Source organism: Saccostrea echinata, unplaced genomic scaffold, assembly GCF_033153115.1.
Source record: "Saccostrea echinata isolate AGI-Se365-2 ecotype Australia unplaced genomic scaffold, CSIRO_AGI_Sech_v1 ptg000027l, whole genome shotgun sequence".
Taxonomy (NCBI): Eukaryota; Metazoa; Mollusca; class Bivalvia; order Ostreida; family Ostreidae; genus Saccostrea; species Saccostrea echinata.
In genome coordinates this window covers 6,608,211-6,752,389 of record NW_026889776.1, presented here as the reverse complement: position 1 = coordinate 6,752,389, position 144,179 = coordinate 6,608,211, and the positions used below count along the sequence as shown (strand labels likewise).

General features: G+C 33.6%; 5 protein-coding genes across 5 annotated transcripts; 2 read left to right on the top strand and 3 right to left on the bottom strand.

The window, feature by feature from the left end:
* The first annotated feature begins 28,040 nt into the window (after window positions 1-28,040).
* LOC133193461 (potassium voltage-gated channel subfamily H member 7-like) lies at window positions 28,041-55,609 on the top strand. The gene is made up of 12 exons (XM_061329413.1): window positions 28,041-28,277; window positions 47,946-48,056; window positions 49,698-50,180; window positions 50,374-50,773; window positions 52,673-52,872; window positions 52,972-53,071; window positions 53,297-53,449; window positions 53,707-53,900; window positions 54,065-54,170; window positions 54,388-54,570; window positions 54,878-55,214; window positions 55,382-55,609. The coding sequence occupies exons 1-12, from the start codon at window positions 28,155-28,157 to the stop codon at window positions 55,596-55,598; spliced, it is 2,607 nt and encodes an 868-aa protein (XP_061185397.1). The 5' UTR covers window positions 28,041-28,154; the 3' UTR covers window positions 55,599-55,609.
* Window positions 55,610-60,783: 5,174 nt separating this feature from the next.
* On the top strand, window positions 60,784-61,761 carry LOC133193465 (dynein light chain Tctex-type 5-like). The gene has a single exon (XM_061329420.1). It carries the CDS (start codon window positions 61,180-61,182, stop codon window positions 61,729-61,731), a length of 552 nt encoding a protein of 183 aa, XP_061185404.1. The 5' UTR covers window positions 60,784-61,179; the 3' UTR covers window positions 61,732-61,761.
* A 1,704-nt stretch (window positions 61,762-63,465) lies between these two features.
* On the bottom strand, window positions 63,466-78,957 carry LOC133193462 (uncharacterized). The gene is made up of 15 exons (XM_061329414.1): window positions 78,865-78,957; window positions 77,622-77,728; window positions 76,842-77,048; window positions 75,825-76,073; window positions 73,090-73,271; window positions 72,737-72,859; window positions 72,503-72,614; window positions 71,630-71,790; window positions 71,140-71,241; window positions 67,434-67,508; window positions 66,548-66,665; window positions 65,625-65,734; window positions 65,317-65,496; window positions 65,000-65,105; window positions 63,466-63,932 (listed from the first exon to the last, which is right to left on the bottom strand). Exons 1-15 carry the CDS (start codon window positions 78,891-78,893, stop codon window positions 63,787-63,789), a joined length of 2,007 nt encoding a protein of 668 aa, XP_061185398.1. The 5' UTR covers window positions 78,894-78,957; the 3' UTR covers window positions 63,466-63,786.
* A 3,093-nt stretch (window positions 78,958-82,050) lies between these two features.
* On the bottom strand, window positions 82,051-107,305 carry LOC133193147 (mucin-3B-like). The gene is made up of 28 exons (XM_061329116.1): window positions 107,284-107,305; window positions 105,468-105,586; window positions 105,221-105,279; window positions 104,485-104,636; window positions 103,993-104,208; window positions 102,313-103,803; window positions 98,693-101,923; window positions 96,564-97,351; window positions 96,416-96,483; window positions 95,978-96,123; window positions 93,839-94,584; window positions 93,651-93,718; window positions 93,267-93,415; window positions 91,361-92,016; window positions 90,794-90,864; window positions 90,378-90,529; window positions 88,875-89,893; window positions 88,607-88,674; window positions 88,336-88,487; window positions 86,561-88,050; window positions 86,268-86,335; window positions 86,022-86,173; window positions 85,587-85,747; window positions 84,969-85,214; window positions 84,564-84,638; window positions 84,118-84,183; window positions 83,876-83,905; window positions 82,051-82,172 (listed from the first exon to the last, which is right to left on the bottom strand). The coding sequence occupies exons 1-27, from the start codon at window positions 107,303-107,305 to the stop codon at window positions 83,879-83,881; spliced, it is 11,658 nt and encodes a 3,885-aa protein (XP_061185100.1). The 3' UTR covers window positions 82,051-82,172; window positions 83,876-83,878.
* A 25,253-nt stretch (window positions 107,306-132,558) lies between these two features.
* LOC133193344 (polycystin-2-like protein 1) lies at window positions 132,559-140,298 on the bottom strand. The gene is made up of 12 exons (XM_061329286.1): window positions 140,064-140,298; window positions 139,797-139,910; window positions 138,432-138,556; window positions 138,081-138,346; window positions 137,152-137,539; window positions 136,806-137,042; window positions 136,123-136,304; window positions 134,636-134,855; window positions 133,862-133,995; window positions 133,650-133,767; window positions 132,964-133,266; window positions 132,559-132,847 (listed from the first exon to the last, which is right to left on the bottom strand). Exons 1-12 carry the CDS (start codon window positions 140,296-140,298, stop codon window positions 132,656-132,658), a joined length of 2,514 nt encoding a protein of 837 aa, XP_061185270.1. The 3' UTR covers window positions 132,559-132,655.
* Between the last annotated feature and the right edge of the window lie 3,881 nt (window positions 140,299-144,179).

The following is a 144,179-nucleotide window of genomic DNA, read 5'->3' as shown; positions in this document are numbered from 1 at the left end:
AAATCTAAAAATACACGCGGGGTTTTCCGGTAAAAGTTGTCGAGAATCGGACATCGGTAATTTATTCATTTTTTTCAGAATTTTTTATTGGTCCGTGCGGACTAATTAGCCACATATTTTATTAGTCCGAATGAAAATGTATTAGTCTGAGACTAACGGACTAACGTTAGTGTCGAACCCTGTATTCATCTATCAGTCATTAAGGGCGCTTAATAGAAGGTTTATTGCCCTTTGGAACACCGCCAGAATAAGTACTTGTTATTGTAATATTCTTGAGGAACTGTAACTCTTAAAATTATTATATATTTGAATAAGTCTCAAAATGCATGACATTGAAAAAAAAAGTTCAACAATTTACGTTTCATGCATGTTAATATAATTCCTATTTCTTTGAAGTCCTTGAAACGGACTTGTAAAAAGAAGACATTTGCAACCCATAAAAGCCCCCCCCCCCAACCCCCTGACATTTTTAGAGAAATCGAATTTACTTTAATCTTGCCATAGATACCTATGTTTATTAGCATGAAATAAAACTGGAAGGGATCTTTGATATCTTGCAATGATATTACACTGTATATTAAACATCAATCGACGTTAATAGAGGAACTAAAAACCGTTCAAGTTTATAAAAAAAATGCATTTTAAAAATACCTGGATACCTTTATTTTTAATCCTAAAATATACTGGTTAATCAATTTTCAATTAGAAAATGCGTACAAGCATATGTACTTGGTCTTTTAAGCATGTTTCCTGAAAATAAGTTTGAGCTTTGATAATTTTCCCTATATGATAATTATGATTAACTGTAATGGTGAACTTTGAAGTAATAAGACGGGTATATTCACATAACTTTATTATTTCAGTTTCATTTTTTCGGAGCATTTTTAATAACATATATAACTGCTGGTTTTCAGAACCTGAACGGACTACCTTAAATTATTAATATGAGCATGTTAAAATTTTTACTAATTAAAGAAGGGATTAGAAATAAGTTGAGATCTAGCATTCAAACTGTAGCATGACTATAATAAACAATGAACCCTTTATTAAAATCAAAAATTTTCATGTCCCCTGGGTTTTGGGTTCAGGCTTCAGGGTGGGCTAATTTTTTTTCTATAATGAAAATACATTTTGTGAAATCTTTACTCATGGACATTGAATAAGCCACATTTTGCAAAATTATAATAAGTATTCAACTTTCTACCAATGTTGTGAAATTCCCTGGGGCCTCTTTTCTCTTTCGAAATCTTTTTTTCGAATTTCATCATGGAAAAATTGTTGTGAGAAGTACAAACCATGAATTTCTCTCTTCTCCAGTGAAACAGAAGCTTCAAGTTATTTGTACCGTAACAGATGAAAATTATTCTAGACTTACATTCTATATATAGAATATTCTTTTACTGTAGAAGTATATAAATTTTTGAAAAAGAACTTTAGTAAGTTTAAGTTTCATTCTAAAGATTTATAATTTGGACAAGAGACACGTGGATTGCAAATAACATTATTTAAGTTTTGCTAAGTTTAGCTGTTCAATCTTATCAAGAGTAATCAACTCATTTTTATAAGGCTTAAAAATAAAGCAAGAACGAATGGTTGTAGATTATCCATGTTTTTCCTATAAACATTTTACCTTGAGAACTAAAAAGAAACTGTTGTTTCGATATTTTACTGCTCGCGCCATGACCCTGACGTCATCACCATGACTCTGGCATCATGATCACATGATCTTCAGTTACAGAGTATTCTGTAGGATGTTGGAGCATCCAGTTGCTGACTCAACGTTAATCATGATGATGTAATCAAGAGTACGAAATATTTTTTTTTTTCATCGCTAATAACCCAAAAATCTTCATTAGATTAACGGATTTCAGTAACAATTGGGATGTCGTGACTGTTGCAATTTCTCTTATACGAAACAAATACAAGTAAAAATAAAATGGTAAAAATAAATGGTGAACTGTTTTATGTAATAAAGCAAATGAGCACTAAAGATAAGAGAGAGAGAGAGAGAGAGAGAGAGAGAGAGAGAGAGAGAGAAATGCATACTATTGTATAAGAGATAAATTAACGGTAATTTTTATACCCCCTGACCGTTGTTTCAAGTCAGACGGCTGTACAGGTTTAATGCTAATGAATTACCGTTTGTTAATCGTTTTATGTAATCGATATATTTTTGCAACGTAAAAAGGTTTTTTGACTATCATGACTTTACAGGTTTACAAACAAACTTATAAAATCCGAATAAATTACAGGCAATGGTGGATTTTAATAATGAGTGAGGATCAAATTGTATAGTTTTTCATAAAATATTATTGATGCTGAGGATGTTATGGAAGAACGTCAATTGAACCGAGGGCAATAAATTTCAATTTTTGTAATAAAGGAGGGTTCAATCGGATAAAAACGGATTAGGTACATTGAGTCGAGAGCGGAAGTTCTGCATTAAACCACCTCAATCTCAAACTGCAATTATATATGTAAACAAAAGCAGTAGCGGAATCCAGTCCCAGGGGTTATTTATGACACGATGCAAAATCTATACTTAATTAAGGATGGATGATATTTTGGGCATAGATAGGATCCATCATTAATGTTACAAATATGTAATTGAATGTCTGAAATGCATGTTATTTTACGCTTTGTTCTGATTTTTCGATTATCGTTTTTCAGGATGTTTAATTTACCAAAGTAAATTAATGAAATGGCTGGCAATAAAAAATAAAAATAAAAAAAAACCCTGCTACATAGTTGTGATCGGAAAGTAGAATTTCGACGCGGTTTCAGAAGATATTACTCAATAATGTATGTAATATTACTATTTTTTGTTTGTTTTGAAATTCCTACACGATAGAAAACTTAAGAAATAAGCCTATGGTTATTAACTGTATAATTTAAAAATCTAGTAAATGAGTTTTTGGTGGTAAATCCATTATGCCGTCATAATTAATTTAAACTTACTTTTCACCGTACTTTACAACCATAATTAGATTATGTAGAAAATGAAGAAATTTATCATGGTACTCAATGTATAAGCATCTGAAAAGTAATCTTGATACCAATATTCAGTTTAGTACATTGTATATATTTTAAAGAGGAGGCCAAGAACATATATAGTTAGAGTGATTGTAGGCAATCTGGATACGTTTTATTTGCCTGATACGAAAAAATCGGATAATGATTTTGATTCTCTTTATTTTTCATTTTAAATGACAGTTTAAAACATGAATTTTACACCTTGATTACAAAAGTACCCCCAAGCTTTTATGGTTATTAAGCATCATTTACTGGATTTATTTCTCAAATTTGAGAAACTGTAACCCCGTTTCATTTCATTTACTACTACATAAATACATTGTCCTTCGGTAAATTTACGTAAAGCAAAAGGTGAGTAAAATTGGGTTAATATACATTGTACCGATTATAAATCTCTCAAATGTTCCCCTCTCTATTAAGTGACATTGTTTCGGCTGATACATTGGGGCAACTTAGAGCAATATATCTATTAGTGTTTCATTTAGTAAGGCATGTTAATTGACCGCAGGACAAACTGCATGCAATTTTGAGGCCATCACTAATACATGTGTCTGTCTCATGCATAATTCAATAGGATCGTCCCTGAATTGGTCCGAAATCACGCAAAAAACAGTGGGAAAACTACAGTAGATCAAGCAGTATTGATTAGATTTCCAAGTACCCACAAGGCAACTCATTCAATCTCAATGTCGTTGAATGTCGGGACAATTATGGCGGTTAGCTATGATTTATGGGAAATTTGTACTGTATGTAGAAGTCAAAAATGAGAGTGGGGGGTCTATGACTTAAAAACGTCCATCATCGATTTGGTTTTGGAGTAGGATAGTTAAGTATTTTAGACCAACCATCACTCAACCAGAAAAAAATTTAAGGATGGCGTTAACTCGGGGATTTAGTTGACGGAAATGAATTGCTATAGAACAATATCTGAAATCAAACATTGTTTTAAATGGGTAAAATAGCCATGTAATAAATTACTATTAAGAAACAAGATGTGTTTGTGAAACAATACCCCCCGTTTGGCAGGTTATGGAAAAGGTTAAAGTTTCTCAAATGTAAGTCAAACTCCAAAGTCAAGATCAAGAGATCAAAAATGTTGTTACCCAAAGAAAGGACTTGTGTCAATGGATATATTTAGTAAATATGAAAGGCCAAGCACCAACCATTCAAAAGTTATGGTCAATGTTAATGTTTTCTAAAACTGGGTCAAACTCTAAGGGCAAGGTCAAAGGGTCAAAATTAATGGTATGCAGTGGAAGACCTTGTCTTAAGAAATACATATGCAAAATATTAAATCCCTAGCACCAACTGTTCAAAAATCATGGCAAAGGTTTAAGTTTTTCAAAAGTAGGTCAAAAATTCAAAGTCAAAATTGTTAGAATCCAAAGAAAGGTCTCATCACAAGGAATATATTAGTGAAAGCCTAGTGATAACTGTTCAAAAGTTGTAACCAAGGTTTAAGTTTTTTAAAAGTGGGTCAAACTCTAAGGTCAAGGTCAAATATATTTACACCCATGGAAAGGCCTTGTCAAGATGAATACATATGTGACTATGAAAGTCCTAGCACCAACTGTTCAGAAGTTATGGCTTAGGTTACAGTTGGGTAAATTTTTGTAAAATGAGTCAAACTCCAAGGTCAAGAGGTCAAATATGATGGTACCCAAAGGAAGGTCTTGTCACAAGAAATATAAATGTGAAGCTTCAACCAATCAAAAGTTATGGGCAAGGTTAAAGTTTTTGTTGACAAACAGACGGACAGACTGACCTCCCAATCTTCGAATACGGGGGTCATAATAATATCTAAATATTTCAAAGTAAAGTGTAGATATTTGATAATGTAAATGAAATTCGGACTTAAGAACCCTCTATACACTGCACACTAAAGAGTTCTGATTCTGTGGTATTTTTATGTAGTAAGAGTAATCTGCCCTTAGATCTGAAATAAGATAAAATGAAATCTACAGTTTATCAATCAATTTCTAATCAATTCAAACTTTCTTAACATTTTGATGGGCTAAGATAAATTAATTGAACACTTCATCTGCATGCTTTTTCCCCACTTAGGTAAACAACAGTGATTTCTGTTCATCAAAACTTAGTTGACTTCGAACATTTTTTTCTGGGGGTAAAAGCCAGGCACCCTATGTTGAAAATGATATAAATAAGCTCAATATTTACACCTTTATACAATATAATTTTCTCAATGTCCAAAAAACATTTTTGTTTAGTGTAGAGGGGGTCCTTAATAGTTAGATTTTCTTTTTTTACTTTTAGATTAAAAAAAAAAACAAACTTTTTATCTGAAAAATTTGGTTTATATGTATTTGATCAATTTGCAAATATTACCTTTGTTAAAGCTCATGAATAATTTCAAATAATTGGAGGGCATACAGTGGACAAATTCTGAAATATGAACAGAACCCATTGGAGAAGGCATAATTTAAATAAAAACTATTATTGACTATATATAATTTGATACATGTACCAGCAGAATAACGGCAATATCAGTAAATTGAAGCTTTAAATAGTTTATAGAGTTCCAATCATTCACTTTCTTGTAATACATGTAAATGGAAAAATTTGTAGGATTTAAAAAATTGGCAGAGGAAATTTGAATTGGCGTATTTTAAGTTTATCGCTCAAATTCTAATTGTTTATTTTATATAGTAACACTATCCTTATCTTCATTATCGAGAGAGTTTATAATTACTTGCTATATTTTGCCATGGAAGAAAATATCCTGGTCATAGTGCTTCTTTTTCACTTCTCTTTTTAAAGGATTTTTCCTATTTTTCGGGGGAATAATCGGAGATCAAAAGCTCGAAAATAGGTTGTTAATTGAAATTGAAAAATAGCGCCAGAATTAGTGACACACAGTGTACAATAGGTGGTTTTAAATTCTCAACAGCTGAAATTTTCGGGTCATCTGAGTAAATGTGTCATCCTTAAAGTGTATGCTTATACTGTATTAAGTACCCACATAGGAATTCACAAAGTAAGGCAGTTAATGTACACTTGTGATTGTCTGATTGGGCTATATATAACTGTGTCCACTCCCTCCTCCCAAAATACTTTGGAATGTCAAATGTAGATTTAACAAGCAAATTCAAAGAATTGTGGTCCCCCGCTTTCGGTGTCTTGGTGCATGGGATGCAAATATTTTTGGCATGCCATTATTTATGGCATATATTGTAACTGTTCTATTTGTGTGTACTGTCTTGTCTGTAAATTATACAAAAAAGACTTAAATTATTGAATTAATAACAGTTATAGCAAAGACTATAGCTTCTCAAACCTACATCAAACTTCAAGTTCTAGATCATGAGGTCAAATATCATAATACAGTCCGAAAGGTCTTGTCACAAGTAATGCACATGTGAAAAAAAGTATTAAAAAAAGAGTATACAATCGGAAGGTCTTGAAACAGGTAATGCACATATCAAATGTAAATGCCATATCTTCTTTTAAATAAAGGTTATCAGCAGTGTGAAAATATTTGAAAATTAGGTCAAACTTCAGGTCAAGGTTATGGGGTTAAAAATCATAGTATATTTGGAAATGTTTGTCACAGGTAATGCACTTGTCAAATATGAATGCCCTATCTTTGCTCCTTCAAAAGTTAGCAATATTGATAAAATGTTTGAAAATAAGGTCAAACTTGAAGGTCAAGGTCATGGGGCTCAAATATCATAGCACATTCAGAATCATTTTGACACACGTAATGCACTTGTCAAATATGAACGACCTATCATATATCATTCAAAAGTAATCACCAAAGTCAAAACTTCTGAAAATTAGGTCAAACTTGAAGACTCAAGGTTACAAGGTCAAATACCATAGCACTTTTGGAATCATCTTGTCACAGGTAATGCACATGTCATATATGAAAGCCCTATCTTTTTTCAATCGAAAGGTATAAGCACAAATGTTTTGTAAATAGGTCAAACTTCAAGGTCAAGGTCATGGGTCAAAAACCATAGCACATTTGGAAACGTCTTGTCACAGGTTATGTTTATATCTAATATCTTCTCGCATTCAAATTTCATGACCAATTTAAAGTAATGCTAAAATTTTTTAAAAGTAGGACAAACATCAAGGTCAAGGTCACGGGGTCAAAAATCGTAGTATATTTGGAAAGGTCTTGTCACAGATAATGGACATATGAAATATGAAAGCCCCATCTCTTCTCATTCAAAAGTTTTTGTGACAGACAGTCTGACAGACGAATGAGATTTAATGTCCCCTCGCTGGGGACAAAAAGGAATGAAGTCTTTGTATAATATAATGACGACCCAAATGAATAGGGTGTGAGGGTGTTGCTGGGGAATATCGGTAAAATTCTCCGTTACAATTAACACTAGTCAAATTAATAAATAATAAACATGGTGTTGTTTAAAATTCAAGTTTCCAAATTCTTGACATTCCCCGGGGGAGGAGGGGGAGCTGTTACAAATATTCTCCGAAAGAGTGAGCTACAATTTGTAATTTGTTTTTAAATTTAAACTGTAAAGTAAAGTTTATCTAAGGTTTAGATCCTCTAATACAGTTAGTCACAATAGTGTATTATATGCATTACAAGCAATTTTGAGGATGCTTTATTTGACCCCTGACGTTGACCCTAAAATTTGACCTAATTAAAAAAAAATAACATTGGTGATAACTTTTGAATGAGAGAAGGTAGGAGTTTCATTTTTTTTTTTTTTTTTTTTTTTTTTTTTTTTTTTTTTTTTTTTACAATTTTTGTACATTACCTTTGACAACACCTTTAAGAAAGTGAGCTTGCCTGATCACCCGTTGTCCGTCCGTCCGTCTGTAATCTTTTCACATTTGCAATTTCTTCTCAAGAACCACAGGGTCAAATAAAACCAAAGTTGGTACAAAGCATCCTTGGATTAAGGGGAGTTTAAATTGTTAAAATGAAGGGCCTGGCTCTGTTACAAAGGGAGATAATCAAGAAAAGAAAAAAAAAATAGTGTGGGGTCATTTAAACGTCTTCTCAAGAACCACTGGGGCAGATAAGCTGAAACTTATATGGTAGGATCCTGGGGTAGTGTAGATTCATGTTCAAATCATGACCCCTGGTGTTAGGGTAGTGCCACCATAGGGAATCTAATTTTATCATTGAAATATATGAGAAAATCTTTTAAAAATCTGCTTCTCAAGAATTACTGGGCCAGAAAAGCTGAAACTTGGCTGGGATAGTGTAGATTCTAAATTGTTCAAATCATGACCCCCAGGGCAGGGTGAAGCCTCAATAGAAAATCCAAGGAAAGCTGAAACTTATGTGGAAGTAACCTGAGATAGTGTTCAATTGTTAATTTGTTTAAATTTTGACCCCGGGGTAGGGTTGGGCCACAATAGGAAATCCAGGTTTTACATTGAAATATATAGATAAAAATCGATAAAATTCTTCTCATCAAGAACCACTGGGCCAGAAAAGGTAAAACTTATGTATGTGGAATCATCCTGGGGTAGTGTAGATTCTAAATTTATCAAATCAAGACTCCGCGGAGTAGGGTGGGACCAGGGCCACATTAAGGAATCCAAGTTTTACGTTGAACTAAATTGGAAAAATCTTTAAAAATCTTCTTTTCAAGAGCGACTGGGCCAGAAAAGGTGAAACTTACGTGAAGGTTTCTGATGTAGTGTAGTTCCATAATTGTTCAAATCATGACCCTCGAGGGTAGGGTGGGGCCACAATAGGTATTACAAGGGGAAATATTTGGTGAAGAACAGCAGAACCAGAGTTACTCAGATGAGCGTTGTGGCCCATTGGTCTCTTGTTCACTTCATGGCCTTGGTTTTTTTCTGATAAAATATCCAAATATGAAACAGATCGATGTTTCATATCAAATCTATGTGTAGACTCTATGGTGTCTTTTATCTCAAGTTCAAAGGGATATATCTAGTAGAAGTCTGAAGGAAACACAAACAAGACAATTACAATTAATACGTCATAAGTATTTGAATCTCAACCACTAAGACACCGAAAGCAGGGTCCACAATTCTTTGAATTTGTTTGTTGACATAAAAGATTATAACATTGCTTATTCATCAGCATGATGAAATCATTAATATAAGAACTTTACAACATACTTAATGTGTTTAGCTTTTTAGACCATTTTTGCATTTTAGATTTTATGTAAGCTACATATTGCTAAAATTTAATGAAAAATTGTTGATTATATAAATAAAAATATTTATATAAAGTATATTATTAGCTCACCTGAGCCGAAGGCTCAAGTGAGCTTTTCTGATCACATTTTGTCTGTAGTCCGTCTGTCTAGCTGTCCATCTGTCTGTCCGTCTGTAAACTTTTCACATTTTCGACTTCTTCTCCAGAACCACTGGGCCGATTTCAACCAAACTTGCCACAAAGTATCCTTGGGTAAAGGAAATTCAAGTTTGTTCAAATGAAGGGCCACGCCTTCTTCCAAGGGGAGATAATTAAGAATTCGTGAAAAATTAATGGCATCATTAAAAAATCTTCTTCTCAAGAACCACTGTGCTTGAAAATATGAAATTTATGTGGAAGCATCCTCAAGTAGTGTAGATTCAAGTTTGTTCAAATCATGACCCCCGGGGGTCGGGTGGGGCCACAATGGGCGATCAAAGTTTTACATAGGAATATATAGGAAAAATCCTTAAAAATCTTCTTCGCAAGAACAGCAAAGCCATGATTGGTCATATTTATATGGTAGCATCCTCAGGTAGTGTAGATTCAAGTTTGTTCAAATCATGACCCCCGGGGGGTTGGGTGGGACCACAATGGGCGATCAAAGTTTTACATAGGAATATATAGGAAAAATCTTTAAAAATCTTCTTCTCAAGAACAGCAAAGCCATGATTGGTCATATTTACCTGGAAGCATCCTCAGATAGTGTACATTCAAAGTTGTTCAAATCATGACCCCCAGGGACTAGGTGGGGCCACAATGGGCGATCAAAGTTTTACGTAGGAACACATAGTAAAAATCTTTAAAAAAAAACTATTTCTTAAGAACAGCAATATGATTATATGATTGGTTATATTATATGGAAGCATTCTTAGATAGTGTACATTCAAGTTTGTTCAAACATGACCCCTGGGGGTCGGGTGGGGCCACAATGGGTGATCAAATTTTTACATAGGAATATAGAGGAAAAATCTTTAAAAATCTTCTTCTCAAGAACAGCAAAGCCATGATTGGTCATATTTAAATATAAGCATCCTCCGATAATGTAGATTTTCAGCGATTTTGAACATTTCTTCGTAAAGGAAATGTCTCGTTCAACCAGATATTCGGTTGTCTCCGTAAACTCCTCCGACAAGCGAAGAGTCCGGTAAAGACTCGCTGTACAGTTTAAGATGACTTCCTTTGACGTATCTTGCCACAAGTGGAAGATGCAAAGGTCACATCCGGCGCAATCCATTTTAAAACATAGGTAATCAGAGATTATAGAGCTCACCTCAACGAATGTTGTCTTTAAGTAAGGAAAGGTCCCACACTAAACTAATAATCTAGGAGTGTGCATCCCTAGATGCAACATTTATGCAATTTTGGTCTGATAGGGCTTGCAGTTACTTGGGAATAGACTTATCTGAAAACTTAAAACTAGTCACTCATCCAGAAAATGTAAGTCAAATCCAGCATCCGAAGCAAGTTTTGAGATTGTTCGTCCCTTGATGCATCATCCATACAAGTTTGGTTCAGATAGGCCTTATAGTTACTTGGAAATGAGATCTGCTCCAAAAACTTTAATCTGGTTACTCATCCGGAAAATGTAGGTCAGATCCAGCATCCGAAGAAAGTCCAGTAGTGTGAGTCCTTAGATGTATCATCCATGCAAGTTTGGTCAACATAGGGTTTATAGTTACTTGGAAATGAAGTCTGCTCCAAAAACTTTAACCTGGTCACTCATCCTGAAAATATAGGTCAGATCCAGCATCCGAAGCAAGTCCAGTAGTGTGCATCCTTAGATGTATCATCCATGCAAGTTTGGTCAATATAGGGCTTATAGTTACTTGGAAATGAGACCTGCTCCAAAAACTTTAACCTGCTCCCAAAACTTTGACCTGCTCCAAAAACATTAACCTGGTCATTCTTTAGCTGAAATTGCAGCATCTGAAACCTTGACTGGTACAATGAAACACACTAGAAGCATCCTCCATGCATCTCTGACTAATATAGGCCATAGAAGTACTTGAAAAAATACTGCTCCAAAAACCTTAACCTGGGACGCCGACACCGACGGTATTACATAAGCTCCCCCAACTTCGTTGTCGTGAGCTAAAAATGGTGGGAGAGGGGTTGTTTTAATTTGTTATTACAGGTATTTCAAGACTTAATAGCATTGCTTGTTGAACGAACTCATAACCAACCATTACATCAGTGCAAAATTACTTTTTTGCATCTCTATTTCTAATCGTTTTTATTCGACAGACCACAAGTGACCTACTTGCATGTAGCTGCCTGGCTAGGTAACAGAGTAATTGGCTCTCTGTTTTTGTAGCTGCAGTAGCCCTGTTGAGTATGAAAAGAAAAACTCAAGTTTACTTTTAATTGCAATATTCTTATTATTTAAATAGATGACTGTTAAAATTAAATTTTATATTCATGCCGTATCAAATATTGACAAAAATAAAATTGTTAAAGATAAATTCTAGGTGTTTCTATACAAGTCTTAAAATGTTTGACACAATGAAATTAAGAATTTCCATTGATTAAATGTCGTGTCCAGAAAGAATACAAAGGTTTGATGGAGATGATGATATCTGTGATTTGTGTATGACGGAGCCATTTATTATTGATCTCTAATGACGGACATATCCCCTCCTTGTAGTTGTAAGTGTACATGTCATAAAATTACATTAACACGTCCAATTTGCTGATGGAAACTGATATAATGAATGCTTTGAGCAACACGTGCATGTCAAATGGTGATGATGGTATTTTCCAATGATCTGAAAGTCGTGTCAGTTTTGTAATAGTGTAGATCAAAAAGACCAATACAATTATAAAATAGATATACCATTGTTATTATTACTAATTATCTATGAAATATCTTTTTAAAAACTTTTCTAACAAAATCCTTAATATTAATCTACTTAACTGGACGTTTCTTGATCGCCAAAAAATCAATTTGCTCTCGTAAACAGAAATCTAATATCTCGACAGAAAGGCTATAAAGCGAAGTAATTAATATTTTACCTGAAAAGGATTACAAAAGTCTAACAGTGTCGGCTTTTATTGCTCACTCGAGGCGGTATCAAGAGCGAGTTTTACGACAATCCAGTAATTCTTATAATCGAAAAGATATTCCCGTGATAACCAGGCAGGGATTTATGGGTAATCGAATTGGCTTATGGGAAAAGTGCCTGATGCTTGATCTCCGTGTTATTCTATTCTGATTAGTGTGTATAGAAAATGGACAGCTATCGAAAAAATAGAGGATTTTAAGATCAAGACTCTTATAGGCTCTTTTATGAAATGAAGACAATAAAAGTCCCTTGTAAATTTCTCTTATAAGCTTGTTTGTAGAACTCTTGCTCTAGGGCCGTGTTATTTGCTTCTGTAAGAAGCCTTGTTTTCAATAAGATTCCTTAACGCAAACAGAAGAATCCTTTGCAAAAAACACACTGAGTCTCATATTTTCAAGCATGGACGAATTTTCTGATAAAACTTGTAAAGGATTTTTGCATTAATCTTTTCTGATTGAAAAATATAGCCTTGGGTATGAAAAAGTCGTCACCAACGATAAAGGATATCTTAGAGAATGGAAAATAACATAAGGCTTTGAAAACTATAAAACAAATAAAAAGCAAACTTTAGAGCATTAGTAATTGTATAAATTAGGATTCTAATCTATGGAAAGTATTTAGCTAGGTCAAAAGGACGCAGATAGTCTTCAAAGAACACGGGGCAGTCAAACCTCGTTCCTCGTTCTAAATAGGTCAAGATCGATCATGTGACATGAATTTAAATAGATTGATTGATTGGATGCTGTTTTACGTCCCGTTCGAGAATTTTTCATTCATATAGAGACTTCACCATATACCGGTTAAGGGCTTCAAATTTAGGCCTTTACTCGGCACTCAGGGCCATTGAGCAATGAGGGTTCTTTATCGTGCCAACGCCTACCGTGACATGGGACCCCGGTTTTTAAGGTCTCATCCGAAGGACCCGCAACTTTCACTTCAAAGTGCTGAGCGTTTGGTGAAGGAACAGTTGCTACTTATTTTTTTTTATCGATTTAGGTCAGTCGCGGCCGTGAATCGAACACACGATCTTCCGATCACGGAGCGAGCGCTCTGATGCATAGTGTAATAATTAGTAATGTATTTGTACCTGTCGATTCCTTTATGTTTAGTAATGCTACAGTATTCTTAACATTGTGATGAAATTTGATTTCATTTAATTTTATTCAGGTGAAAATATCACAGAATGCCATGATTACACACATATAAAGCATAATAGAAAAAGACATTATCCCAGCAGCGCTATGTTATATGATAAAGATCTATTTGAGCATATGTTATAAGTTACGTGACATATAAATGATAAAATATAACCAAGGATAGCCCCTAAAAGCTTTTTTATATGGGGTCCTTAAATTACAATTGGGGTAGTAACAAAAAAATTCCTGAAAAAAATTTATATAGTGGAATTTAGGCAGGATACTTTTAAAGAATATAGCATTATGCCTTGAAAAACGTTACTCATTTATAACTTAAAAATAATCACAATAATGCTTATGAAAAATAAAATTGGACAAGCCAGTCATTAAGTATATGTTGCATTTATGGCTAATAAGATCTTACAGCTTTTTTAAAATTTTTGTTTAGTATTCATCTCCTTGATCTCTAATGGCAATGCATTCCAGTCTTTAATGGCATTGTAGAAAAATAGGAAGAATATTAAGGTAATATCTTAAAGATATGAACATTTTTATTAGTTGCACTTCTTTAAATATTATTGTTTGATACAAAAAAAAATAATATACTTTTTAAAATCTTATAATTTTACACTTTAAGATAAATTCGAACTTTGAGATGAAAAAAATGAGATAATAAATAGGATTTTATCCTGAACTGTTGATTTAAGGAAAAACCTCATTAAGATGAATCAAATTCTAATTAAATCATCGATGGATTATTTAGAGCTTTATGCCGAGTCAGAAGTATTTCAGCAATTTTTTGGGGAAGAAACTGAAAGACAAATTCTGAAAGACAAATCTTACTCTGAGATGCCAAGCAAAACGAATAAAATTTACAACTGCCTACAATGGAGGATAAATAGTCAATAGACTTGTTTTTGTCCTCAGTTAGATGGTTGTGTATTCCGTATGAACCTTTAGATCTTTGTGATATTGCTGTTTACACTCAAAACAACACAATCAAACCACAGGCTTGTAAAACATCCAAATACAGATCTCACGCGATAATGAGTCACATGACTTCAAGTTAGTAAGATTCATGGCGGACGCCTGACGTCTTGCATTACACAAACAAAGATCCATTGCCTGTCTATTGTTAATTCATTATTAACGTTATAAGGCAACACAGTCACAATTGTAACATAGTTACTTATCGTTGTCTGTAGTTTTTAGGTCACACGAGCCAAAGGCTTATGTGAGATTTCTGATGAAAACTATACGCTGTCTGTCTATTGGTGTTTGTGAACTTCACATTTTCCACTTCCTCCATGGAACCAATGTGTCAATTTTATCCAAATGCCACAAGGCATCTGTAACTCAGCGGCCTTCAAAAATTGTTAAAATGAATCACTACATCGCTTACATGTACAAAGAAGACAATTAATAATTAATGAAATGAAGTCATGAAAGTGGAGCTATTTAAAATGAGTGGAAAAGCAATAGACAAGCAGTGTAAAAAATGACTCCTTACCTTTTTTATCCCTTAAAATGTGGCTTCTCCTACCCATAAGGTCATGGTTTGAATATTTGAACCTGTACTACATGTATCTATAGTGTACTTGCAGATTTAACTCTTATCATGACCCTGTCATGGAAATTTTTACCCCTTATTATTGTCCAAATCCACCCAGACACATGTTTTTGAACGACCTTGGGGTCATGTCTAAAACAAAACTGAATCTGCAGTACATGAGGATGGTTGCCTTTAAATATGAAATACGGAGAAAACGAATAGTATTCAAGCTCAAAAGCCCATTCAAACAATACAAATCAGGAGCAGAGCAAACATGGACCTCTAAAACATCAGAAGTGGGATCAGGTGCCATAAAGAAGTAAGTATCTTCTGCCGACCGGTCACACCCGCCATGTGCTCATTGTCAACGGAAAAATGCGTAAACAATCTAGTGTGTAAATGATGGCCTAACAATTACTATGGAAAACGTCATTTGACTTAATGATAAATTGTATTTGCTGACATGGTCATTGTATCAACCATAGAACTTGGAAATGATGACTTTTAGCGAGACTTTATATTCTTCTTTCATCAACCTGTTTGTCAATAGCTTGTCTCGGTTTAGAAATTGTTCGTATGTAGAGTATGCTGTTGCCTATTGAATCAACTGAGAGACAAAAAACCCATATGCAGGTGATACATGCAAGGGTATATTGCTATCTAAGTAAGGGAAGTTGCCAGTTGAAAAGTTGAGGTCATCATGTTTATCGTAAAGCTTGGTTTTTAGGTTAGTGGGTTACCATTAACATCTTCTTCTAGTATCCAAATATGAAACAGATGTGTCAGCCTCTTTGTTATCTTTTATTTCAAGCTCACTGGGATATATCGATTCGACGTATGAATGGAAGTAACTATAATTGTTAATTGATAATACGTCGTCGATATAATATATCTAAATGTCGAGTTGAAGGCCATAGCAATATCTTCAAATGTCTTCTCAACAGTTCTTAAATATTTCACATTTACGTGCAAACATTCTCATTCAGTAAAAATTCATGTTTGTTCATATAATGATCATGGGACTGAGATTTGAACAAATTAAAACAGGATGTCACTAATAAAGAGCCTTGGTCGGGTATAGTCACGAGCAGACCTCATTAAAAGTTTTAATTTTCCTTAATCGTCAGAGACTAAACTCATTTATTAGTAAATAGTTCAGTATATACGGGTATAGGACTTTTGTTGGATAGCATTACAGTTACAGAGTAAACTTGACCTATTTAGTCCCTACAAAAATATTTAGTATGCCCCCTTTTTAACGCTATATGATATTATATATCTTATAAACTTTATATGTTTATATTATATGATGTTTTGTAAATGTCACGCATGGAAATGTTAATAGTACTAATTTCTGATTGCGCTTAACAATTGTATGCAATATGATTTGTAAATTAAGAGTAATTTGGCCGAGAACACATTTGAAAGTGATAAAGTACATTACTTGCATATATTTGGATAGAGGAAAATACTTGGCATGCATGCTAGTGTCCTTTCCTTTTAAGCCAAATAAAGATTCTGGAAATTTCAAAATTTAAACCCCGGATCTCTAGCAAAAAAAGGGCAATCAAGTTCACTAAAATATAGTTTTGCTCTGTCCATACTGGGTATCAGCATGAGATATGATGGCTTTAGTTATCTATTCTCTCGGGACTGAGCCAGATGGGTTTGATGTTTTAGCCATACTAGCTTCCAAATCTTGTACAATTATGGAAAAAAAGAGAGACAATCGTCCGAGAAAAAAGGCATGGATCAATTTTGTATTGCTCCTCTTTAGTTTGGATTGATGAGGGTCGATGTTAACACGACATGTTCTGAGCAACGTTCCATATCCACACTAATTAATTTAGCTACTGACATTACAATAAAGTTAAAATAAAAAAACTATGATAAATAAATTAATTTGAATGCCAAATCATGACTCTTGGGGCTTTGATGAATTAACATACTAGTATTACATAACAGGAATACAGAAGAATTAACGATATGGAAAGCAGTAAAGTGAAGGCATCTTCATGTAGAGATAATTAAATTTGCTCAAGTCCTAACGCTTTGCAAATGATTTTCACTTTATTTTAGAGATAAGGAAATAGAAATAGGAAATTTGGTAAAGTTGGTTTTATTTGTATCTTGTTCGATAGAGCTGTGTAACTTAAGAATTCAATCCCCCTTCTCTCTTAAGTCAGTTCTTTACATTGTTCACCTTGTTAGTCTTTTATTTGTATAAATCTATATAAGCCTAAAGCTTTCACTGTCTTTTAACATTATTGTGAGAAATTCTGATAATTTCACATTTGTTAAAACAGTCTTCACAAAGTCTTGCACCATTATGTGCGTGTCTCAGAGCTTCACAACAGTTGTGTAAAGATGGAAAGTATTCATTTAATTGTTTTAACAATTAAAAAAATGTGAACTTCATCATGTATTTCACACAGATTTCCTCATGCTAATACTTTCTAGGTAAATGTGAACTACACAAATTTGCAAATATGTTTACCTTATCAAAAGTGCAACATCTGTTTTATATACTATTTAAACTAAACTTTATCGACTGTTTCAAATATATTTTTGTCATATGCTTAAAACATTGAGCATATGTCAATATCTCTTGTGTCAAACATGCTGAAATTTTTATATACGACATAGTTTACGCATGTTTATGAACATTCACATATGTTGACCTCCTCTGGAACCACTCGGCTAATGTCAACTTAACTAGTACAAAACAGCCTTGTATTAGAGGGACCACAGATTTTGACACATCTGTTTCATATTTGGATTTTTTACTAGAAAAAGACGTTCATGGTAATCTAACAACAAAGCTTTATGATAAACGTGATGACTCTAACTTTTCAATCGTCAACTTAAATTCCCTTACTTTTGGAGCAATATACCCTTATCACCTGCATATGGGGTGTATATCTCTCAGTTGATTCGATACGCAAAAGCATGCTCTACGTATGAACAATTTCTAAAACGAGGTAAGTTATTGACAAACAAGTTGATGAAAGAAGAATATCAACAGTCTCGTTTAAAGTCATCATTTCGTAAGTTATATGGTCGATACAATGACCTTGTCAGCAATTACAATCCCTCATTAAGTCATATGCTGACTGACGTTTTTCATACTAATTGTTAGGCCATTATTTACCCATTGAATTGTCGATGAATTTTCCCGTTATTTACCGACCATGAAACAGAGCACACGGCGGGTATGACCGGTCGGCAGGGGATGCCCACTCCTCCATGGCACCTGATCCCACCTCTGTTTATGGAGGCCCTTGTTTGCTCTGCTCCCGATCTGTATTGTTTAAATGGACTTTGAGCTTGAATACTGTTCGTTATCTCCATATTTCATTCAGAATTGTTTTAATGAAAGGCCCTGTGTCTTCCAAGTGGAGAAAATTAAGAAAAAGAAAAAAAATAGAGGAGTCATTTAAAAATCTTCTCTAAAATCACTGGGCCAGAAAAGATGTGACTTGAGTGTAAACTTTCTGGCATTATGTAGATTTAAAAAAAAAAGGATCAAATTTTACAAAATATCGTTAAAAAAGTTTTCGTATCAAGAACAGCAAGGCCATGTTGGTCATATTGATATTAAAACTCCTCGTAATATGTGGATTCTAGTTCATTGAATTGATGTCACTTTTGGGACTATGGTGATGTCAAAATATTTCATGGAGAATAGAAAGGAAAAAAATTCGTAATTGTCTTTTTGAAAAAAAAAGATGAAGAACAGAAAGACCAAGGTAACTCAGATGACCAATATGACCTATATATGGGTCTCTTATTTCTATAGACACATTTCAAAACATCTTTCGAATGAACGCCTCATTTTGCTTGTTTTATGAATCGGGAAAAAAGAAAGACAACTCCTGTTCGAGAAAGTGCTTTTCCTCTGGTTGTCTATCTTTCTCTTACGGGTGAATTTATGGAAGTCCAATTAAATGTACGCTCTAAAATGCCAACTTACGATAATCATGATAGTGAATTTAACCCATTGTCCATAAAAGATCAACAACAACAACAACAAAGAAGTATATCTCAACTTTGAAGGGCAGCACTTCTAGGCTATTTTAAATATTAGCCTTTTGATCGATTGATAAACTGACAGGAGTATGTTGCACAGTAACCAGAAATCTGAAGCTAATATCTGTCAAGGAAACAATCCTGAAAGCCTGCATTGTGATTTAAGGAAAAATACGTTTTCTTTTATTATGAAGAAAAAAAAAATACTGCCATTAAGTGTACAGCACAGTCAGTGCAGTTCAGTATCATAGTTATGATAAATGGCCATCCATTAGATGTACATGTACATGTACTCTCCCTATGAAATTTTTTTCCAGCGGAATTTCACCCAGAATCAAATTTCGTAGTACCGGGTATGCTTTAATGTTAAAGTTTTTTTTTACATGAATTTAAAAAGAATCAATTTCTAAAAAAAAAAAATTCACTTATTTATTATTTTTATCTTTTATCTATCTCGGTCTTCTGTACGGTGGCATATTTCTGCTCCTTACATGTACATTCAAGATTTATGTCAACACGCGAGAAAGGTATTTAAACATGCAAGATAATTATGTTTACTTGCAAGGTAATGTTAACTGTTACCACTTTTTAAAAAAAATCGATTTTTATGCCCACGGATCGAAAGATCCCGGGGGTATATTGTTTTTGTCCTGTCTGTCTGTCTGTTGTTAATTTTAACCTTGCCCATAACTTTTGATTGGTTGGATATATAACTTTCATATTCCACATGTGTATTCCTTGTGACAAGACCTTTCTTTGGGTACCATCATATTTGACCTTTTGACCTTGACCTTGGAGTTTGACCCACTTTTGCAAAATTTTATGAGACTTTAACCTTGGCCATAACTTCTAAACAGTTGGTGCTTGGGGTTTCAAACTTCACATGTGTATTCTCTGTGGCAAGGCCTTCCTTTGGATACCAACAACTTTGACCTTTTGACCTTGTCCTTGGAGTTTGACCTACTTTTGAAAAACTTTAATCTTGGCCATAACTTTTCAACAGTTGGTGCTTCGGGTTTCAAACTTCACTTGTGTATTCCTTGTGACAAAACCTTCCTCTGAATATCCACCTCCCTGACCCTTTGACCTTGACATAGGAGTTTGACCTACTTTTGAAAAACTTTAACCTTGGCCATTACTTTTGAATGGTTGGTGCTAGGGCTTTCATACTTTACATATATAATCCTTGTAACAAGACCTTCCTTTGGATACCAACCACTTTGACCCTTTGACCTTGATATAGGAGTTTGACCTTCTTTCGAAAAACTTTAACCTTGGCCATACCTTTTGAATGGTTGGTGCTAGGGCTTTCATACTTCACATATGCAATCCTTTTGACAAGACCTTCCTTTAGATACCAACAACTTTGACCTTGACCTTGACGTTTTACTTACTTTTAATAAACTGTAAGCTTCTCTATAACTTTTGAACAGTTGCAGCTAGGGCTTTCAAATTTCACAGGTATATTCCTCGAGACAAGACCTTTCTTTGGGTACCAACATTTTTTATCTTTTGGCCTGATTTTGACTTGCATTTGAGAAACTTTAATCTTCGCCATAAGCTGCCAAACGTGGACATCAGTGTTTCACAAACACATCTTGTTATATGTTACATTTTCTTACTAACGCCATTATCTGACAGAATACATGCAAGATGCAAAATATACTTAATGCAACAACAGTATTGTGACATACGGGTTCATTAGACATGCAACATATTTAATATTATAATACGACCTATTTTTGTCAACTTGTGAGTTTATGACGAGATAACATGCGAGATAATTATGTTAACTTGCGATCAATTAATGTTAACATGGAGATAATTATGTTAAATTGCGACTAATTAATGTCAGCATGCGAGATAATTATTTTGACTTGCGACTTTTTAATGTCAACAAGCGAGATAATTATTTTGACTTGCGACTTTTTAATGTCAACATGAGAGATTATCATATTGACATGCAACTTATTTATGATGACCTGCAGTATGATTTTGATATAAAACGACTATTTTTTTTATATGCGAGGTAATTTTGTCTTTCATGTTGATATACGACTATTAAGTTGCATGTTTATATGATATTTTGCTACTCGACATAATTAACTTGCACATCGACATAAATAAGTCGCATGTCAACACAAATATGCTGGCTTTTTGCATCTAGTATGTTAGATACTGACACGAGTAAGTAAATTTCCAATAAAAAATCAGATTCTTTTAAACGATTGGGAACTTGCATTTCAACCTATTATTTTGCATGTAGACATCATTATCTTGAATGCTGACTTTCTTTTCTCGCACGGTGACATAATTTATCTTGCGTGTACAGGGCAGAAATACGACAACACAATTTTATAAATTTATCAAGCAGATTGTAATATGCAAAGATGTAAAGATCTTTTATTTATAATTGATCAAGGAATGTGGAAATGCATATGATAATACACGATTTTAGTCGGGGTTTGGGGTGGGGATGAAAGAATTAGGAAAATAACATGTTTCAATGAAATAAGTGAAAAAAAAATCGTGCATCTTGAACTAATTGAATAAAAGAAATCAAATGAAAACATATATGTGTATTATTTACAAGTAAAATCAGCATTGATATTTGTATAGATGTTTATAGTCCATAATTGGAAGAAATTTACTATGATACAAATCATCATCATGTTCTGTATGGTAATAAGTTTGTCCATGCAGGATTATACTGCAACACAACTAAACAGAAAAGCGGAACATGTCTAGGAAGAAATGCCTATAAAACATTTAGTTTCAGAACGGGCCGGGTTTCTTATGCCCCATGAACCTATTAAGCTCATAAAATTCAAGATCAATTCAGCATAAAAGACAACAAGAATGGTAACAAGTGGAAAACTGCATTAGGAACACCCGATCAATGCGAATGATAACGAGGAAGTGAAAGGACTATCGAGGGTCATTGAAGTTCGGATTCCCTTGGCAATTGCAGTGAGTGTGACATTTACGCCCCTACTTAACTCAATTTGCTAAAGGACGACCATACGGTAGTAAAATTAGTGTACTTGTTTCCTAATTCTGTGAATTCTAATTCGTTCCATATAATGAGAATATTATAACGCATAATTTAGTAGGGAATTCAAAAGCACATGCATGGCGATTCAATTGACACTCCTCAAATTCACCAGCACAAAAATATGATAATTTTACAGTTTATATCACTGATCACGTAACCAGAAACGGCTACAAATATAAAACCCCGCTTAGGTACATTTCATATATCTACTAGTAGGTACTTGTTAAAGAATTCAAACTTAAAACGGAAAGCACTTTTACAATATATCTAGATTGTACTATTGTTGGTTCATGATTCATGCATACAGAGGGCGATTCTTAAAAATGCATCTTCATTTTAGAAAACTCAAGCACTTTCCTTATTTGTCCAAGTTTAAGTGAATTCGGTACATACATGTAATAAAAAAAAACAATTCAATAAAGAATTTAATGGACATCATCAACAGTGTAATACTTAAAAAAGTTGGTATTTTAACGAAAAAAATTCAGTATTGTACTATAGGGATGCTGTACTCTTATGTAACATTGCCAATTGTTATGATCTCTTCAACAAACACATTTTATATTGAAAAAATGTCAAATAGTGTTTGGAAATGTACAAATCGATTGTAAATGCCGAGTCCATTAGAATTGTTTTTGCTTTGGAAAGACAAGGCAATTTTGAAAGTTTTAATCCGAAAATCAAGTGATAATTTCATGGAATGTCTCCAACAAATGCAATTATTCTTGTAACAATATCGAGATGATAAAAGGATGGCTTGTTTTGCTAAAAACGGAGGCCATTTTGGGGCAAATGCATCACAGCGCAATGAGATGGTGTGAGATAGTTTCATAAAAGCCATTATAATACGATATCTGTTTCATGTTTTGAGCGTTCAATGAAATGTGATATTACAGTAAAATATACGCTTTTCAAGAGCCTTTTGAAGTTATTAGGAAAGGGCGCGTAGTAATTTGTTTTTCAGCATTACGTAACTTTAATTAAATCGTTTTACGATGAACTAAAACATTTAATACTGGACTTTACAATTGAGTAGCTTAGTAAAACCTTCCATTATGTTGTGTTTTAATACTAGTATTTTGATTTCCCCTTTTCCAGCCAGAGATTGACAAGTGTAAATGTTTTCAACTTCTTGTCCATGTTTTAGATCAGCTGAGCTGAAAGCTCAAGAGACTTATTTTCAAAATCTGTTGTCTGTTTACTTTTGAAGTTTTCGACTTGTTTGCACCATCACAGGGACAATCTAGTTAGAGTGATCTAACTGTATCCTCACCACAGGTAGAATACGCCCCATATAGTTGTCCATGCAATGTACATAGCAAATTGAAGGATCCGCTCTGGCACGATTTTGAAAACTTACACTGAAAATAACCACCAAAATCATTACAAACAGTTTTGAGCTTGTATATGTCTCCCACCCTAACAATAATTCATATAAAGAAAAAAAATTAGGCATTTTCTCAACGTTTTTTTCCTCTTGCTTCAAACTTACACACATTGTAGACCCCCGAACTCTCTGAATACTGTTCATAGTACACGCGTAAATTAGAATTATCCGTCCCTGTTCATTTTGTTATACACGGAACGCATTTTATCATTAAACTGGATCATTTGAATGATAGAACGTTGTATCTAATATTTGTCTAGGTATATAATAATATCAAGGCGCCAGCCAATGCAACTTCTACTTTACAGCTAGCTATAAACTGAAGATTTAAGAGGGCTCGTTGGCCACTTTTGGCTATTTAAACCTCTTGGTAAAGATTTCTTTAGACAAATATGGGAAATTGCTTACATATTATTGCTAGAACATTTGTGATTTTCTTTACTAAATAACATTTCATGGCTAGATATATTTTTTAAGGTGGATCTGTTGGATTATTTGTTTGACTCCCATACTTAAATTTGTTCAAATGATGGTTCTTGGGGCTGAGAAGGGCTCCTAGAAGGATTAAAGTTTTTTTTATCTAATATGCAGGGACATATAGATTTTGTCTTGTTCGTTCCTCTGTCTGTCTGACAGGTATGTTTGTCAGTTTGCCCGCAAAAAACTTTAACCTTGGTCATAAGTTTTAAATGGTTGGAGCTATGGCTTCATATTTCACGTGTATTCCTTGTGACAAGACCTTTCTGTTGGTATCAATAAATGTGACCTCTTGGCCTTGACCTTGAAGTTTGACCCAGTTTTGCAATTTTTTTTTTACCACACTTTAACCTTGGCATTACTTTTGAATGGTTGGTGTTAGGGCTTTCATATTTCACATGTGTATTCCTTGTGATAAGACCTTTCCTTGTGTAAAAATATTTTTGACCTCTTGACCTTGGAGTTTGACCACTTTACAGAAACTTTAACCTTGGTCATAAGTTTTAAATGGTTGGAGCTATGGCTTTCATATCACACATTAGTATTCCTTGTGACAAGATCTTCCCTTGGGTACCAATAATTTTGACCTTTACACTTTGGGTTTGACCCACTTTCGAAAAACTTTAACCTTCACCTCAACTTTTGAAAAGTTGGTTCCAGGGCTTTCATACTTCAGTTGGGTATTCCTTGTGATAAGACTTTTCCTTGGGTACAAATATTTTGACTTCTTGACCTTGGAGTTTGACCCACTTTACAAAAACTTTAACCTTGGGCATAACTTTTGAATTGTTGGTGCTAGGGCTTTCATATTTCACAGAAGAAATTCCTTGTGACAGGTCCTTCTTCTAGGTACCAACAATCTTTACCGTTTGAACTTGACCTTGCAATTGGGGTTTGATCTACTTTTGAAAAACTTTAACCTTGCTCGAAACTTTAAAACAGTTGGTACTAGGGCTTTCAAATTTCACACGTCTTTTTCTTGTGACGAGACCTTTTTTGGGGTATTCTTCAGGGGTTTTCTTCAGGTCCTTATTCTGGATACCAACAATCATGGCCGTTTGACCTTGACCTTGGAGTTTGACCTACTTTTGAAAAACTTTAACCTTGCTCGAAACTTTTGAACAGTTGGTGCTAGGGCTTTCATATTTCACACGTCTTTTTCTTGTGACGAGACCTTTTCTTGGGTATGCACAATTTTGATCTGTTTACCTTGACCTTGGGTGTTTGACTTGCTGAGAAACTTTAACCATCGCCACGAGCTGTCATACGGGGGCATCAGTATTTCACAAACACATCTTGTTACAGCATAATTTTAAACACCTTTTCATAAATTAAATTCATAGTTATTCAGATCAGCTGAATTGGGGTTACAACAGGGTTTCAAAGTTTGAACACATAAAAAAATTGAAGAACTACAAGAGCACAGTTACTTAAAGAACATTTACATTGTATATCCAAGTTCTTTCACAGAGTTTAGATCCTAGCTTGTTTTAAACGTGACCCCAAGAGACAGTGTTTGGTTCATGAAAGGTCAAAAGTTCTAGAAAGAAAATATAGAATAACAATAATTTTTTTCAAACATTTTTCTTTTTAAGAACAGTATTGCAAAGATCAGGTAAGTTAATACATGTATATGCCAAAGCAATAATAACCATTACTCTTGTAAGAAAATGTCTTTCAGATAGAAATTTCAAATTAAGATTTTAACTTTTAATATAAGTTTTTATTTAAAAAAAAATCTCTTGTCCTTTAAAAAATGGGTTTTGCTCTATACATTCTAAAGTCTCTGTACAGCACAAAGGAATCAAAAGCTACGTCTGATTAATAAGACATGATATATATATCTCCACAACTAAAAAGAATTTTTTAATATCGTGTAGCACACAAAAGGGTGAGTATCAACACATCTTACATATATAAAAGATTTATAGAAAACACGATCGGATATCAACTGGTGTCGTATAATTAGTTTTTATGAGTCGCTCTGTACCAGGTTTCCGTTTATGAGATTCCATACGACCACAGCGGAACTTAATCAAGACGGACTAGGATTTTAGATAATTTGTAACAGTGTCCAATTTCTTCACCAAAAAGGGAAAATGTATTAGACATCTTTCTATCTCAGGGTCTCAGAAGCGTTTTCATGCATACGAAATCACAGTGTTATGCACAAGACAATTACTAATACGAGTATACGACATTGATGGATTGTGTCAAGTCAAAATGAAGACTTTTTTTCTCTCATTGTGTCAAAGCTTTGTAAGGATTTGCAAGCATATAACACCGAAACAAGTTCTGTTCGGGTTGCTTAATCAGATTTTGGGAGAAATTGCTTTTTTCTTACATTTGGAACCTAAAATAGAATTATTCTATGCTTCTTCTAATATCAGGGAATCCTAATTAATGAATTGTAGGTGTCTTTCTAAGAGATTTTTTTTAATTTGACAATGGAATGTCACAATTTATAAAATTTTGCATCTAATAAAATCTGGGAACACGGTAGAATGATAAGAACTTCACTGTTGACGAATTAATTTAGAATTTTTTTTTCTAATTAATGAGGCGATGCAACATCCTTGAGTTCAGATATCACTCAAAACTGCTTCTTTTAATCATGGCCTACGAGTAGCCTTAATTGCGCCTTAATCTCTACCAAAGCAATAGTAATTAAATTTACCAATTCGAGTTAAAACAAATTTGTACCACAACCATCATAAAATTCAGCATTGTAAACAGAAACAACTTTGAATCAGTTAAAAAAATTGAAATTGTTAAATAAACATATTACCTTTGCTGGCACCGACACGTTTATATAAAAACAGATGATTTTATAATCCGAAAAAATGCTAGGTTATTGCGGATTTTGATCTCGAATATAAACATACTTTCAAAATAAAGTAGTTTCGATTGTTGTTTGGTCTGGCCAGGAAATGGAAGCAAACAATGAATATTACATGAGAGGAAATACAGTTCTTCGGTACTGCATTACCAAAGACCAATTACTGTGGAACCGGGACATTAAAGAATAGGGAGAGGTGATTTTTGTGAAGATGAGCGGGGTAAAAATTATGTCACCGTATTAGTGAGGAAGCGGCTCTCAATTTGCATCATTACATTCGCTTTTAGAAGAGGATGTCGTCTGGTTTTTTGACGGCAATTGACAAGATTTGCCGGAAATCAACGTCTGATGGCAAGATAAATCACGTGATCGGGTTTTTCTGTAGTTTCATTGGAGGAGAAAGTTAGTTTTCCTTTTTGAGAAATGAGGGAAATACCGTGTTTTTAGTATACAGTTATGTTTGTTTGCACTTGAGCAAAAGTGTTTAAACAGTCAGTGCTTTTTCAGATCTGGTGTAGTTGAATTATATATCATTGTGAATAAAAGAGCCAATGTTTTCCTGCGAGGCAAACTTCTTCTATTTTATTCATTAAACCGAATATACGGATGTTATTAACGATAAACAATGAATAAGTAACTTTTGAATGATGACCAAGCATGGGACATCTCTAAAATGTGCAAATCAAGGATTTTTTTTTTTGTCATTCAAGCATCAAACTTCAAGAAACGTTTGTTCCTGACAAGCCTTCAGAACGTGTTTGACTTTCTGTCTGCTTAAATAAGCCTATCCGGCATCTGTTGACATTGGCTTTACTGCAGTTCCAAGCCAGCGACTCACTGAGTATAGGCAGACTCTGAAGTTAGGAAGCTAAATCTTATCCTTATTTTGTCGTGGAGTAAATTACCCTAGCAATCGTTTGATCGGCTTTTATTTGGGCACCAAGCGTCACTGACCCTTTTTGATCCCTTTCATTCCATTAGTAGTCATTATTATGTAATTATTGGTGATAAAACCGATAGATTCATGTTTACCAATATTGTTGTGACTCCGAGGACTACTCGTCACTCGTATGCGATAGAAAAAAGCCATTCATTATTGCAGATAGGAAGATATACCGTATTCTGGCCAATGTCTGCAAGATTTGTTCTGAAAACAAGGAGTCATTCTTTGGTTTGCTCTTAGCCTTACTATTTTGATGGTAAAATGTGTAGTATCAACACAATTATTTTATAACTGAATTTTACTGATAATGTTGACGAGCAGATTTTACATGAAACTTTTTTCATTAAACTGTCTCGAGGATGTATCGTAAATTAAACCTTGGATATTCAATGAAAGAACATTGCTACATTTTCGTTACAATCGAAAACAACTGTTTTAAGAAGGGAGGCAATTTGGTTTGAAAATGGGTCCTAACCGGAAAAAAGTTACACACTTCAGTGAGTCAGAACCGGTCCAAATCCGAATGGATGAACAATTAGAATCCGAAAAGGTAGAACCGGAAATGGAAACTCCAGCAAAAGAAAAGGTATGTTCCAAGAAATGCTGAGGTACAAAATTGATTCTCAATAAAGTTTTGTCACTTGGTGTTTGATCACCAAAGTCTGATAACTTTAGTACATGTACAGTGGTCTGTTAAAGGCAAATTAATACGGAAGTGATTTTAAACCACTCCGACCCAAAGCGATTCAACTGTTTTCTAAACACTTGCTAATTTTTTTTAACGCGGTACTTTTGAAAACTTATGTATGTACTACGTTAAAGAATAGAGAATTAATGTAATTGTGAGTAACACAATAATTTCTAAAAACAAGATCTATTTAATCAGTAAGTCCATAACAACAGGTTAAAAGATGTTTTAAAAATACACATATTTTTGATTTGAAGATTTGTCTTGATAAAACAAAACAAAACAAAACAAAACAAAAAAAAAAAAAAAAAAAAAAAAAAAATCCTCAAACAAAAACTTCGGAGATATTTCAGGCACATTTTTGGGTTTTTCTAATTTCGGAATACATCGTTGGACTTTGGTGTGAAATGCACGAAGCCAAAATGCAAGAAACTGGCCACACTCGTCCAGCATGTGTAATGAATTTGACAACCGTAATATAAATCTGAAGTTGAAAATTTTTCAGATAATGCATGAATAATTGATAGAATTTTAAAGAGTACTATAAATAAAATCAATTATTTTAATTAAATCGATGTATTCATCGCATTACTAATAGCCATGTAAAGTATTTAACATGAAGCAGCTGAAAAGCGATTAGAATATACGATATAGGGACACGGAAGAAGGGAAATCAGATCGGGTATCATATGATTCTGTCATACTAGGAGAAATCAATACGATTGTTTTTATTTATTTTCTCTAAAAAGGTTTATAAATCGTTGAAATAAAAAGTTTAAGTAAATTTCCTGGTTAATACAAAAATGTTCTTCAATGGCTCTCTAATTGTATTTTTTGTAGCAATTCATGTTGATATAAAAGTTATGTTTGACACTAGCTCTAGAAGCATTTAAGAAATGTAGTCTTGGATAATATCAATCCCACCCCCACTGTCCTGTTTTTCCCAGTTCAGTATCAGTTTCTAAAGCAATTACTAACTTCAGATGCTAAGTTTAAGACTTAAAGTCTAATATTTCATTGCATGTTAACCATATTTTTACCAAGCGTTTTAACATGAAATGATATTCATGTCGGGTTCACTTCATGAGGAAATTATCCGTCCATTTAAAAGCTGAAGCCCTTCAAATTAAATTAAAGGGGTGAAAGAAGGCTTAATCATCGTCAATGAATTTTGTCTTATTTGGTCCATTTGGCTAATAACAGCAAGTTATGAATGAACTGTGGAGTTTTTTGTATGGGGATCATTTTTATAAAAGCTGCAGAGTCTATTCATTGTAACATTTCTGTTGAAGGAAGTAGAGCTAGGGATCAATACCATTTGAATTCATTTTATAATACTTTCGTCATTCAATACGTAAAATTAACAACACAAAAATAAGTGATGTAAGTGAACATAATTGTACTCTTTTTTTATTAAAAAAAAATGAAAACGAGATTTTGAAAATTTGAAATTTTTTTTCTGAAAAATCAAAATCAATTTTACTAGTAGTCCTTGTCCTTATTCAGTTAGTATAAACCGGAAGTCAATAAATAGCAGCCATTGTCCTTATACTGTCAGTGCACACCAGAAGTCAATAAGTAAGTACAAGTAGCAGTCCTTGTCTTTATACAGTAATTATGCACCGGAAGTAGCAGTCCTTGTCTTCATTTAGTCAGTGTACACCGGAAGTCAATAAGTAATAGTATTTGTGCTTATTCAATCAGTATACACCGGAAGTCAATAAGTATTAGTCCTTGTCCTTATTCAATCAGTATACATCGGAAAACAATAAGTAGTACGTCCTTGACCTTATTCAATCAGTATACACCAGAAGTCAATAAGTAGTACGTCCTTGACCTTATTCAATCAGTATACACCAGAAGTCAATAAGTAGTACGTCCTTGACCTTATTCAATCAGTATACACCAGAAGTCAATAAGCAGTACGTCCTTGTCCCTATTTGGTCACTATACACAGAAAATCGATAAGTAAACGATGTAAATGTACACTGTACGTGAAAATGTTTTAGAGGGTTTATTCATCATTTAAAATTCACAATTTTTTTTCCCTGGCATTTAAATCAAATTTGCAGGATGTATCTGTAGAATTCATGGCAGTTATTTTACTATTATATATATTAAACACCAAACATTATGCAAGAGTTCATGATTCAAAATCATTTTGAAGATCTACATATATCTCATTTTAATTCCAACCTATAAAAAGTAACACATGTATATCCAAAGTTGAAACAATTAGATAGAAAGTTTCATTTTTGTAACAAATATTAATGATTTTATTTTTAAAATATACCTTTCTCTAGACTTCTCAAATATCCTTTTGCATGCTGCTAATGACGTTACAATGTTGGGTAAACTCCTTTAGTCTGCGCTCTCTGCGTCTCAGAAGTTCTATTTTTTAAAAATATTTATGATTGTAAGTTCTAAATATTCTCAAACTAACTGTAGAATCTCCATGCATCGTCGAAATCGATTTTCTCCGACAAAACTAGAAACACTCAACCATTTAAGTGACGAAAATATGACGTCACATGCAAAGTCATGTTTAGTGAGTATGCAGTCGATAGTTTTGTTGCATAGAAATTGCATTGAATCTTTTCAAGTACCTTTTTGCTAGCTTTGACGTCACAGCCTACTCCACTGCGTTTAGTCTCGTTCAACCAGACACTAAGCTGTCTCCGACGAGCAGATCTTGGAGTTTACGGAAACAGTCCAGCTTCCGGTGATCGAGGCTATACTGCGTTGCACTGCATGATATTTGATGAAGCTTTAATAAGTTCGAAGGCTATGCTTAAGCCACCATGTTACTATGCACTGCAATCGATTATTGGGATTACTATCATGATCAGTAGCAGAGATGAGATTTCTAATCTTGACTTGTAAAACCCGAAAAGAAATACGAATAAATATTCAATTCGTTGTTAAGGTTCATTGATACTCTGATAAGAGATAACTCCCATTGGATAAATTACTATTATTCTTTTATAAAATTGTCAAGTAGATTAGCCATTCCTGTCAAATTGTGCCCAGTAAGTATCCTGAAATTAAGAACATTTTAATTAAGAATTATTTCATCTAGAAAATCATAAGTGTAAGGAAAAATTTTATATGAGCAAACAAAGGGGTGATGAACCTTAAATATGAAACATTGAATATATAAAAAATATATACAGTTTACATGTAAAATATATATAAAATAATATGTAACAGTATAACATTTAAAATATAAGAAATACACAAAACAAAAACTCGCAATGCAAAACCATTGGGAATGAAATCGATAATCTGTGTTATACAGGAATTTTTTCCGGTTTATATGTACTTCAAAAAGCCCTAATCTGAGAAAACACGTTTCAAAGTACGCAGTCAGATAAATACTGTCTTTTATTAATTTTCAATCTAAAGTTGAAAATGATAATTTGTCATGTAATCATTTTCAACTTTAGATTGAAAATTAATAAAAGACAATACTTAGGTATTTATTATTTTTATTTAAAGAAGAATCTTGACGGAAAATACTTTAATTATAAATAATGAAACAGTTTAACAAACGTACGTTGGTTTAAATCCTGGTTATGATTCGACCATTGACCCTCATATTGTACTTTCCAACCTCAATAAATGAACAATATGTTAAAATGCACAAAGGAGTGAATATAAAGTCTTGTCTGCATGTCTACATGGTATATATTATGTTTTGTGGTTTTTATACAACATGATAAATTGCAAAAATCATGCACGAACACATTAACCTTAATTATCTGTAATTAATATTATGGTTTCTTCAGAATCTTAAGACGGAAACAGATGTGCAGGATTTTTTTTTAAAAGATGTTTTGATTAATTTGCATTTGCTGTGTTTGAAACTATTGAAATAGACGGAAATCGTTTGAAGGAGGTCCCATTTGTATTCGATGTGTTTAGAGCATTATGTAAGGAATGAAAACAGATGTTGTAAATTGATTTTTAAGTCAATTAATTTGGCTGTTGGAGAAATAATTTTTCCATTTTAAAAAAATCCCTCTTCCTATTTGTAAAGTCGTACACATATATCAGTCACGAATGTCTGGTGCATGAAAGTTATCCTCTGTTGTCTTTGCGCATGCGTAAAATATAAGACCGATCACCTCTAAACTCGAGTTCAAAACTGTTTTAAGAATTAAAAAAAATACTAAACTAATCAAAATCTATATTCTTTCAAGATGACATTCAAAATTTCAAATGTCAATGTTTAATCAATTTATACGGGTCTTTTGAAACGTCAACATTGCAAAATATATTTGGATATTAAGAGTACGACAAAGCGTTAAAATATATTTGTCAATAATCACTATATAGTATGCCCCCTTAAAACCAAGCACGTTTTTATTCAGAATAAGTCTAAAGGATCTGCAATGTTGCACTGAGCTCAAAACACAAACCATCCACCTTCAACCCTCCAAACACGTACAAACACTATTCTTAACGTAACAATATCCCTTAATGCAATCCCTTACTTGCTGAAAATAATGTCACACGACATATCATTATAAATCAAAATCATTGAGTCAAACAAGTCAGATTTTTTTCTCCTGTAGGCATATGAGAGATCAAAAAGTTTTTTTATAGAGGCAATTGTCCTACATTGAGCATTAAGGATGAAATATATTGGTTACAATACAACCAGAGCATAGTGCTCACATCTGAAACTATTTCATATTAACTAATCATAAGGGAAACATAACTCAGTGTTTCAGTTGAAAGTTTCATGTGCATAAAAAGGCGAGGTACATGGCGAAAATCAGCAATCTTTTTCCCCTCTTAAAATTAACTTATAAATAGGAATTATAATTATGGGGCTAGAAAGCCAGGCTGGTTTACTACAATAGCTTCTTAGAGCGATCAATGCTCCAATTGTTGCTGTGTACGGTGAGCCTGTGATTGGAAAATCAGCCGGCCTGTCTTGAATTCTGCATGAGGAAACAAGATCTGTCACTCTAATCTTGTTTTCCTGCATATAATCTGCATTCCTACTGTCAACGATAAACAAATTTGTAGAAATAGATAAATCACCGCAGCGGGCTACTATTGGATTTTTTTTTTGTAATAATCTTTCTAAGAAAGAATACAATGTGATTGTGCCTGGATTACCATAATTGTGATATATGGTTAATTAAAGTGACACTTAATTTTCCCACCTGGCCTTGGTGCCTTCTTCGTATGAAGTTTTTTTTTCCTATAAGTGAATGCACCCTTACATATATTTCATTTTTTTGTCTGGCGATTTAAAATGCCAGAGACATAGCAGGAATGAAAGTAAATTATTAACTTTGTGGAATCAATTACACAGTAACATAAAAATTAAGGCACCTTACATTTTCCCCCCATGCTTTCAGTTGATACATTCTTTCCAATTTCAACATTTGACCACTAACTTGTTCTGGTGTTGTTTTTCCGCCTGGAGGGAAACCAGAAAAGGTACAATAACTACCGTATCGTCCATTTTTGTCAGCCGATATGGAATCGCACGCCCGATGTAAACAGTAATCAAAAACCCGATGAAGAACCCTTCCGAATGCCATGTGATAGGATCTATCCAATCAAAAATTCGACCATTTTATCAGAAGCAGATTCAAACTTGAGAGATAACAGATTTCATTAAGATGTAATTAGGTTATTCAATTTATTGTTAAGTGTTCAACAGTGCTTCCATCATAATTGGCATTAATTCCAATGTATTGGAATAGATCATCAGACACAGAGATATGACGCAGTAAAAGGATGACATCAGAGTAGGCTAACTCAGGTGAAAAGGCAGGGGAGGGGGGTATGTTAATATCGTTTGGTTTCATTTTAGGAAAAATTCTTTTCACGGCCATTCAATTTTCGGTTGATGTTCATTATTTTGGTAAAGTTTTTCCAGACTGTTTTAAATTGATTAAGATAAATTCCATGGTTTTGGTCACCACGATTATACTGTAAGACTTTTTTTAAAAGAACCCTGTAAATTTATTCATTTCGAAATGTCAGTTGGAGATAGTTGATTTTTCTGAAAAGAAAAAGATACCTATAAGTTAACGGCTACATATTATGCATATGAAAGTATGTTCAGCTTATTTTGCCTCTACCTGGATAGATCACGCGTGAAGAGTTTCTCACAAAATTCACACGAACTGAACTATATAAATAAACTTTTTCTAATCAATCAATCAAACGTGAATCGAATCATGAAACGTCTTTTGTGAATTTCATGGTTTCTTCCATATGAATTTCATGGTTTCTTCCATATGAATTTCATGGTTTCTTCCATATGAATTTCATGTGATTAATGAAGTGCACTGTTTGTTTCCTATGTGTGAATTTCATGTAAACTTCAAGGAAGAGCATATACATGTATGCCCGGCATTCTCAGTTTCATTTCATGTATTTTAAGTAATTTCTTCACTTTTTGTAGTCAGTTATTTACGAGGGTTATCCCAGCTTGAAAAACGTAAAAAGAAATTTTTGAAAAAATAACAACTCTTCCAATTATCTTGATCTGTCGGTAATATATTTGATAAAGCTTACAATCATATTTTTAGTACTCCTACATTTTCCTTTTCATTTCGATCTTCCAAATTGTACAAATTGTTATAACACTGTTCGTATTTATATTTTAGCAGGAATCATAAATTGGCGCCTTTTGGTGAACCACTTCACTTATCGTACCGATAAAATGCATTTTTATATCAATACATGTAGTTATTGAAAGAAATGCCGAGGCCATATTCAAGTCTGTGCTGTATAATCCATGGCTACTTTATCGCTTAAATTTTAACAAACTAAAACAAAAGGAACACACGTACAAGTATTATGCTTTTAGCAAACTATTTATTTATCATTTCAAGATTTGCATTATCATTTTAACCTTTTAGGTGTCCAAAAGTCTGTTTGATTTCTATTTCATTGACTCGCATGCTCTCTGTGATACCATGGACTATGTTGACAGATGAACAATGTTTCCTCGTCAACACACCAATTATTGAAACTCTCCAGAGACGGGAAGTAATTGTTGCCGTAAACCATTCTTTCCTGTGTCGTAAACTGTCATGAGGACCCTCTCCGCACAGATTAATGTTTTTCATTTTCATTTTGGGAAAATAAAACAGAATTAAGCAAGAAAATGGCTTCTTTGGTCTGTAGATGGGATAAAAAAGGGAGGGTTAAATGAGTTACTCATGAAAGCTATTCAGTATATAAGACACCGACACCACACACTCGAGTTTTACAAAGATTGCTTGTTGCGAATATCACAGTATGGACAAATAGAATCATAAATGAAATTGAATTAAATCTCTCTCTCTCACTCTCTCTCATGGACCTGTTTTTAATTAGATATGCTTATTTAATATGGATTATAAAAAATAATAATGAATTTTCCGAGAATCCCTTTCCTTCATTAAATGGTAGAATTACAGCATTAATATAGCGAATCCATGCAACTTAGTATAATTTACTTCTAGCTTTGATTAAGACAGAATTATTTCTTAATTGTCGATATACGCATTACTTTATATCTAGAACCTGTCGTCGTCCTGTTTACTTCAGAGAGTCCGTGTTTGTAATGCGAAAACAGGTTTGAAAAAATTAAAACAAAAAATGACTTCTATGGAATAATCACTGTTCGTGGGGGACCAATGTTCATGAATTTCGATGGCCACCCTTATCCTCGAATTTACGTCTCCATGCACGAACAATTATTTTATCAACGAATTGATTCACCGAATCTACTGTATAAACTACCATCCAACAAAATTACATCCTTACGAACCATTAAAAATTGTGCATATCCGCGAACATTAATATTGACTCCAATTCAAATGATTCAATATTAAGTTATAGAGGATAAGTCAGCCTACCACAAGCAGAAGATTTAAAGTTATATGACTGTATACTTCGAGTTATATGAAAATCTAAGAAATTAAGATATCACTTTGAATGATTAAATGACCGGCAGTAACCTTTATCATTGTTGCCAGATTTGTTTTTGTATTTGACAGTTCCTTTGGTATGTAAATTGAAAATAGGGTATCTGTAAAATGCGAAACGAAATCTACCGAAACGAAACAAAACCTACCGAGACGAAACGAAATCAAATCGAAACGAAACGAAACCTACCGAAACAAAATCAAATCGGAAAAAAGCCTTCAAGAAATTATCAAAATTGTTCTTTTTTTCCAAACCAATTTCTTAGGAGTATTTAAGCATAATGAATGAAGCGTATGTGAAACATTGGCTAATTTTTTTTTGATGAAATCTAGTTTAAGCACTAGTTAATTACATTTAAACTTTTAGGAAAATGAAAGAATATGTAACTATCTCATTTTCCAGAGCAAATGTAAATGAACGCTTACTTCTCATACAAAATATTTACGTACATGCATATCTGCATTTGTGCGCTTTTTCAAAATAGAACTAACTAGCATTTACGGGTTAAAGGGTTTTCAGGGCGTAGTTACAAACTGAAATGTGGGGGAGGGGGGCACATCACAAACCCTGAAATCTTACCCTAGAATGTGACAAAAACCTTGACAAGCAATTAAAAAAGAAAACTAAGATTTACATGTATATCATTACATACAGTACATGTACATACGTCCCTGTTTTCATCAACCGTTTGAGTCATGATTATCTTCACCAGCGAAATGCAAAATAAAAGTACATTATTATATCGTATTTTATATCTCATTTTTATAAATCTATATAATTCGATAATTACTTGGTCCAAACAGTCACATAGCAGGGCAAACAAAATGTTGTATCCCCCCCCCCCCACAACTTCTACCTTTGGATACGCCAATGGGTTTGTATAATTATTGTATTGTTGTAAACGGATGACTTTAAAAATATACTCAAGTTGCAAAAAGTAAAACTTTGCATACTAATATGAGCGCCCGAATGAAGTAAAGTACATCTCTGCATATTTCTTAGATGTAAATCTTTAAATTAAATAAAACTGTGATTATTGTCGGATCAAGGTCATGATTGAAAGCTTTACACTATTTATTATTATTTTAAATTGTATATCGTTTTAATTAATATGTTTCATTTTCTTGATTTAATTTCGTTTCGCATCGGCAAGTTTCGTTTCGATTTGATTTCGTTTTGTTTCGGTAGGTTTCGTTTCGTTTCGATTTTATTACGTTACGTTTCGTTTCGTTTTGGTATATTTCGTTTCTTTTCGGTAGATTTCATTTCGTTTCATTTCATTTCTATTTCGTTTCTATTTCGTTTTGCATTTTACAGGTACCCTTGAAGATAACGTTCTTTAGCCGACGATAATCGCTAAGGTTTGTGACTAATAGCCCTGCTTGTTTTGTATTTAGTTACTTATAGAAATGTACAAAATTGATAAACACTTAAGTCTCAGGCAATCAAGGGAGGGAGGAATATTCCTATAAACTTTTAATTTTTGTAAAGACTAAAGATTCGATTTTAGAATTTAAAGAGCCGCTTTGTAAAAGGTTGGAAAATGCATGGTTGACGTTTTAATTGAATCGATAATGTTTTAGGAAGAATATTGCATTTTTACGATTTTTACCATCAATCAGAATACACTTTTGAAACACTCAATCTAATTGAATTGAGCTGATCATAGTTGGTGCACGCGTCCAAATTATTTACATTGTTATGTATCAATTTTTATTCATATAAATTACTTTAATTGTAACTGTATATGTCGACTTGTTATAATTACCATTATAAATCTTCAGATGAGCTCTTATTTATATTAGCTAGCATAGAATCTTTGGGGAAAAAAAATTCATTCAAAGAAAAATATCGGGATCGATGTTATCAAAATAGTTAAAACCGGAATCGATGAGCCCGAAAAGTCCATGTGGTGACCTTCCAACTATCTCAATTGATTTGTGCTTTCATTTCATTAAAGAGAGAGATCAATGGTTCTTCTTTGAAAATTTTCTTTAGAGACCTCATGTATAATCGATTTGACAAACTTATAACTGCCGTGTTGTTTCACTTAATATTGTTAAGTATACAAGTGGGGGTTTTAAGAGAATGAAGTTGAGTGACATGTGCATGTAGAAATAGCAAACCAGCGTTGTCGGGACAAACAACGGTAAGGGTATATATATAATTAATTATGTTTTAGTTATGTTTAAATTCCTTTTTTTTAACAATCTCAAATTAAAAAAAAATTTAAAATGACCATTCCAATGGCTCTGTGAGCTGGTGAGTATCTATCAGAAAACTCAATATTGTCGGAAACGGTAAAAAACTTAAAAAATTCTTATAAACTTAATTCAGTCAATTATTAGATAACTAACTTTTTAACTGGGAAGGGGAGGAGCAACGTTTTAAAGAAAATTCATTTTCAGTTCTACCATTTTTTGTTTTTAGCATAGATAATATCATATTTTGATCAAGTTTCATACACTGTTCCATGCGATTAAAATATAATGATCAACCACAATATTAAAACATGAATGAATTTTTATACATTTTCAACTCTCGAGAATGCTAGTATACACTTAAAGGGGCATGGACACACTTGAAATTCTGTTTTGTCTACAATTTTGAATTTCCATTTTTATTTGAAATAGCTTCAGTTTAATGACTTGAACTTACATAAAAATTCTTAATATTTAATGACAACGCAATTCTTCAAAAGGTTACATAACGTTACATCAACACAAATGTTTTTAAACATTGACATGCTAATGTTTACGTTTTACCGGGTGTATTCGATTTGCTGACATTGCGCACATTATGACAAACTGGCCTGACAACACTGGTGGTTTAAAATGGTTTTGCATCCTTCTTCTTCTTTTTTACTTTTTTAAATTAAAGTTTAAGTATCTCTTTTTTCAACAACTCATATTTCCCATGCCCCCCCCCTTTTTTTAATGTTTAAGGTAAATTTTAGTTCATGAAAGTGCAAGGATATATGAATTCAAACACGCTCGTTCGCAGTTTTTAAAAAAATTCAGATAAAAAAGTTCAAAAACAGGCTTTTATAATATATAGGCCCGAATTGCTCTTGTTATGGGTTTTATTCAGTATTTACAAAACATTATCATGGTATCGCAAAAATTAGCCCCAGGCATATTTTTTCTACATATTAATAGCACGTGTTTTTATCCACATTTACATACGTGAGTACAAGATCTAATACTAGTACACGTATATCATTATAAAACGCAATAAGTAAGTCACATTAAGCTTTTTTCGAGATTGCCTCTGCATGAAATCTTCTGATTTCTTAACATAAAAATAAATTACTAAAAAACAAAGCTCAATTTCTGGTAGCGAGTACACGTATTCTGTATTCCTTTGGTTATTTTCTCCCAGAAAGTAAACAGAAAGATAATTTGACGCCATTGTCTATAGAAATGGGGTATTGATATTTTCTCAGGTTGGTATTGAATTAAGTTTGTTAACATATTTGTTAAGTACCCCTTAATTACAAAACTAATTGACCCCCAAAAAATTGATATAAGAACTACTGTTTACTTTTTGGAATTAAGCCAATTTTTTTTAAAAAAGAATTAAATCAGACTTTTGGTTTCATGTTCAACTTGGCAATTGGTTATTTTACTAGCTGAATAATATAATAGCTTGAAATTCTACACCTCTACTAGAAATATTTTTGAACAACTTGCAAATATTGCAATATTGCGTTGTAGAAAGCAATTTTGTTATCCAATATCTACATTCAAATTAAATACAATTATTCGAGGCAAAAAAATTATTGAAAGCCACCAAAATTGGTTGCAATATAAGAAATTATCTGTTTGGTATACACGTTATAGACATTTCTAATTAGTCTCAGTTCCTGGTGACATGACACTCTAACTAGCTCGACGTCCTTCTCATTGACTTTCTTGCCTTTAAAATTAAACAAATAAAATAATGCACTGAAATGATCAGGAATATCACAAATATATTAAATAGACATTGAAGTCCTAGCCAAGCTGAAAACCTTTTAACCCGATTTCATAACGTCAGAAAACTTGTATAATTTATTATTTTTAAAAGAGATAAAAAAAATTATTTACATTTTAATGGGAACATGCTTTTAATTTGAAAATAAAGCTGACATCAGGAACCAATAAAATTTCGAATCAAACTCGTTTCTGGGCGGAAAATGGAGGAAATTTGGGCTGATGATGCTGTTAGAGAATTGATCGCACCCAAAACGAATTCCGGTAGTCCTCGTCAATGTCGCAAAGTCTGTTCATTAAGGAATATTACATTTACAGCGATTTGCACTTTAGATAGACCAGGAGATGTTCTGTTTTTCGATGTTTGGTATGTTTCTGTCTAGATGAATTCTGAGACAGTGACTCATAAACAAGATGAACAATATATATTATATCATGTAAATGATGAACCCTCCAAGTACAGAGCGAAGAGCATGTATATATACGAGACTTTACTTGAAAATAGTGGGAACAAACTGTATAGAATTTTGAACGAATTTAAATTCTTAGATTGTTAAAGTCCTGATAAATAATGCAGATTTCCAATTTGTTGCAATCTCGATGCTTTTCATACTAAAAAGCTTTAAACCATGATATGTCCACTTGTTGATCTTTTTCGTTAAAGGCAACAGAAAATTGAAAGTATGCTAAGTGGGAATTCGAAAAACAAAAAAAGATCTTATATACTTTCACAGTAAAAATTAATAAAATTATTTTGATTGTCAAGACTTGCACAAGCCAACAAAAATAAATTAAAAAGGTCAATCAACTATAGTTTATAGATTTTAAAAAAGGAACGTTTTCATTTAGTAACACCTTATACCTGTATTATCTTGGGTAATGAAATATTCATATATGATTAAGAAATCAAGAACAAGCTTAATGAAATGAAGAACCATGTATTTGATTTATATGTGTTGTGTGCATGAAAGGGAACGGTGCAGCTTATTAACGATATGAGCGTCATTGACCAAGTTCACAATGTTCTGGTGACAATGGAGAATTGGCAATATCTTTTTTATTTCACAATGTGATAATGATGGTACGGAGATATCCTCTCTACATAGTCGGTATATAATAGAGTTTTCACGTATATATGCCTATTTTATTGCATATTTAATGGGGTAATGTACATAGTATATGTGCCGCATTAGCTTCATTTCTTCCCTTCGAAATTTTGGACGACAGAACCTTTTTCCCTACATTTAAATTTGAAAAATTTGACTGCTTGAAATTGTGGAGATACTTATCCTTTGAATGTGAGTATACTTTCTCATTTCATTTTCAACAGTGAAATACTGTGATTTATTTATTGAACAAAAGTGATATTCTCTCACAGTGTGAAAGGATACCAAAATGATATTCTGTCACAGTGTGAAAGGATATTAAAGTAAGTACATGTAAAAAATAATTTCTGGCCTGTAATAAGATAGAGATTGTAACGAAACCATTTTGATAGAGACTAAAACTGCCAATTTCTTCCCAAATATGTTGCTATTTATCAATGTTACAATGTTTTCAATCTCACAACTGCTAAGCTATGACGTCTCAACTGCTCAACTATGACGTCACAGCCTACGACACTACACTTTTAAAGAAAAGACCAGAGGCAAAGGGAAAATCGGTTGGTGCCAGTTAGAAAAAATATTTTATCTGGCGGCCGCCAAATAATTATCTGGCGGCCGCCACATAAATAACTGGCGGCCGCCAGAACCTTATCTGGCGGCCGCCAATTAATTATTTGGCGGCCGCCAGATAATTTCTGGCGGCCGCCAAATAACTTTCTGGCGGCCGCCAGATAAGTTATCTGGCGGCCGCCAGAAAATTATTTGGCGGCCGCCAGATAGGTTTCTGGCGGCCGCCAGTTATTTATCTGGCGGCCGCCAGAAAATTATTTGGCGGCCGCCAGATAAGTTTCTGGCGGCCGCCAGTTACTTATCATGCGGCCGCCAGAAAGTTATCTGGCGGCCGCCAGATAAAATATTTTTCTACCTGGCACCTACCGGCTTCCGTAATAATCAAAGAAAATGTAATAAACAAAAAATTAAATATTTTGTTGTTGAATATGGAACTTGTTTCACTCGTGAGACAGGATTTTTTTTATTTTTAATTTCATTTGTGCTTCGCAATCGTAAAAATATCAACAACAACAACAACAAAAAAATCCTGTCCCACTCGTGAAATAAATTCCATATCCAACAACAAAACATTGAATATCCTCTATTTAGTACTACTAATAAGTCAAATTTTTCTTGTTTAATTTATTGACAGTAGTATTTTACTAATTTACTTAATTTTAATGTCATTCCTGTGTGTCCATATTATAAAAAGAAACGCTCTTTGAAAATTTGAAAATTGAGGATAACTTATTGGGTAAAATTGAAAAGGAGATGGGTGAACATGACGAGCGATAAGCCTATAGTGTGACAAACATGAAGACGAAAAATTAAATTTCAATTATATCAAAATTTTCCTTGATATTTCGTCTAACATTAAAATATACTTTATGTAAAATCTCTTCAATTTGCAAAAATCCCTCAAAGATTGAAATTATTTGTCTGTGAAATATTAGACACACACTAAAGCGGGCAAAAAGAGTCATTTTCTCATACTATAACACTATTTTTCGATATGAGTGGGTCTTCGCTCCACCTTTTTTAAAGTAAATCCTCAAAGTTTGCATAAAAATATTCATTTTTTGGTTACCAAAAATATGGAGCAATGACCCACTATACCTTAAAAATATACTTTTATGACATTCGCATCTTTTCGAGAAATACTTGAAGTCCATTAAGTCAAGGGTCATATCAAACCATGATTTAAATGCCACTATTTGTCAGGACTTGTGTAGTCCAGTGGTTAGCGTGCTAGTCTTGAAAGAAAATGATACTCAGGATTTTTATTGCTAGGGTTCGAACCCCACGAATACCACATTAATTTTTTTAATAAAAGAATACATTTTGCCGAGAAAATTTTCCTCAAAAAAGTTTTGTTTATCACAATTTCATAAATTTCAATAATGAGAACTTTACTCTAAATATTAAATTCACAAACTGAACATGATTTTTATACTTCTGAAGCTATAGGCTTTTTGCACGCTATGTTCGCCCATCTCCTTTTGAAAGCGATTTATAATTATAACTGTCGCCACACTGTAAATACTGTATTTTCCTGTTTACAAAACTGAAAATTCAATGACAAATACTTGAATATTTAATTTACTACAAATATCAAAAATTTAAATTAAAATATTAAGTTAAAATTTTAAACATATATGAAGGTGATGGTGCATGTATTAGAAATACCGATCTTTTCAAATGGATAGTATTCTAATCGCTCGTTCGTAAAATGACATCCTCAGTTCCTCCACATCGGCGTAGAGCATCCTTCTGTCTGAGTTATTGCCTCGATGATGCTTAAAAATATTTGAAGATTTTATCAATGATTGACAAAGCTCTTTTACGATAAAACACAAGGCCATTATTACATCATCAATGCCATTCAACCAAAGCGTCTCTAAGACCATGATCAAAGAAATTCCTATTCCCCGGATGACAATAAAACTAATCAAGTGAAGTACAAAAAACTATTGACCTAATAAAGGGAAACGCATTTTTCTAGCTTATGACAAAGATCAAATAAGCTTGTTTGCAATATGAAAATTTTTTCTACACGTACAATAAATAATGCACATGTGTAAACATTTAGCAGAGAAAACATTCGGGTCGTAACAATTTTTTCTAATTGTTCTTTTTCACTAAGAATTTCAATTTGCAAAAAGTGAGAACCCTCATTAACCCCTACTTTGTCCAGAAATGGAATGTACACGCTATTAGAACATTTCATTTGATACCAGTAATGATTTATAAAATTTTGTCATTTAATAACCTAGTTCTTCTGTAACATATTCTTAAAATTCCGTTACATTACAATATAATGGCAAAATGGTTTCAAATAAATTCATTTGCTAAATACTTATACGTAAAGATCTTTGAAATCTTGGGCAAATTTTTAAACGCTGCCAAATTGTTATTTTAAAAAATCAGTAGTGATGTATTACTATTTCATTCAAGTACTAGTAGTTTTTACATTCACTCACTCTCTCTCTCTCTCTCTCTCTCTCTCTCTCTCTCTCTCTGTGTGTGTGTGTTAATAACATGAGCAAAGATAGAGCAAAGATAGACCTCTAAAACCATCAGAAATGGGATCAGGAGCTATTGAGGAGTAACTTTCCCCTGTTGACTGGTCATACCCTGTTGTGTGCTCATTGTCTTGATAGGGTAAAACCCGTAAATAATTCAATGTGAAAATAATGGCCTAAGATTTTGTGTGAAAAACGTCAAATATACATAATATCGAGGTTTCGGTAGATGTGGTTTGGGGTAAATTGATTAATTGTACTCTAAATGTGGTGTCCGCATATAAATTAAAATAAAATACATGTTAATTTTAGTCACTGGTCCCCCCCCCCCTTTTAAAGTTTTTTAAAAGTGGATACCTCTTTAAATATGGGAGGGGAAATTTCTTTCCATGTATGTTTAATGCTACGAAGCTTGACATTCTTAAGAAGATATCAGCAGAAAAAAGATTATGTATTTCCTTAATATTTCTATGTAATGTTGCCCCGTTCTGGCCAAGGAGATCTTGATTTGAATTAAATGAATTAGCTGCCGCGTGTGATTCTAACTGACAATGTGATTCATGAGAATATTTTGAATGACCAGAATATCTTTAAAATCTTTTAAATCGGACATGACCCTTCATTTGAATATTACCCCAGAATGCTTTGCGATTGTGAAAAGTTTGGTTGAAACTAGCCAAGTTTCTTTGGAGAAGTAGTAGTTAATATAAAGTTATTGACGAAACTCGACTGTCACTTATATAATAAATAGCATGGATGCTTCCTGTTTTCTATCAAAAATATATTTCTCTTTGATTTTATATAAAACCAATTATTGTCCCTTATTAATAAAATTTAATTATGATATCTGTCTGTCATATCTTATTTAACAATGACAGATTTCTTACAGTTATGTTTGTTTTTTTTTCCAAATGTATACGTTTCCTTAAATTTTCCTTAAAAGAAATACAATAATACTTTTGTCGAGTTTGACAAGTATTGACAACGATCTTACTTTTTGGATATCATATATCTGACCATCTGCCTGTAAATGTCTAACGTTATAACGTGTTTCCATTGATTTTATGAACTAGAAACTTATAATTAATCACGAAACAGCCTCAGGGATTTTGTTTTTAATTAAGACCCTTCATATGTTTTAAAGTCACCAATGACGACTCACATGGTGAAATCTCACGTCTCGTGAGAATTTTTACGTATTCCTCCGCGTCATCTGGTGGACTACAAGTTTATAAAAACAGTCACTGTTATGTGTAATTAGACGAGTTTGTGCAATACAGTGCAGGAAAACAAAATTACAGCGAATTATAACGAATACTCAAATTTAGCGAAGAAATTTTCATTCCTTGCAGTTTTAAAACATATTGTGAAGTTAAGATATATAACGAATTACATTTATAATGAATCCACATTGTTTGTCCCTGGTACTTCGTTGTAAGTGTGGTTTACTGTACCCCGATGCCCAGCTCTACATGTAAAAGGGACGGATCTAACATTATTCTTAATTCTGAGGCCTGAAACACCCTCCGATCACTATATTGTGCCAACTGCGAAAAAAAGACAAAGTTATTGTTACCTTCACCTATCAAACTGACCTTTCGTTAAAATAAGTTACCTCTCAGCCGAGTCAGAAATGCCCATATTAATTACTTCAATTTTGAGCACGGTAAAAAAAAAATGGACAAAATAAAGAGTTAGAGAGAACATATTTTCCGATTGGCTCAGTCTAAAAGGAAGCATTCCTTTTTTCGTTTGTTGACAAAATGAGTTTCCTATAATGAAAGATTGTAAATTGTTAATGTGTACTTTCTAAGAAACTATGTATAGTGAAGCCTCGCCCACCCGGACGGCAATAATTCGGATGCTCCACCTTTCGGACAACATTTGTGAGCTTTCATATTCATAATTATGAAATATAAAAGCCACACTTTAGTCGTTAGACTCTTCATTAATCCGGACGATTTGTTTGGAAACACAAGTTTCATGATTAACGAGGTTTGACTGTATAATGCCTTCTCTTTGTTAAAAGAAATGATCATAGAGAGAACAGGTACATGTAATATTCTAAATTCGTTAATTAAGAAGATCTTTACAGTGTTTATTTTTGATAGATATATTTTATGGAGAAATTAATATATTTTTTAAAAAATACACTTCAACAAAAACATTGAAGTATTTCTAACGTGTGAATGACCTCAGAATTGAGTGTTAGGCTAAAAAAACACATGAAAAATGAATGAACAGTTCTTGATCGTTCAAAAGATACGGAAAATTAAATACTGTAGGTCAAAAGTGTAGGATATTTCATCGGAGACTACGCCAATAAACATCTCAGATCAAATATGGCATCTAACCTTGGGCCAGTGCTAAAAGATTAATAATTGAATCAAGGAGCTATCAGTTTTCATCAGAGATACGAGGTTTTGAAAGTGGCTCTTTTTGATGATGGAATGGTATTCCGTCAGAAAATGAATATCAGGAAAGGATAGATATTTTTAGGTTCCGTACACAACCTCCACACATGAAAGAAAATGCTCCCTCAGAAAAACAAACTATCCATATAAACACAATGGTACGGCGTGTGGAGTTACAGAGGATTCTTTTGTGAAATGTTCATTGTTTAAATTAATATTAGTAATGAGTAATTAATGACAATTAAGTCATTAATGACATTAACAAAGAAAGTTTGAAAATTGGTAATAAGTGTACTTTCTAATAAACTCTATACAGTAAAGCCTCGTTTACCTGGACGCCAATAATCCGGATGCTTCACCTCCCGGACAACATTTGTGAGGAATATATTTTATATTTATTATTTTAAACTATATAAAAAAAAACATTTCAAGCATCCGGATTCTTCACTAATCCGGATGATTTGCTTGAGAACACAATTTTCCTGATAAAGGAGGTTTGACTGCAAAGAAAGTTCATATGATTATCCATTTTTTAAATACATATCTGTACTAGAACAAATTGCCATGCAATTTTAATCAAACCATAGTAAACGCCATTGAAATCATTTCGTTTTAGATACTATTATTTATAAATATTCATTCAGTTTTGCAACTGAAAATTTTTCGGCCTTCTGGCAAAAAATAAAAAAAAAACCAACGTAATTATGATAATAATATGCATACTCAAATTACTAAATTATTCTAAGGAACATGCATGGTCAGAGATGCTGATAATTAGCCAAATTGTTGTGTACTTATTTTAATTAAAATATCATAGTTGTAGACTTATTTTAATTTTCAAATAAAATCCAGTAAACGTCAATATGATTCAGTACTGCTTTATGGCCTAGACCAGTAGCTGGGAAGCATTTTGTTGATGTACACGAGTCTCTCTCTCAGCACGTCTCTTCGCCAAAATGAATTCGGAGATTAACTTTTAATTAATGTTCCAGATATGTATTTTTGTTTGTGTAAATAAAAGATGTTATCTATAGTATAATATAATTTTCAGGCAAAAAACAAGATCATCATGTTGAGAGTACTGAAGGAGTTGAAGGGTAAGACGTCATTCCGGCCAATAGCGGAAGAGACAGAAAGGCCTGAAACTGCGTCAGATAAAAAAGTAAGCCGAATTTTTATTTTAAATGTTTTAATTTTTCTTTGATTTAAAACAAATTTTGACTTACGTGCAGGAAGAAAAACAGATTGAAAATGTATTACAGTAGTAATGGTTATTAAGATTTGCGACGACAATAAAGTCAGCTTGAAACGTTTTTTCTTTGCATATCAATAAAATATCTCTTTCAACTATACTTTTGCTCACAAACTTCAACTTAAACGTTGGTCTTAAACGTCAAGTTCCAAGAATGAACGACTTTTTCTAGACGGGTGTCTCTCACAGGGCAGCGACAAAGCGCACCACATTAGGCATACCTCCTTATTTTAAAGAATTGATCGGACTTACAATTATAAGTAATATTATTTGTTTGCCTTCATGGATTTGATTGATGAAAGTTCACACCAAGTCACGACCATTACAGTGTATAACACAATGTTTCTCAGCGGCGAAAGGATCCCATGGGATTCTGCAGTGGATACAACAACATGTATCTCTGTTCAATGGTCATGATTTCCGTTTATTTGAAAAACTAATTTATAAAGGAAAAAATTAATATAATCGCCCTATTGCATGACAAGTTTCAAGTTAAACGACTATTATTTTAATTTCCTTATGCAGAAAATAGCATATCATAAATTGACGAAAAGCAGAAACATGATCTGCCTGGAAAAACACGCAATGGTCTTAAAAAATTTTAAAGGAGATCTTCAATTTTGAAGGAAGGTTGGAGAAAAAATTATAAATAGACAAACGAAAACGAATGCAAAGATCCTGAAGGATATCTAATTCCTTAACGGAAATCCTTAACGCGATTGATTCTGATTAATACAATTCTATATTGATTTTCGGATAATTGAAAAGGAGACGGGACACAAATTACAAGATGTCAAACACTGTGATACAGCGATCTCTGTTATTATGTGTAGTAGACGAAAAGAAGATAGATGATAAGAAGTCATCAATATTTTTGTCTTTACTGATTGAGAACCAGATTTTCTTTTCAGAGTTTTTTTTTTTGTGTGTGTGTTTCTTTTTTATTTAATATTTTGTTTGTATTGTTTGTTGTTGTTGTTTGTTTGTTTGTTTTTTTGTTTGTTTGTTTTTTTTGCCCTAATTTTTTTTCTTTTTACGATGGAAAGGTGAAAGATCACTTCAATACTATTTGAGACAAGTGTTTGTTCATTTAGGGAAATTTACCGAAATTTGTTTTTGCTTGTTTTGCTTCCTAATCCCCCCCCCCCCCCCCGAAAATAGAACCTTTCTAAAAACAATATTTTGCAGGATAAACATGTTTAACTTGAAAAGTTTTAAGAATCGAATTGCAAACCAGAGTAAAGAGGTTCAACATCATTTTACATTTTACACCAAATCGGTGATTGTATGTGCAAACTAACACTGCTTCAAAGTTGCTGAACATTAGATTTAGGATTGATGAGACACTCGCTTCAAAGTATGTAATATCTGGTGAAAATCTAACGAAGGCATTGTTTGAGTTGATTTTCAGGAATTCTGTCAATGACGTTTCAACAGTATTCATCTTTTCTTTTGACGTCACAAATTAAAATTATTCATCATTTCATTTGACCATATACACATGTAGTCAAGTAGCTCGCATGCTCACATCTTTATTCTCTCCTTTTGCAGACCCTCAGTGAGAGAGACAACGAAAGCGAGGAACACGAAGCATTCCAGCAGATACAGAGTCAAGCAAAGATTCAACGACCGGAACCCGCCAAATTCCTTATTCTCCATTATTCCCCTTTCAAGGCGGTATGGGACTGGATCGTATTATTTCTAGTATTGTATACCGCTGTGTTTACGCCATACTTTGTGGCTTTCATCTTAAACGAAGACGAGGCTATGATGAGACTACATCGAGATTCTGCTACGAGACTTCAGCACGCAGAAACAATCAAAACAGATCCTTTTGTTATTATAGACTTGATAGTCGATATTATGTTTATAGCAGATATTTTAATTAACTTTCGAACGACTTACCTACATAATGGCGAGGTTATCATGGATCCTCAGAAGATTGCCATCAACTATATCAAGGGATGGTTCATTATTGACTGTGTGGCAGCTATGCCCTTTGATCTTTTACTTTTTGGATCAGGAAATAGTGATGTAATGATATTGTACTCTCTATCAGCTTCAGCTCAATATAAATCATATACTGGAGATTTATGATATTAAACTTTTAATCCTCATGTTGTAAAATAATTTGAACTTTTTATCTATGATTAAATCTTTTAGAACTTATAGACATACCAGACTCTGTATTCATATTTAAGTTAAATGTTAGACATATTTTTTACAGCGAATGACCATTACTGGTATTCTCAAACTTGCCCGCCTTTTACGACTTCTTAGAGTTTTGAGGCGGATCGAACAATTTGCTGCATACGGGGCGGCTGTTCTGATGCTGTTGATGGTATCTTTCACACTGATTGGTCATTGGCTTGCTTGCATCTTCTACGCAATTGCCTACATGGAACGCCCACATCTTCCAGAACCAATCGGATGGCTGGATTCTTTGGCCGACGCCTACAATATGCCGTATCTCCCTAATGATACGATGAGTGGTCCACCAATCAAAACACGTTATATAACCGCACTTTACTTCACTTTCACTAGTCTGACAAGTATTGGGTTCGGCAATGTAGCACCAAATACCAACGCCGAGAAAATCTTCAGCATATTCGCCATGTTACTGGGGTGTAAGTTACTTAACTAAGTATCGCTACATGTAGTTTTAGTTCAATTTCCTTTGTTTATTAGTCCCCTACCGGTGAAACCGGAGGGGACTATAGGTTTCCTCTGAGTCTGTCCGTCCGTCTGTCTGTCTGTCTGTCTGTCTGTCCCTCTCTCCTACTTGGTTTTCCGCACTTTTCTTCTAAACGCTTGCATATATTGAGCTGATTTTTGGTATGTGAGTGTATGTTGATGAGTTACAGATCAAGTTTGCATTTCGTTCCGCTTCATTGATTTTTGACGGAATTATGGCATTTTCAATTTTTAACGGGAACCAGATTACACTTGCCGGTAGGGGACTAGTATTGCTAATGCAATACTCTCAGAATGCTTGTTGTGTAAGAATTGAAAAAAAGATTATATGGGAGGTTTTTTTTACCACAGGAAAATAAAGTTCTTCCTAGCATTGAAGACCTAGAAGTTTCTGCCAGGAATAGAATATATATAACCTGCAATCTACTGTTTGACTCTAGAAATGGTTCATTATTTTTTTAAAACTGCTTTAGACCCAAAATTAGAGATTACAATGATATTCGGTCTGAAATTCAGTTTTTGTAAAATTTTCAATTGCTTGAATAATACGATTTAAGGCATAGACAGCTCAAAGCATTCAGATGAATATTTTGTATGGCCACATATTTATCAAATGCAGCATCCGAAGCAAGATTGATCGTATATACATTGTACTACTTTGTAGGTATTTTACGTATCAGTCTTTGCAAGTTCACTAAAACACGGACCTCTATAAGTTACATCATCATCCGATATAATTACTGTGCATCCCCAGATGCAGATGCAAATATATGTACATAATTATGCAAATGTATAATCTGTACTGACTTCAGAATTGAAATGTTCCAGTAAAATCAGAATCTAAAGCATTTTATGTAACCACCCAAAGTGATATCATCCATACATGAAAAATAATTAGAAGACTTACATCCATTAATGAAAGAACTTGCTTTAAAGCTTTATCTAGATTCAGAAACTGACCAGTACTGTGCATTCTTTGCATCATCCAATGGCATGTAAGCTTGATCAATGCAGGCAATAAATAAATCTACTTTGAGAAAAAGGATTTAAAGAGTTTAAAATGTTCACTCTTTCAGAAAATGTAGGTCAGTTACACCATCCGAAATCTTTATTCATAATTACAACTTTAGCATTATATCCTATCAATTAAAACTGTTAAACTCAGAAAATCTTTATATACAAGCAGAGATCTAAATACAGATTATGTTTAGTAGCGGAAGCGTAAGACGCTGCGAAGAGCAATCAGTCGAAATGGCATAAAGCCGAGTATCAATCACAAGTGACGTTTACAACTTCTACAGAACTACATTACTGGTATTACTACGCCAAATGCAACTGTTAAGTTGATGGAACTCTGACGGGCATTTATTGTGATGTCAACAAGGGTACAGACGGAGTTCAAGCGTGGTTAAAAGGCTGAAATTGTACTTTTTTCTGTTAGTTCTTTAGCTTTTAAACACACAAACTGAATCATATTTATTTTGTACATAATGAATGTGTATGTTTATACAGATTTTGTCGTTTTTCAAATACAGACCGTTGTTCCGATAACATATTTACAATCAAAAAATCAAATTGCTCACGGTTATTTTTTTTTAATTTAACGTTCTTTACTACAAGCTTTGCCTGCTCTGCCAAATCTATCAACCAAATATTCTATAATGTAAATTTCCTGAGTCCAGATTTTTATAGTTAAATATATAAATCCCATCTTTTTAACAGTATATTTTTCTTAAATTTATTTATTTATTTATTTTGCTTTGTTTTGCTTTGTTTTTTGTTTTGTTTTTTTAATTTTGCTGAAACTCTATTATCATCTCTTGCATTTACAGCCCTGTTGAGCGCCGCCATTTTCGGTAACGTCTCCTCTATCATGTTACGTATGTATCAGGGATCAGACGACTATCAGGAGCGAGTATCCAGCATAAAAGAGTTCATCAATTTCCATCACTTGCCAAAAAACCTGGCTACCAGATTACAGGAATCCTTCCAGCATGCGTGGGCGTATACAAATGGTGTAGACATGGGAAATGTAAGTTCTATAAATAGTTTTTTTTTTTTTTTTTTAAATCTTTTAATTCATTTTTGGTGGATTAACTAATGCTGAAAGATGTACTTTTTGTGTTTATAGGTTCTGAAGGGGTTTCCTGACTGTCTCCAGTCTGATATCTGTCTACACCTCAATAAAAATCTGTTGACCAATTGTCAGGCTTTCAAAGGAGCTAGTCCTGGTACTCACTTTTGTACAGAGCTAGCTTTTTCATTATCATTGATCTAGAGGAAGTAGTTGGATTACCATACTTATTTATACATGTATAAAGTAGTAAAGTTTGCAAAGTAGGATAATTTAATCCAACAATTCAAGAAAAACTAATATAAATATAGTAAGAATTATAATGAATATAGTGCAAATATTACTTTAAAATTCATAGTTTCTTGTTTACATTGCATTTTAGGATGTTTACGTTCATTATCACTTAAATTCAAAACCACACATGCGCCGCCTGGTGATACACTTATCCATCCAGGTGACATATTGACAGCCATTTATTTCATGGCACGCGGGTCTGTGGAGATCATGAAAGACGACTCCGTAATGGCAATACTGGGTATGTAAATACTAAATTAAATCGCAGTTGTATTTTAAGATTGTGTGCCTTCATTATCAATAAAATTCAAACCCCGCATGCGCCGTCTGGTGATATACTGATCCATCTGAAATTATATTATATAAATCAATGAAAACTTAATATGTACATGTAAATAATTAATCATGACAATGTTTTGATATAGCAAGTTTAAAATCTTCGATAATTACAAGTACCACTTTATATTTATAGTAGCTGGACTATAATTTAATTTTCAGGTAAACACGACATATTTGGAGCTGATATGAAAGATTCAGATACTGCAGGACAGTCCCTCTATTTTGTGCGGGCCTTGTCTTATTGCGACATCAACAAAATAGAGCTTGACGACCTAAAGGAAGTGTTACAGACTTACCCAGAATTCGCTGAACAGTTCATCAAAAAGTTCCACGTGACTTTTGATCTAAAAAAGGTTGTTACAATATACTAGTAGACCGTATCATTCATTTGCAATCAGTTTTGAAGAATTATCAATAGTTTTTTTTCAAAAACTGCATGATCTCCGATTTAACTTTGTGATTTGATGGAAGACAATGATATTATGAATGTTTCATCGTAGCATATTTTGATTTTCAGGGGACTCTTCTGGAAAGAAAATACAAATCCAAGATCGAGGACGAAACCCTTAAATTCATCCGCCAAAAACGTCCCAGAATGCAGTGCAAAGGACGATCTGTAGATAGTATGATTGTAGTCATATGGAATTTTAACTTCTTTTACAATTGAACAGAAATTAAATTTGACGGGTAGAATCAGTCATTTTTTCTGTATTTACTCACAAGTTTATCAAAAAGAAATTATGAAAGCATTTCCTTAATGTGTTTTTTTATTATTATTTTGAAAATATCTTACTTATAAGGTAAGACTAAGTGAACAGTTATCTAACTTTTCATTCACAGCTGGACCAAGTATGCGGCACCGGAAGAGCTACATCAGGCAAAGAAACAGTAACGATCCCACCGGAAGTGACGAAGAACACGTGGGTATTCTGGAATTTTCTACTGAGCAGGCAACGGAGGGTGTAGACATAGAAGAAAAAGATGTCAGTCAGAAAAGGAAGAATTCCACTGCCTCGGTGTCAGGTGTGTTTGATTACAAGGTTAACAATTTGAATGATACATGTATTAATATTAATGCATGTTCTTTAACATTTAGAAAGTACATTGTTTTTGCGATGGAGCATGTATTACCTACATGATTAAGGGTTAAAGGTTAAGCGATAGTAATCATTTAATGCAAAATATCAAAACGTTATATTTAACATAAAGAAAGAGGGTTGTGGGCACTTTTTGATTTGGCAATTACAAATGGTAACAATTATTTTGATTCTTAAATATATTACCAATTTACACGAAAATTTTAATTTCATAATTTTGCGGTACGTGCCAGGTGCCATGACGAATTTTTTCTCTGCTGTGACAACGGTGTCCAGAATAAACAAGATTTCCAAATCCAAACCACGTCCAGCAATGACAGCCAAATCAAAGTGGGGTGCAATCAAGTCCGAAATCCTGTCAGACAAACGCATACCAGACGTAGAAGCAGGCGATGCACGTGATCACAATTCACCAATAGAATCTACTGCAACGTCATACACGCCAAAATCTCTTTCCAGTTCCGGTCCTCAATTAACCACTGTTGATTACGACATTTCCAAGCAACGAGAAAATCGTGACTATAGTCACGTGACTAGCGACATGGACATCAAACTTATTTCTCTTCAACAGTATGTTTTAATATCAGTATTTTAATTATTGAAAGAGTATAATGGCTCTATGTTAAGAAGTTTTCATAGACATGTAGATACATGTCAATTGGGCATACTAAATATTAAAATTAAAACGAAGCTCTTTTTTCATGAAAAGTTAAACCCCTTTTCTATTTTTCTTCCAGACGAATGAATGCATTTGAAAGTGAACTTTTTACGACTGTGGATGCTATTTTAAAAATCCTTGGACAAAAGCCAAAATTCCCAAGTGATGCTCAAATTCACAATGTTACTATGCATCCGTCCGCCAAAGCTACTGACGTCAGCAAGACGCCAAAATCGAAAGGAGCCAGACTGATTAAAACTGTTCATGAATTAGATCGTGTGTTTGCTAAAATATAATTAAAACAACAAGAATGTGTTTGAGCGTTGTTTCTATATATCTACATCTATATTTAAAGTGATGTTTACATATGATTGAAATATTGTGTCCTTAACCTAAACCTTTTAAATGCACAGTTTATAATATTAAGAGACAAGGGTATCTAAACCTTTAAAGTGCTCATTTATACTGGAGAACAATTTTATTTAACACACATTATTGAACTAACATTGGAATCTTTTCTTCCTAAGTGCTGATAGTTTGGAGAGAATAACGCATCGTCTAAGGATTTTAAGTACGTGTACCTATATCATGTAAGAGTCCGTATCTCGTTAATGGTGACTTAGATACAACTTTATACAAACGGTCATGGTGCATGTAGATGCGTCACCGTCGTTCTAAAGAATATCAGTTGAAAACTAACGTATCTAACGGAGGTAACCTTATGGAAATTTCAAAAACTACAAATAGAAATAAAACAAAATGTGTTTGTGAAACACTATGCCCCCGATGGTAACACAATTCTGGAGTGGGACGTAGACTACAGTGCAATTATAGTTATGGCCAATGTTAAAGTTTTTCAAATGTAGGTCAAAGGTCACAGCTGAGGTCACATGATCAAAAATTTCTGTACCAATGGAAAGGTCTTGTCATAATGAACACTCATGTCAAATATTAAAGCCTTATCCTTGACAGCGCAATAGCTATGGGCTAGGTTAAAGTTGACAACAGACAGACAGGACAAAAACAATATACCCCAGGGATCTTTCGATCCAGGGGCATAATAAGTGTTTGACAAAAGACATGAAAATGTTCTGTACTAAGTGCATTTTGCTGCTTTGTTCGACAGCATAATCGCAGACAAATTGGTCTTTAAAAATTAGTTTTAAAAGGAAAAATTTATTTCACACGACTAAAGTTAATAATTTGGTTTAAAATTAACAGTTTGATTTTCGTTGTGAATAAATACGATGATTAAGCCACCCTCAGAGTACAATATTCACCGAGCCCAAAGGGTGAGGTTAATTTTGTACTCTGAGGTTGGCTTAATCATCACATTGATTGAAAAAAAACGGCAACAATTGTTTTATTATATGATTCAATGTTTAAATGATACAAACTTGGTAAAACACACACACACACACACATAAAACCTTTCATTTTTCTCAATTCTTTACATTTGTTTAAGTCAGAGAGAGACGCAAGATAAACATTACAATCTATGAACAAAATTTGTGAAAAAGAGATATACGAGTATGTATGTTTACCCCACCTCTGTTGATTTTTCGATGAAATCCTGGCTTCAGATTGGTTGAAGTCTGTCACGTGAAAGGGAGGTAATACTTATACCCTGTCATTAGTAAATCAATACACCGTAGCACGAGTTATTGTTCTTCGATAAACAAACATGGCGACGAGGTTTGCGCTCTTGGACGCAGACGAACTAGAGAAAAAAAGCAACTTATCAATTCGAGAGAAACAATTAAAAGTAACGCGAAGGCGCCACGGGTGTTGAGAGCTTATTTGAAAGAAAAGAGGCAAGATGAAAATTTTGAACAGTTTGATGTAGTTCGTCTTAATGAAGTTTTAATTCATTTCTACCTCAGTGCTCGGAAACAAGACGGGGAACATTACAAGGCAACGTCCTTTGAGAATATGAGACATGCCTTAAACAGGTACTTACAAAGCCCCCCCTTTAACAGAAAAATTGACATTATAAAGGATGATGAATTTCGGGATGCTAATGTCTCGTTTAAGGCTGCGCTTGCTGAGCTGAAAAGGATCGGTAAAGGTAATGTGGAACATCACTCTGTTATTAATGAAAGCGATCGACAGAAGTTGTATGATTCTACACACATGAGTCCTGATACGCCTTGTGGTTTACAAAATAAAGTACAGTTTGATATAAGATTGTATTTTTGTCGACGTTCCGTGGAAAACATGCATTCAATGTCCAAGTCAACATTCCAGGTGAAGGAGGATCCCAAATCAGGCCTTAAATATGTAGCTAAATCTAGTGATGAATTAACAAAAAAACCACAGAGCTAACGACAGGGAGTCAACATCTGGTGTCATGCCTGAATATCCTAGATCTCCTTTTTGTCCTGTGAAATCGTTTGAAAAATATCTGAAGAAACTACATCCTCAGTGTGAAAGTTTATGGCAGAGACCAAAAGAAGCATTCCTTGATGAGGACAACTCTTGGTACTGTAATTCACGACTTGGTGAAAAAACATTAGCAAAATTCATGTCTAAACTGAGTGAAAGTGTTGGTCTGTCCCAGATTTACACCAATCATTCCATACGGGCAACAGGAGCCACAATTCTCACCAAATGTATGTTTAGTCCATCACAGATTATGGCAGTTACAGGACACAAGTCAGTACAGTCACTTACAGTGTATCAAAGGACAGATATGGATGAGAAGATTGCAATGGGACAAGCAATGGGCCTAAACCTTGCAAATAATCCAGTTAAAAACAACCTAGCTTTGCCTTCTAGTACCTCAAAGCTGGCATTACCATCCTCTCAGGAAACTGGGAATACTCTCAGTATGATACCATTTCCGCAGGAGAACAGTTCTACCATAGCTGAATTACAAGGAATTAACATATCTGACCTTTTCAGTGAATTCACGACCCCAACCACACTTGCCACAGTATCCGAAAGTAGGATATCCTCCTCTGTACACACCAGACAAATTCTCCCGGCATTCCATGGATGCACCATTGGCTCCATAAACATCAATGTTTATGGATGATACCTATATTTCATACCTGGCTCGGCTTCGCCTCGCCAGGTATGAAATATACTAACCAGGTATCATCCCGTACCCGGTCACTAAATGACTATGTAACTAATAATATCTCACTTCTAAGCTTACATGTATAACTCAGGTTGAATTTACTCTTTTTGGTGAATAGCACACAACTAGAAATCAATTCATGATTCCTTTATATGTGTGTGTTTAACATACCAGCTTACGTCCGAAATATTTTCCAGAATCCTGCAGGATGTAGTCGTGTCTGTTATATGTATGAAGATTAATTAAATAGTTAAGATGCTCTACTTTGGTGGTGGGGGAGGGAAGGTTAAGTGTGTGGTTTGTTTGTTTGTAGGACTCGTATACGTATTTACGACGTACGACTACAAAAATATTTAGAGGTCACACTTATCTTTTTCCGGCAACCAAAGTTATTTCGGGACACTTCTGTCGTAATCAGAGTGTTATCTTTTCCAAGTAGACACTGATATCAAACTGGTTTAATACAGTGAATAAGGAAGAGGTTACCATTATGTCTAGTCAGACCAGAATTCCGGATTCCTAATGTTTGTCAGTCTTGGTTCTTTTTTCATTGGAAGGGTTTCCGGTTAATAAAAGTGGAGAAGCCCTTACATGTTGTCCCTCTCACATAGTTTCACCCATCGTTCATTACCATCCTCATCAATAGCGGAACAACAACATGTATACATCTGAGCGATATCTCTGCGACAACAATATACGTTGTACATTGTATTTACTAGTATTTAGCTCACTGAGTGAAGTTTGTCCTTCGTGGGGTCCATTTTGGTATGTGTATTCTGCTTCTTCTCCAGAAGTAGGTGGGCAATATGAGTTTTATTCTATGTAATTTTTCCCATTCTTTTCAAATGAAGGGTTATACCCTCCTCCTTATTAGTGACAATTAATAAATGAGAAAAATAGCGTAGCATTCACATTTTTTTTTTGCATTCTACTTTATATCTAACGGCAGATCACTCTAATTGCTAAAATTGTACGGTATTTTCAAAACTTTGAAAGTTTGAGGTGTTTAAAGCTTCCTTATGGACATACACAACGAAGTTTGAAATTTTATTTACATATTCCCTGTATATCTTAAGAATTCCAATAATTGGAGGACCTTTTTGCGACTTTTATCATTTTTCATGATGGTGTACACCTCTGGTAAATAAAGTTTAGAAGAGATAAGAGCTAAAACTACATCCCTGTTAATTGTTCTTAAAATAACACAAAACTTTAATTTTAAAAACCCTGAAAATGAATGCTGAATTTTTGTCTAAGAACATCCTGATTGCACTATAAAATTTTATTTAAGAATACCTTGAAAATTATCTGTGGGTAAGGTACGTTGAAAGGTATGTGTATGACCTTTTAAACAAAATAATTATGACCTATTTTCTTATGTCATTGCAAATGTGGCTATATTTTCAATAAATTCTGAAAATATATTAGATCGTTAAATAAATTAGACAGGTATTAAGTTAAGTTCCTTTTAAGCTTTTTTTTAGAAACTAAAAAAAAAAAAATTAAACAAATCGAAAAAAAATCCATGTATAACTTTGGTTGACAGAATTCTGTTCATTAATTGGCACAGTCCATTCAATCAAATTTAAATTCAATTTACAGAATTGCATCACAAAACAAAATTAATAGAACTACATAAATAATTAATATGTCATAAATTTAGGACGTAAATTTATGACAGATTAACAATAATCATTACGTACATGTACTTATATTGACAAAAAATAAACAAATTTCTTCCAACTGCTAACATCTTTACTAATAAATCAAGATTTGAATATTATTTTATCAGTGTTAGGATATCAGGTACATGAACCTTAATCTCGCTATAGATTGATTTCAAGATATGTAGAGCCTTCCTGTATTTATCTCGTATGAATAACGCCATTCGTAACAATGAATGCATTTTAAAGCCCCGTACACTGCATTTCGTTATGATTGCGTTTAATAACACAAATCGAGCGATACTGAATGATCCGTGAAGAAATTTAATAACCTTTGAAGAATCGGGGGTATAGATTTTCTACCGAGGAATTAAAAACACTCGCGACATGTAAATCCGCTTTGTTGTTTTTAAGCATTTGTTGCATTCGATATTAGAAGTGAAAATATATGGCTACTATAGGATTAAGAAATATTAAGATTAATCTTAAATGAAAGAGCCATGCAGGATTTATGGTCTAGATGGAAGTGGGGTCGGGGAAAATTGGAACGTCCGAGAGTTAATGCATTTTACTTCAGAGAGAAAGGGGACTCAAGCGACGAAAAGAACAGCTGTGTGGAATTCTTTTCTGGCCAATACCTCCTCCCTTCACTTTTCGAGAGAATATTTTCAGATTGATACAGACATTGTTGGAACTAATTTTCCCATAGACGTGGAATTTTCTACGTGATTTCAGAGAAATATGCCATAGTTTCCGGGCATTTAATCTAATTAAAGCTAAGTTTTATTTAACTTGGAAACAGGTGCTTTGTTATTCATAATTACTTTACGACATAAGAAATCTAAATAGTCAATGAAAGTTCTCGAGTTGCTCATAATGGACATTTATGTGTATTCAATTCAAATTAAAGTGATTTAACGGAGAGCGTCTCAAAGCTGTTGTGTGCACTAGCGAAACACAGTTTGCTTTACAAACAAACCTGGCGACTCTACACTGTTTAACCAGTTAGTTTAGAATACTACGGCTACTTGAGTGATTTTGAACTTCGATCTTTCTTAGGAGATAGTTACAAGTCCTCGCTATAAAGAGTACCTCTTATCAACAAAAAGGAAGATAAAGAAAACTGCAGAGATGTCCCGCAGGTTTTCCAACTATCCACGAAGTGACGCCACAACTCCTGGGAAAAGAGTTAGGGGATCGATCGCGGGGGCCAGGTTTGCTCTTGGAAAATCGGGATCTGGTCCAATCGCTGACCCCGGTGGAGCGCTTGAAATTACCTCCATAGGAGATCGATCTAACGACATGCCAAAAAAAGCATATCGGATGGAAAATACCTATAAACTTGAACCAGATGAGGATAAAGTTTTCCGGGTATGTGACGTGGAGAAGCTTGCGGAAGCAGTGTTGGCTGAACATTTAGCAAAGATTGACTATGACCCCGTCAAATGTCGGGATATCAGTCAAACTGTGGCGGTGGATATTTTAGAAAGAGTTAAACAAATGGGATTTAAGCGATATAAAATCGTTACGAACGTCAGTATCGGCTCATTGCGGGAAAAACCGGGGATGCAGTTCGGAAGCCGATGTTTGTGGAATAAAAACACGGACAATTTCGTTAGTGTTAAATATTCCAACTCGTCCATTTTTGCAGTGGCTATGATATATGGACTCTACTTTGATTAATGTAACACTTCCGGTCTTATTACATGTATGTGGTGCATCTTGTTTTGTGCAGTATTTTTTCTTTCACAGATATACTGCCGAAGGTATCTTGCCAAACCTTTGATATATATAACTTTTGTGCTATTATACAACAAACGTTTATTATTTTCTATTGATGATGAACATGTTATCTTGTTCTCGATAATTAGGAATTGCATTAAATTTTGCGGGAAATGCTTGAACTTTATTTTCTTTTTCAAATTTGATTTAAAACTAGTTAATAGGAGAGAGAAAATTCATTGTTTCTTTGAACAGTTAAAAGAAAGCAAGTACCAGGTAGGGATTATGCTAAACACTTGCCTTTACTCATTAAAATCGGTACATTTAGCAAAGTCCAAATGTTCTAATCTACTTCAAATCATAAGCTCATTGGACTTTGATCCATGGTTTCACAAAGACAAAATCCTAAAATAAATCTAATTAATGTGATTAATTTATGGTTTAAGAAAATTATCGTCACTTCCCCATAGATGTTTATCCTGGGTGTGTTGGATACAAAGTGAAAATATCAAACGTTAACTTAACATTGAATATTCATAATCGATTTGAGTGATTTATACAAAAATGCACGAACGTAGAAAAAAAAATCAGATGAAAATTATAAGCATTAAAATGTTACTTTCTTTTTAATATAATATTTAAGCCCATAGTAAATAAGTCCTACTTAAAGTTTGTTGGTTAATTGCTGAAAAATGTTCGTGGTGTCATTTTTTTTTTGTTTTAACAACTAGGCTAAGCGTAATTTATATCTTCCTTATATAAATCAAGATTCTTACCTTTTTACCTTCCACCTTTTCTGATACATGTATAATTTGTCCCGCTCTCTTACATGTGACCACATATCAAACTACATTGAAGTCCTTTTTTTTTTTTTTTTTTTTAGATAATACTTATCTACCATGTACCGTGATTCGGTTTTTACCAACTTCTAGGTAATGGTACTGTGTTATAAGTTTCACAAAAATAGGTCAAACAGTATATTAACGACCCAATTTTTGAAAAAGGATTAAAATGTTATTAACCAAATTGGAAATGTAAAATTGCTTTGGTTTCTTTGATTGATCCATTGATTATATGTTGTTTCATAACGTCCCACTCGAGAATTTTTCACTCATATAAAGACGTTAACATATACCGGTGAAGGGATTAAAATTTTAACCTATACTCGGCACTCAGGGCCATTGAGCAGTGAGGGTTCTTTATCTTGTCAAAGCCTACCGTGACATGGGACCTCGGTTTTTAGGGACTCTTTCTAAAGACCCGTGACTCACTTCTAAAGCGCTTGGCAAAGGAACAGTCACTACCTATCTTTGCATCTTAGGTTTGAACTGTGCCGTAGCAATGGTTTCGAAATTGGGGGGGGGGGGCTAAATTGACACGCTCCCCCAAAAACCGTCGTTCAAATCCTGGAATTTGCCAGTGCTCGATCATACAGTAAGCGGCTGGGGGAAGTGTGTGTGTGCGTGTGTGTGTGTGTGTGGGGGGGGGGGGGGGGTAGGGGCAACCCACCAGCATCTAAATGAAAATTTACTATAATAGCTACTACAGCAGAATTCTATACTCAAAAAAGTTGGTGGTGGTGGTGGTGGTGGAGGTCGGGAGGGTCTACGGGCCTGGAATTACGATGCTTGACTTTATCTGAGGACATAGAATACCGAGGTTTTTTTTTTATTCACATCATAAATACAGATAAGCAATAAATATACACGTGAAATAAAATAATTCAGTTAATTCTTTTAAAATAACTCCACAGAATCTCACAACTGGAACTGTAAACACTCCATAACAGAAGTTGTGCCAGATATATTAATACATGAACTTTTAGTCACCGAAATTGACCTATAAAAGTTACATATTTTGTCTGCGACCAATATGTATAAATGTCTGTTACCTCCATAAAAAAGTTTACACTATCAATTTTTCATCCATAAATCTTTTTTCCCTCAATAAAGTGACACCAGATTCACAAAATGGACAAGAGGAATCGGAAATAATGTAATGATGACATCATATTTGTTAATCCTTATTATATGTTGGGTTTTCCAATGAGCTTGTTTGTACGTTGGATGAGGAACTGAATTTCTTGAAATAAACAGCAAGGGCTACAAACACAATAATGAAGGCGAACACCAGCATCCCAATTCCAAGACCCGCCATTTGACCTGAAACAGTTTGATAATTTAAAGATTGTCCCTTCAAATCGTCCATTTATTTTACAAAAAACCACAAAGTATCTTTAAACACCTATTGGAATTAATTAGCAATTATCTATTTAAATTGTAACTAGATATCATCGAGATGGTGGCCATCTCAAAGGGCCCCGCTTTCAGCAACAAACATGAAAATGTAAGGTAGCTGAAAAGGGTTTATTTTGAAGAGGAACATTTGTGTACTATTAAGGGATGTGTTGTTTGAGTCTAAAGGGCTTCTTTGTCATCCTTATTATAATAAAAAAAATGGCATGAAAATCACGAGTGTTCCATACTCTCTATCAAAAAAAGGCACAAAAATCACGAATGTTGCATATCCTCCATGAAAATTGTTGCATATCCTCTATCAAAATATGGAAGGAAGATCACAAATGTTCCGTACCTTAAGTCAATTGGTAAAGTATGAGGCTGACTAGACTTAAGGGAAAGAAATTATGCACCGAAAAAAGATTTTAAACAGAGAGGCTATTTTTTACCTTGACCCTTGACCTAGAAACTTCGATCAAGGTCACTGCAAATCCATTGACCAGTGGCACTCTGTGAGTGAAGTATGAGCCACATTAGACCAAGAGGAGAGAAGATATGCCCCGGACAAGGATTTTTCATATAATTCTGCTATGACCTTAACCTTAGACCTAGAAACATAGTTCAAGATCACTGCACACCCTTTCACTTCTGTGGGTGAAGTATGAACCAGATTGGGCCAAGGAGAGAGAAGATATGCTCCGGACAAGAGACCTCTGACGGACAAACGGACGGAAGGACGGACGGACAGACTGACCACTATAGGGCGCCCGCAGAGCGGGGCCCTAATTAACAAGAAATGTTTTAGATTGAGATCAGATAGGATATGTTCGAATTTTAAACTTCGAAACCGTTAAACCGACTATGGCAAACATGCAAGGTATAGACTACTGATTCGCTAAATTCATGAATGATTCAGAAGGGTTTGATTATTACGGGTATGATTCTGCAAGGTGTGATGGAACAGACGTAGTACAATAACAATGAACGCTAACCTGCAGTATATGTTGTTTTTGAAGGAGGAGGGGCCACGTAATACTCGGCTATGTTCTGATGCTGGCTTGTGCTCAGTGTGTACGGTGACGCCTTTAAAATGATTGGCTGCAACAAAATTATTTCTCAGATATGATTAATAAAACAAAATTATACACCCTCCAATGTTATTGGATGTTTCAAATTTCTTAGAATGTTTCATGCCATTCTGAGTATCAAAATGAATAGAATGTTTAAAAATGTTTAGAAAAGCCCTCCAAAAACAAGATAACTTCAAAAGAACGATAATATACGATTCCAAAATTATGACGTCACTTACATTTGCTAAATTTGTAATGTCCACGGGTACTTGGAAGTCTCCTCTGTTGATGGCTGCATTTAACATCGTGGCTGCCTGATCCAGATCTACTTGGGCCTTGGGATTAGCGACATCACCCTGTATTGGAGCGCCACCTAGGACAGTCAACGTCACAATCACATGGGTTGTGTCGTAATCCACCTAATAAAGTCCAGTAAGACAACATTCATATCGAGCATATCATTTTCCTTTCTTGTCTAGAAAATACAGATTTTCAACTTTTGAATGAGTACAAGGGACCGAGTTTTCTTTTAGTTCAGACAAAATACCTTTATATTCTGGATCCTGAGTGGTGAGAGATTTGTCCATTTGTGAACGGTTAAGAGAGTCTCGTACTTAAACAGCTGTAAGTTCTTGCCCACTGTGTTCTGGTAAATAGCTAAAATACACAATTAAAGGAAGTATAAGGTACATTAAACAATGATCAACAATAAAATATGATAGTAAGGTTACAGATGGTCCCCAAAACCAGGAAATAAGAGAACTTTAGAGGTATGATTTCAACTGCATTTCAATCAACTAATGACTACGACGAAGTCATTCATTCTAAAAACAAAACACCTGCTTTGAAATTTGTTTTCAATTGGCAAAGTATTTGAGTATGTAGATTACTGATTTACACATACGTGTATGTAATTGAACATTACTGCCGTTATTGAACAAACATTACCCTAAATCTGATGTTTATATGTTTGATTTAATCAAACTGTCAGCAAGAAACGTAACAGTTGAAAGAATACATTAAGTTGTTAAAATGGTATGATTCTGAATATCATGAAGTATAATTATCCATAAAATGATAATGTTATAAATGTTAAAAAGTTTACACGGATAAACACCGGACAAAGTAGTGTTTGCCATACTGGCAATAAAATAAATAACTAGGTAAAACATTTCTGTGGTTTCAAGTTTTAGTTTTAGTTTGACTCTGTTTAGAACGTTTTAATCTTCAACCAAAAATATACATTTTGTCTTGGTCTTGAAATGTTCCAATAGTAAAAAGTCGTCAATGTTGAAGGATAAAAACAATATAGTTCTCCACAATCGTTACAAAATCAATCAATCGAAGATGTAAACTGAAATACTTCATTTTTGTATTTGTTTCCTTTATTTTCCCAAGATTTACCAGCAGTTTGTGAAATTTTGTAACATCTGTTTTGTGGTCTGTACCTACATGTATGTTTAGGCTTACCGTCTAATTTGAAGGTAAAATCTCTTTTCTCCGTGTAGTTAAAACAACTAGAGATGTCGAAGTCGAAAATACTAGGTTGTTCTTCGTCATAGTCGTACATGTTGTAAATAAATGAGATCTATTAAAAGAGAGAATGTTATGCTTTTAAATTTAAGAGAGAAAACTTGTATGCAGAAGTTTTCCTTTCAGAAACACTTCTAATTGCAAATATTCCACAATTACGTTTCTTTCTGTTCTGTGCTGGAAAGAATAGTAAACTATGATACTCTTAATGTTTTCATTTTTTCGGACTAGTTAAGAATTGTTTCAGTAGTATTAAAATATTTAAAATATTTTGAATTTTGTCTCATAGAGTAATTTGGCATTGAAGTTTTAGAATCAAAAGACCATCTGCATCACGAACCTAAAAAAAGTTACTGTACTCATCCTTCCTAGCTAATTACGACAAAAATGAGTCTGTTGTGTATCCATAGGAACCGGGAGGGGGCGCAACCCCCTTGCCCCCGAACAATTTTGCCGATATATATAGCACAATACAAAAAAAACATAGAGAGCTACTATATGGCAATGTCCCCTCAATAATAACGTCTGATGACCCTTTTTCCTTTTATATATTTTTTTTATCTTAAAGTTTTGGTTGCTTGTCAAGGAACTTTTCCTTGGTAGTGCAACTTGGTAGTATTTGTTGTCCCACCCAACCCCCCTCCACCAAACTGAATTTGCCTCCTACAGGCCTGCATCGTGTGCCCGAAACCGAATAAAGAACAATAAAACGACCTTTTCAGACACAGAAAATTAAGTAGAGATTTGACTTACAGAGTTGACAGGTAAGTTGACAGAGTTGAGTAGATAATTCACTTACAGTATCAGTAGATAATTGACTTACGGTATCAGTGGTAAGTTTCATCTGTATAGGCATCCCAAAATCATAAGTATGACCTGTACTCTGGACCCAGTCATTCTAAAACATAATCATAAGTATGACCTGTACTCTGGACCCAGTCATTCTAAAATATAATCATAAGTATGACCTGTACTCTGAACCCAATCATTCTAAAACAAAGTTATAAGTATGACCTGTACTCTGGACCCAGTCATTCTAAAACAAAATCATAAGTATGACCTGTACTCTGGACCCAGTCATTCTAAAACAAAATCATAAGTATGTACACTCTGTACCGTCATTCTAAAACAAAATCATAAGTATGACCTGTACTCTAGACCCGGTCATTCTTAAACAAAATCATAAGTATGTATACTCTGGACCCAATCATTCTAAAACGAAATCACAAGTATGACCTGTACTCTGGACCCAGTCATTCTAAAACATAATTATAAGTATGTATACTCTGGACCCAGTCATTCTAAAACAAAATCATAAGTATGTATACTCTGGACCCATTCTAAAACAAAATTATAAGTATGTCCTGTACTCTGGACCCAGTCATTCAAAACAAAATTATAAGTATGACCTGTACTCTGGACCCAGTCATTCTAAAACAAAATCATATGTATGTATACTCTGGACCAAGTCATTCTAAAACAAACTCATAAGTATGTATACTCTGGACCCAGTCATTCTGAAACAAAATTATAAGTAATACTTCTGGACCCAGTCATTCTAAAACAAAATCATAAGTATGACCTGTACTCTGGACCCAGTCATTCTAAAACAAAATCATAAGTATGACCTGTACTCTGGACCCAGTCATTTAGAAACAAAATAATAAATTACCTAGTTGTAAACAAGCTTAATATAAGTGAAATAAAAACTGCTGTAAACTTACATGAAATCATAACATAATGTTAAGGGTTTATAAATGGAATTATAATGTATTGTATATGTTCTAAATAAAATAATAAATTACACTGTATAATTCTTCTAAATGGAATAAAAAAAAATACTGTAAACTTTCTAAATTAAAATTTCAAAATTACGGTAAAAGTTCTAAAAAAGATAAATAACTGTAAGCATTCTTTTTATACATTTGAATTACTTTTAAGGTATATAAAACTTAATTAATAAATTACTTCAAATGTTCTAAATAAAATCATTCATTACTGTTTATAATCTTTAACTACACAAATATGAGTCAAGCAATACAATTTAATAATGACAATAACAATAAAACAGAGAATAATGAGTATATAATATAGGTACAAGTAATTTACTCCAAAAGTTACGCCGAGGTGGACCTTTTATTTCTTAATTCTAGTGATTGCTCATTAAAATGCAAACAGCCGGTATAAATTCAAGTGTTGGACTAGTCTCTGTTAGGGTGATTTGAGATAGAATGAGAAACAATTATCTATTGATCATGATTTTTATAAGTATTCTTGTCTATTCAAATCAAACTGTAAAAAGAAGTGAAATTTATCATCTATAGCATTGCATTAAGTGCACCTTTGTTGTCGAGATTTTTTCCTAAGTTTCTATCAATATGTTGTGAACACTTAAGTAAAAAATTGTCAATTTTTGAAACTATTTTCAATCATAAAATACTATTAACTTTTCAAATGAAATTATCCTCCGCATTCTCAATGAAATCTTTAATTACTTCAAAGTTTCTATTTTATATTTTTTTATTAGTAAGAAATTTATTTGAATAAATTGCTTCTATTTATTGGCAGGTATTTTATTTCGTTTACATGTAATCCAAGATTCTTAGAACTTGAGAAAACCTTTACATATACTTCTACATTCAATGCAAATGAAAATGTCCATAGCATAGGAATTAAGAATTATGATATCCAGTTCTAAGTGGAATAAGAAATTTATATCGAAGAAAAAAAGCTTTCTACATCGATAAGTTTAATCAATTCCCATATCAAAATCGCGAAAGGGGTAAAGAATGTTTAGTACAAAATCTATTATGTCATGGAAAAAACGACGTCTTTCCCTCTTTTCCAATTATACAATTGGCCAATGAAGTCTAGCCTACCACGATAACAACATCTCATCGTTTAGTAATATAAATATTCTTAAATGTGCATCAAGTTAAACCAATGCTTCGGATTTATTTCCAAGAAAGAAAAATAATTTACCAAAGACCATGGATCTTAAGTCATGGCGACTCTTACAGGCATGGGTACCTACATGTTTAGTTGAATCCATTCCAATCAAGGCTTTTTAATATTCATGACCCAAATACTTTTCGAATACATGTATTTCATTCCTTATTACTATAATTATACTCAACAACTTTTAGTCAATTTTACGACCAGGTTGACCCCTCTGTCATGGGCAAAGATTTACTAAAGACTGAACCCATACCAGACAAGAATGCTACCGGTACATGTATATCCTGGAACCCGTTTTACAAAAGAAATAAAGACTATGACCAAAATGTAGTTACGAGAACTTAATTCTTTTTTACATGAACATAAATTTGAAAATAGCTTTAGTCTCTTTAAGGAGGGATTCTTCTCATAAGAACACTTATTTCTTATATATAAAAGTCAATGAAATTTTCACAGAATCAAGAAGACAATATCACTAAGTGATGGTATCAGTTAGATAAAATTTGACCGTTTTATATTAGAGGCAAGGTCAGGTCAAGGTCAGTACCTTTTCCCTGGACATTAAGAATAAAAAATTACTGTTGCAAATCATGCGATGCCTAGCTACTTCTATTTCAAAAGATTAAATGTTTTTCTTTTTGCATAAAGAGATATTACCATATAGGGTCTATAAGATGATATTACCAAATTGACATAAATAATTAAACTAAAATGGATATTGGCTAATCCGAATTTTCTCTTTTTCTTAAAATTTTAAGATATTTTAGTTATTTTCATATGCTTCCTATATTTAAGTTTTTCTTATTTTCACATATGGTAAAGTTGTCACATAAAGATATAAATTGATATAAAAACAAAAAGTTTTGACCGTTTACTAAGAGAGAAAAAACACTTTTTACGGATTTTTGGCTCAAATCTGAACTTAAATTGGAAGCTTTTAAAAGCTAACATAATTGTAGTGTGTTTGGAAAATCATATTTATTTGATATATTTTAAAACTTTAATCTTATTATTAATTTAACTTACATTTTAAAATTTTCTCCAAGTCTTTGATAGTGTAAAAATTACTACTAAATTCGTTGTTCTATAATTATTTTGAAAGGCAGAAAAGAAGATATTTTCATACGCCGCCATTCCGCCAAAAATATAGTCCCTGCTAGATTTCAAACTCACTTTACCATTTCTATTTAAAGTTGTACAATTCTGATGAGGAAAGAAAAATATGATCTTTTAAATCTCTTACATCTAAATATATAAAACATATAAGCAAATATACTTTGAATATTTCATCTAGTCAGAAACCAGACAAGAATCCCGCCTTAAAATCAATTTAGATCGATATTTTTTATACAAGCATTTAAAAAAAAAAAAAAAAAAAAAAAAAAAAAGAATCATTGATTTTGCAAGAATTTATTATCAACCTAAGTTTTTAGTCCCAGTCAATTATTCTTTTGTTAAACGGACACCTGGAGGGGGAGAGAGACAGATTAATATTACTATTTCCTCCTCGTTTGAGGGAGAATCATAAAGGGCATTAGAATATAGTACCAAAAAGACGAATCATAACTCACCACAGCAAAATACCACTCCCACGTGCTATTGACGGGGCCGTTCGCTGGCCAATCACTTCTTTTAGCTATCCATACATTGCAATCTATACCGCGCGCTTTTTTCTGAAATACACAAATATGTACAATTTACTTTAAAAGACATTTTTAAAAAAATGTTTAGATAACAACTTTTTGTTTGACCAAAGCACATAATTTGATGAAGAGTGGGAAAAAGTAATTTTAAAATTTGATAAAATTTTTAAAAGTGTGGAAAATAATTATATGCGTAATTTTTTGTTTTTGTATATATTGAACATCTTGAACATATTCAAGAGTCTAAATTTTACACAATGAAAATTTCCTTACTAGATTACATTTAAAAGAAATATAGAAAAATAAAGTAATGAAACTCCTCTGTGTTGGAGATAAGAAAATTTGTTTGTAGACGTGCTTAGCTTATAACGCCTTCTTATAAATATGTAACTGGGTTGTTGCAAATGTTGGTACTTACAATGCCTTCATAAGCATACTGTGTTTTGTCAAAGTAGAAGAATTCCTTGGCTGTACGTATTCTGACGGTAGTGGCGTCTAGAGCGTGAGCGTCAAAGTCTGTTGGAGCTATGGTAGTTACCGTACAGTTACCGCGCACCTTGTCCATTCTGTAGGCCACACCTATATGGGCGGGATTAAATGTCAATCATTTTTATCACAATAAAATAACCTTAGTTTTACGGATGTTATAAAATTGTCTTGTGAAAAGTGGTATTGATGAACAGCAGCCTACATATAAATGTATTAATGATGTATTTGCTAATATTATTAAGGAATGAATTTAATAGCTATCCAAGTTATTCTGTATACTTGAGTTGGAGCAGTTTATAGAGCAGTTGGAGCAGATCATAATTGTAAACATTTAAGATTTTGATTATCTCTTATTTCTTCCATAATTTTTTTTCAAAAAAATTATAATTAAATTTAATAACTACTTTTTTGGTTGCGTTTTAGGAACGACAACGAACTGTGCAGTCTCGAAAAGCATAAATTGATTTCATAAATATAGTTATATGTGCCCTTAATTTAAAAAACAATTTAATTGTATCCTGGAGCTATTCCCCCAAAGCCTGGTTTCTTTCTAACAAAATTTTGTAGTATACAAAAAAACACGCTTAAAATGAAATCGAACACGCTTAAAATGAAATCGAACACGCTTATAACGAAATACGCTTACGGCAAAGTGATTTTCATTCACCGTGGCTTTAAAATAATATATTGTAAATTTAACGGATATAATGAATTACGCTGATAACGAGGCAAAATCTTTCCCGGCACGTCGTCATAAGCATGTTTGTTTTACTGTATTTATGATAGAGTGTGCTTAGCTCACCTTCGTTCCAGTCATGTACTTCAGATAACATGTCCAGGCCATAGGGATTGAATGTTAACGGATTTGGTTTGTAGTCGTACCGAACCAGGCTCATATTAAAATCATACCATTCCTAGAGCACAAAATGATTAACGCCCTTCTTTAATAAACCTAAACGAACATTTGTTCTGAAAATATAAGTACGTTTTTGGATGAATCAAATAACGTCTTAATGAGATGTTAAGGTTTGCTTACTTTGATAAATCCAATGGTTTTCTGATCAGGGTTCAGAATTTCGGATGTAAACCGGAAATAGTTAGAGGGTGTCGGGACGGGTTTCGTATCTTTTCTACCTGGACACAGGATTCCTGATGGTGTCTGTAATACAAATGTAGAATTTGCAGTAAGTACTTTTGAGAAATAGCTTTAACATATGTTTGTTTTATATTGTTACATTGCTCTTGTTTAAAATACCTATGAAACATTGTAGTATACAGAAATATAACTTCAGTATTTCAGTTGGTGTAATAATCATCCTTTTTTTTTTAAATTTAAAATCTTATGTTGAGTTAAATATGAGGTATAATTTATAGTTGCAGATTACGAACCTCAAACACTGATGAGAGGTCAACATAATCAGGGAACTGACTCCTGAATTCGGCAAACTCATAGGTGTGGTTAAAAGCGCGGGCCACGCGTGCAGTGTTCTGGAGGTTTGGTTCCCAGATGTTACCGACCACTGTGGCACGGACAGGGATTCTGGACTGAATAGCAGTGTTCCAACCAGAGGCTACAAAATGTAAAAAACTACAGCATAGACTTTATATGTAATTATTATTCTACAAAGATTAGTGAATTGATTTTTTTAAAATTATTTTTTCACGTTTAACGCATTACAAAGGCCTAAAAACTTATAAATCATGAGTAGTTAAATAGGAAGCATTACTAATTAAAAGGTTTGCATAATCTGTTTCTATTAAAGATAAAACTAAAGGATGAATCGTTTAAACGTCCAAATCTGGCCCTCCTATAATTTACAAAAAATTAAATTGAAGATTTCCTACATATTTTTGCCTCAATCTTTCCATCAAACATTGTAGTTTATTAATTTCAATTTCAATTTTTACTTCCTTCCGCTGTAATTAGGTATTTATGTGATTAATATAGCAGGGGTATGTTGTTTACATCGATTTCTCATAGACTTTAGGCCACACCCCCATTTTGCAAGCCCATTTTTTATATGAGCGCATGGGTGTTTCAAGTTGTCGTATATACGGTCAAAGTAAAGAGTTATACTAGTCATTTACATTCATGAAAGAAATTGAAACAGTCTTGCGCTCATTTGTTATTTTCCAAAAAGGTGCAAAATCACGGGTGCTTGTCTCCATAGTAAAGGCACCTTGTTTACAAATTTCAACCCGTCTTCGACCTCATGAATAACAAAGCACTGAACACGTGACTCAAATCTATTCACTTCCACGCTTTGAGCACACCTATGCGACATTGTGTCTAGTGTCTGCAAGCTATCGATGGTCAGATTATTTTTCAAATGGGTAATTAAAATTCTGGGAGAAAACTTTTTTTTTGATTAAGATGCGTTAAGATTTTCAGTCGATTTTGTTTGATTTTTTTTCTGTATCTATCAATTTATATTGAAGTCCTGTAGCATATAGTTTGCACTTACTGCTTGTGTCTCATAAAAACAGAATTTTAAAATTTAAATTATTGTGGGTATATATTATACATTTGCCCTTGTTCCTAAATATACATCAGTGCTCCGTTCATTGACTTGGAAGATATGAAAGGTTTTTTTTAGTTAAAACTGTCATTAATTTTATAGTCCATTATTTGAAAAACACCGATTCATCATATCTTTAGAAATATAAATTGTTTGTTACAAGTGCACAAATGCATACTTCCAATAGAAGAAACCTTTAGTCCTTAAGGGAAAGAAATTGAAGTACGGAGCGCTCAAAAAACCTGTGTATCGGATGAAAAGTCACTGGATGAATACATTTGCACAAAAAAGCACCCCTAATTTGAATAGAGGGAAGCTTCAGGTTTCTTCTGACGCAAATGCTATAACTCTTTACATCGGCACAAAATTTCACAATTTATTATTTTTTTTAGATCATGTAAAAAAAGAGTCCATGTTCGCAGGTATTTTTAAAGCATAATGTTTAAAAGCAAGAACATGCATTTGTATGACCCTTTTAGATGTCCGATCAACGTAGATATTAGTAAAAAAAAATCAGTCGAATGAAAAAGGGCGTTAAAAATACCTCGGAGTGATTTATTATTTATCTTACTACAGGGAGAGAGTTGGTTAAAATCAAAAAGTACAGGAGTGGATTTCGACAATTAATGAATTCCTAAATGAGGAAGATCATATGAACTTTTCTGGCATGAATAAACAGGATTTTTTGAAAAAACGCTATTTGGACTGTACAAAGTACACTGACACTGATGTTTCTTTATCCACCATGATACTGACGTTAAACTGACGTTTAATTGACGTTTTAAATTTTCACTTTCTTAACTATCTATTCTTTATACACTGAGTGTAGATTTATATCATAATTCAACCGCCTACGTGTATTTGTTGTAGCACTCGGATTTTGCAAAATTATATATATGTATGAAAAATTTCTAATTATGTAATAAGCTTAAATGGATTAATTATCTCTCTCTCTCTCTCTTTTTAAAGTTTCTTCAAAGTATGAAAAATAGTGTATCCTTCATTATACGTTCTGTTTCCAAATTCCATTGTGTGTATAAATAATTTAACGAATTTCTAGTAAATCATTTCAAATACGACTCGTAAGTTAAGCAGAAAAAAAAACAAAGTTAAGCCAGCCAAATTAAAAATGTATGCTTATATTTTGTCGGTCTCTAGCATGAAAAAAGGCTTTTCAGGTGTCAGTTAATTATAAAACTTAGTACACCTCGAACACACGCTAATGTATTCCTACTAATCGCACGCTTGATAGACGCTCCGCCTTCTCATTCAAATAATACAATGACCTACATAGCTGTAATGGCGAAACCGGGATTTTACAGTGAAGGAAACGATTTTATTTAATCGATATAATGTGTATATTGAAAGTCTCTTTCCCCAAAAAATCTTTTATGAGTATCTATACAGACTATACTTGAAGACTTTAGCAATAATTTAACAATGTTCTGATTTGAAAAGGTAAAATTCTGCATTTAAAAAGGGGCGAGAAAGCAGTGTTACGAAGATTCATTCTTAAAATATATTTTTCTTTAGAATTATTACTCTGAAAATAATAGCCCAAAAGGCTCAAATTAAATCACTCGGACGTCATAATCTCCATCTTACTTGTGAAATACCAGTTAACGGTCATGGTGGCGTCCATGTTAGGCCAGTACAGACAAGATTTCCACTGGTCGACCAGCATTCCACGCACCACGGCGGTACCCATATACTGTTCTGTCTGGTTCCCGCCAAAATGAAGCGCGCCGTAGGCGCTGAACATTTTTGGGACATTCGGATTGGTGCTGCCTGTTTTGTAGCCAAACAGCCAGTTGTCGGCGGAATCCGAGGATAACTGTGCCACGCTGCAAGTATCTGGAGCGAAAATTTAACTCAACATCAGAAATTTCACTTGAAGGAAATTTCTAACTATTGATTTGGATTTCTTTTGATAGAGAAATCGATCTTTCTGAGGGGTTATGTTAGTTGTTTCTCCACTGCGGGGACCTCATTATACAATATACCGATCTAGTACTTATAAGTCTGTTATCAATCATAATAAAGACAGACAAACAACAATTTTAAGCTGATTTTAATTCTAAGCTGGTTTTCAATGAGTTTGGTATACAAAGTATTCAAAGACTTTGTCGATTACATATATATAAAATGAGTTCTTCTTTCTTAATGAATTCCAAAGACATACTGAGATAGTCCTCTAAGGTGAAGAGTTCGTTCGTATTATATGAGTACTTACTGAGCTGGTCCTCTATAGTGAAAATTTCGTTGGTATTATATTGGTACTTACTGAGTTTGTCATCTAAGGTGAAGAGTTCGTTGGTATTATATGAGTACTTACTGAGTTGATCCTCCGTGGTTAAGAGTTCGTTTGTATTACATCAGCACTAGTACTTACTGAGTTGGTCCTCCAAGGTGAAGAGTTCTTTGGTATTATATGAGTACTTACTGTGTTTGTATTATATTTATACTTACTGAGTTTGTATTATATGAGTATTTACTGAGTTGGTCCTCTATGGTAAAGAGCTTTGGTATTATATGAATACTTACCGAGTTGGTATTATATGAGTACTTACTGAGTTGGTATTATATGAGTACTTACAAAGTTTGTATTTTTTGAGTACTTACTGAGTTGGTCCTCTATAGTGAAGAGTTCGTTGGTATTATATGAGTAGATGCCTTGGACGTGAAGACCCAACTCCTCCTCATAAACTGTAGCCCGCTGGTTTGGGTAATCATAATACTCGGATATATCAATTGACTGACTCTTATCGGCAAAGTTACACTCCACTTTCACACTGTATGTATTTGGTAGTGTAGGTTTTGATACAAGACCTGTAATTAATAAAGGACCCATACCCAACACATGATTTAGCACACAACAATACATGTAGTGAAGTCTATTAATTGTTTTTGAAAATTTGTCTTTCAGACTGATGAAATTGTGACTAGTTTCCTAATTGAATGATTTTTTTATTTATTAAATGAAACTGTAATGATTTGAGAGAGGATACCTCTTTATTTCTCTATAATGTAATTCTTTGTGCATTTACACTCAGAATCAAATTAGTTTGTTGTTGTATATGGAAAAAAATACACCAGTTTCATTCAGACAAAAGATAACCCTTTACCCTTTAAAACATCTCCCCCCCCCCCCCAAAAAAAAAGGTATAGAATATAATTGATCTACATTCTACTTTAAGACTATGCATTAAAAAATATTGAATCTACATATTCGTGTTTCACTGCTCTTTATCCCTGGTTATGAAATCTATAAATTAGCTGCTAGCCTTTCATTAACTGATGTAAATTATTTCATGAATTAAAATTACCTGAAAGTTATAGTATTGTATATTGTATTAAATTATTGTATCTATGAATGGGCAGATACAATAAATCACCACTGACCTCCATTTGTTAACGTTGAGGGGTTACACACAGTTGTGTCCAGTCCGTGTGGAGGAAGATCAGCAGATACCCGTGATATAAGACCTAATATTAATAAAGTCCCACACCTGGATCAAGATAAACGATAATAGTTTATTTCAGTGCTTGATAAACCTATCTGTCGTGAACTATTTGACATAGATTAGAAAATTAATGTCTTTTAAAGATATACGAGTCTTGCAGTTTTTAAAAAATTAGATCCGCCACCAAGCTGGTACAACAATGTCATCACTGTTATCAGTGTGTAATCAACAATGCTCTTTTCTGGACAATTTGAAAGTTCACGCTATCTGTCAGTGTTCAATGTAAGATTTGTGATTTCAAAATAAATTCATTAAAATACGAATTTCGTAGAATTCTAAAAATAAAAATTAAATATATTAGAAATTGAAAGTACAAGAAGTGCTTGGGCTAAATAAAGTGATATAACAACAGCTCGCCATGATATTCATGATAGATGTAGATGATGTATTAATTCATACAAGGCATTCAGATTGGTTTCAAAAATCTTAATCCACATTATCAAGATAAAATAAAAGTCACATCACTCACAGAAAACCAGAGATGGCTGAATAATTTTAGCATTATATCAGACAATGAAAATACCTCGGAAGCATTGGATCTATTTCGTACGCGATCAAAATTTTACTGGTTTTGTGGAGAGGTAATTTGGTAAGTATAAATGATATAAATACAGAAATTCAATGAGCCGTTACTTTGAAAAAGATATCGTTCGTGGGGATGTAAATTCGTGGGTAAGGGATGTAAATTCGTGGGTAAGGTTTGTAAATTCGTGGGTAAGGGTGACCCACGATCATTATTCCCCACGATGGATGTGTGATGAGTCCACTTTTTTTCTTCAGGGCTATGCATTACTGAACACAAAAAGATTACATGTTCAATTTCTTTGAGAATCCATTATGTGATACTGTATGATTAGCGTGAAATTATAATAAACAATATATAAAATATAATCAGAATGAATCCATTATGAATGTATCGTTGTTTTGATCATCCATCTCTGAAATTTATTATTTTATGAGAATCACTTATTAAAACATGTACCATGAACTACTTAAATTTAACAAGGACTATATCGCAATAATTAAATAAATTTGTAGATAAGTGAATAAATATATAGCAACAGTATAATATGTTTTTCCGCAATGAAGAACAAAATTATTTAGAAAGAGGAAATCCGTACCTTAACCAGGACACATTGTGGACCTCCATTTTGTAATCTAATTACCGCCAGGTGATCAAAGGTTGGAGAAGAGACGGTATATCATCTGTACTGCATCGGATGTTTACGGAGGTTAATAATGATTAAGGCGATAAGTTCCGAATGTATTATCTAAGATACATATATAGCACCCTCTCCTCTTGTTATCATTGTGAATTATACATTACCTACTGTACGTTCGTATAGATTTATAAATTCACTAAGTTGACGATCTTAACGCTAATTCGATTTATATTTTTCAGCTTTAAAAAAAAAATTTTTTAAAAACCTTACTCTTTTCCCCTGTATTAGTGTATATATTGTCCCGTTAAGCCTCTCTATTTCCTTAGTCGTATCAGACACTCCATTTGTATTGCATGCTTATTAAGTATATTGGTGATTAATTTTTGTCATACTTAATTTTTCAAATAGAAATCTGCAAAAACATAATTTCAAAATCAAACCTATTGCATCATATCTGACTATGTACACTCTGTCGGACATCGGAAAATATATCGATCCAGAGTCTTTTTACTTGAAAGTTTAGACAATTTAATATAAATCTCTTCAATATATAATTCATATTAAGGCATACATGTTTATTACATTTTCAACAGTGAAATACTGTGATTTATTTATTGAATAAAAGTGATATTCTCTCACAGTGTGAAAGGATATCAAAGCAAGTAAAAAATAATTTCTGGCCTGTCATAAGATAGAGATAGTAACTAACCATCTTGATAGAGCTAAAACTGCAAATTTCTTCCCAAATATGTTGCTAAAATCCATGCTATGTAATGTTTTTACCTGGTAAGCTATGACGTCTAAATCGCTCAACTATGACGTCAAGCCTATGACACTGTGTTAAGAAAAGACAGAGGCAAAGAGAAAATTAAAAAAAAATGTAATAAACAGAAAATTCAATGTTTTGTAGATGAAAATGGAATTTATTTCACTCGTGAGACAGGATTTTTTTTTAATATTTTCACTCGTGTTTCGCACTCGTGAATATATATATATATATATATAAATCCTGTCCCACTCGTGAAATAAATTCCATATTCATCTACAAAACATTGAATATCCTCTAGATCTATATCTTTTTTATTTGATAGAAATCAGAAAGTGATATTGGACACTGAAAGTGACCGAGTCAAGGTATTTTCCCCCCACGAAATATCAATGTCTTCTTCATTCTTGACATTCTTGCACTGAATTCAAATTGCAGTTATTTCCCATTTACTATAATTGCTGTTATTGCAATAGATAAACTAGGACAACACGTAAATTGTTTACACGGATAATTTAAACTTAAGTTTATTAATAAATCACTGTGTATCATCCATTATAAAGAAATTTTTAAAAAGTCTTTAAAAATTTTATCCCTCATACAGTTCTGGTCAAATTTTAGTAACACTCAGTTCAGTGTTTAACATAAAAATCACAAATCTGTCAACAAAAATCGTATAAAATAAATTTTATCATCTGCTACAAACAGTATCATAAGGCTAACCAGCAGAGCTACAATCTCGTCAGAGACTGCCTTTTGATTTAACTGAAATTGCTTATTGAATTATAATAACGGAGTATATTAATTTTCTTAATTTAGTTTGAAGTCTGCATTTACATTTTAACCTTAACTATTGTGAATCTAAATTTTGGCGAGAGGCCTAGCTTATACAAATTTACTGTTCATCAACTCCTGATTATATGGCAGCCAATGAAAACAAAGAGAGTAAATTATATTTTCATTCTTTATAAATTTAAATCTCAGTGTATAAATATATAATTATATAGATGAAATCTCAAGATAATTTCTCTCAAACATATATCTGCACATGCACTCTGGGGCATATAAAGAGTAATAAAGTACATCTGCACTCAAAAAAGCCTTACAAAGAGTTCACATTAGTGTTATCATTCTTGAAGGCAAAAACATGACCACATACATACACAATTTACTCTCATGTAACAAAGGAGGCATAAAGCAAACTTGTCTTTTTGAAATAGCACGCATAGTTCGTTGTAATCTATGTAGCATTATGTACATTAAAGACATCACAACTTTTTTTCCTTTTTTTGTTTTGCAAAGAATGACGTCACAATGATACCCTGACTTGTTATTGCTTATATAAATATATATTTGTTGCATAGCTACTTTAATCAATAAAACAACACACGCTTAAATACACAATGTCTTACAAACACATTTTACTTAACATTATTTTGTAAATACAAGGAAATAGAACAAATGCCCGAATAAAAATATAGCACACGTTTCCTTCACATTGAAATCGTGCAAGTTTCTCTTTCTCAGTTCATAATACGAGCCACGTGATATAATCGAGACATTACGAGACCTAAATGTTATTTTGGTGAGACATGATCAGACACATACAAGTAAAGACAAATGTTATGGATCACTATCACAGACTACAATAACATGGTTCGTTCATTAACAAAACCATTTTTTCTATTATCCCTTTATGTGTCCAAATGACTAGTGGACAGTGAAAGTGCGAGACAATATTAAGGTACTCAACATACCGAATATCTGAGACGAATCATGGTGACAGATTATGATACATATTGATAAGAATCTTCAAAAGCTACAAAATTTTCATACTTGTTTCTTTTTCAAATTATGTAACCGAAATGAACACGCATCACACACACATAAATCTGTATAAATATAATGAACGTCAACTCTTTGCAAGATCAGCGTTTCCATATACCATAGCTAGCAAGAACAAGTTACTCTCTCGCATCAGCATTCGTTCAATGTAAATACATCATATTCACTCATAGACAATAATACAAAAATTGAAAAATAATACCCTAAATAATAATCTCCATATTTTGATTATATGTCACACATCTTGATATATAAAAAGATTTAATAATATCATGAGAGAACACTCAAATCTGATAATACAAGTTTTTCTTGGACTGAGGAACGTGAAATATTGCATAGGCACTGTATCAAAGCACTGGTCACGTGACTTTGGGTTAAACTCTGGCGTCATGATAGTCCACCTACGTCACAAATACGTAAACTGCAATACAGACTTGCAAATGGCAGTGTTTACTTGAGTGTCAACTTATGACGACTTTGTAAGATATCACATGATCTATAGATGTGTTTGCCATATGTCTTTTTCCTCATCGTATTTAGTCTTAGGGAAATCCTTTATGGATTGAAACATATTTTCATCTAATTCCATTGATTCCGTTTCGCTATGAGGTTTTTCATCACTTCCGGTGTAACTATCTGTGTCAATCACCTCAGCCTGAAAGAAAAACAATACATCCCATATTGAATAACATGCTGTGAAAAATTATTCACTGACTCAAAAGTTATTCCATAGGAAGGATCGGCTCGTGACTGTCGATTCCATGACAGAATAATAACCAGTTCTGGTGAGCCCCACAGCAGAAAATTATATAATACAGTTTGGACTATAAAATTTTACATGAAACTGCTATTAATAACAGATTTGCTAAAATCAGAGTATGATGGTCTTCAGTTTTTCTTTATCTGAACAAATGGTCTTAAAATGCGCATTTTAACGTTAAATGGAATACTTAACTGCTAAGTGTTAGTTATACACGCTTGAAGTGATTCATTAATCCAAAACAAAGCTGTGCGTGTTATCTTGTTTCAGCAATACATTAACATAATCAAGCCAACATACTGTATAACATTATATATCAACTAAAGTGTATTATTTCTTTTGTATGTTATGAGTATATTTTCTGTATATTTTATGTATGCATACTTCATTTACTGATACTATGTCACTCAGTGCTTAGTACTACAGAATAAAAGTGCATCTATTTTATAGAAGAGTTGTACAGCGTATGAAAAGTCAGTTTTTCGTATCTGAAAGATTTACTGTGAAAGATATTTTAATTTAATGAAAGCCATTTCCAAAGGGAATATATAGATAGAAAATACGAAATCAAGTTCGTAAGAGAATCGTTACATTCTTAATATTTAGAATTTTTTGTGTACGAGAAGTTTAAGGGATAAATGGTGCACAGACTGCCCCTTCTTTCCAGAGAATTGAAAATTAATGCTGGTATTGCGGATTATAATCTAAAGTCCCGTGTTCGAACAATAAATTTCACATACACCACAGACATAGATGGATTACATAGCCTGGTTCACCGTTTTCAATCTGCGGTTGAACTTTCTTATTTTACAATCAAGCACTGACATTTATCAACACATAAAGCCTTCACGTTCCGAAAAGGACGTTTACACAAAGACCTCGAAATGGGCATGCGCATAACAAAAAATTATAGCGATCAGCTTCCTGTGTAATATATAATGCAGAAAATAATGTTAAAATTCAATGAACATGCAGGATTTGAATTATGTTAGCTGCAGCACGCTCAGAAAAAAAAAAACAACAAACATTGCATTAGTTTGACGTTCCGAGTCCTACATATTCTTACTCCTATACTTACATATACCTTCAAAACTTGGTCGTATTTAGTATCTGGTAAAACAATTTGCTTTTAAATAATGCATTCATAAAAACATCTATCAAAACAAAGCTTCATATTGCAAGAGGAGGTGGTGATGGGGAATGGGGGAGGGGGGGGGGGCATAGAAAAAAAAAATATCAACTAGAATTTTCCTTATGTATGAAGTCTCAAGCGAATGCATATGTATGTATTAACACGAGTTACAGTTGTATGTGAGTCACTAGAAGTAGAAATATGCATTCTCCACTTCAATCGGCATAAATTCAGATTATTTTCACCGCAGCTGAAATTGAAGTCTTTCTGCTAGTCTAGATATACCTTGTGTGTCAGTTAATGCTTAAATTAGTGATAGAATAGACTGGTTAATCTTAACGAAATAAGAGAGGTGTTAGAAAAGTAAACTGAAATCAATTAATGTTAGCTAAAATCGAATATATCATAAAAAAAGTAAACTTTGAGATTGGTTATTAAAGCACACGAAAAAATCCCCGACACTTACTCTCTACAAATGGTCATCAAGTTCTGATTGCTAAAATATATACCAAAATGACGTTTTATACCAAATCATGCAGGAGTAAATGGCTATTTAGAAAATTTTTCTATTTCGTTTTAGATCTGATCTATTTGAATTTTAAAATGGATATTAAGTTAGTCTTTAACAGACATTTCCTTCTTTAAATTAATGTAAGTGAAACAAGTCCAAAACATCTAATTATCTTTCTATGAAGCTATCATATTCACCTCTTGATCATTACTATTGGCCCCGCCGCCTTGTCTATCTTTGCTATCTGTTATTTGCAGCTGAATCTAAATTGAAAGCCATATCGTTTAAGAATATAATAGTTTTCGTTCTTGCTTAGGAAAATCAATTTATGTCACTTGAAATCAATTTTATAAAATGAAATTTATTTCTTTCAAGGTTCATCATCCCTCTGATCATTCATTATGATATAAAAACTGTGATTTAATAAATGCTAATGATTATCAAAAAAACTCTAATTTATAAAAAATGCAATTAATTTCAACATTCCCCGTGGCGCAAAATTTGAAAGAAATGACTTTTAAAGTTGTTAATTTTACATCAGAATAATAGTTACTAATCCCATTGAAAATTAACTCTCTTATCAGAGGGTAAATGCGCCTTAAAGTATTTTTTGTGTTTAATATAGAGAAGCTGCCATATTGACCTCGTCAGAACTTATAGGGTCAGATGGCGGATGCCTTTCGTCTGACGGATATTCCTCGGTATCAAAGAAAATGGTCTACAATTAGAATTGATAGTGGCTTTCATTTAACTATTTTTTAAATGTTATGAATCGCAATGTATGTAAGAAAATATATAATACATTTCTACAATATATTTATCTGTGCTTGAAAACAACATGCGTACGTATACATATTTCCATCATGAGATTTAAACAATTTCGCATTCTGAAAGATGATAACAAAATATTTCGATAGATTTTGGTAAAAAAAATTGGTTAATGAAATGGACATGTCTATGTATCTCTCTTTGGACATGGATTTAGGAAAAACTTAACAAACAGTGGGTGGGGATGGCAATAACCTTAAGAAACAGATCCTATACTCACTGTATCATTTTCTTGCGCTTGCGTGTTTCCATTTTGCCGAACTTCCGGCGCTGGGTTTTGCTGCAGATCAGAATTCTTCAAATGTATGACTTGTGAAGGAGGTTTGATCTCCTCATCAACTGTCATGGCCTCCTTTGGTATATTATTATCGTAAGCAAATTCACTTCCTGCCGATTTCCGGATATATCCGATATCATCCGGGTCTTCTGGCATGCGGTACTTCTGTTTTGTATGTCGCCTTGAGCACTGGTTAAACAGAGAAATTAAAATAAGCATTATCAAAACTCTAAACTTTACATAAAATGATATGTATAATTCAATCTCATTAACAAAAATTTTAATCAATTTAAGTATTCAGCAATTTGGTCTTTGTAAAGAGGTCCTACAATGAAATCATACTATCACCAGATTTTTTATTTCTTTAGATATATAAAGGATATTTCTAATGTCCAATAATAAAATTGACAATAAGTGTCAGGAAATTAGATGAAGTTCAAAATGTTTTTTAAAGGAAGAAACACTTTAGATGGAAAGACTGGTTACATGCACTATGACATTTTTGTCCACCCCTGAACTTTTTAAGGCCCACCTCTCCAAAATAAATAGCTTTTTACTCACCAGGACACAAATCATGGCTAACAAAAAGATAAGAACCACAGCCCCGCAGACAATCACCGCAATGCCCCAGTTAGGGACAGAAAACTGGGCGGCTGTGACTTCTGTCGTTGTTTCGGGAGCGGATGTCGATTCTTCAGTGGTGGATGGTACAGCAGGGATTTCTGATAAAGTTCAAAGGTCAATTAGCTGTGTGACCTTAGTATTAAAATCACTTTTGAAGTAAAAATGCATTGTCACTAGATAACTTGAGGACAGAATATAGCTTTTCAGTTTTTATTATACCAATGAAAATATGAAGAATCTAATATAAAAATATGGTGTCGAAATAAATAAATGACAACATTAAATAAAGTGAGAACCTTTCAAAAAGCACAAAATGACAAAGTCAAGGTAAATTATTATAACAATTTAGAGAACATAATAAATCAGACTTACTATTATGTGATGTTGAGGCGGGATCTATTGTAATTTCCGGTCCAAAACTACCAGTAGTTGCGGCATTGTTCACTATCGTATTCAACTCTTCCGGTGGGACTGGATCAGTTCCGGAAAATTGTATGGTGTAATCAACAAGAATACTCCCCTCTCTAAAATACACATTTATGAACAATTTTTTACTGGTAGATATACAACACACAGACACAAACACACGAGAGAGAGAGGGAGAGAGAGAGAGATTACCTGAATGATATATTCACAATTCCCACGACTCTATTTTTGTAAGCACTGGCCAAGTATATCTCCAGAAGCTAAAATAAAATTTTTCTATAATCAACAGTATCAATTATTAATTACATTAACTACAATCAATAAATACATCCTATAGCTAAATGAAGAGATGTTATTTTTTTCAAACTATGGTTTTGAAGATATGATACAAATAAACAGGCTCTAAGGTTAATGTTAGATTTTGCTTAATGTAATTTGTCCTCTATATATTTATATTTATATGCTTGAGAAAACAGAACTCTTACTTTAGGATATATCTGGTTTTTGAGTGACTGGTATTCTACAGAGTTTGGATCAGCCAGGTTTGAATTCCAACTTTTATTGATGATTTTCAATGAAACATTAACTGTTTTTTCAATAGCTGATTGGGTTGTTGTTGGTGCTTGTGTAGTTGTTGGAGCTTTAGTTGTTGTTGAGGCTGGAGTTGTTGTTGATGATTGAGTTATTGTAGATGCTTGAGTTGTTGTAGAGGCTTGTGTTGTTGTGGGTGCCTGAGTTTTTGGTGATTGAGTTGTTGTGGATGCCTCAGTTGTAGGTGTCTGTGTAGTTGTGGAAGCTTGAGTTGTTGTTGGAGTTTGAGTTGTTGTAGGTGCTTGAGTTGTTGTGGGAGCTTGAGTGGTTGTAATTGTTTCAGATGATGTTGCTTTGTGTGTAGTTGTTACAGCTTGAGTTGTTGTAGGTGCTGGAGGGGTTGTGGATGCTTCAGTTGTTGTTGTAGCTTGAGTTGTAGAAGCTTGTGTTGTTGTGGGTGCCTGAGTTGTTGTTGGAGCTTTAGTTGTTGTTACTGCCTGTGTAGTTGTTGCAGTTTGAGTTGTTGAAGGAGTCTGAGTTGTTGTGGATGCTTCAGTTGTTGTTGCAGGTTGAGTTGTAGGAGCTTGTGTTGTTGTGGGTGCCTGAGTTGTTGTTGGAGCTTTAGTTGTTGTTACTGCCTGTGTAATTGTTGCAGTTTGAGTTGTTGAAGGAGTCTGAGTTGTTGTTGTTGCAGGTTGAGTTGTAGGAGCTTGTGTTGTTGTGGGTGCCTGAGTTGTTGTTGGAGCTTTAGTTGTTGTTACTGCCTGTGTAGTTGTTGCAGTTTGAGTTGTTGAAGGAGTCTGAGTTGTTGTGGATGCTTCAAGTGTTGTTGCAGCTTGTGTTGTAGGAGCTTGTGTTGTTGTGGGTGCTTGAGTTGTTGTTGGAGCTTCAGTTGTTGTTGGTGTCTGTGTAGTTGTTGGAGTCTGAGTTGTTGTGGATGCTTCAGTTGTTGTTGCAAGTTGAGTTGTAGGAGCTTGTGTTGTTGTGGGTGCCTGAGTTGTTGTGGGTGCCTGAGTTGTTGTTGGAGATTCAGTTGTTGTTGGTGTCTGTGTAGTTGTTCGAGCTTGAGTTGTTGTTGGAGTCTGAGTTTTTGTGAATGTTTCAATTGTTGTTGCAGCTTGAGTTGTAGGAGGTTGTGTTGTTGTGGATGCCTGAGTTGTTGTTGGAGCTTCAGTTGTTGTTGGTGTCTGTGTAGTTGTTGGAGCTTCAGTTGTTATTTGGGCTTCAGTTGTTGTTGGTGCCTGTGTAGTTGTTGGAGGTTGAGTTGTTTGGACTTCAGTAGTTGTTGGTACCTGTGTAGTTGTTGAAGTTTGAGTAATAGTTTTTCCTTCTGTTATTGTTGGTGTCTGTGTAAATGTTGGAGCTTGAGTTGTTTTAAGAGCCTGTGTTGTCATTTGAGCTTTAGTTGTTGATTCTTTAGTGGCGATTGATACAGCAGGAACATCTAATGCAGAAAAAAAAACCATTGAAAGTTGTCCGTCATTTGCTTCAAAATCATTCATTATAGGACAAAATGTTTTTTTATTTCTGGAAATCTATAAACTATTATCACACAAAGGAAAAAATTATTTCCCCCCCCCCTCTTTTATTTGTTTGTTGGTTTAACATCATTCCCTTTTTTGTAAGATACTTGAAATGCATGACAAAATTAAGAAGAGTGTATACCTATCAAAATGCATTTTATTATAGTCTAAATATTAACTTAAGAATATGAAATAAATATACGTACTATTGTGTGATGTTGAGGCTGGATCTATAGTAATTTCAGTTCCAAAACTGCCATTATCTACAGCATTGTTTACGACTGTATTCAGCTCTTCCGGTGAAACTGGAGCAACTCCGGAAAACTGTACGGTGAAATCAACAATCACACTCCCCTCTCTAAAATACACATTTATATGCATTAATAAACAGTTCAAGTCCCCCCAGATAGAAAAAAACACATATACATACACGCACACAGTGTGTGTGCGAGAGAGAGAGAGAGAGAAAGAGAATACCTGAACGATATATCCACAATTCCAACAACTCTAGTTTTGTAAACACTGGCCATGTATATCTCCAGCAGCTAAAATATAATAAATCATTAACTTTCAGCATAACTTTTTAAGGAAATAAATGTACATTATTTAATTAAATGAACATATGTCCTACCAAAATAAGATATACAAGCTTTGAACAGAGAAGTAAAAAAATCTGAAGGTTTGGCTTGTTTCTTATTGAGTTTTGTCCGTTTTAAATTTTGCAATTTTGAAAAAAAGTTCTTACTTTAGGATAGATCTGGTTCTTGAGCGACTGATATTCCACAGAGTTTAGATCAGCCAGATTTGAATCCCAACTTTTATTGATGATTCTCAAGGAAACATCCACTGTTTGTTCAACCGTTGATTTGGTTGTTGTTGGTGCCTGTGTAGTTGTGGAAGCTTGAGTTGTTGTGGGAGTCAGTGTTGTTGGTGCTTGAGTTGATTCTGGAGATGTCACAGTAATTGATTTATGAGTTGTTGTAGATTGAGATATTGTTGTTGATGGTCCTGAAGTTGTTGAAACCTTAGTTGTTGAGGAAGCTTCTGTTGTTACAACTTTTCCGACTGTTGTTGAAGATGGAGACGGTATGGGAGATTGAGTTGTTGTATTAGTTGATGTTGTTTGGGTTGTTGTTATTGGAGTATTTGTTTTAACAGGTGTAGTTGTTTGCATATAGGGTGTTGTGGTTGATGCGTCAGTCATTTGTCCATCAGTTGTAACTACAGCTTCCGTGGTTTTTGAGGCTTGTGTAGTTGATAAAATTGTTGATGGAGCTTCAGTCGTAATAGGTTGTGTTGATGTAATAGTCTGTGATGCTGTTGAATTAAAAATATCTGTAATTTCGTCCACTGTTGTTCCAGTAACAGGGGTTTTAGTTGTTGTTTTGAAACTTGTTGTTCCACCACGAGTTGTGCTAACAAAATCAGTTGTTGTGGCATTTGTCACTTCTTCAGGAATTCTCAATGTTGTTGTAGGTCCAGCTGTTGTAGATGGAGACTCAGTGGCAACATTTGTGGTAGAAAGAGGTATTGTTGCGTTTGTCAGAATTTGAGGGGTTGTTGTTAACATTTCCTTACTAGTTTGAGAAACAGTTGTCACTTCTTCTGTTGACAGATATTTGGTTGTTTCCTGGCTACGGATTGTTGTGGATTCCTGAGTGACTGCACCAGTAGTTGTTGATTTACTTGAATATGATGATTGAGTTGTTTGTGCTGATGAAATTGGTATCTGTGTTGTTGATAGTATAGGCCCAACGCTTGTTTCTGGTAACGAAAAATTAGCACTATAAAATAGTATTAAAATATATCCTTTTCTTAGCGGTAAAGAACTACGGAAATCATTTCATTTTTTTATTTAAGAGTTGATCCGTCTGATATATCTGTTTAACAAAATTTCTGATAGAACAATTCTTGGAGTAACCTATAAGCTCTCCCCCATGAATCATCTTTTAATATATGAGTATTATATGTATCTAACATATACTGGAATACATGGAAAAACCTCGACCGAAAAAATAATGTACCCTTCAGAGCAGACTGAATCATACAAACAAACAGTTCAGTCTAATGAAGATTAATTTATGTTTTGCTTACGTAAGCTTTAGGACACTTTCATTTCGATCAAAATGAAAGAGAAATTTTAAGGACATCGTTTGTATATCAATTTATAACTGCAAGGATACAAGGTTAGCTTCCAAAATAAAACCAACAACTTTTACAAATAATAACTATTTCCCAAACTTCCTACCTTTATGAAAAGTGAAGTTGGGATCAATAACCACATCTGGACCAAAGGTACCATCCTGGAACACCTTGTTGATTTCCGAATTTAAAATCTGAACATCCACAGGTTGACTACCCAGGAATGATACAGCATAGTTTATGATGACGCTACCCTGGCTAAAAAGAAAAAAAATTGCAGGGTTTTTGATTTCCTGTATGACTATTCCCCATTTCTCTTTTTGGAAAATAGCTATATTTTAAATATCTTCAAATATGTAAATTACATGTACTTTCATAAAAAAAAATTTAATTGTAAATTTTTGTTTTGTGTTATAAATATAATTGGCTTGGACAGTAGGCACTGCCTAAATAATCACGCCATAAAACAATAATCACTTGATAAAATATGCTCTGTTATCTATTTGAATGTTTATAGAATACCTAAATATAAATTCACTTGAGAATCCCCCAAATCTGTCACCATAGGTGCCTAAGGAGTAGGCGTCATAAAGCTAATAAAATAAATAAATTGTAATTAATTATTCAGAATATATATCACAATAAATTATTTTCTTTCGGTAGAATAAACAGTATTTACAACCATGGATGTGTCATATAAGGTCATCATGTTTTTTATGTCTGTATTGCCATTATTATTGGCTATAAAATTCACTCAGAGAGTTTTATCCTGCATTCCACAAACAACTGAACATAAATTAACCTAATAAGTAATCAAAACACCTTTAATTTCACAGATTATATATACATGTATATACTGTAGAATTAACTATCTGCTTGACTGAGCGTTGTGACATACGTATATTATATGTATAGGGAAATAGAATAAGCAAAATTATTCAAGAAAAATAGACATTTGTGATCTTGTTCGATTTTATCTTGACTTTAAATGTAGTCAATATATAATGATGAAATAAAATAGAAAGGTTTTTAACATTCATCTAAAACATGGAGAACAATAGAAAATATTTAAAGATAGATAATACTTACAAATGTGTAGTATGTCACAACTAAATTGCGGTAGCTATCTGAATCAGGATCTGCATAAGAAGGGTTCCAGTTCTCACTAAGAATACGAATAGTGACTTCCAAGTTCTGTTCAGTGCTATCTATAGTACTCAATACGGGAGGAGTTGTTGTCATCAATGTTGTACTTATAGCATCAGTTGACCTTTGTGTTGATTGCTGTGTAGTTAAAGCCTCAGTTGTCCTGTTTGTTGTTTGTGGTGTTATAGCCTCGGTCGTCTGGTTTGCCTCAGATGTTTTCTGTGTTGTTTGTTGTGTTGTAATACCATCTGTTGTTGAGGTTAAGTTTTGGTGTGTTGTTATCAATAACGTTGTCTGACTTGTCATTCTTTCTGTTGTTGTTTCTCCAGTTGTTAGATTTTTTGTTTGTTCTGTTGTTACAGTGTCTGTTGTTGTGTTTGTTGCTGGAACCCCTGTTGTTTGCGGTGTTGTCTGCCTTGTCTGATCTGTTGTAATAACCTCAGTTGATTTCTTTGTCGTTTGCTGTGTTATAATAGTGTCCGTTGTTAGTTTATCTGCAACAGTTGATGTTACAGCTGCTGTTGTTGGTTGTTCTGTTGTCGGCACAGTTATTGTGAAATCAGGAATTGGTGAGATTGTAGATGTATCGTGTAATATTTCTGTAAAACATGAATATTCAAAGTGAATATCTGTATATCTCAGGGCGAAGATAGAGTTTCAAGACTTGCATTAAAAAGGTACACATCTAAAAGTTTTGTAATGGCAATTTTTCATGAAGTATATTTTTGATATATACAACGATAAAAAACAAAAATATTAAAGAGAAATAAGGGTGACACATGCCTTGTTTCCAAGTGAAAGCAAAATTGACCTTTTTACACTAAGAGAAAAGTTTGTAATATTAACTTAAACTAATACTGTTTAAAAATATTATACAAAAGGCAGCACGTTTTACATCTTTGTAAATAAAAACTCAAAGATAGCATTAAAAATTTGGTCAAATGTAAAACAATTCTCGAAGTCTAAATATGAACTGTGATCTCTTTGCTTTTAAAAATAAGAAACATTTTTTTTTCTAAAATATGTTTCTAGAGAATTAGTGAAGGAGTGATATCATTTAAGAAATGTGTTTATATAGATACTATTGCTGAATATTTTGTATATCTAGAAGAAAAACACGGGGTCATATTTTATTTTTGCAAGTTATGATGGTTATGAACAAATATTAATGAAAAAGTTTTTATTTTACAAGAAATATTGTGAATGTAAGCCTTGTTTACTTTAATAAAACATTTATTTTCAAATTCAGTCTGCTCCGTTTGAGTCTCTGTTGTGTGTCTGATGTCTGAAAAAATAGTTATGCATAATGGTAACTTTGATTTAAGAAGATGTTAACAGCCATTATGAAATCAAGATAAGCAAATAAGTATTCATTTCTTAATTAGCTTGATTTAAAATCTAATATCTTTTGAAAGATATTAATCCTTTCACTTTGGAATCCAAATGCTAGGAGCATACTTTTAGAAAAGGTCATTATGGCCTTTTCCCTCTTTTTTTAACTTTATTAAACGGATGATATCGATAAACCAGGAAAACACTGATACTGCATACTTTTCGTATCTCCAATCATTTACAAGGCTTTTTGGGAAAAGAATCAAATTTGATATCCTTAATTTAATTATAGAAATTGCATGAAATCCATGATCACAATTCCTTTGCACAGTTAACCTTTTATCCATTTGACTGTTTTTAAAACTACCTTAGTATAAAGCAAAACTTACTTGATGTGAGCAAATTTAATATCTCAATGTTTCTTATTCAAAAAACGTACCAAAAACAAATAAAACAAAAATAAAAAAATAAACAAAAAAATCACTATTTTAGGATGATTTTGTTTTTTTTTTATTACCTATATGTGAGGTAAAGGACTTGTCAATAGTCACGCCAGGAATAGTTTCGTTTGCAAACGCATTATTGACCATCATATCCAGGATCTGAGGATCAATGGGATCGATCCCTAGATACATTATAACATACGTCATGATAATGCTGCCTTCCCTACAAATTGAATGGTTAAATCAGCAATTAAATATATAAACAATAAATTATATCTAATCCATTAATTCTTCAAAACAATGAATAATTAAGAACAATAAACTGATAAAAAAATGTTTGAGAGAATTAAAACATTCCATCCTAAATCTCACCATTCAGTTCTTATTCACATATGATTAAAAATGAATATCTTTATATTCTGTGTAGAATACTTAATTATGGTTCTTTGTGTCTTTACCTGAACTGTAAATTCGTGATATCCATGAACTGATCCCCATATGTACCATAACGATAAGCATTAAAAAGCTGTCAAAGAAAATGAAGAGGCATTCTACATTTATTTCTTTGAACTCAAAGTACACAAACATAAAACCTACATGTATATTACAAAATAAGTCTGTGTCTGTATGGCTTAAATCTACTTACAAAGGTTTTATAAGCATTGTTCAGTATCTCGTAGTTTTGTGAAGATGGCACTGCATAGTTTGGGTCCCAGGGCTCGCCCAAAACTCGAATGGTGACATCAAACTCTTTGAGGAAAAGAGGAACAGTGGTCTGTTCCGTGGTAACTGTTTGTGTTGTTAACAATTCGGGAGTTGTTGTTTCAGTCACTCTTGTTGATGGAGATATTGTCGTTGACTTCTCTGTAAAAGAGGCGGTTGAACTTACGTCTGATGTTGTTGATGATGCTGTTTGGTTTTGTACACTAGGCTCTTTAGTTGTTGTGAATGGTTCCTTGCTTATATTTGTTGTCATCTTTTCTGTTGTTAAATCTGTTGTTAAAGCCACCTTTGTTGTGAAAGAGCGAGTTGTGTTAACTGGAGTAGTGAATTGGAGAGTCGTGGAGGGTATATCTGATGTTAAATCATGAGTTGTAGGAAGTGTTGTTTGCTCTGTTGAGGTGTCATTGACTTCTTGACTCTCTGTTGTTAAGGACTGTGTTGTCAAAGGTACAGTTATTGGTGTTGTCACACTTTCTGTTGTGAATTTTGAAGTGGTTGTAGATTCTGTTGTCACTTGTGTTGTCACAGGAACTGTTGTTACCTTTGTAGTTTCCGGTTTGTCGGTTGGATCATGTGTAATTATGGGTGTGGTTGTTAGCAACTTTGTTGTCATAGCTACAGTTGTTGGGGCCATGGTTGTTACAGATTCAGTTGTTGATACATCAACAGCTATAATCAAATACTTTTGATTAATGTTTGGACGTAATACATTTAAACATAAGTAATCCAAGATTACAGAGCTCACCTCAACGAATATTTTCTTTAAGTAAGGCAAAGTCCCACACTAAACTAATTTTGTAGTAGTTTGCATCCCTACATGCAACATTTATGCAATTTTAGTCAAGATCGGGCTTATATTTACTTGGAAATGGACTTGTTCAAAAACTTTAAACTAGTCATTCATCCAGAAAATGCAGTCAGATCTACAATGTAGAATAGAAAGCAAGTCTGTTAGGATGCATCCCTTGATGCATCATTCATACATGTTTGGACCAGGTAGCCCTGGAACTTAATTGGGAATGGACATGCTCAAAAACTTTGCCCTGGTCACTTATACGGAAAGCATAGGTCAGATTCTGTAATTAAAGTAAGTCTGTTAGCGTGAATCCATAGACGTATCATCCATATAGTACATGTTTTCTTTGAAGAGCTTAAATTGAAACTTGAATGATACTTCTCCAAAACCTTTAACGTGGTCACTCATCCTGAAAAAGGGGGTCAAATCCAAAATCCAAGGCAAGTTTGGTAGTGTGCATCCCTGAAGCATCATCCATTAAAGTTTTCTCCAGATGGGACTTTAATTTACACTAGAATGTACCTGCTCCAAAAAACTGATTAAAAATCTGGAAAATGTAGCCAAATCCAGAATCTGAAGTCTGATAGTGTGCATCGATTCCTAGAATCTAAATTCATACAAGTTTGAACCAGAAAGAGCTTGCGATTAAACTGAAATGAACCTTCTCCAAACACGTTAGCCTGGTTTCTCATCCAAAAATTGTAGGTGTCATATCCAGCATCCGAAGCAAGTTATATAATGTGCATCCCTGGATGCAAATTCCTTGTAAGTTTGGTCCATATAGGGCTTGAAGTTGAAAATGTAGGTCAAATCCAGCATCTGAAGAAAATATAGCAGTGTGCATCCTTAGATATATCATTCCTGCAAGTTTGGTCAATTCATGGCTTAAAGTTACTTGGAACTGAGACCTGCTCCAAATATTAAACCTGCTCCAAAACTTTAACCTACTCCCAAAACATAAATCTGGTCATTCTCTGGCTGGAAATGCATCACCTGAAACCTGGCTGGTATAATAAAACATACAAAAAGCATCGCTCATGCATATCTGTTAAATATAGGGCATAGAACTATTAGAAAAGAAATCTGCTCCAAAAACTTTTCACCGACGCCGAGGGTATTACATAATATTCCCCAACTTCGTTGAGGTGAGTTTAAAAAGGAAAAGTCTTCAATTTCTGATTACATATGTACAATCAATGAGCCTGAAGTCAATAATCATTTCCATGTTCAGCCTTACAACGAAAGATATACAGGATTAAACCTTACCTGTGTGTGAGGTAAAATTTGTATCAAGCTGCACCTGTGGAGGTAAGAGCGTTGACATACTATTGACTTCCTGACTCAGAACATTCGTATCTATAGGTTCTCCCGAGGAAAACTTGACGTTAAACTCCACGATGATACTACCCTGTCTAAAATGTAGACGTAAGTTTTCATAAACTCTTAGTAAAAAAATAACCATATGATATTTTTCCGACAAAATCTGCCATATCATTTAAATTTTTTAAGGTAAAATGAAAATGAATTTCAGTGCATGTCCCTTGTGTTGCTCTCAAAGATATGCTTAAATGAACCAAAAATAACATGTTTATCTAACAGCTTTTCAGGTCTCCTTTTCTAATTTAGTTGCAAAGAAAAGGAAATATTTTTGAGTTTTCAATGTGCTGGCAATCAAAAAATGTGGAAATGATATGAAACAATTACCTAAAGACTATGTCTGAAACAGTGACGTAACGTGCTCCATATACACTGCTGCTATACGCGTAGGTAAGCTGAAAAAATATTTAAAAGATGACTCAGTGACACAATTTCGTACGAAAACAAAAGAATGAACAAATATTCAAATACTTACAGTACTGTTGACAAGATCGTACAAAGCCCGAAAGTCAGCAGAATTTTTGTCCGTGTATTCAGGCTTCCAATCCAAACTGGTGATTCGTAGTTTTGCGGATACGATCTGAACTGGCGCTGATGTCGTGGTTATGTCTGCAACTGATGATGTACTCTTTGCAATGGTTGTTGATTCTGATGTTGTGGTTGGGAGGGAAGTCGTTTCTGAGATTACACTAGAAGTTGCTGGGACATCTGTGACTGTAGAAGCTGGTGTTGATATTATTGTACTGGTGGTGAATGGTAAGGCTGTTGAGGAAGACACCAAATCACCGGATACTGCCGAAGAATGTGGAGTAGCAGAAACAAAATCAGATGATGTAAAAATTGAACTTGTGGATAACTGAATTTCACTTGACATTGATTTAACTGTAGATGAAAGATTTGATATGCTGTGTAAAGGCGATGTTGACACGTTATCCTCATATGATGTGTACAATTTGGCTGTCGATGCTGCTGATGACGAAGAAGTTGGCATAACGGAGAATGTTTCTGAAGAAGATCGGGGTGTGGTGATAACTGCGTCTGATGTCAAAATAAACGATGACTCAATCGATGATGACATCAGTGATGGTGTTGATGACACAAATGTATCTGTGCCCTTCACAGTAGACAAAAGTGGTGCAACACTAGATACCACTGACAAATGCTCTGAAGAAGTCAGGAACGGTAACCCAGTTGATGTCTCGGGAACAGAAGTGGATGAAAAGGATGATACTTGTCTTGAAGTTGCCGAATCTACAGAGGAAGCTAAAAATTTTGAGGAAGAATACACATAATGCGAGCTATAAGAAGAAATTTCAAGCGAAGACATATGCAATTGTGCAGAAGAGAAGCCAGCTGTGAGTGCTTTTGATGCATCAGTGGAATAACTCAACGTAAAAGAGCTTGTTAGTGAAAACAACTGCGTAGACAAATTTATGTCTGTCGAAAATTGTTTTGAAATGTTATTCGAAAATGAGGACAAGATTTGCGAACTTGTCGATACTGAAGATACCATCGAAGAAGCTTTTATTAACGATGACTCGTGTGGAATGGGTGACTGGAAACTGTAATCTGAAATCGGAGATAAAGAAGCTGTAGGGGATAATAATATCGATGTTTGGGAAGAAAATGGTGAACTAGTTTTTCCATCCTCGGATTGATGTGAAACAGTATATGAATCTGTTTCTGGCAATTTAGTATTCATTGATTTCTGAATCGAAGTAGATATCCTACTCTTAGATTCAATCGACAATGTCATTAAGGAAGAAACCTCAGTATAAAATGAAGAGGACTTCTCAATCATTGAAGTCTTTTCAACTATTGTTGAAAATGGCGATACAGTTGGTATTTTTTCAAAAGTGGAAATTGATACAGAAGAAGATCTAAGTTCAATATTCGATGTCTTTAACGACGGCGATGTTACAACAAATGACGATTCTGTGAAGTCAATTAATGATGATGTCTCTAAAATCAACGAATTTAGCTGACCAACAAACGAGGTGTTTTCTTGTATTGGCGACGATGAAAGCGTTGAAGACTTCGATGAGGACGCAATTACTAAAGACGTCATAGAATTTAAAGTAGAGGGTTCTGCAATTTTTGACGTGTTTTCTATTTTTGGCGAAAATGTCACTATGGAAGATGCTACTGAGGAGAAAGTTAAGGAAGGTGTAGTAAAATACATCGAAGATGACTCTTTTGTCGTCGATGATGTCAATACTGAAGTTCCTGATGTTTGCAAAATAAATGATGACGTTTTAGAGTAGACTGGAGATGATTGCTCAATATTCGAAATCTTTACTGTAGACGATATTTCTGTTGAATATTCCAAAGAGTACTGAATATGTATCGACTCTGTAACAAATATTGAAGATTCTAAAGAATTACTATTATTGATACTGCTTTCCTGAGTAAATGTTGACAAAAGATTCGATCCCACAAAAGATTCTGAGATCGTCAATAATGAATTTGGAAATGCTATTTGAGAGGATGTCATTTGCTTGGATGAAGTTTCAGATAAAATCTGCCATGGACTGGATAAGAACATTGAAGTGCTTATTGATGGTACTACACCCTGTGATGATGAAGATAATTTATCTGACAAACTTGAAAGCCTGGATATCTCCAATCCTGAAATTTGTGAGTATGCACTGCTGGCTATTTCAGATGACAATTCATAACTTGAAGATCCTAGTTTGGTGCTTAATAGAGATGTGGAGAGAAAACCTGAAGGTATTATTCCAGTACTGTGTAACATTTTTGAGGATAAATCAGTGGTCATTGAATCCATTCCGGAGAAATATTTACTTGACACCAATGAAGATCGAAAGAAGTTTGAAGAATAACTGGTTATAATATTTTTGCCACTTGATGATAGCCGTAACTCTGAAGAAACCGAAGACGATTTAAGAGAACTTTTCAAATTGTCTTGTTTGGTTGACATTACCATAAACTCACTCGATGTTGGCATGATGCTGATTGACACAGATGTACTTTCTCCTGTGCTCTGTTGTTCCAACAAACTTGTTGATAATAAAATTGACGATCTGGGGACACTGTAGATTTCAGAAGACGAGAGTGCACTCGAAAAGGAGTGGGTAAATGTTGTTACCCCATATTGTATTGATGATACACGTTTAGTGGCGAAAAAGTCACTAGAAGATATATCTAAAACAGAGCTAGCTTTTCGTCTAATAATTGACGATGATTCCTCTGCCTGACTTGTTTTTACACCAATTCCAGAGCTTGATAAGACTGCTGAAGATCCCACTGCCTGATAACTGGAAATAGGTTGCATATCTGAAGAGCTTGTTGTATAAGACAAAATGTTGGAAATCATATCTGAAGACGAAGACTGTAGAAAAGTAGACAAATAGCTTGAAGAGAGAAAAACATCCGATGTTTGAGACTGAAAATTCCCGGATGTTTCTATAGTCAATTTAGTACTCAAGCTTTTAATCTCTGATGAAATTTCCCTTGTTATACTACTTAACTGAAGGTTTTGAGTTGCTGTCTGAATAACCGATTGGAAAGATGGTTCAGTGGAACTTAATACCGAATTAAATACCATGGAACTCTGGCCCATTGCAAGCGATGAGTCATGTACCTCTGAAGATAGAACAGTTCCTGAATAAGTGGATAGCTTCTGCACAATCGAAGAAAATGGACTAGCATTCGTGGATAAAACAATAGATGAACTTATTGCTGAAGACGTAATAAGCTGCTCAAAGTTAGACGGAGAGACTCTAGAAAATTCAGAACTCCGAATTATAGATTTCGAATAAAAATTCCGTGTTGATGTCAATCCTAGAGAGGGATTAAGAATATCAGAGGATGCATCAAATTTTCTGGTTTTAGATTCTAAATCAGCCACGGTTATATACGATGATTCTTGCATTTCTATAGTCGACGAAGGCTTAATGGAAATTTTGCTAAAAGGAGATATAATGGCAGTTTGACTAGAGAAAGTGACTCTGTCAATCTGGTCTAAAGTAGAAGCAATGTCAATTGTACTTGAAATATAAGTCATGTCACTTTGGCTAGATATTGTAGCAGTGTCGATCTGTTGTGATGAAATGCTAACGCCTATCTGACTTGAAGTAATAGCAGTGTCAGTTTTGTTGGTTAAAGTAGTAGTGTCAATATGGCTGGCAGAAATAATTTTGTCAAGGCTGGCAGAAGTAACGTGATCAATTTGGCTTGATGAGTTAACAACGTCAATTTGGCTTGAAAGAGTTCTGTCAAAATGACTGGAAGCAACATTTTGTATTTGGCTGGAAGAAGTAATGTTGTCCATTTGACTGGTTAAAATAACATTGCCGATTTGACTGGTTGAAATTACAGTGTCAATTTGGCTGGAATAAATAACAGTGTCTAATTGACTGGTGGATATCACATAAGTTGACGAGGGCATTATGGAAATTTTGCTAGAAGGGGATACAATGGCAGTTTGACTAGAGAGAGTGGCTCTGTCAATCTGGTCTAAAGTAGAAGCAATGTCAATGGTTCTTGAAATTTTAGTCATGTCACTTTGGCTAGATACTGTAGCAGTTTCAATCTGTTTTGATGAAATGCTAACGCCTATCTGACTTGAAGTAGTAGCAATGTCAGTTTTACCGGTTAAAATGGTAGTGTCAATTTGGTTGGCAGAAATTACTTTGTCAAGAATGGAAGACGTAATATGATCTATTAGGCTTGATGAAGTAGTTAAGTCAATCTGGCTTGAAAAAGTTCCGTCAAAATTACTGGAAGAAGCAACTTTTTCTATTTGACTGGAAGAAGTAACATTGTCTATTTGACTGGTTAAAATAACACTGCTGATTTGACTGGTTGAAATTACAGTGTCAATTTGGCTGGAATAAATAATATTGTCTAATTGACTGGTGGAAATAACAGTGTCCATTTGACTGGAATAAATAACATTGCCTATGAGACTGGTCGAAATAATTGTGTCAATTTGACTGGACAAGGTTGCAGTGTCAGTTTGGCTGGAGAAAGTAACCGTGTTACTCGGGCTTGAGGAAATTCCTACGTTGCGTTCACTGGAAGACATAACAGTGGAGGACGGGCTGAAAATTTCACTTAACGAGGTAACTACATCAATTTGGCTGGAGGAAGTGTCCACGTTAAACTGACTTGATGATATGAAAAGTCCAATCTCACTGAAAGAATGCAAAGAGTCTGTTGAAATGAATGCTTGCGATTGATTATGTTTGTCTTTTAAGTAAGACGAGGACTCTTGCACACTGCTCAGTGCTCGTCCTGCTGATGATAATGGAGTTTCTGTTGACAGAGTTTGGAACTCTGTTGTAGAAGGAATATCTGACAATTCAGCCTGTGAACTTGAACTTAATAAATTTTGTGTTGATAAGTAAATATTGCTTGGAAGAAGAATCGACTTTGTTGATATTTCTGATGAAACTCCAGCTAAATTGGAAATTAAACTTTCTCTTAGACTTGGGTCCACTGAAACTAAATTACTAATTGTAGAAAATAGTCCTGAATTTTTAATTGATTCAACATAAACGGATGATGTAAAAGAAAAGGAAGGCGACATTTTGTCAGACTTTGTTATGATGTCAAGAGGTGTCGACGACGTGGTATTGATAAGTCCCCATGAGGAATCAGAAATTGGACTTAAGAGGACATCCATAGAACCATTAGATTTTTCTTGAATCGACGTTTTTTCTTGAATCAGTGAAGAAAGCTCTGATGAATATGATAACGTTGAGCTCAAATGAGATTGGGTTGGCATGACAGGGAAAGACGATGACATCAGCAAGGGTGTTGAGGTACTGATGAATGTAGATGAATGTGTAGATGTGCTTGCCTCATCAACTGTAGGAAATAGGAAAACAGAAATGTTAAAGTTTATTTTTATTTATGTTGAAAATAAAGTCAATTTTGTAAATATCCGTAGGCGATAAAGCAGAAAGCTCTAAATACCCCAAGCATGTGAAATACTGAATTACTATGCATTCGCGACCCTCATCTTTTATGAAAATTGTAAAATCAAAGCTGATGTTCAAAATGATAAAAGATTAAAACACAAGAGGTTCACTTTTAAAGTATTGTGATGAATTTCCGTATATCATACATATATCTACTGTGTTTATATATAAGGGAGTCCCTAAAATTATTAACTAGAATAATTTGATTGATTTCTCTTAGGAAGTATAAGGGATGCTAATGTTCTAGGGATACTACATTACTACGTATATATATACCTTGGGTTGTTCTCGCTGCTAAGGAATTCCATATTGATGTTGCTTGCAGCTCTGAGAGATGTGATGTTTTGTTTGGTAATCCAGAAAACATAGTAGCTGTGTCCGTTTTGTATGGTTGAAAAATTTCACTTGAAGATTTCAATCTTTGTCTCTCCAATAAAAGGTCATTCAGAATATTGTCAAGATCTGCATCACCAAATATATCCCCATTAAAGTGACTCTGAACTTCTGCTGGGGTGGGATCTACTGCAACCTCCGGGGTAAAGACTTCCAATCCCTCTGACCGGTTTGTCCTACTTGAAAAAGACATCTCTCTCCCAGCCTGGGTCATACTCTTTTCGACCGGTAAATCGACTGATTGATACAAATATTCATAAGGAAATACTTGCCAAGAAGAATGCAGATCATCTCTTAAGATTTTTGAAAATTCCTCCCTTTGATGTGTTTTTGTTGAAACATTTATTTTTTCCTCTGGTGCTATTGAGGGAAATATCGAGGATACCTCTAAGGAAGGAACAAATCGACTAGGCTTAGACAACAGTCCATTAACGAATATTGCCGAACTAGTGACATGAGTTGTCTGCACATTTCCAAGAGAAATTGTTGCTTTTGATTTTGCTGATACTTGATTTGAATTTTCCGTTTTAACTGAAGACATGCTGGACTGTACATGTATGTTAGCGTTCCCAGATGACAGTACTGAGGTTATCATTCCTTCATTTTCCACTGCCTCGCTGAAATAGCCCGTGAACATCGTTGTTTTGGAGGTACTTGGTCTTATCTTAGCCATGCCTCCAATTGGGAATTCCACGGACTCAGAGTTGAATTCATGGAGATGTAACTTTGAAGAGTAGGAATCACCATCACTAGCATAGACGGAGACCGACGGTTTTACTTGATATGTCGACTGCGCGAAAGATAAAATGTCTAAGGCTTCATATTCATATTCCCTATTGAAAAAGTTAGTTTTGTACTCAGCTGCGGAAGATATAGAAAAGCTATTAGCACTCTTCGAAATGTTAATCAAAGCAAAACTATTCGTATCGAAAGCTAGTGTTTTAGATTCAAAATCACTTTGTGCTGGTGATTCAGAAACATGCTGAAGCAAAGCGTGGTCATTTGAATATTCAAAGGAAGAGATGCTAGAGGATGCTGTTGTATATTTAGCAGAAGTGGTGCTGAAGGAAGCAAGTAGGTGACTATCATACAAAGCAGAGATGGTAGAAAATTTGCGTGCATCAGTTGAGTTTTGAGTATTGTAGGAAGCTGAAGTGCTGGAGTTGAGTACAGAAAAGTCAAGCTGCTGAACAGGTAAAGCAGACGACAATAGAAAGGGTGAAGCTTGTACACTTGATAATACGATACCTGATGGCTTAACATCTATGGAAGAGAGTGATGGTAAACTGAAGCTCTCCGAAGATGTTGGGAATATATCCGATGTTACACCTGTAGCTAGAGTGGAAGTGGATAATAAAGGTGGTGTCATAGAAACTAGAAAATAAAAAGAACAAAAAGGTCTAATAGGATAATACAGTGTGTACCTAAAGAATTTTGCATTCATAGTTATGAAGGAGAAGAAAATATTTTTATGAAAATAAAAGAACTCTTCAATATTTATTGTTATATACAACAAACAAGTGTTTAGGGAAGGTAATAAATACATATATTCAGAAAGCTTACCTTTGGATGATGTTAATAAGTCTGTTACAGACGATTGAAGTGTAATTGGAGAACTGGATAAGACTGAGAGATGCGCAGAAGAAGAAACGTCATCTTTTGAGGTATATATGTCACTAGTCGTGAATAATACGTCACTTGCTGTCGTGGAATCAAACTGTGAACTTAGCAATGAGTTGATAATTGTTGATGAGACAGATGGCCCAAGTGATTCAATTCCTGAAATGGAATAGCAGCATTTGGATTAATTAGAAGAATCAACTCAATACAATACATGTACCTATGGATATGTGTGGACACTTTGAAGAGAGAATCATTTTAATATAAATCTTGAAATTAATTTCTCTCTCTCTCTCTCTCCAAGTCTTGTTTGATTTTAAAAGAATGTTACCAAGAAAAAATACAAATGGTAAAGGCTAAATAAACTTTAAGATAACTTGACAATTGAGGAAAATACACAGAAAATATACACTTCCTACGCCTATCTATGCTTACCCCGTATACTCCTGATAAAGTCTAGGAAAAAATTCCCGAAGAGTGTGTAATTACTGGTAACATTTTGAAGCAATTCTCTGAATTCCGATTCCGTCCGAGAATTGTAAAATTCGATATTTAATGTGACTTCAGTAAAATTTCCTTCTGCAATTCTGCAAAGAGAAAGCACAATTTGTATGCAGAAATGCAAAGATGCTGGGAAAAGACAACATATGTGGCAAAACTTTCATTGAAGGTCTTATTTGAAAGTCAGGGCCATTAAAAAATGTAGATGTTGAATTTGGTCGTTTGTCAGACGAATTCTGGAAAGCCTAAATAAAAATGACTTGTCGCGAATTATTTCCTTCTTTATTACTAATATGTTCTATTGATGTTCAAAAAATTCTTTTCAATTTTGAATTCTCATTTTGTGATTAATGTCTTTAATTTTTCTATAATGGAAACGTAGATGATATCTCCATGATCTATGATTATTTCCAAACATCAGACTTACAGTTCTGACTAGTACATTGTATTCCTAAATGTTTTAGCTTTGATTATTTATAATCTTACTAAAGTTTTTAAAAGCAGTCGATTTGCTATCATCCATTGTGCGTATTCAGCAAGACCTGATGTACAATATATGGAATAGAGGTATAGTCCATGCATTAAGCTAAACTGAAAGGTTGACATCATTAATTGAGTGACTTGATATTCACTGTAATAAGAAACAAATAAATGACAAAACTGTACGTACTTAACATCTAAGATTTCTCCTCTTTGAAAATCATTGAATACTGAAAAGGTAGCGTCTATCTGCAAGAAGAAAAACAGAGTTATCGCTCTTGTAATCAAGTATTTTGCTTAAATGCATAAAGTTTGTTTATTTCCCCCCTTTTTTCAAATCCAAAACTCACTGAAAAGGGGGGGGGGTGTATTTTCTCAGATTTGGACATGCAGAGAGCAGTTCTAAGATGTCTGCTTTAATTTGAGGAATCACTTACATCATACGCTAAATCTTCCACTAGAACTGTATATGCATCAGAACTTTTATTTAAAAAGTCGTCCGTCCAAAACTCAAACAGACCGAAAATACCCTGGAACTTCGTGAACGTCTGCTGACCTGGAAATAAAAAAAAAAAACAAGAAAATTAAGAAACTTCTGTACGAGAAAGGCTATAAATATGATATCGTTGTTTAGTGTGGTAAAATAAGAACTTTTGTCATTTGAGAAATGTATTTAGGGTGCATAAGATTATAACAAGAGAATGTTTGACCTTTTGTACATTATGATAAAAATGCCTATTATTTCGTGACTCTCTGTTAAATCTAAGGGTTTTGAACTCAAAACGAGGATGGATCCAGGATTGCAGTTTGGGTCCGCCACCTAAAAAGATTGGCAGAGGTCTGGGGTCCGCCTTGAAGCCAAGGCGAAATCGTGGTGGGGACCTAGGAGCAAAGCGCCCGAAATCTCCAGGCTTCTACGTATACAAATTTGGTAGGGCAAAAATGAAGTCTTCTAATATTTTTACTATATCTTGTAGTCATAATTATGACCTATTAATTATATATTTTAAGATCTAAGGAGCTAAAATGTACTATTATTTTAAGGTTTGTTGAAACAAAGGCTAGGAATCAATCATCCAGAAACTTCTTATTTGCAAGAATATAGAACTCTTTTATTTATACCCTTTTATCCCAAAATTTAATTTTCTTTAAATTCTCAATAATAGAAAAACGGGGGCGCATGCCGGGTGTGTCCCTTCCCTCTCCTAAATCTACCTCACCCAGAGTTACTCCTGTCGACCCTTGTGGCAGCCAAAAGAAATTGCTCATATTCTTTCAAAATGTTTTGAATTAAATTTCAAAAAAAGAGAAGATAAAACATTGATCGAATGTCAATCCATCAATAAAATTTATTTTCTTTACGTATTCTCGAACAATAATCCCTCTTTAAGGTCCCCTTGTCGGATTTCTACCTGTTTTTGTTGATGTCTGGTACACTTTTCAGAAGCAGCAAACCAGTGTTTGCTCTTGTTTTATATGGGTAAACATTTCTATTGAGTCCCCCTTCCATTCATAGCTCAATGATTATCCTACTCCACATAACGAGAGATAACAAATATTTAACCCGGTTAAACTAGAGTGGGGCAGCTCTTCATTTTAGTAAAGTATCGAGTTTTTAAACGGTACGGTGTGTGTTGGAATATTTTTAATACATATTCATGAGTATAGAATAATTCAAAGTTTGTTAATTAGGGAAATTGGTAATAACTAATAATTATAAAGCCTGTGATCTTATCAGTGAATTAACTTGGAGATATCAGGACAAGCACAATGATCTTTGTCTCGTGTCACGGAGTGATTTCATATCATGCAGCTATAAGAGTATTATCTTGATTTGTTACTAAATGCATCAAATTATAATTATTTGTTGTACAGAGAGAGAGAGAGAGAGAGAGAGAGAGAGAGAGAGAGAGAGAGAGAGAGAGAATTAAGCTTTTTCCTTCAAGAGCCCATCTTAGAAGGAGAATGTGAAAGGATTCCCTGTTATTTTTGACACTGGGCGAACAAAGCCATGTTCGGGGATTAAAAGGTTATTTTCTAGATGTAAAAATAGCAGGAATTGAGTCACTGGTCAGCTCTGTGTACAGTACAATCAAAGGGACATTTATATTCAATCTTGTGACTCATCGTGTTAAATACGTGCACTCATAATTAATTAGTCTTATGCAAATGCAATATAATGTAAATAACTTCATTAATATCAGTTTTTGCTCGTGTGGGTTTTAAGAGTATTTCGATGTTACATGCATTTACCAAGGTTACCGGGATGAACCATGTTATAACCGCAAGCATCAGTTTCAAAAAGATAGCTTTTGAACTGTTGCATCTTTTATTGCCTTTTTAAAGGTTTTTGTCATGTATATGTCAATTTTATAGCAAATATTGCAAGATTTATCATTAATTATACTAAAATGAAGAATGGATGTGAATCTTTATGAAAATATTCATTTTATTAAAATGACTTTGATGAAAGACTTACTTTTCCCTCTGTCAGAAGGTCATATTTTCCAAAAGTTAAATATTTAAATTTGTTTAAATGCACAATTAAATATTCAAACTTAGGCCTTAATCTTAAATGTGTGGAAGTAAAAAACTGAATATACACTTTAAGTTTGTGACATTAAGACAAAAGACATTTACAGTACACATACGCTACGCTCGCGAGATGATAGGGAACAAATCCTTTTCATCCGTATTTAAGTTCCTGAAATTTTGCGTTACAGCCAAAAAATCCGGCACGATTTCCTCATACAGCAGGTGATACAAACGATTTATGTCCTCATCATTTTAATGGTAAATTTTGGTCATCTTATTACTCATAAAGCAATCAGTTAAAGGCAGGGAATCAAAGGGGGAAAATATAATGAATAAAGAACAATAGAAAGGGTCATTGATTTCCGGGTTTTCTGCGTTATTCAGCTTGACCCTACATGACAAGCAGACGGTAAATGGGTTTGTTTTTTTTTAAGAAGCAGACGATAATACTGATCAGAGCCGTCTGGTGGAAAACATAAATTATTTCTCAACAGCAAAGGTCGAAAACATTGGAAGTCATTTTTATGCGACCTTTAATTGTCAGCAAAATATTAAAAAAAGAGTCCGGTTTTGTGACAAAAGGGGTCATCTGAGGTTTTTTAGACTATTCTCTACATGGACTTCAATGGCGAGATGCAAAGGAGACTACATATGGACTGATGTTGACCTATCTGGGCTTTGATGAGAAAAATGAGACGTAGAGTTTTCACGTCTTTAGAAAAAGAAACATGATATTTTCGACCATATTATTTTTGATTGACATTGTCCGAGAAAGGTCAGTGTTATAGCCTTCCAAAGATTTGCGTTTTCCCCAAAAGAACTTAATATATTTGTACTCTTAAGACTCAAAGCATATACCAAACGAAAAAATAAGTGTGACTGTGAAAACAATGTTTGTGTAAATTGAGAGTTTGCTTCCATATCTTTAATTTAAATAATGAAAATTACATGTAATAAAGTACCGTTCCTACCTTTAAAATGTTACTTTCAAGTCTTATAAAGATTTTCTTCTTGCATTCTCTTTTTGAAATATAATTTTTATGTTTTTGAATATTTCTTTATTAGATTGACATGTTTTAAATGCAGAGTATAGCATTCAATACGCCTACATATGCGGACAGTCCCCCATACAAACAATGCTCCTACTAACCACAGCAAGACTACATACAAGAAAATTTATGGTCTGGAATTATTCAATGTGTTTTTTTTCCTGTTTCTACCACATATTACGTTGCTTTAATATTTCAGATCAGCACAACACAGTTGTCGTGATGTCGTAACATTCTATAGCAGTAGAGGGAGATCTTTTAAACTAAGATAGGGTTTTTATCCGGAAATGTTAATGATTTATACGGCTAGGTTGAAAATCTGCATGTGTGCAATAAATGGAATGATGCACTAAAGGTAAAACCCAAAACCAGGAACCACCAAAGGAATTAATTAATATCAAAATTCAACTGCATGTCAAATTTCTTATCACAGGGTGTGTGTTCGATATTCTTGACGTGTTTTTTTTTTCTCTCCTGTCATGTTGAATGTTAAATATATATACGATTTCTGAGATATTACATATTCTTTTATTTTAGCGGAAGATTGTCATTGAACAAGTTTAATTCAAAGAACATAAGAATTGGACCTATCTAAGTTAGGCACAGTCATTCAGGTGATGGCAAATTTAGTATCAGGGAAGTCAACTGATAAAAATCAAGTCAGTTTATGGATTTATTATTGGAATCCACTCCAGGGGCATATTCCTCGGGCTATGTGTATAATTATAGTGAACAGAAAATTCTATGTTATAACTGTCTTTCATTTTCTGTAAAAAAAAAAACTGTGAAGCATATCGATTTAATTAAAACATAATGCAGCAACCAAACCCTCTACCATTCCAAAACATCCAACCTTCCGACCCCCCCCCCCCTTCTCGGAATTTGCAACTCATCGAAGTTCAAGAGTACTTGGTACTTGTATATATGTTATGTGAAGTAGTTAAGAATGCTGGTCACCCCTCATGCCCGAATGGCACCTTCTACCGGTTTTTAAAATATATCAATAGTTTGTATATACATAAATTGTGTCATTTTAATCAGTCGTGTGTATCGAACACTATACCAGTTTTAGTATAAAGGAACAGGGTATTATTGATTGTTGAAATATTTTATCAAACAGTATCGCATTATTAAATAAACCAAAGGCTCTTTACTGATTTCAGTTTGTCGTCCAATACAGTTCAATTGGTATCTCTTATCACAACAGAATAATAACACGACATAATTGAAATTTGTTAAAAGAACAATGCAGGTGCAATCGTTTTAAAAATATAATAAATATTTGAAAAGGATTGACAAGAGGTGCATGGTATGCATATAAGCACTAATTCCTTATAACAATATATTCACGCAGAGCAATTATATCTATAAATTCCTAATATTTCAGTCTTGTAGTACATGTATATGCCTTAAAATTGACACACAAGAAAGTTCATTCTTTCTGTCCCCCCCTCCCCCCCCCCCCCCCCACGCCAGAAGTGTCCAGCTATAACACTGATTCCAAGTATTTAATTTCTCTTGTTCTGATATAAAATCCATATTTTTAGCAGAATATCTGAAAAAAAACCCAGTTTGATAAAACCAGGGCACCCAGCTCAAAAAAGTCGACAACTGATAAGATAATCCCTAGCACTTAAGGAGATTAATGTAAAGCCTAGTAGTCCCGCACTTAATAGTGTGATAAAGTTTCAAAGTCTCGAGATCAATGTTTGTATAATCGGTTGAATTATAATAATCGATAAATACTATCATTTTTATGTAAATACACTGATACCTGAAACCAAAATCCAATATCTGAAAGATAAGATTTTGGTGAGGGAGTCTTAGGGAATCTGTTTTGTGACTGCGTCTTTCATTTCTTACACTTTATCTGGGCAGCATCAATGACACTACACTATTTTCCAGCATCTTCAGGTACATTTACATGTATTTGCCATACATATGCGTGTGTAATATATAGAAACCTTCAAAGGGGACTACTTATTAGATATACTTTAACATACTATCATGCCACTGATATTTACAAGGAAAAAAATCACGAAGTTAGAATAAATTCTCCACACATTAGCAGCATCTCAGTATTTGGATTACATTGTACCTGTACGGTTCTGCTCAGGCTCAGCCTCGGGCTACATGTAGAGCCTCGGGTTAATGATAAAACTGAATGAAACAAGTTATAACATAACATAGAACTACAAAAGTCACTTATTTACATTCCAGGTAAGTTGTAATTCCTTGAATTGTATTCTTTTATAATCTTATTTAAAAATTCCAAAACTATAAGATTATCCGAATATCAATAGAGTGCCACAAGCTATGGGGTATTTTCTGAGGATATTAAAATAGCATGTAGTGAACTAATATCCATTCAGAGGTGGCGATTTGCTAATCCTTGACACGACTCGGAATAAACATCTTTGAAAAAATCTTTAAAACATATATAAACATGGTATTAAAATGCCAAACCTCCATCCTCTTTAGAATTATTACTACAGAATACAAAAAATTTACGCACGGTGAAATTCTTCACCCTTCATGATAGTTATCTTTTATTAAATGTCTTTGATTTTCTTATCAATCAAGGATAGTCTGTTTATATTTTGATTTGTCAAAAGATATAATAAATTTACTAATTTGGGTGTGTTTGCATTCCATTTGGTTGAGAGAGAGAGAATTTTAGAATGAACAACTTTTACACTTTAATTATTCACATAATGAGTACTTTACCCCCCCCCCCCCATTTCCAGGGGATAAAATGTAAATGATAATTTTTGTTGCATTGTTTCATAAGACCAACATGCAAACAAAGTTTTTCTAAACATATACATGTGGGTCACCAAGTCCCAATTGTTTAGAAATTGAAATTATTTTGATTGATTATAAAATAGATCTACTCCTATGCTTTATTTATTAATAAACTATTCAATAAAACAATCTTTTTCATCTTTGGGTTGTGAAGGCTTATACATAACCTTGTTAATTTATGATTTATTTCACAAATTTATTGACGTGAATATTTATGTCTTCACAAATCACCACTCCTTTCTACGTCTATTGAAAATTATACATCATATCTTATCGCTTCATACCAATATAATCACTCAAATTATGTCAATGACATTTAAACTGACATCTTTAACTTTCTTTAAAAAAAAAAAAAAACAATTTTAATTGTGGGAATTTAAAACTTCTGAATTCCAAGTATGAAAACAGGTGCGAGGAACATTTTTTGGTTAATCTAACGTTCTATTGAGCATTTATCTATGTGACAAGGGTCGCGTTCCGTTCCTACAGGATAAAACTCGCAGATCCATAATCAATGGAATCTTTACAGACGATGATTACTGTTAAGCCGAAAATGGTTGTCTGTCACGCAACAAATCGAGAAATCCGCCAAAGACAGGAAAGGATGTTGACAAATACCATAACACAACGTGCTGTTTTGTTAATATGCATCAAGACGGCTGTTCATAAAGATTACCATACTAATCTTTTTGACGAATTTAATCTTAAGACCTCAAAAGTCAATAAAGGTGATCTTTTTTGAAGAAATATTTTAGGATCATTATGTGTGATTGATCAAAAACGTTATGTTGTTTATGAGTTCGGAATTTTGTATACTAGTATGCAGTGAAGCTGGAAACCAGAATTGGAAAACAGCATTGTTTTGTAAGATCACTTTATATATTTGCTCTGCAATTCAGTATACCTTTGATATGCAGGAGAATGAAATGCTGACCTAGCTTCTTTGAAGTGGCATAATTACAATTCTTTGCACAGTATATTAAATATTTTATATGCCTTATCACAGAAAAGACGGTCCAATAAATTTCAAACATCAAAGAATGTTAAAAAAACCTAATTCGGAATATAAATCAAGCACTTTAACACATAGCGTAAATCAGAAAAGTTTCAACACCTCTACCGGATTTCAGCTACAGACACCATAACCAAGACAGGGTGTAAAGAAACCACCAAGATTTCTTGACATTATGCTAACTAAAGGTTTTTTCTGCAAACATGAACAAATAGCACGTTGCCATGGGCAGAAGAACGCTAGGGTCAGGAATGCAAGTGTAACCTTGGAATATACATTGTATATGGCTGCCAGTTGTCAATCGCAGCCTAAAGCAATGAAATGGACAACACAAAACACGAGCCAAAGTGAAATATACATCCAAGAAACTGACGACAACGACACCATAAATACTATTTTTAGCTCCTTTTTTGAAGAAACCAGAATTAACATGCTTCCTTCCGAAGATTTTTATTGCATATTCAAACATTTCATAACATTATTATGTAGCTATTTCCGCTAGCTCTTGTTCAATTTAAGGCAATCTTTATCTCTTTGCATTGCCCTCCTAAGGACGTTTACGAGCCCTTATTATCCTTCACAAGAATCGTCTAATTAACATTATACAATAAATAACAATTTAGCTAAAGTAGCAGTAATCGATTTTGATCTCTGATAGTTCCGGTAGAGTAAATCTTAAGCCTCCGTCCACTACTACACTGTTTAAATTGACTCGTTCATTAAGATGGACGGATCTCAGTGACGAAAAACATTCTGTACGTATAAGGTCATCTTCAAACAGATTTGTCAAATCTTAATGCTGAATTGAGACAAACCCCTCTATCAGAAATATCTTTGGAATGTAATTATCAAAAATTCAGCACAGGAACCTATATAGAGCTCTTATTTAAGAAAAAATAATTATAATAATATATTAGAAAATACATATATATTTAAAAAATCCTATGAGTATATATAGAAACCTAATCTTTTAAAAATCTTTTGACGAAGTATATTGATATAACTTTACTTAAAATTACTATTAATAAACTATAAGACATATGTTAAAAGTAACACCTCTGACGTCAAAATAGAACAGGAAAGAAATTAATGGTATCATGGCTAATTCAGATGATACAAATACTTTGTATTGCAGGATCACTGATAGTTCACGCTGTCTGTTCTGAAATCGATATTTCCTGCAGCTGATTTGATGCCGACGGAAATGAAATGTGACAAAATATCTGTTTCCTTGAAACACTGTACCTTGTCAACCTGAGAGGCATAATATGCTCTTTCATTACTCATTGATTATAGAACTGACTTATGTTTGTGATTTTGCAGGTTATTCTAATTAAATTCGTTTCTTTTTTCTAATGAAAGAAGTTTGTCTACGAGAGAAACCTGGATTAATTAAATGACTTCTTTATCAACCGTCTATCAATAAGTCATGTATTTTTCCGTCTCTGTGATTTCTGGATCGATTGCTTACCAGAATTGGAGAAAAATGCTGATTATACAAAAATCTAACCTCTAGGATGTAGGACAAACAGGGCTCTAATTTAATGTAACAAACTTAAAGAATGAATATATACATGTAATGATAGCAAAATAAAGTCAATAGATTTTGGGTGTACATATAGTAATTTCCTGAAAAAATGTTATTTATTTAAATTAAACACAGTTTATTATGTGTATAAGTGCATTAATGGATCAGACAGAAGGTATTGCAGACGGAGAAAAAATTTTAACCTTTAAGAAAAAGTCTACAATTTTTCAAGAAATATTACATAATTGACCAAAGTCTATGACAGAATCAAGACTGAACTTTTAATGAAAAAAAGCTGTAATTTGAGGTTTTGATTGATAAATACATCTGTAACAGGAGATTTCCAAGCATTCTTGAATTTGACGTCGTTGAAAAATAAGCAGTCTTGCAATTGGTCGGTTTTGTAAAAATCATTCCGAAAAGCAACGTTTAGGAATGAGAGGAATTGTAACAGAAATACAGAAGTAAATAGCATCACGGAACTGACCGCAGTATTCAGTTTATCAATACAACATCTAGTGTAGTCTTGTATTCTTAGGCTATTACCTTTGTCTGTTAAGGTTTAATATATTAATCGTGTCGTTATGGCGCTGTCACGCCGGTGATTTATGCACAAGCTGTCTATTCGTCAAACATTTTCTAGGATTTTTTGTTGTTATGATCGATTTGCAGAAATTAAACCTTGGAGGTTTGGACAAGAAAAATTGATAGCCATAAGCATGTAAACAAATGCGCATTTGAATTCCAAAAACCAAAATGAGTGGCCGTATTGGCTGAAAATATTATAATAAATAATGGGCGAGCCGAAAGATTAGGTACGGACATACTTTGATACAATGTAGATGTTCCAAGTTTTGTGGACTTTGATGGAACAATCCAACACTGTCTGATTAATCTTAATTAACTGGAATAATTACATAATAAATTAACCTTTCGATTAAAAAAATCAGTTACTTGCATTAGGATCTGGAGGGCTGATGAGATTTTTATCTTTTAACTCTTTCAAGCATACATCTTAATTGAAAACTTATACAAGGTAGTAACGAAGATGGATTACTTTCGATCAGAGTGACTTTTACGCATTTAAATAAAGAATATGAAAATGACACACAAGAAAAGAATGTGCAGATTGCATAAATAAACTTTTTGAAAGATTTATGAGCTAACGGAGATTCATTTATTGAATTTAAAAATACAAAATGTAGTCAAGTAAAACGGATGTGTAGTGAAAGTTTCCTAAAACTGTACAATGAAAGTAGAGCTAGCAATTCTATTTTTAAAAAAAAACTGTAAAAGAAATGTATGCATATTTTTTTTTCTATGCAACAATAATTTACATTGAGTTCAAAACATATCAGAAGTACTTGAAACCAAAAATAAATCCATGTAGAAAGGAAGAAAAAGACCATATGTACTACATCAATGGCGACACGAAAAATCAAGTTTGTTTACCAATTTCTTTGATTAACCATCTCATTTTACAGTATATCGCCCACGATGTACTTCGTACATATACATTGTACTGTGTATGGCATTAGTCAATGTGGAGACATTCTTCATAGAGATCTTAAGGCAGGACAACAAAAGTCTTCTGTATCGAAATACCGTATCGATCACAATAACTAATAAAAATCACTTTTTCCCATAAACACGGAACTTTCCCTGCGATTGTCCAGTATAAAGTAAGTTTTCTGGAGTCGCCGTTTGCGGTGCTGTGGTTTCTAACATTACACCGTCCTTGTCGATAATGATATACTGGTCTCGGACTGAGAGCGGTGCTAGACTAATTCATCTCCTGAATGTAAACAGACTTCTTTGGCTCAAGCCACGAGTAAAAATCAGTACAACGGTATTTTAGCCCATGAATGACCCAAGTCTTGAAGACTGCAAAAACAGTCTTACAGAGTATTAGCATACAAGTTACATGTACGGAATTTTTCCACTGCGTAGGAATAAAAGCTGTGAAACGCACTATGTGTACCGACAATTTTCAGGGTTAGAAGATTTTATATCAGTATTTTATTTGATTAGAAAGAGAAGAATGCGTTTATACCTGTAGAAAGTTTGAAACTTTATAAAACAATAACTTATTTAAAACACAAACCAATCATTTACAAAATAGAACTGCGCATAGTTCTTCTGTGATTTGGTTCATCAATGAAATAAATTTGGAGATAACAAACAGTATTCAAACTCAAAATCCATTTAAACAATACAAATCGGGAGCAGCGCAAACACGGACCTCCAAAAACAACAGAAGCGGGATCAGGTGCCATGGAGGAGTGAGCATCCCCTGCTGATCCGTCACACCCGCCGTGTGATCGGGAAAAAAGGAAAAATCCGCAAATTCAGTGTGTAAATAATGGCCTAACAATTAGAACGAAAAACAGCAGTCAGCATTTGACTTAATGATGGGTGAAATATGCAGATAACGAACAGATTCAATCTCGAAAGTCCAATGAAACAATACAAATTTGGAGCAGAGCAAACACGGACCTCAAAATTTAGAGGTGGGATCAGGTTCCATGGAGGAGTGAGCATCCCCTGCCGACCGGTTACACCAGGTTGTACTTGCTGACAAGGTCATTATATCGACCATAAAACTTGCAAAACGATGACTTCAAACAAGACTCTTAATATCCTTGTTTCATCAACTTGTTTGTCAATAGATGATTCGATCATAATAAAAAAAATTCGGTAACAACGTGTTAAAAAAACATACACATGTATATTGTTTTTCTATTAGATATGTAGCCTGGGAAAAATTGAAACATTTAGCCCGGCAAGAGCTGCTGTAAATATCATTTCAAGAGGTACATGTAAATGTTTATCTTCACAAGGCCTCAAACAATGATATTTAAAATCTGATGATCTACCAGTTCCATATCTAATAAATGATCTATAGAACTTTTAAATGTAATGAAAAAGGTGAAGATAACGAACAGTGATCGATCTAAAAAAATCTATAAACAATACAACTCTGTGAAGAGGGCATGAAACACGGACCCCTGGAAATTCCAGAGGTCGGATCGTGTGCCCAAGAGGAGCAAGCATCCCCTGTTGACCGGTCACACCCGCCGTGAGCCCTACATGTATGTATTGATCAGGTAAGAGCTAGGTAGAGCATTTGCTGGACCCGGCAATGTATCTCTGTAAGGATTTTTTATGAAGTGTAGGGGTCCAGTATTGGTATAATAATTTCAATTCCACATCAATATTTGGACTTGAGCATAAGTTTATCACCTCCATATATAGATAGGTCCTTGAGTAGAAAGGTCATGGCAGAAGAAAGGTCATGACACATAGTCTGCTATGAAGCAATCTTTAGCTAATTATTTTCCAAGCAAAACTCTAGATCAACAATTTCAATCCGGTATACCTTTGACACTGAACTCGTTTACTCGACCTTAAGTCATGATATCTTGTTGAGGCAGAAACAGTCATTCCGAGTCGAAGACTGGTGGTTTTGGTAAATAGACTGTAATATATCGTGTGCAGTTATGAAGCTGCGTATGTACCTGTTCACTGTAAGAGTTTAAAGAAACACATTTTCGAGGATAGTGAGACTGTGATGTAGTCATCAAGTTCCCGAGTTCCTCTCCAATAATTATAGACCCGGACAAAAACGGAATTAAAGGCGGAGATAAACAGGAGTTTCAGAATATGATAGTATTCGTTCGCGCCTTTTCCCACGCTATTAATAAAAAAAATTCTAACCTGTCGAGGAAATTTTTTTTTATCTGATGGTTGACAGCGAGGTTGGTGTCCTTCAGATTTCTGAATAGAAACATTGCCGGGTAATTGTTCTCTTTCTACAAGACTACTGTGATCAATGTTACTCGTGAAACAAATACTACGTATGGCTGTAAGGTGTGGCAATTTGGCAAGTTACTTGAATATGTACGTTTTTTCTAAATAAATATAGCTAATTAAAATCTGTTTTATAAATGGCACTACATGTATTTACATGTATTACGCACATGTATTATCTCAAACTGAACAACTGAACAACTATCGATCAACAAGAAGTTTGACAATGCGAGGATGCCAGTTTTCTCCATTACGATGATTCGATGAACATATTCATAGGTATATGATAGAACAGTGAAAGAATTTGATCATTGCATGCCTGGGTATATAAATCAAGAGAGAGAGAGAGAGAGAGAGAGAGAGAGCGAGCGGCAAATTTAGGGATTAAAAAAATAGAACGATTTCTTGAAAAAGGGTTATTATAATAGTTACTGACAGTCATATTTGATTCCTAATTCATTTAATATTTAGGATTTCCATGAATTTTTCAGTGAAACTTTTTTTGGGGGGGGGGGGGGGTTGTTACAAGGACTGTATTCTTTACCTGAATGTTCATGATCATGTAAAGATCAAAGCAATTATTGTCCCATACATAATTCAGTATATAAGATACATTTTCATTAGTGTTAAGTTGAATTTAATGTTAATTTATTGTTGTATATTGTATATATTGAACTTTCTTTTCGGGTTGGTGTTGCACATTTATTGTCACTTTTCTTATTTATATATTATACGTAAAATATACGTTTTACAAAGCGCATCTACACATATTAAAGTACACGTATTACAAATAAATCCTTTCGTCAATGAAAATCTTTTAAAAACAGGTTTTCGTCAATTTATCTTGTTTTCCATTCATGTTGGGTGTTTAAATCCATTCATAAATCTAGGTAAGTAGTTCACTGGGACTGGTGAAAAATGGATGGCGACTTAATGAAGACGTACTAACAATCACCATATTGTCAGAGACGGGTTCAGTATCCTGGTAATGGGTCACCGAAAGATGTTGACCAAATTAATATTGTAAATGATGAGATTCTGGTTTAATATTAAATTTTATATTTGACTGTCCAGTTGTTGTTTACTTGGACCGAGCATTATCGAGTTGTCAGTTATCACAAGTTTTTTATGATGAAATCCCAGTAGAACAAATTAACTTTTTGATTTTTAATTACATGTACATACAAAAGGTGTTTCGTAAAATTACAATCCATAATTATATAATGATGTTTTTAAGCTTTTAATACATGTAATATCTGATTCCACGTCGTTATCATGTAATATGTATATACATTAATCAATTAATAATAAAATATCTTCTTACTTTTTTTAAATGTTCTTAAAAGTACTATGTTTTCATTATGAGCGAATCAACTTTCCGATCGCGAGATTCGGATGAACATTACATGTACCACTGGATACAGTGTATGCATTTTATAATTGATGTCTGTAAAGAAATTTTAATTCTTTCCCTGTTCAAATTTGCATAACAACTAAATAGACATGAAATGACTGGTATTTACATGTTTTATCCCAAAACCTCTCATTTATCAAACTGCATTGTTACGCAACTCCGCACTTTCCGCGGATTATTGGGCGGTTGGTAAAAGCAGTCGAGAAATGAATGAGCAGACGACTTGATGATACTCGAATAATTAGTCAAAATTTTAAACAAAATGACAAATTATTATGTAATATGAGAGACATCATAAAAACAAAAACAATAATTTCTACAGTAAAATGAGGTTAAAGTTAACAGCAGCGATTAACAACTCAGGAAAAAGAAGAATAAAACTTGTGTAAAGCCACGTAAGAGTCATAAGTACCTAAGAGTAAAACCTAATACATAAAAGTTCTACTTCTTATTCGCAGTATATTATCATTATCTTGTTTCATCAGTCACCGTCCGTCAGAACTTAAGGACAATGCACCAGTGACTCCATTAGGCTGCATCTGAACATGACGTCATATGAAGCATTATATGTATACATGAAAACAGAGACATTAAACTAAACCCTTGTATTAGTACAAGAAAGCAAAGACATTATACTGGAAGTCTACGAATAACAGTGACATTTATGACCTAATGAATTTTAATAATTGCAATTAATAAAACAAACATTGAACTTTCACAAATTATTGCGACCACAGGCACTGCTTTTTAAATCCCGATCGAATTAAAGTGCAGAGGACACCATTGATTGGCGCTCTACCTTAAACACGAACATTCAGAGTAGAGTCCAATTTTACAACAACAATTCTTTTGACCGTTATTTATGGATTAGACGGTCCTCATAGAGAATATTAAAGGGCCGAGGTCTAAGTTTTCATCCGTTATTATGTAAAATTTCATCTTGAATCCTATAGAGTATTATCTGAATTGTGTGTTTGAATGGAATAAATGGACGGACCTAATATTTATGAGTCGTTGCAGGGGCGCGCCGCCAAAACCTGTTTGGTTTATTTTTGGACAAATTTACTGGACATGCATATGAGTAATGAAGATCGGACAAAGTGGGCGTGTCACCTTAAAATTTCATATGATTTATTAAATTAAACTAAAAAAAAAACCTTTTCCCCTTAACTAAATAAAAGGAAAATATCAAATGCTATAAAGTGCTTTCAACATTTGAACCAGTGTAACTGAGACGGGACTCTCGGTAGAGTACGCCGTCTTTACTTAATGAACTGATAATTAATTTAAACTTTTTAACACTGAAGTAAATAAGTACTATCAAATTATGTCTTGTATATAAATCAGAATATTGTTTAATTTCACATGTGTATGCATGTCTTCCAGTAATCCTTTAAGTTTTATATCTTCGTAGCTGTAGTTGACTTTTATGGCAATAGCCTGGACCATTTTACAAGGACGAATGTCATTGTACGGGATCGTTGGTTTGGGTCCTGCAGAAATATTCAGATTATACATGTACATTCATTTCTAGGAATGGTATTCATAATTGTTGACAGTCTTATTAGTCCTAACATTTTCCAATTTACAAGATAGTGAAACATACTGGAGTATAATTCAAGGCTTAATTTTAATACTGTTTGTCATCAAATGGAATTAATTCAATGTCTTATAGTTTCTATCAACATTCAGAGAAATAAGGTTTGGAATTTTATATTATGAAACAGAAATATAATTCATTTTGTGGTTATCCGTAAAGGAGTACTCAAAAAAGGATTTAAACCTGAATTTATTCTACTTTAACGGAATGAAACACGATAAATTTGATTTGTTATAAAAGGTGTACTTTACATAATGATGAAAGTTATTTCCGATAATAGTATTGAGAGTGAAAAGAATTTCCGATGCATTCAAACTTCTTTACGGTTGAAAAAGGGGAGATTTAAAGGTATATTAGTTTGGGAAGATATACAAGTCGTATTTTACACAATAAATGGCAGAAATATTTCCGATGCCGATATTGTATGAGGAAAATCGGTGTATTGAAACCTCCTAAGTGATGAAATTGGGTTTTTAAATGACCTGTTCAATTGTTTGACATACGACATTCAATTGTAAATCGTTAGCGGATTTTTGCCTGTTTGTGATTTCATTGACGAAGCAATTGGGGGTAATGTGTCACTTCAGTTCAAATCTCTGATGGTATCTTCTTCACAATTTGACAGAATTTATAGAGAAAATCTGCATATTTAGTACAGCAATTTTTGAAATTTCTTTATAATAAAAAATTACACATCATGTAGGTATGAAGAAAAATTTCATTGGTCATTGTATTTCCATTTATACACGAACAACTCCCACAATCAATTGCTACTAGCTCATCGTTAAAATCTGTGAATTTTGAAATGTTTATCATACATGTAACTCTGATGGTATGATTAATCCAAGGTTCTTCCCAGACTTGTTTACATAGCCGTTAGTCGACATGCAGAATGTGTCATAAAAGTCACAAAAATGGATCTTTTCCTACTTTGTCTTTTGTACAAAACAAAAAATAGGGAAATTGCCCAGAACAATAACCCTATCCATCATGATTACATGTATTGCAGTAATCACCAATAGCAAATACAAATAGGTGTCCTTTTAAGACACTACTGTCTTTTTTCGGCAGTCCCCAAGTGTGGATTCATACGCCTGCCCGTCTATACAACAGTAGGAATTTCGTTCAGCCCTGTCACAGTGTGATCGAATTATTAAGACCTTAGTCATCCCCATGTCATAAAGACGAGATGTACAAAGAAAGTGGGGGTGCTTGTTAAGTGAGGGTGCTTGTTAAAAATATGACGGATGAGAGGCGTACAACTGTAGGAGACCCCACACACAATGAGTAATAGCTGTAAAACCTCCCGTCTTCCGTCACATTTCACTGTGATTTTTACCTATTTGGTTACTTAATAACATGATATGTGGCTGAAGAATTGCATATATTTAAACTACATTGTAAGAAATGCAGAGTCAGATTCTAAATTTATTTTTGTCTGAATACGTCTTGCTTTTTTCCACACACCAATGGCAGCCTTGAACGAGGAGGACACAACGTGTAAGTCAAGGTCATCTGAATAATTTTGAAAATGCACTTATTACGACAGACATTATGTTAATGTATTGTTAATAGTATTTGGTCTAAAAGTGACTTTGCTAAAATAAGACATGAATAAGTAACCCGTGACTGAATGATATTTGATTGTAACTGTTTACATATACTACATGTAACAGTCAGCATGAGATTACCTTGAATTTATAACTGCACCAGGTAAAGAGGAAAAATTGTACTTGCAATATAGATTTCTTTCAGGTGTTATTTCTACGTATTCTGTTCAAGATTCTTTTAACAAAAATCATTTCATAAACTTTGGTGGTAGGCAAGGCAATATTGCCTATACTGCAATCTTTACCACAAAACCGTTTAAGGACATATGCAACGTACCTTAACTACTGATAATTTTTCAAGATATTCTTAATTTAAGATTATATTGCCATCAGATGTTCGTAGACAAAAAATCAGCATGTATTACCAGGGATTTTGAAAAGATATCAATTGATGTAAATTCTTGTATAATTCAAAGAAAAATATACAAAAATTACTTAACATATATTCTCGATGTTTTGTTTATCCAAACTTGTTTTAGAAGAAGTGTGCAACAGCATAAATAGACATTAAAATGTAATACACACTTCCTTTAAGTATTGGAACTCTTCAACTCCAGGGAAAAAGACAATAAAGTTCAACCTACTTTGCGTATGTCCTTAAGGTAAAATGCATTACAAACTTGCGATGTCAGTGTTTTACAGTGTACAATAAACATTCATTAATCACGTCAATGGGATATATTAAAATTACTCATTTCTTTATTTCTAGAGGTTCCATTAAAATGTGCTTTATTGTATGATGAAGGCCAGGGAATCACCCGAGGTTTGCCGAATGTTGCTGCCTTCGAAATAAAACGGGAAACAGTTTTCACTACGAAACTGAAACCAGACAATTTGACCTTGGAAAAGAGCAACATTGTTGCATAAAAATAACAACTTTTTTCTTAATTTTGTCCGAACAGGTTTTGGTTAGGTTACCATTATCATAACATATATATAGACGACTTTCTTGTTCAAAGCTTATTAAAAAATAAAACGAGGGGCTTGATCGGGGTTTGGAAGGTAACAAGACGCACGGAATGGCGTTAATCACGAACAACCGGACAAGCTTGCCTTGAATGTACATGTGAACGAGTTTGTATTCAGAGAAAGTTTTATGTCCCTTCTATTTCCTTGGACACACGTTGGCATTGTTATCTATTTATAGAAAGTATGAGGCCCACAATATAATTATGAATATTTGACAAGTTCGTGTCAATGACAAAAATCAATTGCCTCGGAAGACTGTGTAGTTGTACATTTTCCCTATAAATTCTGACCTGACAAATCCTGTATACAAGGTTACATTTAGTTAGACAGAATATTCACTAAACTCTATTATTTTAAGGTAGTGAAACACATGGCCGTGCCCCCCCCCCCCCCAATAATTTTGCCGCTATATAGAAAACTTAGGTAATATATGCTTGTGTCCCCTCAATAAAAACGTCTGATGACCTTTTTTTTTTGCTTGTCAAAGAATTTTGGTAGTTGATAGTGCCCCCCCCCCAACTGAAAATTTTTGGCTGTGCCCCCCCCCCCTGAAATTGCTTCCTACGGGCCTGAAACATGCACAACAGTTAAGGTTGCTTGACATAGACCATGGCCCGATTCTCCACACGAAGGGACAGAATTAAGTCAAATGTCAGCCTTCTTTCTGAATTACAGTATGTGTTGTAAGAAAAATGAAAGAAAGGTACATGCATATTAGATATATTTATTACGTGTGCTCTCTTTCATCTTTATATATAGACTGATCAAACATATACTAGACTTTGAACAATTGTGAACATTGAATTACTTCCATATAAAACTGAGTGATATATGTCATTTGCTTGAATGAAAAAAGAAAACGAATCAGATTTGTGACCCAGTGAACTAAATCCATCCGCGACGTGGACTAGATACATCTGCCTAGTGACCTGACATTTAAGGTCAAAGGACGTGTAAAAGTTGTTTGCGGGTTATTGCTTAAAGCATCAAAATAGACAAAAATTACCTGTAGTCAGGTCACGGTAATATTAACGTCTGTCAAAGTAAGGTGAAGATTTGAGTGTATGTCTGTCAGTTTTATATCTAGACCAATTAAATGGAGTCATAAGTCAGAAAGTCCGTGTTAAGATGATGATCTAGTACATTAATCTAAGATTGTATAAGTTACCCTTGTTAAAGAAAGAAATCCTCTTCAACAGCACCGTCCCCCCCTCCCCGAACATAAACTATATACAGACATAAGAAACTGCGCAAAAAATGTTGAAGGATATTTTGCTTGTAAGTGTTGATTTTTACTATACATATGTATAGAATATCAAAAGGGTGCATGGATTGAACGATATACAACAAGATTTTTTTTTTCATGAGAGGGGACAAAATAGAACTTTATATTACTACTGTGTTGTAAGTATACGAAGAAGTACATGTAAGATTATAAATGACTTTTTGCATTCACGAAATAAAAGATTCCAAGGATTTTCTCCCTATGTAACTCGCTATTCTTTAACAAATCTGTAGGAGTTTAATGGAGGCATTAATTTAACAGTGATAATTATTTCGAATGTGTGCATTCTTTACACATTTACGTTATGCATGTTTGTTTTCATGTCCCCCCTGTCAAACATTGTATGACCTCCTCCATTCCTGATCATAACAAGCTCTGTATCATAATCAACATCAAAATGTGGGAATTTTCGAAATATACGTAATATGTTGTATATGAGCCCCGCCCCTTTTAACACATTTTTATTTGTCTTTTAAACTAAGGTTCATTTGATGGTACACAGTAAATGGCAACGTACATGTATTTCCGAGATCCCGAGAGTTAATCACTTCTTCAAGACATTTCTTCCAAAAAGAAGATATAAAGTGGGAGGACTTTTAAAATCTTTAATCCCTTTGAGAGCTTAGTTTGAAAATGGTTAAGGAATGTTGAGTGGGGGTTGGGAGGGGGTACTGTTGAGCGGGGACTGGACATCGCTAGCTAACCAGTAAGCCCTTTTTCTTTAAGTATTCTTACAACCACCAAATGACACCAAGTTTTTTTGAAATCATCAAACTACGTATATTATGTCTAGAAAAGTGTCAACACGTGCAGCATGGCCTGACGACACCGAGTATTAACGACCTTACTGTCTGCATATTCTGTTATATTACCTAATAAAGAAATAATTTCTCTCCCGATAATAATTAGTCCTTTGTTTTAGATTACACGTAATACGGAAACACGGATAAGCAGGAACCCTTTATCAAGGGACGGGACGAAAATAATTAAATGATGATAAAGATTAATAAATAAATTTAAATGAAGATATTTACAAACCATGAAGTTAATCAACTCATATGACCCACAGAACAGCTGACAGGGAGATAAATTAATGACTGAAGTAAAATATGGATATGGCATTTTACTTAATATATGTGTGTGTTTAACTGTTGTACATGCTCAATATTTATTTGAAGGGAGAAAAAATCTTAATAACGGGACATCTTCATAAGAATTCAGTCTCTGAATTTACAGTTGTGTGTTTTCATTAGCATATATATGAGATTTCTCTCATTATGAAAAAAAAGTTCTCTTTGATATATACATCTATATAGCACAGTAAGTAATAAGCATTGGTCCACTGTTAAAACCTGACTTTGTTCTAAATCAACAGACATGATTTTCTTCTTTTTTGCATTTACACAATGCCCAATTGTCATCGGCCTTTGTGCGTCTATAGCTGATCATAAATCTGCTCGATATGCACCGCAAGGAATTTAATTCCATGTGATATAGGTTTGCACAGTGTCAGACAGTGGGCTTTTTCACGAGTCTCGTTTTTATTGAATTGAACATATGGAGAGAGAGAAAAAGAGAGAGAGAGAGAGAGAGGAGGAGGAGGAAGGGAGGGGGGTTACTTCCTTACTTTCATTAATCAGTCTGAAAATAAGTTTCACATAATTTTATTATACATTTAACTTAAACATGTTAAGGGCATTCAAAAATTCTTAGCTTTCTACCTCTGGTTTTATTCTTTTTCGAGGCAAACCCATACCGTACTGTTGGAGAATCTAATAAAACAACGGCAAGAGAATGGGACGGTTGTTAATTAGAATCTCTAATTGACTTTTTGACCTGTGAATTAGACATACCTGATACAGCCAACAGAGATGCGACCAGAAACAGGCCCCTGAATGTGTACATCATCTCCACGTGGTTTAAATCCTTGTCACTTTCACAACGATGTCAATTTCACACCTTGAACAGGTTAGCGTTTTATTTTCAAAAGCAGAATCAATTATCTCTTTCACTTTCCTGACGAAATAGAAAAAAAATCCTATGAACTCTAATTCATGATCTTCGATTTTTAGTCCAGGGTCCGAAGAATTTCATTGATGTTTTCGAAAATGAAAAATGTCAATGCACACCGAAATATGTCAACCGGTTTTCATAAACCAATGAAAAGAATAAAATTAAATGGTTGTAGAATTCCTTTGATGAATATTTCAATCCATTGATCCGTTTGAAAACATGTTAGGGATCGGCGTTTTGGAGTATGGCCTGGTCGCAAGGCGTTGTCTCCAGAATTTTGGTTGGACAAGTCCACTATTTCTATTAAGGTAACAAAAAGTCCAGAGCACACCTAATTCTCTAATTGGCTACTATTAAGGTGTATACACCTGAATAGGTATGAACTACTAAATGGAATAACAGGTATGAAATTAGACTCGTCCACCTGCAAGGGGTGTGCAGGTTTCCGGTTCTATTGAGGACCGTTATTGATTGAGATAATACACAAAGTTCGTTAGAGTCTTATTAGTGTAAATATTCTCAACCATGCGTGACGGCTTGAGGAATTATCTCCGTGTAAAGAGGATTACAATAGAGGATTTAAAACGTTTCGATTGAACACAATCTCACTCGACCATCGTTCCCGCTCGGCAATCGCAACCACGCTTTATCGTTATTTATAGACTTGACAAATTCCAAAATTCTTTTTTAGGAGATCGCGCCCTTTAATGATCGAAACAACCTATAAATTGTATACATTTTTTTGTTTCATTAAGACAGTAATTAATAGTAGGTGTGTTGATTAGCAAAACAAATTAAGTGTCAGCTTTTGTATTATTTATATATATTATGCGGTTCTAATTTATAGAGAACGTGTGTGTTTTCCTTACTAAAACTTGTTCAAAAAGTGCAACTGGAAACGACCATGTTGACATAAAAAAGTACATTGTGTATAAATGAGGCTTAATTCATCCAATGGATTATTTTCACTAAATTGCTTTTAAATTTCATTTAATGAAATGTTTAAAATGTCAAAGAAATCGATTCATCTCCAAAAAAAAAAGGGGGGGGGGGAGAATATGGTACATGTAAATGTACAGTATATCATAGAAAAAAGATAAATTTAGAATAATTATTTAAAAAAAAATACAAAAACAAAGAAACACATAATTATTTGAATCGTCACTAATTATGAATAAACTTTTTTTTTAGCTTTCCTGTTTTAATTTCATCATAATGTCTGGAAGTTAGATCCGCCCACGCTCTTTGCTGCCTGTAAGTGGACACCCGTCCCACGTGACCGGTCTGACATCTTTATTATTACATGTCTATCACGTCGCCTTCAAGGCGAACTCTCCAATAAATGTGCATGAAAAAGCTCATTGTCCTAGATGTACATGTACTGTTATGATACATTAATTGCACAGGCCTTCGGTATATGGATGTGATAAAGGTCGATTTAAAAATTATACGTGCAATAACTGTGGTACTTGAAATTCAAAATACATTCCATAGTATCGCACGTATACTCTACAACTTGAAAAGCATTTATACGGCATTACTTGTTGTCCAATCGTGTCTGAATAAATAATGATTCTCCTAAGACGAGGACACTACCCATTTCCCTGTATACCAAAATTCAATTTTTAAAATGTAAGTTGACCCTTTTCAGTTAATTGACAATATAATACTAAATGTATCTTCTAAACATGAGTTTTTTTTTAATTTATTTATTTATTTATTTATTTAGTCATTAATTTACTTCTGCCATGGAAAATTTTGGTATGTAAAATCTAGCATGTATGGATGAAAGGAACAAAAATTGTGCAATGATGGTTCCAGAAACCCCCCTTCCCCTTCGAAAATCTTTTACATGGCTGTATTCCTCTGGATCAAGCTGGGAATTCAAGTTAATTGACAATATAATACTAAATGTATCTTCTAAACATGAGTTTTTTTTAAAATTATTTATTTATTTATTTAGTCATTAATTTATTTATGCCATGGAAATTTTTGGTTAATTTTGACCCAATCCAAAGCGTAGATGGGGAACCATGCATGTAGCGACGACCAATGATAATATGAAAAGAGCATGTCGTAAAATAGAATGAAAAGGGACGACTCTCCATCTACAAATGACATATTTTTGTGATTTTTAGATCACCTGGGGGTCTTTTTACAAAAGAACTTAAGACTAAGACCAAAATTTAATTCTGCATATAACTTTTTATTTTACATTGATTTGAAAATGGTCTGAATCTTTTCAATTTTTTTCTGCAAGATTTTACAATCAACTAAATTTTTTAGTCTTAGTCGTGAGTTCTTTTGTAAAACAGACCCCTGGGTTGTTATTTGTTGCCCGTCCCTCGTCTGTAAACTGTGTTCAATTCTATACTGAAATGGCTAAACCAATTTCAACAAAACTTGGTACTAGTATGTAAAATCTAGCATGTATGGATGAAAGGAACAAAAATTGTGCAATGATGGTTCCAGAAACCCCCTCCCCCCTGGGGGGGGGGGGCACTAAAACTCATGCTATCTTCGAAAATCTTTTCCATGGCTGTATTCCTCTGGATCAAGCTGGGAATTCAAGACTGCTACAAGCTAAGTTGGTCGTTATACATTGAATTGAAAATGGATTACAACTTTGAAAATTTTCTTTATTCATGGAAATCTATCGTTAGTTAGTCCGATATCAAAATCGTGAATTATATATTTAATTGCTTTCCATCTTTGAAATCTTTTTTCTTCACTCTAGACATCAATGAAAGCAAAGTGTTTGTATGATTAAAATGCACGGTTACCCTCTACCGAAAGTATAAAATTCACGACTCACGGTTTTATACCCATTTCAATTTTGTCGGAGCTTAGTGAGTCATATATTGAAAAATGATTATACAAAATATCTTTAAACACTTTTTTCCTTAATGGACATTTAGTAAGTAATCTTGTTTGCGTGATCAGAATGGTCAGAATGAGCTACATGCAGGCCTGTAAAACGTGGGTGGGGTGGGGTGGGGGTGGGGAGGGGTGCTGTTTTTCTGAGTATAGTAAATTTTCATCTAGACGCTGGTGCCCCCCCCCCCCCCCCCCCACACACACACACCTTTTGCTTTGAATTTTTTTTTGGTTTGTCAGATCAAAGATTATTATGGGAAGTTTACTCTTCCAATTTTTTTGACAGTTTGGGTCTTCTTTCCTTCTAAGCTTGTCAGATTTTTTTCGCGGAAGTCTCCCCCTTCTTTGGAAACCATTGCTTAGAATGGGCCTGACATATATGAGTCCTTTACCAGATTGTCAATTAAATATCTGGACTCGACTCTTGATCGAACATCTGTAAGAAAATCTTCCCGAAATATATGAGGATAAACCGAGACCACTACTAAATTGTATGATTCATGTCACATGAATCTAGTTTTTGAGTTCTGGGTGGGACTGTATTGGTCATAACCTCTTTTAGGTGACCTTCATAACCATGGACTTGGAACAGGGAATTCATATTATTGAATGATTCGAAGAATAGACAAAAAATTAATTATTTTTACCATTATAGTTAAAGAGTGAAAGAGTGATTTATAGGTCCAATGAGTCAGGTATTTGTATTATTACTGTATCAATATAAATGAATCATAATATATGTAAATGTACCACATACCACCATAACCAATGATTTACTTACTTTATATATATATATATATATATATATATATATATATATATATATATATATATATATATATATATATATATATATAATTTTCCCGCCCACACCCCACCTTACTCCCCCCCAAAAAATCGATTTGCTTCTTCAAATCAGTTTATGCTTTATGCACGAAAGAACGTTTTATTCATCTATAATAAAGGACTCCGCCCAAAAAACAAATTTATTGAAAGAATTCCTTTTAAAGAAAAAAATAATCAGGCACTATGTATATTCTAGGACATCGTCAATCAAATTTTCAAATTTTTGTGGTGTTTTATAGGGTAATTTTGCTATTATGTCTCAAATAGGTTTATTGTAATTTTTAAACAATGAATAAAGATTTAATAAATGGTGATATTAAAACATGAATATACAGTAAAAATGTAATTAATCTTAGTGGTTCTACATAAATATCTACCTACGATAGAAAGAGAATATTCATTTATCTTTATTTTTTTTTCAGAAATATTTTGATTAATTTATAGATTAGCACTATGATTAACCCCCTTTTAAAAACAACAATAAAACATCGGGAGTTATCTTTCCCTACTGTACAAACGAAGATCGATTACATTTTTTTTTTATTTCGTAGAAGACCCTGTTTTGGCTCTAATGATTTAAGATTAGGGGATAAGCATTGAAAATAAACATCCGTTAAAAATTGAATTAATTTTGTGAATTAATCCATGAGTGGGATTTGATAATATAAATAGTACAATGCTTTAACATACTGTAATTATACACACTATATTTCCCAAATATAAACTATATCATAGAAAACAAAGCGCTTTGCTTCACGCCTGTGTAAAGAATTAACTGCGTAGAGACTAATTGTACCCGTCAATTTCATTGTCTATCAGTACATGTAAATGTTTTGACTGTTTCAGATGGAAATGACGTAAGCTGCATATTTCCAATTTTTGCCAGTTAATGTTCCGCGGTCTTAAATGTGTTGCACGAAATGCAGAAGGAAATAAATCATGTTAATTATGCAAAGAATTCAGGAATTCTTACCTCATAATTTTGTTATCATGATTAAGAATAGCTGTTTTTCCAAACATTTATATGTATAAATTTATTTAAAATAAATAAACAAGCAAGTAAATAATTTATTATCATATAGTGACATGCAACTTCACCGTGAGGAACATTTAATCAAACACACGGCCTGTTAAGACCTATACATGTTTGTCACTTCTTTTACATACTGAATTTTTCCGGGGGAACTTTCGAAAATCAGTGGATTCTTACCAAAAAAGGTCAGTCACATGTGAGGTGTAGGTTTACCCACTACAATAGACTTAATAATAATTATCTAGTTTCAAATCAAGTACACATGTACTAGTTTTTCTCACAAAAGTGAAATAGATATCTAAATTAACATTAAAAAAATAATTACTCAGGGCCTACATGTATATGTACATGTATGTTTCCCTATTATGAATTCTCAACATAAAGAAAATATCAACAAGATCTGAAGAAAATTAGATATGGTCATTTTATGTTAAAACGTGGGTTGTGCCAGATGTTTAAGCAATATTCATCATGCTGCAAGACAGGGGAAAAAGGGGCCAGGATAAATGAATAAATAAATAAATAAATAATAAATGGATAGTAACCGTGAGAAAAATGCAAATCTAAGTTACGTGCATGTTTATGTTTTGAAGAAAGGATCGAAAGCACTCGTTTTATTGTAATAAGCGGCTTCTCAAAACACAACTCGTAATCTGTTTTAAAAAATGAACATATATATATTGGGTAAGTAATGTTCATTTTCAATTTTCTACTGAGGAATAACTCATGTAAGTATCAACATAATGACTTTATAACATCAAAAGATAGATCATAACTAGAAACACAGTTGTAGTACATGTACTTATTATCTGAAGTCAGAAACAGTTAAGAGTTTATAATGAATATATGCATGTAATACATCACTATTGCAGTCTTAAAACCATGCAAATATTGTTCTACTTTTAAAGTATCAATTTATTAAAGAAAATTTTCGGAGTTATAATCCCAGAGAGAGAGAGAGAGAATTTTCGGAGTTATAATCCCAGAGAGAGAGAGAGAGAGAGAGAGAGAGAATGAACATCTACAAAAACATCAATTTTATAAAACTTGAACGTGCTTGAATAAGGAATGTTTTTGAAACCTTTACATACTGCAGTGCGAACTATAACTTTATCATTGCAGTGAATTAATTTATTGACAGCTTAGAACTGCACGTCAGGGGGATAACCTGTTGGATATATAGATTATATTTGTATTTCTTAAGTGGTTCACATTTTCAGGCTTTTCAAGTTTTCATTTTTAAGTTGGGACAGTTTCCTCGATTCTTTTGCTTTCGTCCGTGTTGTCGTTAGGGATATTATCAGAGGGTTTCCGAGTAGACACAGAAGGGCCTCTAGTACTATCCGTATCATCCGAGTCAAGTTTGCTTAGTTCCCGTTTTATCATGGTCTGCATTTTCTCTTTACTCATTCCATCTTCGTTATTCTGACTCTATCAATAAAATTCCATGCAAATGAATACAATCTCTTGTGTCGGAACACATTCAAACGCAGATACATTTTGTAAGTACCACAAAATCATATGTTTCTGTTTCTCAAAAATCTTACCTCATTCATATAATTCAAAATCTTTGAAATTGCGTCTCGTCGTTTCAGCTTGGCTTTTTCGATGTTCACCAGCCGAGAGAGTACAGAGTCAATTCGGCCAATAACACCCCCGATGGTGTATTCCATTCTCTCTACACGTTTGCACAGGTGCGTGTACTCCTCGTACAACACTCCCGAGAACCCGCCCCTCTTCTGTGTAGATCCGCCTGCTACTGAATTATCCTCCTTATCGCTGTCATCATTCTCGCTGACTTGGGTACCATTTTTATCCTCGAGGTCATTGTATTCCTTGTTGATTTGTCTCTGATGAAGAAAAAAAACCCCACATCTTTACGTTTTAGATATTTTCTTTAAAGCAATCTTTAAGTAACTCCCCCTTTATTGTCTTCATATTTGATTAAAATGACTTTCAAAGGAGAATAAAGTGAAGAATAGGGATATTTTCACTGATGAGAATTTTATTTCCGCTTATAAATTAGATATATTGCTTGTTATAACTTATAAATGTTCAAAATTGATTGAATTTTCTGGCTTATTTAAAACTTGAATTTATGTAGTGTTTTTCATTTTGCAATTTTCAAAGTTTATTCTTTCTCTTTTTCATTTTGCAATTTTAAAAGTTTATTCTTTCTCTTTTCATGCCTCTCTCTTTCTCTCTCTCTCTCTGGTGCTACTTTATCTATAACCTTCTGAGCGTCTAGATCCTGTCGAAGTCTCTCTTGTTCTTCTTTATCCAGATACCGGGAACCATCAGCGTCATACTTACAGAACAGAGCCTCGATTTCACACTCGGCGTAACCACGTCTGTAAAATGTAGCAAAATTAACGTATATAACGCTGATTGTATTGTGTTTCATTGACCAAATTATCTCTCTGACATAAAACAGGATTAAAATACTTCATGAGGTCTAGGCGCCATTCTTCAAAGTCAATTTTCCCGTCAGAATTGGCGTCAGCATACTTCAGAACATCGTCCAAATCAAGAACCCTGTCTTCTTTTGCATGTATCTTTCCCAACATTTTTCTGTATTTCTGTAGATAAAAATAAGAGAACATCGAGCTTAGCAGGAAATGAAACAGAGCAAAGAGAGGTAATTCTAAGATTATAATTCGCCTCTATTTTTTAATGTGTTGTATTTTATCTCAAACGCTTTCATTAATTACATAAATTGTCTTTGTTATTTTTTTTCTCCAATTTTTATTTAAATTCTGCTATGATGAGAATTAAAATACAATCTGAATGGAGATAAAGTAATTCTCCATTAGGATATGAAGATTCCTTAAATCGTTAATTAATGTAATTGTACTAGAAAAACTGTGAAAGATACAATAAAAACTCTGCCATACAGTAAACTGAAAGGTCACTGAATGTCTACTGAAAGATCGCCGAATGGCAGAGCTCTGTCATTTAGTGACCTTTCAGTTGACTGAATGATAAAGGTTCATCCCGTAAGAGAAACAAAGTATGACGTCAAGAACCTGCAATCTTCTTTTGTTATCAATTTGAAGCTTTGAAGTTTTAGTAGAATCAGTGTGAAACCATCATAAACCTGTTACTAAGAAAATATTTTCTTTTGAAGTGCTTTTGCACTTTTGTATTCCTCAGTTAATTCTTAATTTTTCTGTTAATATTCATTTTATTACATGAATTGTAGTTTGGGTCATCTCTTACGCTTAAGAAGTACTCCGAGATGTTGAAATCGTCCTGTTGATTAGCCAGCTCGCTCTTCACTTCAGAGTACGTGTCGTTGATGATGGCGAGGAACATGTTGACGAGTATGAAGAAGATGAAAAAGATGAAGAGAAAGAAGAAGGTAGGTCCTAGATATCGGTCTACGGCCCTCAGGGCGTAGAAATCAAAACTCCCAAGGATTATGTTGAAAAGTGCAAAGCTGAAATGGAAAATTATATATAAAAATTAGGATCAAGTTTTATTTTTTGAATTTAGTAGTCGGAGGTAAATGCAAAATATGAAAAAAATCTCGCTGTAAAATATAGCGTTTATCTCCACCTAGTAAATTCAAAATTTACAGCATGATGGCACAGTCAATAAAATAAAAGGACCAATTCACGGTAAAGTTATTAACATTAAAATACTGCAAAGGACATATCAGTGCACTAGAAATATATAAAAAAGAATTCTCCAAAAATCTGCTATGGTTAACTTTTTACCAAAAATTTTGATATACCAGCGGATGTAAAAAAAAAATGTTACGCAAGTTCATCCTTTTACATGACTTATTATTATACAATACTGGCCATACATACATGTATATCACATGTGATCTGTCTGTTAAAATTAACTTGTGAGACATTGAGGGTAGCAGAAAACTAGTAAACTCTGTCTTTTTGACCTGAAAATCACTGGGGATTTACAATGTATTAAGGCAAATTTATAAATGTCGTTTGATGATAATTACATACAGTATCAACTGTAATTTTTCTATATAATGGCAGGAACCAGTTTGATGCGCAAGAATAAAGTGATATTTGATCTTTTGATCTAAACCAGTTTCAATCATCTACTTGCTGTATTCATGAAAACTCTCTGTCCCCAATTATTTTTAGCCATTTCGACCTTGTCGAGAATAGGTGCATTCAAAACAGGGCGAATTCACGAAAGACGGTATTAACTTTTTAACACAACTGCGTCTGAGCGAATTTAAAATGAACAATTATTATTTGTTAAAAGTAAAAAAAAAAAAAAAAAAAAAAAAAAGCCGAAATTAACACAGGGTGCAATTAATCTTGTAACAGTTTCTTTGCAAGTCTGTCTGAATGTCTAACATTAGCAAAGGCTTTATTAAAAATAAATCAGGAATCACAGGTGCATATAATATGTCCCCTTTTTCGATAGGGGTACAGAACAATAGAATCAGCTGCCCTACTTTAGCAAGAATTTCAGATTTTAGTTACAATTGATAAAGTATTGAAAAGAAAATTTGGGACATAAAAAGCAAACAAACCCTGAGTTTAGAATTTAAAAAAAACCTTTTTTTTCAAACAAAATTAAAATTATCACATTAAAGTTTTTAAATAAACACATAAGCTTGACGATATTTGATACGTATATTTATTTATCATACATTAGTATGTATGATAAATAAATAGTTTCATTTCTTAGAAAGTTTCATAGAAAAAAAATCTGAGGTAGCTTACAACGAACTCCCGAATTCACTGAACTCTTTCAGTTTAGACCCAAACAGTAGATATCCAAGTTGAGTGAACGCTAGGAATACGATAAAATACATAACAGCAAACCCCATCAGATCCTTAGCACAGCGAGCGAGGGTGGAGGATAGCTGGTTCATCGTCTTGTTGAAGCTGACGTATTTAAACAGCTAAAAAAAAATAAAGCAGTCTGTATCAGATATTGCGTTTTGAAAGTTTTAATTCGTAATTTTTCGTCGCAGATAACATATTTCTTTAACCATCAAATAAGACTAACTGAAGGTTTTGTGAGTTGCGAATACATTGCTTCTTCTCAGAACCAATTCAAGTTAAGAAATCTGTGCAGCAGATATACCAAGGATTAAAAATACTTGCACATATTTCAATATATACCCTTATCAAAACCGTATAATTTATAATTAATCATACGAGAATTTAATAAAGTTACCAAAAATTCTGGCAAAATTGTACAGACTTGAAAACCTCGAAATTCTCCTTTTGTCAGTTTTCTTCAATTTAACTTTCTTACTATTTAGAGAACCTTTTGTAAGGTCGTTAAAAGTTGATTGAGGTAGTTGTTTTAGCAATGATTTAAAAATTAAAGGGCTAAGCATATTGTTATTTATTCACAGCAAGTCTTTGGATAAATGTATAAATTACCATACAGGTACCTTGACCCAGGCCAGAAACACTGTAATGGCAATGGCGTTGTCAAATCTGACTTGCCAGAGACTGAGAAAATCAAAATCCTCGAAATGGTCGCTAGTGTAAGTTAATTTTTCCATCTTTTTGTCAACCTCAAGAGTTCGATAGATATCGAATGACAAAAAGACAATAGATATTACGATAACCGTGACGTCAAGGATATTCCACACGCTTTTGAAGTAGGCAAGCTTATGAATTTTTATCTGGAAGAAAATAATGGAATGTTTGAACCTTGATTGTAGCAAATTGTAATGTTTCTTAGAATTATTAAAGCACTTATTTAGTCTGAAAAAGAAAAATATCAATCCTCACCTCAATAATTTCTTCAATGATGTAATACACGATAAAAAGGGCAAGGAAAAACTCACAAGCCATGACGAAATGATCAAAAACTGTGACGTAACGCAAAAGCTTCACAGTTCTAAAACTCCACGAAGGTATGGCGCCTCCTGTTGCCGGGAACTCAACGATGAGTCGAATGACACAAAACAGATTAACATTAGCATTATACACAGAGAAGTCAATGAAAAATGCTCGGGTTCCTCGCGTGATCCATCTTTCCGTAAAAAGATAGTCCAGCGTTGCTCGAGTCTCGGTTTTTGTCTTTCCAAGGTTTTGCACATATCCGCCTCCACTATATGTAGCTAACTCTCCTCCATAACTACTGCCACGCAAGGAAGCCTCTGACTGATAAGTAAATCTGTAAAATGTCTAAAATGTAAGTACTACTCTTCTTTTTAGCAAACATACTAAGTCTTCCATTTCTGAGCTTATGAAATAAGAATGCCTGTTCATTTCTCAGATCTTAAGATGGACACTCTGAAACGTTTGCTAGAAAAGTTATACATCAATGTCAAAACCATTTTAGTATTTCTTTTATGATTCAAATCATATGCTACATATGTAATCATTATATATCTGAACGCAGGCCAAGAAATAGTGTGTTTCCTATTCCAACCTGAGAAAAAAAAATAGGGTAAGAAGGTAGGGAAACATTTTATTTTGACATTTTATTGGCAAGCACGCTGCCATTTCCTCCCGGGTAAATCACTGTCAAAACATTTCTGACTAATGTGTATATAGGATATGCATTTTCTCAAACACGGTAGTGATCGAGATTAGGATTTCTAATAGTGAAACCAAAATTGTTTAATCGCCAACTAAAAGTCTAAACAATTGCTAACAGTAATAATATGTGCACTTTTCCTTTCAAGAATTAGAATGTTAAAGATTGAACTTACGCAGTATAGTTCTTTATTCGAGTGTCATTAGTTTCAGAGGTCTTATCTTCGTTTGACTCAGAGTATGCGTCATAACATTCAAATATAAAGTCCCGAAAATATTTATGTATTGCACATGAATCATTTCTGACTTTAACTTGTCTAATCCTCGGCAGTCCCAGAAGTTTGTTTTCGTGAAAAATATATCCGTTGCCATTTTCAGGAAGTGGCTGGTTATTGTACCATGTTTCCCAGTGAAGCGAGGAGGGTAACGGTCCTCGAAGGAACTGAAAACAAATTCAGTTTGGGATAAAACATTCAGTCAGTTCTTCGATATTTGCGAGCAAAGGAAAATTTGATCTTATATGTTACCTTCCACACATCATCCGCGCCACCTATCGACCGGAAGGACACACCCCCGGAACTTGTGTCCAGATACAGTTCACTCATCACTTTAGTGACGAAAAACATCGATGTGTTGGTCATACCAAAGGCGACTGTCAGGAAGAAAATGTATGCGAAAATTCAGGGGACAAATGCTTTGTTCAGTTTTCCCCCCAGTTTTATGTATAATATAGAGATAATCAAACAATGACGTCATTTTCCAGGATAGTCACATCATCATAATAAAGATCGATCGATTCTTTAAGGTAGAGATTGCCAAGATCTTTTGTAAACATATAAAATTCTAATATTGTTGATTGTATTATCCTAGAGGAAAATAGACATTCTTTTTAATGGAAAGTTTCACCTTTTGAAAACGCAGATGTTTATAATTTCCTCTTTGTCATCTCTTTTATACTAAGAAATCGCACAGTAAATTATTTCAAAAGAAAAATCACTGTCAGATTAAACTTTTCCTGTTATATTCATGTACTAAAGATTTTTCCCAAAAGAATTCTAAAATTATTTTTTTTTTCAAATAAACAATTTCATGGGCTCTTAGAAATATTTGTACAGCATAAACCATATATCGCATTAAATCTCATTAGTTATCAATCTAATTAAAATTAGATGTTCCGGATCCGCTACCGCTTCTCAAACATCTAACAACATCCCATTCGGGGTCACGTCAGAGCGACCTTTCGATTACGAATAAACATAAAAATTTGGGCCAATCAGATTCAACCTTCTGTATACAATTCTAAAATTAGTTCCACGGCTACTCCTTTACATTATTGATGCTCAGTAGACTGTCTTACGATGAATTAAAGTAATTTTGGTATAAATTGAACTATAGGCCGCCAGTCTGACATTCTTACCTGAATAACGCAAACGAAAATGCACAAACTACTATATATCCCGCACGTCACATTCATATATAGCACGGTCTTCACCGTGCACATTTTGTTTACTACGAAACCCCTCGGGCGTTTAGGTTTGGCAGTAAAAAAAGAATCGCATCCGAACTATAAGCCAAGATTTCGACGACGGCGATTTCATTGGGTAATCGAAAGGTCGCTCTGACGTGACCCCGAATGGGATGTTGTTAGATGTTTGAGAAGCGGTAGCGGATTCGGAACATCTAATTTTAATTAGATTGATTAGTTATATAAAAGTTTTATGATATGAAGTAATAATTACAGGAACCCTTAAAGCAAACAGATATTCTGTGGTCTGTTGCATTATGTGCGCACAATTAGACATATATGTACATGCCAGACACGTCTGATGAAACCAACTGGGATTGACCGAGGCCGATCTTAAAAATGCTCCTATACGCTTGATTTTTCTTACCAATTGAGAGCAGGATCAGAAATAGAAGATAAACTATTAGTTCTTTCACGGTCGTGTTGACGTGGATCTTTTTGTCATCAGCCGGTCCCAAGGTATGTCTTGTCGCCCATATAGCTGAGATTACAATGTTAATGTTGATAAACCAGATTAAATTAAAAATCAAAACATAAACTTTTCTAACAATATTGAAAAGTACAAATGAACCATGAAATATCAATCATTTGTACTATGGTTTACATGTATAAATACATATTAAAGACCACTCACACTTGACTCCATTCTTGAATGTTTCAAAGCAGCTAAAACCTTTGTTGTTTTCTTTTTCCGGAACTTCTTTGTCACTTTCCTTGTCGACATCTATTTTATCCACACTTACGACAGGGGTTGTTGTGTATGGTCTAGAGTCACTTTGAGATTTGTTAGATATGACGTCATCGTCAGGCCAAGCAGTAGGACTCACTTCCTTTTGTTGGCTTGCCGAAGCTTCGATATCATTGTCCATTAACCCTGTGTATAAATCATATCTTAATTGTGATCTGCAATGCTTTGAATAGATATTTCCGCAACTTAAAGTTTTAACACCAAATGAACATTCGAAAACATGTATTATATACCTAAATACACTTGATAGAAAACTGTGACACAATATTTAATAAAGAAATTAAAATTATAATATGGTCTTACATCTTAATATTATTATGGGATAGGATTTAATGAAGAAATAAATTTAATTTATTTTTTTTTTAAACAAAAATGTGTTAAAAATAAAAAAGTATTTCTTTACAAAAATTTTCAAGTAAAATAAAATTTTTCAGAAAAATTGTATTTAGCATTACGAAGATTTTCCATTGAGAAAGTAAATGCTTGTAAAAACTAATTATAACGATTTCATCATGCAAGAGCATATTGTTAGCTGTTTACACGCTTCCTCATATATTTAAGCGCCAAATAAAATAAGGGTAAGCGATGTCTCTTAAAATAGTAAAGATTGTCAAGTACAATGGAATTTATATAATTTAACATTAGAACTTACCGTGTCTGTCCTTCAACAATACAATGAAAATCTTCAGCCCTTTCAAATCTCTTGTAAGTTGATTTGTTATAAATATTTTATAACTTTACTTTTTTCGTGATCAGTTTCTTTAGGAATTTAAACAATTTAGGCGATCTATTGATTAGATATCAGGACACACCGAAAATTGATGCAACAGAATATACCAGAGAGTAAGATATATTTTGCAAGTTACATGAATATTTAATTTCATTCCCCTTCAACACCTTTCAACATGCAATTAATCTCGAAAGAATGTACCGCCACTGATGATGTATTATAATGCATGAAAAAGTCAGTGAATTTTTTAATCATTGTGATATCGTCATTAGCATTAGAGAAATTTTGTCAAAAGTGCGTGAGAAATACTTATTTTAAAATAATAATAATAACTAGATGAGATCTCGTTGCGAGCAATGAGTAGGTCTTCGTTAGATTTCTGATAAGATCTTGATTGGGAAATTTTGATTAATAGAAGAAAGTAAACAACTTCAAATGAACAAAAAATATTCCTATCAATTCTTCAGAATATGCTGAGCAACACACGAAAGAGTGAAATCTATCAATTTCAAAAAACTTCCGGTCTTTTATATTCACTTCCGGTATGACCGGAAGTACTCAAAATGACTTTTAACTCCTCACTGAGTGGGGAGGAGTCATCCCTCAAAGTTTCGAGGAAAAATGAGCATTTTCTCATCTACTTCCGGTTTGAAAGAAATAACTTCCAGTGGAAATAATATGACTTGAAACAGTCTATTTGCCTCTATTATCTCTATTATAAACATTTAAAAAAAAAATAATAAAAATTTGCGTTTTTTTAAAACTACTTCCGGTGGACAACGGACGGCAACAAAAACTAAACAAGAAATTCAAATCTACGAGTCACAATCTATCATCCCTGAAAGATTTTAAGACTCAATCTCAAAGCATTTCTAAGAACACTGGCGGACAAAATGCAACTTTAAAACAAAGAAAATTGCCGTATCTCGCGACCGGAAGTGACGACGGCAAAATAAAAAAAATGCCCTAAGTTCAGATGATTTGCCATCATTGCTGAAAGTTTCATGAAAATCTATCGAGGCGTTCTCGAGAAATCTCCTGCACAAAATCGGCCAAAAAAAAAAAAAAAAAAAAAAAAAATATATATATATATATACAGTACACTTCTTTTATAACGTACTCGGTTATAGAATATCGCCGGATTTAAAGTAGCTATTCCATAGTCCCGGCAAATTGTCTATATATTTCATTGAAAAAAAAAACCCCGCTTACAACGTATTTGTATATAACGTAGTATCGCTTATAAAGTATTAGAAATTTGGTCCCATTACATAATTACACCTTTTATAACGTATTCTGACACCTGGTTTCACACCTTTTCTTACAGCACGATGACCATCCGCGGATTAGTCACGGTTTGTTGACTTTATAGCTGGGTGTTTTTATAACGAGGTTTCTTTGTTGTTTCAGGTAGATGTATTTATAATAATTTATTTGAATAAAATTCACTAGGCAGATTCATAATTAATTGTTTGAATAAAATCCATAGACCGCGACGACAGCGAGGACGACGAACGAGTGCCTGACACGTGTATGCCCTCTACCCAGACGATCAATTAAAGAGCATTTGTCCGAAATTAAAACTTACGTAAATTCCTTTGAAGGTGTGAAAGACAGTGTTTTCACCGCTCTGGCAACTGTGGAGACTTTGTAAATAAATGTCGTCGGGCCAAACAAACAAACATTACGGACTTTTTAAATGATCTAACGATCATCAAGATTGTAAAGCACTAAACGTTTTTGAAATAATTTATAGTTTGCGAAAATAAAATGTTATTGAATATTAATCTTTCTTAATAGAAGAAATGAAACCAAATATACCTGTAAATCATTTATTTACATAATATACATACTTAAAAATATTTATAACACACTAGCGTTTGAAAGGTGTTTACAGTAAAGGTGTACTGAGTACTTCCGTCTCCGTTTATAACGTACACCGGTTATAACGTAGGATTTATGACAGTCCCTTGAGATACGTTATAAAAGATGTTTACTGTATTAATAATAGTGGGAAAGAAACGACAGAATCAGTAGAAGGTCTTCCGTTGGAAACGGAAAACCTTAATATTGCTATTTATTCAAATCTGTGAACGGTCGGCAGGGGATGCTCACTCCTCCATGGCACTTGATCCCACCTATGATGATTGTGCAGGTCAGTGTTTGCTCTGCTCCTGATTTGTATTGTCTAAATGGACTTTGAGCTTGAATGCTGTTCCTTATCTCCATATTTCATCTTATTCCTTTTAATACCTACTTTTCTAAAAGAATTCTCATAAAAAATACTTATCACAATCTGCCTCCAAGTTGGGAAAAGAAAATCCTGGTGATAATAAAAAATGTATTTATGCTTTATCTTGGTTTAACATAATGTTAAGAATACATTAACGCTGATTTCCAAATTATTATTATTTTACCATTGAAATATAACAAAGAAATATAATACAAAAAATAAAACTGATAAACTAGCATATGTGTACACATACTAGCATCTATAATATACGTGCTTAAATCGATGACAGGGAAACTCTGTCTTAGTTTTATGCACGCAAAAATAAACTTGATGATATTGATTTTTAAAAACAAACCACCGGAAATTTATCCACTTCAACCTTTTGTGAATCTTCAAAGTTTCAAATCAATCTGCAAAGTGCACATTGCATATACATACAGCACACCTTAAAAATTAAAGACTCTCCTATTACATGAACCATAATAATATAAAGGATATTCTGTTTCCAGTTCATTTACTTTACTTTTTTGCACGTACATTTAAGCATAATATAATTATATTTCTTTCCATACTGCACAAAAATTATTTCTTTTATTATCAGCAGTCACCTATACAATAATTTCGCAGAGTCAAAGTCTTGTTTAAAATAGAAGTAGACTGGTTTGATCTCAGTTAAGTGATATTGTTATCTTGGGTCAAGAAGAAAACCTAGAAAATTGAAATAAAGTGTTTCAAGGAACGCATGTGTCCCCTGCTACATGTATAGCACCATTAAAGACACAAATAAAACTAGAGGTTGTTCAAATTATGGAGTTTTTGCATAAAATATACATTAATGTTAACAAAAATATCAAAGAAATTATGTTATAATTTTTCACTTTCTTACTAGTCGAATGATACGCATTTTCTTCGGCGACTTGTTCGTCAATCTGCATTCAGTTTGTGCGGTTAATGTCAATACAGTTTGAAAGAAAATGTCATGAGGTTACATGTATAACATGTTCCTAAACGCTAGTTTCATCAAACAAAGCACTATACT

Bases quoted from the DNA above. Each gene is read 5' to 3' on its own strand.
- LOC133193461 (XM_061329413.1), top strand. From the start codon at position 28,155: ATGGGTCCTAACCGGAAAAAAGTTACACACTTCAGTGAGTCAGAACCG. The intron at 50,181-50,373 runs GTAATGATATTG...TATTTTTTACAG, and splicing joins TTGGATCAGGAAATAGTGAT to CGAATGACCATTACTGGTAT. The intron at 55,215-55,381 runs GTATGTTTTAAT...TTTTTCTTCCAG, and splicing joins AAACTTATTTCTCTTCAACA to ACGAATGAATGCATTTGAAA.
- LOC133193465 (XM_061329420.1), top strand. From the start codon at position 61,180: ATGTCCCGCAGGTTTTCCAACTATCCACGAAGTGACGCCACAACTCCT.
- LOC133193462 (XM_061329414.1), bottom strand. From the start codon at position 78,893: ATGGAGGTCCACAATGTGTCCTGGTTAAG. The intron at 71,242-71,629 runs GTAAGTACCAAC...TGTGTATTTCAG, and splicing joins AGTATGCTTATGAAGGCATT to AAAAAAGCGCGCGGTATAGA. The intron at 66,666-67,433 runs GTAAGTCAATTA...CTCTTTTAATAG, and splicing joins TGAAACTTACCACTGATACC to ATCTCATTTATTTACAACAT.
- LOC133193147 (XM_061329116.1), bottom strand. From the start codon at position 107,305: ATGGTTCATCCCGGTAACCTTG. The intron at 89,894-90,377 runs GTAGGAAGTTTG...TTTCGTTACCAG, and splicing joins CAACTTCACTTTTCATAAAG to AAACAAGCGTTGGGCCTATA. The intron at 88,051-88,335 runs GTACGTATATTT...TTTCTGCATTAG, and splicing joins AGCCTCAACATCACACAATA to ATGTTCCTGCTGTATCAATC.
- LOC133193344 (XM_061329286.1), bottom strand. From the start codon at position 140,298: ATGGACAATGATATCGAAGCTTCGGCAAGCCAACAAAAGGAAGTGAGT. The intron at 137,540-138,080 runs GTAAGTTCAATC...GACATTTTACAG, and splicing joins CGAATAAAGAACTATACTGC to ATTTACTTATCAGTCAGAGG. The intron at 136,305-136,805 runs GTACCTGTATGG...ATTTTTTTTTAG, and splicing joins TGTTTCTGGCCTGGGTCAAG to CTGTTTAAATACGTCAGCTT.